The 144,179-nt window shown below is 44.6% G+C and overlaps 4 protein-coding genes and 1 long non-coding RNA gene across 9 annotated transcripts; 3 read left to right on the plus strand and 2 right to left on the minus strand.

Moving 5' to 3' along the window:
- Positions 1 to 581: 581 nt before the first annotated feature.
- Positions 582 to 68,481, minus strand: Fam114a1 (family with sequence similarity 114 member A1). 2 transcript variants are annotated; one of them, XM_041671622.1, is made up of 15 exons: positions 68,415 to 68,481; positions 59,901 to 60,253; positions 47,810 to 47,897; positions 36,775 to 36,888; positions 36,533 to 36,642; positions 33,860 to 33,994; positions 29,856 to 30,008; positions 23,026 to 23,149; positions 16,861 to 16,952; positions 14,907 to 15,068; positions 13,741 to 13,880; positions 10,526 to 10,598; positions 6,680 to 6,733; positions 1,996 to 2,118; positions 582 to 694 (listed from the first exon to the last, which is right to left on the minus strand). In XM_041671622.1, the coding sequence occupies exons 2-14, from the start codon at positions 60,243 to 60,245 to the stop codon at positions 2,002 to 2,004; spliced, it is 1,707 nt and encodes a 568-aa protein (XP_041527556.1). In that variant the 5' UTR covers positions 60,246 to 60,253; positions 68,415 to 68,481; the 3' UTR covers positions 582 to 694; positions 1,996 to 2,001. The 2 variants fall into 2 exon arrangements, with proteins under 2 accessions (XP_041527556.1, XP_041527555.1); XM_041671621.1 differs by lacking the exon at positions 582 to 694 and having other exon boundaries at positions 1,788 to 2,118.
- Positions 53,239 to 53,600, minus strand: LOC121460931 (60S ribosomal protein L27-like). The gene has a single exon (XM_041671623.1). It carries the CDS (start codon positions 53,596 to 53,598, stop codon positions 53,278 to 53,280), a length of 321 nt encoding a protein of 106 aa, XP_041527557.1. The 5' UTR covers positions 53,599 to 53,600; the 3' UTR covers positions 53,239 to 53,277.
- Positions 68,482 to 79,887: 11,406 nt separating the features above from the next.
- On the plus strand, positions 79,888 to 95,120 carry LOC121460896. Its single transcript, XR_005976118.1, has 3 exons — positions 79,888 to 79,913; positions 80,776 to 81,033; positions 95,053 to 95,120. It is a non-coding gene; the product is annotated as an uncharacterized LOC121460896 (long non-coding RNA).
- Positions 83,050 to 86,451, plus strand: LOC121460894 (toll-like receptor 6). Its single transcript, XM_041671567.1, has one exon. It carries the CDS (start codon positions 83,201 to 83,203, stop codon positions 85,628 to 85,630), a length of 2,430 nt encoding a protein of 809 aa, XP_041527501.1. The 5' UTR covers positions 83,050 to 83,200; the 3' UTR covers positions 85,631 to 86,451.
- Positions 95,121 to 97,820: 2,700 nt separating the features above from the next.
- Positions 97,821 to 105,879, plus strand: Tlr1 (toll like receptor 1). Of its 4 annotated transcripts, none has more exons than XM_041671569.1 (3): positions 97,821 to 97,853; positions 98,414 to 98,762; positions 103,271 to 105,879. In XM_041671569.1, exon 3 carries the CDS (start codon positions 103,340 to 103,342, stop codon positions 105,725 to 105,727), a length of 2,388 nt encoding a protein of 795 aa, XP_041527503.1. In that variant the 5' UTR covers positions 97,821 to 97,853; positions 98,414 to 98,762; positions 103,271 to 103,339; the 3' UTR covers positions 105,728 to 105,879. The 4 variants fall into 4 exon arrangements, 3 of the variants coding, with proteins under 3 accessions (XP_041527503.1, XP_041527504.1, XP_041527505.1); XM_041671570.1 differs by having other exon boundaries at positions 97,840 to 97,853; positions 98,417 to 98,762; XM_041671571.1 differs by lacking the exons at positions 97,821 to 97,853; positions 98,414 to 98,762 and adding exons at positions 99,545 to 99,584; positions 100,006 to 100,064.
- The last annotated feature ends 38,300 nt before the right edge of the window (positions 105,880 to 144,179 follow it).

Raw genomic sequence — 144,179 nt, forward strand, 5'->3', positions numbered from 1 at the left:
AGTCATACACCACCATGTGTTTTGAGCTGGTGCACACACATATTTGGGCAGCCACGTGTGTCACAGATCCACCTTGGCCATCTCTACAGTTCTTCATGTTATTTTTTTGTTTTTTTGAGACTTGACCTTCCACTGAACCTGGAGCTCATCAACTAGGTTAGGTGACCAGTGACCCAGGGTCCTCCTGTCTCCATCACCCGCTGCTGGGATTACAGGTGTGCACCCAGATTTTATATGGGTGCTGGGGATCCAAACCCAGGTTCTTACGTTTTTCTCAACACTTTGCTGCTGAGCCACCACCTCAACACTGACGGCTGAGAGACCAAGTCTGGGAATTCATTTGCGGCATGTGTTTTTCTTCTATATTTCTAGTTAATGTACAAACCCATCAGATGTGAAAAAAATGTCCACATCTAGATTTTTCTTCTGCTCTATACATAAGAATTATAGAAGTCATAAAGGCAAATGCGACATCATTACTAGTTAATCACCACCATACTTAACATCAGAGACACTCCAGGTGTCAGAAAAGGAGACGTGAATCTTTCCTTGGTTTTATAAGAGAACTTTATTTTTTCTAGGTCGCAAATAAATTGTCCTTCCGTTTTTATTTGGTTGTTTCAGGAGCCAAATAGCTGAGAAACAAAAGAGGGACACACAAAAATGCTGCAGAGACTTCGGATATCTACTCGACTTGTAGGGAACAGGGAGAGTTGATTCTATCACAGAAAGAAAGGCAAAGGGACTTTCTCCCTTTTGAGACTCCACGCATCATTTGCCTGGGAGAGCCACTGGGCATGACTATTTTGGACACAGCTGGTACGAATGTCAGTGAGGGTCTGGAACAGAAGCATGCCACAGACTCCCAACCTGCCAAGAACAGGTGCGGCATTGCTACTGCTGGCTGCAAGATCTTCGAGGCATCTCCCTGAACCAATATACCAGAACGCATCGGTATTTTCTAACCCTTGCCACCACAGTTTTAGTGGGTAGTTTTGGAATGCAGGTCTGGGCTTCTACTATGCTAAAACCGCTTTAATTTTCTACTGAAATACATTCAAGCTTTCTAATTTTGCCACCGCATACCCTAAACTAAAATATGTCTTCAGGCCAGGCAGGTGTGGTTGTGCACACCTTTAACCCCAGTACCTGGGAGGCAGAGGCAGGCAGATCCTAGTGAATCTGAGGCCAGCCTGGTCTACATAAAGAGTTCCTGGCTAGCCATCTACATAGTGAGATCCTGTCTCAAAAATAAATATCTTTTCATACATATTTTTACCCTAGAGGTAATTTTGGTATTTAAAAGAAGTTCAAAGAGGTTGAAAAACTGTAATAAATTGAAGGGTAGCCCATTTTAAGTAACTACCAGTTTACTTGGTTCTTCAAGTATTTTAAGATTTAGAAAACATCTTAATATCTTTGAATATGTCAAGGGTTATTATAAATCATCTTTCAGAACATGTCTATTGGAGCGAGGTCACATCCTTTATGGAATACACATAGTAGGTGCTCAGTAAATCTTGTCACAAAACGAAGGACAACAAAAATATATTCATGCCCTTTTTAAAAACCAAATAAGTAGTGTTATTTTTGCTTGTGGTATTTATGCAACAAAATGAAGTTCAGTATAAGAACTGACTTAAAGGCATGTTTTAGAAAAATAGGGCATTTAAAGGTAGACATTTCAAAGACGAACAAAAATCTAGGGTCTTCCTATGAATTTCTAAATAAAGCATGTTTGACTAGGAAAACACATATTTGTGAAGGAACTGAAAATTAAAGAAAAATTTCAATATAACAAGTATAAGTTTAAGTTAATATAAAGAAAATACAATTATTGATAAAACAACAACAATATACATTAAGGGGAAAGTTAACTCTCTGTATTTGCAAAACTGTGCAAAATTGCTTGTAGTGTCCTCAGATGAGTGGTCCCGCCTGTGACTTTGAAGATCATCGCCTTTAAAAGGTGTGTAGTGAAGAGGCTTGGTCTACCCTGAACTAGCTGGAGTCTGGCTGGGTCTCCATCTTCGAACAGCTGGTGTGGATGTGGGAGACCTGCAATACCGGGAGCAGCAGCTGGAGGGCGTCCTGGATGTATGTGGAGCTATTGCAGCCCTGCAAGACGCAAAAATGGGGCTGAGGGATCGTTTCATAGTTCAGCTTCAATGGCTGTCACCTTTTGACAACATTCTTTTCCGTCTGAGGAGAGGGAACGGCAACCATCAAACTACATCATGAAATTCTTAGAATGTTCGTCTGTGTGGCAAATGCAAACACATGTTTTTAGATGGCACATACCTGGGTCTAAATTATGTAAATTATTGAAGGGACTTCGTTCAAAATGAGATAAATCATTGCCACGGGCTTTTAAGGGATGCCAGTATGTGTAGATCCACAGCCCAGTGTGGCCAGTATTATCCACCCCTTTCTCAGGTCAACCTTAGAGCCCTAAAAATCACAGGAGACTAGAGCCGAAACCACAGAGGATTTATAGAAAGCTCTCCACAGGGAGATTATTGTAAAAATGGTGAAATTTAGGGTATCTAGAACATGAACATTTCTTCTGGGCCAGTGAATAAGAATTGGGTCTCATATTTGTGGTGCACAAATATGGTCAATTGTCATGCTAATGTGCAATTTAATCTGGAAGCCAGGACAGGGATTTGGGGTGGGAGACTGAGAACTGAGACAGAATCTCACTACACAACTTGTGTTGGCCTTGAACTCACCATCCTCCTGCCTCAGACCTCTGAGTGCTAGGATTGCTGGGATACAGCACTACTGGCTTTCCAGGAGGTAGATTTTCTTATACTATATTCTGTTTTCGGCTTCCAGGGTTCCTATTAACTGTGTCTGTTCCAGTGGATGTGTCCCTGTAGCTCCTGCCCCTTCTGGTTGATCCATTCCATTGTGTGGCTGGGACCTAAGCAATGACACTTACTGCCACCGCTTTGTTAACTTTTGTCCATTGACAGTTTTGCTTAACAATGAGGCACAATGCCCAGCAATATTGCCATAGACAGCATTTCTGGTGCTTTGTAGTCTCTGAGTTTTCCGTTGACATCTAATGTGAAGATGATGGTACGTGCATTGCTTGTGTCCTGCATCTGCTTGTCCAGCCCTGTGGCTACCCACTGCTGATGTGGGAGTGATTTCTTATTAATAAAGAAACTGCCTAGACCCATTTGATAGGCCAACCCTTAGGTAGGCGGAGTAAACAGAACGGAATGCTGGGAGAAAGAAGCTGAGTCAGGGAGTCGCCATGATTCTCCCACTCCAGACAGACGCAGGTTAAGATCATTCCTGGTAAGCCAGCTCTTGGGCTACACAGATTAATAGAAATGGGTTAGATCAATATGTAAAAGCTAGCCAATAAGAAACTGAAACTAATGGGTCAGGCAGTGTTTAAAAGAATACAGTTTCTGTGTAATTATTTTGGGTAAAGCTAGCCGGGTGGCGGGACACAGCCCGCCGCTCCGTATTTCAACAGAGTGGCACCCAACGTGCTAATAAACTCCACGTAAAACCTGAGAGGGCTTAAAAAGGAGAGAAAGAAAATTTAAGACAGCTTTTTGCTGTTTGTGGGTTGCGTGCCGCAAAGAAATTGTCCTGACTCATCAGCAGGAAAAAACTGGCTGTTTTAAAATGCCGGCTTTCTGGGCTGTGCCGCCATTGCGATCTTTGTCTGGCTCCTGTGGGAGACAGAGCTTTTGAATGGAGCATTTGGAGTAAAGCTCTACAGCTTGCTTGATGGCAATGTGGACTGCTGTGTGCCTGGAACTGTGTGTGGCTCAGGGGCACCAAATGGCTCTGAGGCAGGAGCGGCTTGGCTCAGCTCTGCCATGCTGAACTGTGATGGTCTCAGGCAGGAACTACCGTAATTACCATAAAAACAGCACATTTAAGGTTTCAACTGGACAAGACACAGGCGGTACCATATTACCTGTACATGGCACAACTTAAGTTTTTAAGAACTGCTTAACATTTTAAGAAATGTTCCTGGATAGTAAAAAAATGTTACAGATTCACAATAAAACAGATTCAGACATAAAAGACCACACTGTTGGATGAATACACATAGACTTGAGAGAGAGAAGAAAAAGAATATAGAAAATAAAGTTAATGGTTTAAAAAAAAAGGTAAAGTCTTTAAATAGACAGAGTACAGATAGTTAAGAGATTAAAAGAAATAAAGAAAAATAAGCCACGTAAAAATGGAAAATTCACAGAGAGTCTGGATTATGTACATTATGTTTTCTTTAAAATTTTTGACTGTAAAGGAGCTAAGTACAGAGAGACATTTCATTCTATGGGCTGCCAAGTGAAACCAAAACAGATATCATGAGGGTATGACTTCAGAATTTGGGTCTAAGGATATGATGCTTTGGAAAGGGTCTTCTTTTGTTTTCACAGAGGACCAGACCCTGTGGATTGCATCTATCCCGATATGGTATGATAGACCACGACCTCCCGAAAAGTTCCTGTGAACACCCTCAAAAAAATTACTTCACTCAACTGGCAACTGAGATAAACCTGGCACACAGGTTACACCCTAAATAATCTGGTTAACAGCGCCCCCATTCAGCAGGAAGCAGTTTGGAGAGAAAAAACTGCGCCCATGTTCCCAAAATATTGTTTGTAAATGTTCCTTCACATTTAAAGGGGAAAATGATATAGGTATGAGTAATTTGCATTGGTGCGGATTTTACAGTCAATTTTGTTATATGTGTATGTATTTCTGATCTTGATTAAGGTATTGTGATTGTGTAGTTCATTTAAAAATGTAATGTATAATTAAGAAATATAAGTTAATGGTTAATCATCAATAATAGTCAAGCTTGTAGTCATGTTAGTTAGATTTTCTAGATATATAGAGATACATTTCAGTTAGATAGACATTCTTCATATCTTTCAAAGACTGCAGAATATGGCATTTAATGTTTTAATAACTTAGGACTTTTCATGACAATGAGACATATCTGCTCCTGGTGGCACCAATCTACTTCGAGAGGAAGATGGGCATCGAAGAGGATCCTTATGGAGTTGGATAGCCATTTGGGCAAGAAACTGCTCTTGCCTGGACTGTTGCATAAAATGGACACAGAGAACCCGCAGAGAGAGGACTGCTGAACTTGCCTAAAGGTGAGACGGTCTTTTGGGGTTCATGACTCATGAAAGAGTCTGCGAGACATTCTGCAGGACACAGCAGATAGTGACTGAACTGTCTTTGAAATTTCCTGCTTCATGGAAATGTCTGCTGGATACTATGGGCCTGAAGGCTGAAGATGGATGCCCCAACCATACAAAAGAACTTTGGGTGACTGTCCAGGCAGCAAGATGTCTCTGTCATTTCTAGAGTTTTCTTATTTCTTGTTTACTTAGGTAGTATTATATCCTTCTGGAGTCTTTGATGGAGTTGAAGAATGAATAGATAGTTATAGTTTTCCTTAGTTATGATAAAAGATAAAATAGATATAAATATTGTAACTGTAATTCTTGCTTGATAACTGTTTTGCTATATGTAATTTTACTATGTTAAAGTTAAAGCCTTTCTTTTTTGTTTAAACAGAAAAAGGGGAAATGATGTGGGAGTGATTTCTTATTAATAAAGAAACTGCCTAGACCCATTTGATAGACCAACCCTTAGGTAGGCGGAGTAAACAGAACGGAATGCTGGGAGAAAGAAGCTGAGTCAGGGAGTCGCCATGATTCTCCCACTCCAGACAGACGCAGGTTAAGATCATTCCTGGTAAGCCAGCTCTTGGGCTACACAGATTAATAGAAATGGGTTAGATCAATATGTAAAAGCTAGCCAATAAGAAACTGAAACTAATGGGTCAGGCAGTGTTTAAAAGAATACAGTTTCTGTGTAATTATTTTGGGTAAAGCTAGCCGGGTGGCGGGACACAGCCCGCCGCTCCGTATTTCAACACACTGCGAGTGGTTTACAGTCCGGTCTCCCATGGAAGACCCTCCTCTGACCGCATGCAGAACACAGTACCCAAGTTCTAAGAGGAAGAAGGCATCTTGGGCTGCTTCTCTCTTGCATCACTGGGGTCGTTTTGGTAGAGCCATAGCAAAGCTGGGACAGCCTCCCCTTTGTGCAGCTGATGCTATGAAGTCCTAGTGAGCAGGCGAGTTGGGCCATGAGCCTTCATCACGTAAGTATTCTACCCTTGTAACTGAACAGGCAGGCATGGTGCATCATTTTTGCTAACCTGGAGCTTAGACTCAGCTACACCAAAAGTTTTCGTGAACGATGGGAAATGCCTGCCTTTATGGAAATCACCAGTGGGCAATAATCCTCCATGGCAGCCAATAATCACAGTGTCAAACTTGGCAGCAGAAATCAGCCTCTGCGGGAGGGGGGTGGAGGGGGAGTGAGGGAGAGACAGTAGCAGGAAATAACCTGCAAGCTCAGCATTTTCTTTTATAACCAGGAATTCATGAAAATTAGGCATTGTGGCTCCACCAGAGGTTTTACAGCTGCTGAGCTACAGAAATGCATACACACACACACACACACACACACACACACACACACACGACTGTTAGACTACTGGTGATAAAATTTAGACTTTTGATAACACTTGCTGACTGGGAGAAAGAAGAAAGAAAGAACATAGCTGTGACATTCGCTTTGATTTGGAGTACTTTTCTCTCTGGGGGCTACTTACCTCTAAAAGCACACTATTGATCATGGGGTTAAGGACTTCAGCCTTCTTGTTGCTCTGTGAAATTGAAAATATAAAATTGACAGATTAAGGGCTTATACCGTAAGGTTTAGCACATCAAATGTACGACACCGCTTTGCAGAGGGAGGTCTTAGAGAGAGGAAGGAGAGCAGTGCGTGCTTACTGTAGACCAGGCTTCGTGTCCGCACCTTCCTTATGTGGTCTCTAGTTCTACCTGCAATCCTAGCAGGGGATTGGTGCTGTGGTAAGCCTAGGGGCTAGATGAAGAAATAGCAGTCCTGAAGGTTGGGCAATTTGTGCAAGTTCACTTTGCTAGAAATATAAACTAAGATCTTTCTAATTGTTGGAAGTTTATGGCTGATTGGATCCTGTCTTTTTGCACAATTTGCCTGACACCATCCTACATTACAGACATGCATCATGCCTCACCACACATTTTAATTAAGATAGCTGTATAGCTTACTGAGATTTTTATTCTTGAGAGTTTCATTCTACTCATTTTTAATTATGTGTATATGTGTTGGTGTGGAGTATGTGCATATAAGAGCAGGTGCCCTCAGGGGCCAGAAGAGGGCACTGAATTCCCTGGAGCTGTAATCATAGGCGGTTGTAATCTGCTCTATGTGGGTGCTTGGAACTGAACTCGGGTCTTCTGCAAAAGTAATCCATGCTATTAACTACTGAGTCATCGCTCCAGGCCCTGAATTTTTGTATGTTTTTTTTTTTTTTAGTTTCATATTTTGGCTTTTCCAAAGTTTTCGGGAGGGTTAAGTCCTTTCCTTATTTATCCTGGTAGTCCAATCTTTCTGTCTGTCCTTTCTTCGTCCTCTTTGTTCCCTCTTTCCTTCTTCTCCCACCTCGCTGCAAACACGAGTTCCAGGTTATCTACCAGAAGAGCAATAAGGTGCAAACACCCTCAAATATAACTTTCAAACACGCCTGCAGAATCAGGTTTGAAGAGCAGCACAAGGATGTGTTAAGCATGGAGATCAAATCCCTACTTCAGGCACTCCGAAAGGCAGAGACGACCATTTTCCTTAACTTGTACCATTCAGCTGTCAATCAGCAGACTTCCCTATCTAAACTGCTCAATCTACTCCTACAACAATAAATCATTAATAGGGCATCTTAGTGGGCTGCCTTCCCTTGCCATTCCTGGTAGGCTCTATGGCAAACAAAAGCACATGAATTAAACATATCTTCCCAGAGAAGCCTCCCTTCGCTAGCATGGTGTTACTCTATAGAGAGCTAGGCCTTGCTGAGGGAACCGCAATGGAGTCTTGTGGGAGGTGGGGGGAGAACCTCTTTAAAAATGCAGTCATTTTAGTAAGCAACCCGCAAATCCATTATTAGCACATGCTTTCACGTTTATGGGATTATCAATAAACCTCTAAGATGTGATCAAAACGAGGGCAGTAAAATTGCATTGGTTTTCAGAACCAATGAGATGTGTGAGCAATTTAAACGGAGTCTGGAGAGCAATACGCACTCATTAGTTTCAAGTTATGAATAATGGCTGTTTTGGAGGACAGAAACAATGACAAATGCGAATTATTCATCACAGCTGCAGACAGGGGCTCTGCTGTGGTGTGGTGGCATCCCTGGAGGCTCCCTTCTGAGATGCAGCTTTCACTGTCTCCAAACGGACAGCGCAAAGTGTCTGTGAGCGTGTTTGTATCTGCACACAAACGTAAGTCCAAGCACATGCCCAGCTGCTGGAAACTTGCTTCAGCCAGTGGAGTCCCTGGCTCAGGCACGGACCCTGGCTTGGTAACCCTAGGGCTTATTGCCAATGCAGAACCTCTGTCCTCAGCTCACATGGACTGACTGAGCGAGAACCTGCATTTGAACGAGGTCTCCAGATGGTTGATGTCATCGGTAAGGTTTAGGAAGCACTATGTTAGAGTATGATATGGCACAAGGAGAAGCAAACACTGTCACAAACACTACCCACCCCAGGGAAAAGCCTGTTTTAACACAAATCATATAAACACCACAGACACCCCTGGGACACCCAACAGTTGGTTATCTGATGCTTGATGAGCTGCGGTGAGGAGCCCAGAGACAGACCTAGAGGCCTGGACGCATGTGGTCACCTCTCTGGGACTTGGATTCCCTGAATGGGTGAGATCAGCCCTGTGCTGCGGGGTAAACACACGATTCCCACCAAAGTCTGTCACCAAGTAACTGGGAGTACAGAGTGTGCTTCATCTCGCCTGCCATACCAATGGAGTCCGCCGCCCATCACTCTGCGTACAGACAAGGAGATACCATTGCTGAAAGCCCAAAATTAGATAAGGCCAAGATATGACAGGCAAACCAGACTCCTGACAGCAGAATGGACGGGCGGCCTGTAGCTCACCCTTTATCAGACTGACTTACGGAAGAACTTGCTTTGGATCTAATGCGCAGTTAGGTCACAGCAGCTGGTTAATCTGTGTGACACAGTCTTGTCCCCAATCACTGCTGAGTGACACCATCTGACCTGGCCAATGGTCTTTTTGAAACTTCTCACCCAGGGGAAAGGAATGGGAAAGGAGAAGCATAGTCCGGCAATGTTTCAGAGCCTGGGGTGAGCTCTATTCTTGGGTCCCCAGGGCTGTGCACAGTCTTCCAATGCCTTTCATAAAGCCCCCCCCCACTTATCTGAGGAATTTATATATCCATCCCAGAGGCCAAGGAGAGAGCAGAACCCTGGTGGCAGACTTCCAGGTATCCCCAGAAAACTCTACATTGCAATCAGATACCCTAACTGAAACCTGTCTCCTGTGTCTCTGGGGAGAGTCAGATCTTGCATCCAGGACTTTAAAAGAGAAGTAGGAAGGTTGAAGAGGAATGGTTCCCACTTGCCTCTTACTACCCTATGAAGACGGGGCTTTATAATATGACCAATTTCTTTCTCCTGCCATGTATATATGTGTAGTGTGGTGGTACATGTGTGTGCACATAGGCATGGAGGCCAGAGGTTGATGCTGGGTCTTCTTCAATCACACGCTACTTTATTTACTGAGACAGGGTCTCTTGCTGAACCTGGAGCTAGTCAATTTGGCTACTCTAGCTAGCCAGCTTGACCTGAGGGAACCCCTAGTCCCGCGCCCCCCCCCCCCAGCACTGACATTGCAGGCGGGTTCTGGGGATCTGAAGTCAGATTCTCATCCTTGCACATCCAAGCCTTTATCTACTAAACCACCTTCCCAGCCCATAAAGACCACCTGGGCCAGAAAAGGGACAGAAAAAAAGCAACCTGGATAAGTAATCAGAAGCCACACATGGAAACAAATGGAGAGTTTTTCAAAGCTATTATCTTGAGAACAGAAACACTCAGATCTTAATTGACATTTTGTTTTCCTTTTGAAACTCTTATCATATGTAACTTATAAGAGAGGACAATATGAGTGATAATATTTAAAGTTAATTGTGTTAGTAGAGATTCTTGAGTAGTAAAATCACAGATGATAAGCAATGGAAAAGAACCTTCATTTTACACTCCTTCTTTTGATGTATGAATAAAATGAGGCCCACAAAGATCTGACCACTCACCCCACAAGTCAGACAGACAGAAGACTGGCTGGAGCCCAAAGCCCAAACGGACAGTGGACTAGAGGAGTCCACAGCTCAGATGGACAGTGGACGGGAGTCCACAGCCCAGATGGACGGCGGACTGGAGCCCACAGCCCAGACGGAGAAGAAGCCTCGGCCTGATTTTAGCAAGCAGCATGACACAGCTCTACTTATGGAGTTGTCTCCAAAGGTGTCATATTCCTGACTTCTCTTCACAGCTCTGCTTCCCTAAACAATGCAAGAAAATGGTCCAAACTGTATTCTTACCCCAACAGTGGTTAGAGAATTTGTAAACTTCTTCGATAAGGAGGCTACTTCATTGCACATTGCTGTGGTCAATCTGAAATAAGAACAAAGAGGTTCGAGAGTTTTTCATAAAGTAAAGGATCTTCACCCTTGAGACAATTATTGACATGAATGCTGCGTGACATCAAAAGGACAGCGCCTAAGTCTGAAGTCACTCAACAGAAATGAGCAGTTTTCCTCAACAGTTGTCCACAGGCACCGTTTCCTTTCCAGTTTAATTAAGGAATAATCCTCTAATTAGTTTGCCCTCCTTTTAGAATCGAAGCCATGCGCAGGGAAGTATCAGGCCTGAGCATCATTTTCATAGGACTGGAAATTCAGGCCAGGTGGCTTTCCTCCAGCATCTGGGTCATTTTAAAATAATGGCTGCTCACCGAGGCACTTAATCACATGTCACCCAGTGACTAACTCAACCTGCCAGGTAACCTGTGTGGAACATACAGCAGTAATCACAGAGAGGGGATTAAAACGCAGGTATTTCACACACACGCACGCACGCACACACACACACACACACGCATGCACACGCACACACATGCACACACCCATGCACGCACCCCTACACACAAACACACACTTTCTGTCACGAGGGGACAACCCAGGGTCTTGCCCTGACGAAGCAAGTGCTCTATCCCTTGCCTCCCCTTTAAGCAGTGTCTCACTGTGTGGTCCAGACGGAGATCTCCTGCCTCAGCTTACAGAGAGTTGGGACTATGGGCATGCCCCACCATCCAGCTTCTCTCTGTATCCTGATTACATTTTTACTATATGCCTCAAAATAATGAGCCCCTGGAAAATGTCTTTAGGATATCTCAAAATTCGAACTTTACTTTGGCCATTCTACGTCTAAGTCTTTACTCCAAATAGAGCAAGACAGACAAAACTAGTGAGAATGTTTATCCTAACGCCACAGATGACAAAAACTGAAAACAATATAATTGCCAAACAATGTGTGTTCTGTCTGATTTTGTCCTAACAATTAGAGCGGGTGATTTAATGGTGATTTAAAGGCTATTAGGAAAACAACAGTTCCACGTTAGAAGATCTCCTAAAGTCAGCGAAGGAGTTTTTCTTTTTTGAAGGGACTCTATCTAAACTGCATATTCAGAGTTTTTTTTTGTGTGTATGTAGGTGCATATGCCACATGTTGAGGAAGGAGGTGTGTGTTTACATGCGTGTGGAGGTCAGAGGTCAATATCTGAGCATTCCTTAATCTGCCCAATCTCCCTCCCTCCTACCCTCTTAAAATTCCTTCCTTCCTTCCTTCCTTCCTTCCTTCCTCCCTCCCTCCCTCCCTCCCTCCCTCCCTCCCTTCCTTTCATTTTCAAGACAGAGCATCTCTGTGTAGCCCTGCTCATCCTCGAACTCGCTCTTTAGACCAGGCTAGCCTAAAACTCGGAGATCTACCTGCATCTGCCTCCCGAGTGCTGGGGCTAAAGATGTGCACCACCACATCCAGCTGGGTCTGATCTTATTTCCTGAGACAAGCTCTCTCATTGAACATGAAAACTCGCAAGTTCAGCTTAAGCCCCAGGGCTCCTCTCTCTCCACTTCTCCAGCTCTGAGACTGCAGGTGCCTGCAACCTTGTCTGGCTCTTTGTAAGAGGACTGAGGATGAAGTCAGCTCCTCAGGTGAACAAAGCAAGTACTTTATTGAATCTGCCCCCTTCTCAGTCCCCACCCCTTCCGTACGCTGCTGGGGAAGAGACCTAGGACCTCCATGGGCTAATCCAGCCTTGTCACTGAACTACTAAGCAGTAGGCTGATGGACTCCATCATCTGAAATCCATCCATCTGAAATTTGTACGTAGGAAGCATCATGGGCCAGGCCAGGAGACGGCAGAGAACCATGCTGTGTGTTCTTGGGCAGGTGGTGGAAGGGCACTCACTGAACTGACCAGCTGGGGCCGGTGCAGCTTGAGGAGGTTGGCACAAACAGGGCAGGGGTGAAAAGGTGCTCAGAGCAAGGTCCAGGATTCATGCCCTGGGACTTCTGAGCCTCAGCCCTCCTCCTTCCAATCTGTACGGTGAAGACAGGGCAGTCTCTAGATGCTGTCTTCAGCATTTCAAAGCTTCCTGCTTTGTCGTTCTCTTTTCCTTTCGTATGTTAGAAAGTACACGATCTCTCTAGAATTATTGCATAAGATATAATTTCTTTCTAAATACATAATTTGCCTTGTCAGATGTAGTAAGATTAGCAAGCTGAAAAGTGAGTGTGGATAATGTGTGTGTGCATGTGTGTGTGTGTTTGTGTGTGTGTGTCCCAACGTATTTTCTTGGGGGCTATTTGGGCTCCTTTGTTTCAGTAAGAATGGAGGGATATTTGGACATCAGCTAACATTCCATGTCATAATATATAATTATACACATAAAAATTAATGACTTATTTTTAGCTCTGTTTTTGATTTTCAAGAAGATTCCACACCAACTGTTTTCCAGTGTGCATATATTTACATATACATGTATACATTTATGTATAGTGTTTGCATAACACTAGATAAACTAATAATAACAACAACTGCTTATTGAAGAACATAAACTGCAATGCATGATATAGGAATGCAGCCTACAGAGAACTGGCTTGCAGCAGTGGCTATCATGCTCAGAAATATAGACTATACAGGGCCAGTAAAGTCTCTAAACGGGTGGGGTGGGTTTGCCTACTTTTATCCTTTCTCTGTTGGTGTGGCATAAAAATAGGATTCCCCTCAATGTTCTGTGCTGAATGATTTAGTGTGTCTTCTTTTTCTTTTTGTCTATTTCAAGACAGGGTTTCCCCATGTAGCCCTGGATGTCCTGGAACTCACTCTGCAGACCAGACTCCAGACTGGCCTCAAACTCACAGAGACTCACCTGCCTCTGCCTCCCGAGTGCCAGGATTAAAGGTGTGCACCACTAACGCCCAGCTTATTATGTCTCCTCTCAAATCTCCTATGTTACATTCTTATTATTTACTACTGTATAACATATTTCCTAAGGGCGTCCTTATCTTTTGAAATGACCATCGAGTAAGGAACAGTTGACACGAAAATCTGAATCTTCAGTTGCTTGAAGTACGCGCATATGTGCATTTGAATGGCATACACACATGCACACACATGTACACGCACAGACACACACGTGAGGGACCACATACACACACAATTTAAAAAGTAAGAATTCAAAGTGGCATTTACTTTATCAGAACTTTTGCTTGGTCCTGAGCTGGTTTCTCCTCTTCTTGTCCATGAAGAATTAACTCTGCAACTTTATGAAGTTGCTCAATACAGCGTGCAGTTACTTCAGCCAGACTTTCGATGGATAACATGTACACTTCCTGAAATGAATGCACGCAAGGGAATTAGTCACAAACAAGTCTCTTTTCAAAAATCCCTGTCACATTATGTATACTATACTACTGAGCTACCCCCAGTCCCTAGATGATGTGATCCTGTATCCGTATGTAACTCAAGGGTGGGGTGATGCTTTAGTCAGTAAAGTGCTTCTGCATGAGCATGAGGACCGGGTATGGATCCTCCCCTGCACACCTCTAACCCCAGACTGAAGGATGGAGACAAGCTGATCCTGAAGCTCATGGGCCACAGACAACTGGGGGACTCCAGGTTCAATGTGAGACCTGAACTCAAAAGGAAATAAGGTGGAGAGTGACTAAAAAGGAAAAGTCAACCTCTGACCTCCGCACAGAGACAAACGGCGCATACAGTGTGTGAGTGTGTGTGTGTGTGTGTGTGTGTGTGTGCGTGTGCATGCGCGTGTGTGTGCTGCCAGGTCCCCAGGGATAAGACAAGCCTAGTCACACCTGTGTCCTCAACAGAGGCAGGTGGTGAGTGGGGCGTGGAAGGAAAGCTCCTTAGAGAACATGTTCCCTCAGAGTGATCTCCCTTAGTCGCTTGAAGTTAGAACCCGGCATAATGAGCAATTAGCGCAGATGACTCTGGAGGACGGGCAGGACATAAAGCATCGCACAGACATTAAACTGCAGCAAAGAAGCCACGGCACGAACGTTTTTAGGGGAAGAAAAGAGCTTCAATTACCTCCTTAGTGAGGGAACATAAAGGAAATTTATAGTAACAAATTTGCATGTAAGATGGAGATTTACTGTAAAGATAAATCAACTATGCTCCGGAAGATCTTGCTGCTTCTAAATTATGAAGTTATGGAGACAAGCTACAAAGTGTGCGGAACTGCACAGGAAGTTAAGCCGTACGGCGTCTTGGAGTAGGGGAACTCTCACTTTCTAGAAGGCAGGGCACGGTGTGAATGGGAAGTGGCTATCCACACCTGAAATGGGGCTGACAAAGAGCAATTATGGATAACTGTGGGTGACGTGGTGTGGATTTACCTCTACAGTCTTAGTTCCTTTTCCCTCCGTTCTGTCTTCTTCGGGTTCTTTGGCTCGCTCTTCCTTTTCTTCCTTCTTCTCTTCTTCCTCTGGTCTTTTGGTCACATCTATTGACACCAGGCTTTGATCCTCTTCCACCCAGTCATGAGCTTTCTTCATGGCCTGCAAAGGCCCCAAACAAACAAGACATTTGCCATGGGAATGGGGAAACCAAGTCATTTCAAGCGGGCCCCTCCAGGGTGGATGTGTGGGGCCATTCCTTCAGGGCCTTAGATGGCAACCTCGTTGTTTGTAGAGTTTGTAGAAACTATAGGCGAGGGAAAGAGGGTGGAAGAGAAAGTGCACAGAGCATGTTGAAGGGCTCTAGAAGTTTAGAAAGGCCATTTAAAAGATAATTAATTTATTTTTATTTTATGTGCATTGGTGTCTTGCCTGCATGTATGTCTGTGTGAGGGTGTCAGATCCTGGAGTTACAGACAGCAGTGAGCTGCCATGTGGGTGCTGGGAATTGAACCTGGGTCCTTTGGAAGAGCAGTCAGTGCTCTTAACCTCTGAGCCATAGCTCCAGATCCTAAAGAGAATCTTTTAAAATGATATTCAGATGAGAATATAAATGACAGACTGTACCACGTACGGTGTAGTCTTTGTGTTTCATGGCTAGCGACAGAAGATGAGCTGCAGCTTTTCTTGTAGGCATTAGAAATTAGTAAAGGGTCGTGGCTACAGCGAATCTCCTCATGTAGTGGTTTTCCGAATCATCTCAGAAACCGATAATGTATAGTGATGGAAGGAAGAACCATGGCTTTGCTCCTTCTGACTCAGGGCAGGCCCTCCAACCTCTACCAGGAGGGCAGCATAAACAACCCATGACCCACAAAATCGTGGCGAATTGGAAGCTGCAGAAACCATCTCCCCGGTCCGGTCTGTGGCTTCCAGAATTCAGAGAAAGGTCAGCCTCACCCAGGGCTCATTGGATCCTTCACGCCGTTTGCTTAAGTAGACGCTGTCACTCATCTGACGCTGAACTACTCACTGTAAAGCCTATGCGTCCAAGCTTAACAGGTCAGAATGTTGGGGGGGCGGGAATTTAAGAGCTAGGAGATTAGGGGAGAGGCATCCTAAAACGTCCTCTTTTGGGAATAAAGGCTGACCCTCGCAACTGAGAAGTCCCCCACGCTCCTCTCCGAGCAGTGCCAGGTGCTGCAAGGAGACGAATGCGGCCATTTCCCAGTGTTCGAGTCCCCGAGCTGCCAGATCAGGGACCCCTGACAGAGAGAAAGAAATTACTCATCTGCCACCTCTATACCTCATCTGCCCTTTCTTCACGCATTGGAATAGGTGAGTGGCTATACAAACCTCTGCTAGATAAGGTAAGAGAAAAGGAGAGAAAAAAACCATTATATAACTCTGAGTAAGTAATGTTCAGTGTCTTCATAGGAAACCCCACAGCAAGACCCTGTACTAACTTGCAAAATGCACTGTGGTGTTAAAGGAAGCTGGACCGCCAAAGCTGGACCGTCCTCAGACAGTTCTAGCAGCAGCAGCAGCAGCAGCAGCAGCCCTGGTGGGAGGAGAGGTATGACTCAATTCTCAAAACTGGCCTGTCTCTTTAAGAGGCAGGGCAAAGAGTAGAGTCTGGAAAAGGCCCCTGGTGATTCCCCTCCACCTCCCTTTGATGACAACTGTCCTCTGACAGAAATTTCTATTTCACTGTGAGAGATTAACGGACTTTTTCAAGGTCACAGATAATCACTAGTAAAATTACAGAAGGCAGGTCCCAGAATTCCCGCAGACATCACGCTGCCCCTCAGATACTAATTACTGACCTCAGACTCCCCTCCCGCGGCGGTGCCAGAGGGGTTTGGTGTTTTTCCATTTCTGCGGAATCTTACAACTGAGACCCTACCTCCCCAAGCCCCTTGAAACCAAAGGCACAGAATGGGTTGGTTCTGACCTTATTGAGTTTGTCAGGTGTGGCGGCGACGTGTAATTCGAACAGGAGTTCGGTAAGCATGCTAGCAAATTCTTCGCCCTTTTCTTCTAGGCCTAGAAATAGAACACGACAGAAGTAAGAAGCGTGATTTATTTATTTTTCATCCTTCAGAATGTGGCAGCTCTCCTGACTTTGCAGCCTGTACGTGGGGTAGACTAAGGAGAGGCTGTGGCAGTGTGCCCTGGGGCTGCCTGGGAAGATGGATGTCATGTCTTCCACTGGTGAGCAGGGCAGGGAAGCGGCAGGCTGCCTGGAGAGGGCTGCCAAGGCCTAGCTGCAGGCCTCTGGCACCAGGGCACCCCTAGGCTGGCTCAGACACCACAGAGGGTAGGGAGAGGCCTTGTGCGTTTTGGGACCACAGCTCTAGTGGCCCATGGCTAGTTGGCAAAAGAATAAGAGGACAGACAGATGCACGACCCATGTCAGGCCTGAGAGGCCTGCTGCCCAGAGTGTTGCTAGGCTTCAGGCTATAACTCTGATGATGCCCAGGGTGCCCTGCTGAGGACGGGCCACAGGGCTGAGTGAGCAGAATTCTCAGCTGGGTGTGTACTCTGATGTAACATCCTCTCTCTGGAGAAATTTCCCATGGTTCCCTAGGATACCTAAGTGGCATTCTAATAATTTTAATGATCTATTTTTTCAGACTGCAAGCTACCTAAGGACAGAGAGGACTTTAACTCATTCCTAACCCAGTGACTGGAACATAGTACATGCTAAAGAAAATATCACCTTGATGATACAGTATTTATCATATGTCTACAATACAATAATCACATGATATTTGTTATATAGTATAGTCATATATCATGAAATGAAAATAGATATTCCTGGTAGGAAAACGCAACAAAGAGCTTTAAAAGTTGCAGTATCCTTCTCTCCTTTGTGACTTCAAGACAAAGCCATCTTAAACCTTCAGGCAGGTGCTGAAGTACTGACTCCATAATGGGTTTATCAGCTCCCTTGTGGGGGAGAATAAAAGTAATCTGGCCTGATGGTATGTGTGCAAAGCCCTCTGTGAAGAACGCACCCAGGCTCACGCCAGAACCCAGGCGTACCTTTGGGGAAGGCTAAGTCATGTGAGAAACACTGTACCTCACACTTGCCAGGATACGTTAGTTTCAGCTTTATAGAAAAATGGTTCATGGGCAGCTCATAAAGATAGCCAGGGGGGCCTGTGGGTCTGCTCAAAATGTTTATCGTTGATCTGTTTATTATGATCTATATTCTCACAAGGGAGACAGGTCAATAAACAAATGGATAAACAAAACATTTATGTCAAGTGGTGAATTTTATGTAGAAGTATAAACCATGGGAGAAGGCTAGGGGTGGCTATAACTTAGGAACTTTATTACAAAACTTTAAAATATTTATTTATTGTTATGCATATGAGTGCTTGCTTGCATATATGTATGTGTACCACATGCATGCCTGGTACCCATGGAGGTCAGTGGAGGTCGGAAGAGGATGTTGGACGGATGGCTGGAGCTGAGCCCAGTTCCCAGACTATAGCAAGAGCTTTACTCTGAATGTTCGTGAGTCCCTAGAGCTCGTGTTGACACCTCATCACCAGGGGTGTTATTATGAGCAGCCGGGGCTTTAGGTCATGGCACCATGGCATTCTTGGGAATAGATTAGTGTCCTTTGAAAGAGTTCCCAGAAAGCTGGTTGGCCTGTGCCCCCATGGAAGGACATAGCTAGAGGACCCTGCCTGTGGTCCAGAGATGGACCCCGCCTAAACACCAGATCTGCCAGCACCCGGATCTTAGAAATCCGTCTAAACCATGAGAAAAAGTCCCTGCTGTTTATGAGGTGCACTGTGGCGCTTGCTGTGGGGGCCTGAACAGATAGGGGGAGGAAGGAAGGAGGGAAGGAAGCTATGAAGAACGGACGCACACTTAGAAGCTGGACCCTCCTGAAGCATTTCTGTTCTGATTTAGCATCAATTCCCGCCAAACACACTTAGTGTTTGTGTGTTCCTGTCAGTGTGGTACATAAGAACTCATTCACCTGAATTTTCAAGTTTTGCGAACAGTTCAACATTGTTGTGTTCGGTTCATATGGTAACTAAAAGGGGAAAGATGGAATTGGTGCAGCCACCACCTGACAGCCTCAGAGGTCAGGGGAGGCACAGCCTTGCAGCCTGGCAGTCGCAGGGAATGTGCCTGTCAAAGTTCAGGGGACACTAAGGAGGCCAGAGGTGAGATGTGTGTCCTGGGGGTAGACAGAGCTTCAGGATGAGGCAAGGAGGGGAAAACTCTTTAGCCAGGAAGGGAAGTGCTCCTCTGTACTGTGCTTCTCAGAGCAGGAGTGTGGAGAAAGCTTCCTGGGCGATGCTTGGAGAGAAATGAGAACGAGACTCCATTAGCCAAGGAGCGGAGGTGGGAAGGGAGGGTGAGAAGGGGGAGGAAGGAGCGAGAGGAAGGAAGGGAGATTCCACAAGGCCTGCGTGAGGCCGTTCTGCGGTGCAGGAGCCCTTGGCTAAGGCCTACACCTGGCTTCCACCCCAGCCCATACCTTAGCCTCTGGGGCAGGAAACCAGCCACCAGACTGCCTCAGCTTACCACTTCCTGTTCCCCCATGCCCCACACCCCGTTAGCTGGGGATAATCAAACTCACCCTCAGTCCTTTTGTAAATTTTATTTTGTTCTTTTGGAGAGTTACCCACGCTAAGCAAGCATCCTGCCACTGCATTACGGCAATCCCATCCTTCCCGCTTTAGTTACTATAAGAGCCAAACGCAACTTTGTTGAGTTGTTTTGTAAAAGTGGAAAACTATGTAAAGGAACCGTCATGCACCACACTGACATGGACACACAAGGTTAAATACACTTGGTGGGAATCCACAGTAAATCAGAACACAAGTACTTCAGGCGGGTCCAGCTTTTAAATGTGCATCAATTCGACTAGACATATACCAGTAACTTTTAGCATGTATTTCAGAAGGGAAAAAAATCACTAGAAATAAATAGATAAAAGCAGATGAAAATAAATGTTGCCACGAAGACTATTACTGCTATTCTCGGCCTGTATACATGGCCAAAAGAATTTCCCCAAGGCAATAAAAACAGAAAATGGACTTTTAAATTCTCCTCAGAGTCACGGTAAAGCAAATTAGAGAGCCATGCCGTTTGATGAGCCTGCACTGTGCCGGAAAGACAGGCGTGCAAACCATGAGCCAGTGTTATTTAGTGTTCAGGAAGCCCAATGTTAAATATATCTAGAAGATGACAGTTTATTATTATACTTCCCGAGACTACCAAATAAATTATTTAGTTGTTAAAGGCTTTTAGGAATATAAGTGCATTTATAAGAAAAAAATCACAACAACAACAACAACAACAACAAAAGGAACCTGGTAAAAATGCTTAGATTTCTGCCAGAATTTTGTTCTTGGAATTTTTTTCACATTCCACTGGTAAGATTCCTTTCCCGTGTGTTTGGGTAACTCCTCCACCCTCCTGGATTTTGGGTAACCCCTCCAGCCTCTTGGAGCTGTCACACGCCACGGGATGGGGTTGGTTCTACAACACCTCTGGTGTCTCTCCCAGAGCCTCATTAAGAGTCTGAATGACATTTATTTATTAAATTAAGCTAATGAAAATTAATAGTGTTTTGATCATCTGGAGATGCCCTTTGGGGAAAATGGATCTATTACAGGAGCTACTAGGCTTTTGTCATGGAAAGAGAGACAAATTTACCATCTCTCCACCTTCCAGCCCCCAATTTTCTCAAAATATGACATTTAGCACTTCGGTGTGTGTGCATGCGCATGAGTGCATGTGCGTGCTTACGTGTCTGTGTGTGAAATCCAAGAATCTCAATTTACGGAATGAGGCTCTGTAGTATGAGAACATACCACGTTGCCTGTGGCGACATTTTCTTTCAGCAGTACAGACTCAAGTCTCCTCTCTAAGGAGCGGCATTGACAAGAAGCGGTGTGGTTTCACTCTGCATTAGCAACAACGTCTCTGATGTCTATGAGAACATGGAGTTGTGGGTGTGCATGTGTGTGTGCGTCCATGTGTCCCAGTGTGGGTGTGGATGCATCCGTGGCTGTGGCTATGTGCATACAGCATGCCTGGAGAGGCCGGAGGACAACACTGGTTCATTCCTCAGGGGTCTTTCCCATGTTGTTGGAGACCAGGTCTCTCACTGGCCAGGAACTTCAAGGAAGAGGCAGAGGCCAGACTAGCTGGCCTACAAGCTTGCTTCTGCCACCTCTTCCCAGCTGAGATTACAAGAGTATGTCACTGATTTTGTCAAGCACTCTATCGGCTGAGCCCTCTCCTCAGCTCTGGGGTCCATTTTTAAAAATCCTTTCTGAATGTCACGCCAGCAGGATCAAGATCTAACTCACGTATCATGAGCTTGAAGAAGAGCCTGACTGGGGTGATGGTTAGGGCTGGAAAGGGGCATCTATAGGTTTATCTTGGGTCCCCAAAGCCTTTGTGTTTGAGCTTTGACTAACTGCATCTGGGAACAAAACGTTTCCGTGACTTGACGGTGACAGTGTGAATGCGTATTGTCACCACTCTGCATGGTAGGGCATGACAGGTACAATGATGAATAAAAGCTGCAACTTACTCTGACTCCCCAGTCTCCCTGGCATTGCGTTGACACACTGCACAACAATAACACCAGCTAATGTATTTGAGCAGTTCTGTATGCCAAGATCCGTAATGTTTTTATGTATGTATTTACTCTGAGCCTCTGACAGGTCCTGGACTATGCAGCATTGTCTCCAGGATGTAGTAGAGATATATACTCCTTTCATCAGGGCCAGGGAACTTGTTCAAGAAATTACTGGAAAGGTTTCCAGTGGGATTTTCTATTGGTCCTAGAAGCAGCTAACCTTGTACCTGCGCTTGCTATGACCATTGGCACAAACTCCAGGGGGCCCCTGTGGTATGGTGCCTATAACTGTCATATCTGTAGGAAGGCACTGTATACAGCAAATGCTTGATTCTATTCCTCTCCCAAGTAATGACCAGTGTACCAGTGTAGTAACTGGTAATGGCCAACTTTGAGAATTCTGATCTCTTCTTAAAAGAAGCCTTGCTTCTCTTACATAGGCGCTGGATGCCTGTGGGTTCAGGTCACTTCTGAGGGTGTGGGGGATTGAATGAGAATGGCCGCATAGATTCATATATTTGAATGCTGTCTCCAGTTGTGGACTGTTTAGGATGAATTAGGTGTGGCCTTGTTGGAGGAGGAGGTGTGTCACTGGGAGGTGGCTTTGAGGTTTCAAAAGTCCTTGCTAGGCCCAGTCTCTCTCTCTCTCTCTCTCTCTCTCTCTCTCTCTCTCTCTCCTAAATATTAGGATGTAAGTTCTTAGCTTCTGCTCCAGCTCCATGCCTATCTGCTTGCCTCCACATTCGCCACCATAGTGGTCATGGACCAATTTTTTGAAACTGTAATTAAATGCCTTCTTTCATAAACTTCCTTCATCATGGTGTCTCTTCATGGCAATAGAAAAGCAACTAAGACAAGGCGGAAGGCTGTCGAGATGTGTATACCTCACTCACTCACTCCGTGATCTTCAACTTGAAACACCTCATCCTGGGGCACTTGGAGAAAATGGCACAACCAGGGCAGAACTGTACTTCTTGTGTGGTGCCGGGAACTGAACTCGGGTTCTCATACGGCTAGGTACTGTTGTATTGCTAAGCTACCAGCCTCCTACACCAGAACTGTACTATTCAGATCTCCACGTCCCATGTATTCACACGGGACACACGTAAACGCACAACTCCTCCACACAGGGATGAAAAGGAATAACAAAGTTATCAAGACTTATGCACCAGGGTCATCAGTTGCAGCCTACAACATCAACACGCGGAATAGGAAGTGCAACGTCCACGATAGTCATTTAGGCCCAGCCAACTGCGCTCTCGTCATTTGACTTTCTGCATTTACTGTGGGCTGGTGACGAGCCAGGAACCATGCAGAGAAAGGATGGGGCTCCTGCTCAGCAAAGAGAGGGCTATCCTGTGACCAGCCCAGGTACCCACAACAGCTGCACAGGGCGTTCAAGACGAGCACCTGAATTAAGTAAACCCAGTTCAAAGGGCTGTTTTCCCAGCAACTGCGTCCCATGGGTTTATCTTGGTGTTTATGTCTCTTTACCTTGTTCTTCTGGACTTGCTTCACTCTCTGATTCTTTGGCTACAAAGATGTCTTTGATAGAAATTAGGTCTTTTTTCAAGAGTTCTAGCTTCTCTCCATCCAGCGATGCTAAAAATGACTGAACCTGGAAAAAAAAAATAGGTCATCTTAAGTGTCATCGTTTCTTCTCGTGAACACAGACCAAGCTGGCCTCGAACTCACAGAGATCCACCTGCCTGTCTCCAGTTTTCTCAAGAAAAGTGAGAGAGCAGCGGTGCGGGAGGTAAGGGAGAGTTGGCTCTGCACCCGCCCATTCAGAGCATCGGCTCCCTGGGCCTCAGGCTTTTCATTCCTTTCCTATTCCTATTACATCTCAGTATATAGTCCAGACTGGCCTTGAATTGACTTTAAGGTCCAGGCCGGTCTTGAACTTGAGCTCCTCTTGCCTCAGTTTCTGAACTACTGTTATAGGAACAAGTTGCCACGCGGGACTAATTATCTCGTTCCTAAAGCAGGACCCGCACTTCCTTATGGTCGTTTGTGCGATAAAGAACAAATATGAAGCAAATGGCACCGGTCAATGGGGGTTGGAACCATTTATGATAGTGGTTAAAACACACTTTGACCTCCAGACAGCTCAAATATCAGTTCCTCACTCACTAATTGCTGACCCTGTATAATTTATATTCCTATGACTTGGCTCTATCTATGAAGTAGGGGCTGTGTATATCTATCTTACAAGGTCACCTTGACCATTAAAGCAAAAGAACTGGCTTAACACCTATGATGCTCAATAAATGAAATATCAAATACACACACATACACACACACACACACACACACAGCCACATAAGTTCTTATTAGACAAGACTTACACTAAGTTTACAAAAATGCCCAAGACACTTTTTCCATTTCTGAGAGCTAAGAGTCTAGAGCAGTTTCTCAAACTGTGGGCCGCGTATCCGATATCCTGAATATTAGATATTGATATTACGATTCATAACAGTCACAGAATTACAGTCAGGAAGTAGCAGTGGAATAATTATATAGTTGGGGGCCACCACAACCTGAGGAGCTGTATTAAAGGGTTACAGCATCAGAAAGGATGAGAACCTCTGCTGTGGAAGAAGGAAGAAGCCCAAATCTACGGGTTTCAGCCTGAATAGATGTGGGGGAAGGGCACAGCAGGGTCATTCTGCCTTGGGGAGGGGGCTAAGGAGCTGGGCAGGGAGAGCTTGGGAGAAGAGGACTGACCTCGCCCCTGCTCCCCTTCGGAGTCTCTCTTCTGACAGTACCCTCTGTGCATACTTCAAAAAAGTACAGATGGCCAGCCATCCTCTGAAGACTAATTTGAATTTCCAGATTGGTCACGGGGCATGAAATATCATATTAGAAAATGAGGTAAGGCTGTAAGTTTTTATGTTTTCATTTTGCAAGTCAGATGCTGGAGGGAGCTCAGTCCTCCCTGGGTTAGGTTGCAGTGTTCATGGGGCAGTAGATCAACACACCAGGCTAAGAGTCAGGCAGAGCATCCAGGCTGACAGACTCCATTTTCCTGAGTGCTTAAGCACATCATTGGGTGCCTGCCCAAGGCTCTGGAGGACGCTTGGCAGGAAATCAACACGAAGCCCATTAGCCATGCAGTTCGGCAGGTAGCAGCCAATGTGCCCTGCTCTGTGGCTCCTGGCCAGTCCTTCTGGCCTTGGCCTTCTGAGAGCCTTCCTTTTACTATGCTCTGTTTCCCCATTGGGCCACAGTGATGTGCACTGAACTGTGGTCGGATTCAAGAATAAATAATAAATAATCATGCATTCTTCAATACTAAAGGAATGCTGACTGACTGCTTGGTACTAGGTAGAGTATTGTTCAGGTCACACGAGGGTACACAGGGTATCCATGAGAAAAAAATGCAACCGAGTGTAATGGAGACAAAATGATTCATTTTTCACATTTATTATGTATCACATTGCCGGGTCTGGCTTAGAACCAATCTGATCCTATTTAATATTGTGTGTGTGTATGATGAAGGTGTGATATGTGTGTGCACGATGAAGGTGTGGTGTGTGTGTGTGTGTGCACAATGACGGTGTGATATGTGTGTGCATAATGATGGTGTGGTGTGGGTGTACATGACGACGGTGTGGTGTGGGTGTGCACAATGATGGTGTGATGTGTGTGTGTGTGTGTGTGTGTGTGTGCATGACGGCGGTGTGGTGTGGGTGTGCACGATGAAGGTGTGGTGTGTGTGTGTGCATGATGATGGTGTGGTGTGGGTGTGCACGATGAAGGTGTGGTGTGTGTGTGTGCATGATGATGGTGTGGTGTGGGTATGCACGATGAAGGTGTGGTGTGTGTGTGTGCATGATGATGGTGTGGTGTGGGTGTACACGATGAAGGTGTGGTGTGTGTGTGTGCATGACGACGGTGTGGTGTGGGTGTGCATGATGAAGGTGTGGTGTGTGTGTGTGCATGATGATGGTGTGGTGTGTGTGTGTGCATGATGATGGTGTGGTGTGGGTGTACATGACGACGGTGTGGTGTGGGTGTGCACAATGACGGTGTGATGTGTGTGTGTGTGCATGATGATGGTGTGGTGTGGGTGTACATGACGACGGTGTGTTGTGGGTGTGCACAATGACGGTGTGATATGTGTGTGTGTGTGCATGATGATGGTGTGGTGTGGGTGTGCACGATGAAGGTGTGGTGTGTGTGTGTGCATGATGATGGTGTGGTGTGGGTGTACACGATGATGGTGTGGTGTGTGTGTGCATGATGACTGTGTGCATGCTGGTGTGGTGTAGTGTGTGTGTACATGATGACGATGTGTGTGCATGACGACGGTGTGGTGTGGGTGTGCATGAATTGTTATGTTGTTATGTGGGTGTTAAGGTCTGACCCCCAGTCCTCATGATTATGTAGTAGGCACTTTTAACCACTGAGCCCTTTCTCCAACACCAATTCTTCCTGCCTTCCTTTTTCCTTTCTGTGCCTGAATCTCAGTAAATGAAATAACAGTGGACATAATGAGTGTCCTTTCTTGTCCACAGCTTTCGAATGGCAGCGTCCTCTCTACTTCCTCGGGTTAATGGGACTCAGAAGACCATAAAGCACTAGAGAATGGTGCCATCCAATACTCCTTTTAGACTTGGACACAGGGGAGTCCACAGGACACACGGGATGCTTCCTCTTCCAGAGTGCCCTCCAGGTTACTGAGAGGGTCTCTTTCCTGAGTTGTGTTGAGGCCAGTGTGAACCCAGGTGATGACTAGAGGCAGGTGCTTGCAGGGGGATGTGGGTGGAGCTGGAACAATGGTATCTCCCTTACCCGTGCACAGCAGTTTGAGGCAAAAGACAGTTGGAGCCTTACACATGTAAATATAGGCAACTTAGTTAAATTTGTGTTTCAGACACGCAATGATTATTTTCTTAGTATAAGTGTGTCTCGAATAATTTGTAGGATGTATTTATTGGGAGTTCGATTTTAGGGAGTCATCCTGTGAGGTTTTTTTCCTACTGTCTGTTTTCCAAGTGGTTGACACTTGAACTCAGGATCCCACATATGGTAGGTAAGCCCTTTACCTCCCTCCAAACTACAAAGGCCTGAAACCCTTTTCTTATTCACTTTATTTCTCACATGTTTAGTGTGTGTGTGTGTGTGTGTGTGTGTGTGTGTGTGTGTGTGTGCGCGCGCACATAAAGAGCAGAGATTTTCTCCCTCTGCCCTGTGGGTTCCAGGGATCAAACTCAGGTCACAGTCTTGGCAGCAAGTGCTTGCACCCGATGTGCCATCTTGCTGGCCCTTATTTTTAAGTTTAGATTGAATTTAAATAACTTCTTTTCAGTGCTAGGGACTGAACCCAGGACCTTGTGCATGATCTATCCCTGAGCTTTATCCTCCATCATTTTAAAATTTCTTTTCATCCACTTTTAATCTGAGACAGAGTCTCCTTAGGTTTTCAAGGTTGGCCTTGAACTCGCGCTGTAACCCAGACAAGCCTCGAATTTGAAGCCAATCTGCCTCAGGCTCCTCAATGGCTGGGATTCAGGCCCATGTCACCATGCTTGTATCTATGGGGCCCAGCGTGGTGACCCGACATGTGCACACCCTGGGTGCATCATGCCAGTGACTGCATCTATGAAACATTGCCTCACGCCATCGTTGTGGTGAGAATGTTTCAAGTTTATTTTTCCAGCAATTTCGGAATATGTGCATTTCCATCACCCTCAGTCACTGTGCTATAAATACATCTCTGGTAGCCACAGTGTGTCATTAGCTGTGCCTGAAGACCTCGATAAGGGCTTCTGCTTGTATTCCTGTTGGGGGCCTGTGTCCTTTAATCTAACCCCCGAGTATAGGAAGCCGCCTGCTGACCAGGTTCTCCGTTCTGGGCTGCCACAGGAGTGAAAACGACTTCTGCTGGTTTTCACATAGATTTGTAGGACTGCTTATGACAGCACCACTCAGAACATTTTACGAGTTCTGCATTGCTCCCTGACTGTCACAGAAAGCTCCAGGCTGGGGAAAGAAAGCAAAGCTTGTGGAAACAATTCACAAAGGGAAGATATGATCCCCTCTGGGACGTTCCCCAAAGGCCCCTGAGTTGAAGGCTTGCTCCCTAGCTTGGAGTTACTGGAAGGTGGTAAAGCCTTTGTGGGTGGGGGCAGGGAGAGATGTTAGGCCACTGGAGACCTATCCTTGGAGGGGGCTGTGAGGCCTTGGCCTCTTCCTCTCTTTTGCTTCCTGGGCCTGAGTGAGTGGGTCGTTCCACTCTCTTGTGCTGTCTCGCTGTATGGCCCAGAGCGAGGTGGCCAACTCCTCATGGATAGGACCTTTTGAAATTCACACCTGTAATCTCAGCACTCAAGAGGCTGAAGCAGGAGGATTGTTTGAAGAACCCAAGGGCTGTTTTGCAACTGAGGTCTGTGATGGAACCAACCAGAATGCAACCTCTCTATTATTGTCAGGGTAGGGGCCAGTCTCCTGTAATGTTGTAAATAATAACAACAACAGATATTTAGAGCATCAGAGCGCATGTAAAATACAAAGCCATCAACACTATGTTTACTCAAACCCGTGGGCGCGCTAAGCAGCAGCTGGCATTTACTGAGCACCTTATTTGTACCAGTCACGCCACTACGAGCTCTTTCGCAGGCTATCTCACGGAATCCCTTTTGAAATCCTGCCAGGAGGGTTTTACCATCATCGTCATGTCAAGCAGATTGCAAGAAGAGAGGTCCAGATTCCCACAGCCTCAAATTGATGTATAACCACATAAAGGCTGATTCCAGACTCAGCTTTCATGGGGAGAATTTTGTGCTTTGGTGGGAAATTGCATTTTTATTTTTACCGGATTATGAGATTCTGAATGTAGGGAGCAATTTTACTACTGTGCAAATTGTTTAAGGCTGATGGCAGTGCGAACCCGTCTCTTTACAGACACACAGCCGGATTTTAGGTGAGTTTTGCAGGCGGAGGGCAGTCTGCCCCCCTCCCCCCGCCCGTTGGCAAGCTTGGGTCTATTTGCAACTATGATTCAACATTCTTTCTCTGGTTTTCTCTACAGCTGGCCATAACACCTGCCTGTTTTCCTCATTTAATTAATGAACTAAATAAGATCTTTATTGGGTGCTTATTTTGTATCAGTATGAGTCATGATTTTCATCTTTTTGTTTCATTTTTTTTTAAAAAATTATCCTTCAACAGTGTTTTTGCTTGCTCGCTTGCTTTTTTTAATAGTTTAATTTTTAAATTCTATTTGTGTGTGCTCACAGAGGTCAGAGGACAGCCTGCAGGTGTGAATCAGTTCTCCGTCCACCTTGGGCATCCTGGAGATTGAACCCGGGTAGTCAGGCTTGGCAGCACGTGCCTTTGCCCGTGGAGCCATCCCGCTAGCACGGTTGGCTTCTTTCCTGAGACAGAGTCTCATGAAGCCTAGCCTTGCCTCCAATCCACAGCAAATCATCTTCCTGGCCTCACGTGGGAGAGTATGAATGTATAGGTGATGGAGGAAGGTCATTGGTTAAATAAAGAAACTGCCTTGGCCCTGATAGGACAGAAAATTAGGTAGGCGGAGTAAACAGAACAGAATGCTGGGAAGAAGGGAAGTGAGCTAGACGCCATGTTGCTCTCTCCAGGGCAGATGCGATGAAGCTCCGACCCAGGATGGACGTAGGCTAGAATCTTCCTGGTAAGCGCACCTCATGGTGCTGCACACATTAATAGAAATGGGACAAGCAGTGTTTATATGAATACAGTTTCTGTGTCGTTATTTTGGGGCATAAGCTAGCCAGTCGGCCGGGAGCTGGGTGGCAGGAACACAGCAACCCGTAGCTCCCTCAACATATAGGGCTGTCTGTTTGGTGATCTAGGCTTTATAGGTTTCTCAGTGGGAGCATTTTCAAATAGGTCTTGGAGGGAAGGGATGGCTTTGTCTTTTTTGACCCAGATATTCTGATGAAGGTGACCAAATAAGTAACACCGAACTCACGAAACAACACACACTTGAGGTCCACAGTCTAACAGAAATACAAGCCATTCTGTCTTCACTGGGTAGAATAAAGGCATGGGCTGGTGAGGGATCTCTGATCTGGGAATGAGATCGCCAAAAAGAGGGCCTGGCTGGCAAGTTTAAGAGCAGCCTTTTCTGCCCTGAGGAGGGGTAGTAAGCCTTCTGGGCTGGGTAGAATAACAGGTGAGCACAGGGCAGAGAGGAAACCGTAAGTGGCTAGAGGGGACATGAAGCTGGACAGCACGTGAGACCTCAGCATAAGTCACGAGGTGAGAAAACATGTTGTTTTGCTAAGGAAACGCATCACCCAATAAGGCTGTTCAAATGACCCATGTGGATGTACCTTGCTCTCACTCTCATTGGACAGAATTTCCAAGGCTTCCAGGTGTGACAAACCTTGATATTCATCGAAAAGCAACCCGTAGTGTGCAGTCCTCTCCACTGTGAGCTGCTGGGCCAGCCTCTGCTTCTCCTTCTCCTTGGCCTCTCTCAGCATCTGCAGAGACACAATGGTCATGTACTAGACAGCTCCTTCCACGCTGCCTTCCTGTGCAAGATAAAGAGGTGGTGGGGAAGATGGACATTATCTGAAAAATCACCATTATCACTTGGAATTTCTCAAAATGATTCTTTGTGAGTAGGTGGTAGTGGGTTCTCCCCCATGACCTCACTAGCTCTGGGTGAGTGGTTTGGTTTCCAGTACTAGGTATACTTTCCCTATTGTTGAGAGGACATTGGGTCTAATTAGAAAGCTGATGGTTACTGCCTAGGTATCTGTGCCACTATTACACCCTTCCCCATGCTGGTCATTGCTTTAGTTCATGGGCATCAGAACTGGCTAGGACTATGGGTGGCTCTTGTTCCTTGGAGGCTTGCATGGTGCCTTCTGTTACCATAAAAAACTAGTCCTCAGGGAGGAGGTTTTCAGGTTCCCCATGAAGTCTCATCACAATGGCTACTGAAACAAGACATGAACAAAGACAACACCAATGGATATGCTAATGTGAAGGGGGGAAGCTAGTGGGGCCTCAACCCTATGCAAAAATCTATAGGCAACTAAGGAATGCTGAGAGATAGTCTTCCCAGGGAAGGGCCCCCAAGTATCCCAAACCGAATGGTCAGCTTAAAAACATATACATATATGTAACTTTATACAGACTAAACAGGTTATGTTTATATGCTTCGAAATTATATACATGCACACGTTACAGTAATTAAGGAAACACACACACACGTTAAGAGAATAGAGGCCACAAATTTGAGAGAGAGTAAGGGGCCCATGGAAAGGGTTGAAGAGAGGAAAAGGAGGGGGGAAGACAATGTAATTATATTTTATTTAAAATATACATTTTAAAAGAATGGTAAATAGATACACGATTGATACTGTTTACTAATGTTTACCTATTCTGTTTCATTTCTCCTCTGAGCCAAGCCAAGCAAGCCTCCGAGCCTAGGAGTAAGAGCAAAAGAAAGCACACAGGGGCTCTGCTGCTGCCCACTGAGGTCTTCTCCCACGTGGTTGATTCTTTTCTCAAGTGTCCACACTTTCTATACTGACAGTTTTCAGTGCACTGGACATATAAAGTGAGGAAATGACTGTTCCAAGGGATGGCTGAGGAGAAGGGGTTTACTGTAGATATGAGAGAGAGAACTGCCAGAGGCAGTGGACAGGTCCAGAGCCAGGAGAGGGAGTAACAGACAAACATGGCCGGCTGGTAGACTGAATGCAGCCATGACAGGAGAGAGACGGGGAGAGCGAGAGAGGAAGGAAAGAGAGACAGCAAAGAGGAGAGAGAGAGAGAAAGAGAGAGAGAGAGCAAGAAAGAGGAAAAAGAGCTTTGCAGAAATGGCGGGGTTATACAGGAATGAGAAACTGGAGGAAGGGAAGCCCACAGGCTGAAGAAGTTTTGGGGTATAGGGTAGGGAGGTGGGGTGAGAAGAGCTGCTGAGAGGAGCCACAGGTACTGAGTGTGCCTGGAGGCCAGCATGCACTTTGGTATGCAAACAGCACCACAGTTAGCCTGACACTGGGAAATGCCAATTCTTTGCTATCTTACTGAGAATTCTCTGTCCAGGTAGATTTCAAAACAGAAAGAGGCTGGCCTGAGTTTCCTGTTACATTTTTTACAAATTTCCATGGAGGAAGCATGGGGCATCTTCAATGAAAAGAGTTAACAAATGAACACCAAATAGAAATCGGCTTATTTTTTTGGGCTGAATTTTCATTCACATTAATAACATCTGTCTTTCCTTCCTCAGTGCCCTTCTTTTCTTCTTTCCTCTCCTCTCCCTTCACTTTCCTTCCCCTTCCCTCCTATCACCTACATTTGCAGTGTTGGGGATGGAACCCAGGCCTTGTGCATACTAAATAAGAGACACCCCCAACCCCTCCAGTTATTTTGTTGTTTAAATACAAAGATGACAGAATGGAGGCTATCCATTATTAACAATATTCTACACTTGCTTGCTTTGGTGCTAGGCATCTTTTATTTGATTTCTCATTAAGTTTACAAGGACATTAAGTTTATGGAGTCCTTTAATATCTGCAGAGAGCCCATAAATATACAGGCCAAGGCCACAAGGTCACAGGGGGAAGATCATCCAGGAATAGAGGCTGGTGTTTATTATGTGCCAATAAAACAGGCAGCCTCATTTTCCTTTTGGGTTCTTAAGGTTGTTAGCCAAGAACTCACTAGGCCGTGGAAGGAATTCTCTCTCCTGTCTCTCTTGAGGACTAAATTAGTAATATTCTGACTGTTAAGGTTTTCAAAATAACCCAGTGAAACCATCACTGGGAAGGTTTAACACTTGTAATAAAACTCAGCAGCCGCCCTGACCTCAGAGCACTGGAGGCTGGGGTAGGGGGTCGTCCTATTGGCTTTAGCTGACAATACCCAGAGGACCCATGCCCTTTCCAAAGCTTCTTAAGCTGTGTGGAATCTGGCACACTTCCACCCAGTCTTCCCTTTGGTCCTCCTTCACTGGGGCTCTGACATAAACCTGCTCTGATGGTTTTCCCAGGCCCCATTTGTCCTCCTTCACTGGGGATCTGACAGGAACCTGCTCTGATGGTCCTCCCAGGCCCCATTGGTCCTCCATCACTGGGGCTCTGATATGTACCTGCTCTGATGGTCCTCCCAGGCCCCATTGGTCCTCCTTCACTGGGGATCTGACAGGAACCTGCTCTGATGGTTCTCCCAGGCCCCATTGGTCCTCCTTCACTGGGGATCTGACAGGAACCTGCTCTGATGGTTCTCCCAGGCCCCATTGGTCCTCCTTCACTGGGGATCTGACAGGAACCTGCTCTGATGGTCCTCCCAGGCCTTTGAAGCTTCCTGCCTGTTTTCTCTCAGATAGTAACTCCCTGAACATCTCAGCCCACCTCATGATCTACTCTGTGAGGAACAAGAGCGATCCACCGGCTGAAAGGCTTCCCTGTCCTAGGCCCTCCCTCCACCGCTCTCTTTGCACCAGAACAGCCACAGTGATCCTTTCTGAGCCCAGGTCAGTTCCTGTCACCCTCCTCCCCCAGCTCACTGACAGCCCTGCAAGTGCCCTCCACGAGGCGCCAACATCTGCAGCCATTGCACCCTGCTCTCATCGTTGACAACTCCCATTGTGGCTCACTCTCTCAACTGTAGCGTCCTTGCTGGCCTTTGTGGGTGCTGAGCAGCACATTTCCCTGCACGGTGCAACCTTTTAAATGTAGCTAGCCTGCAGCTGTGACCAAAAAAAGTATGGTAGTTTGGGAAAGGAACTCAGGCCCCTTCTTCATCTTACAACAAAAATAGCTAGAATTTGCCAGATTTTAGACTCAAGTTTTACTGCTCCAACATCATCATCATCTTACCTGGAACAGAAGTTGTACATGTATGTACATATGTGTGTCTTATCAGGTTCTGGGCTAGCTCATGTAACTGTCACAACATAGTTATTAGGAAGTATTGCTGTCACCTCGTCGCACAGGGGATAAACTGAGGCACAGAGCTGGAAAGCATGGAAAAAATCTTCAACAGATTACTAAATAAATAAGTATGCAAGTGTGAGTAATACGCTGCCCTTTGGTGAGAGAGAGCAAGAGCGCGTGTGCGCATGCACATATGTTCCATCTATATGCACAGCAACATGCAAACTCCTATATCCAAATGCGTATTTATCACAATGTCTGTGTTTACTGACTGCGTGCACAGGGGACCATTAACCGTGCTTGCTCCCCATGGGGATTTCAGTGGAGTGTGTCAGAAACTTAGCTTTCTTTCTACTTTTTGTGCCACTTAAGTTTGAACACGTGCTTTGACTTTATTGGCTGAAAGGAGAAAAATCGATAGAGGATCTATCTAGTCCAACCTGGGACAAGGAAACGGTTCTCTCCATCAGCGTCTTGGTGCGCTTAAACCCTGGGTCGCTTTCTGCGAGGACATTCATGGTTTTCTTTCCAATGAATTCCAGAGCATCCAGACCTCCGCTTAAGACGCTTTTGCCCTGCAAATGAGAAAACCACGGGAGATTAGGTTTTCCTACAGCTTGCTGTTTTGCAGTGGCCCGCAGTTCCCACGTACCGTCACTCTCTTCAAATATTAAAATCAATAGAAAACAAGTTTTTCACACCATGAGATTGAACATTTATATAATTCCTGTTTTTTTTTCTTCTTGAAAAAAGCATGTCTTGTATAATTGTGGTATTATTAAAAAATGGTGCTGAGGGGGGGAAACAGTACACGTTAGGGATTTGTGTCAGCAGCTCTGGGCATATCAATAGATATGTATCCATGACAAAAAATTAACAGATGACCCAATTGCCTTGTTTGTTTGAAAGAATTTTAGCATAAGTAACGGTATTATTTGGGGTGGGTTATTAAAATGTCAAATACGCAGGCTGATTTAGATGATTTTTTTAATCCAGGGCCCCGAAGCAGCAGCGCCTCAGGCGGTTTCAGATGGTTCTTGCGTGCTTTTGGAAACCGGCGAACACCAAATATAATTAGTACATTAATGAAGGAAGACAGCTTGTCTTCCGTGGACCTCCAGCTGTAGAAGTTGTTCTGTTAGCCAGGTATCAGTCTGGAAAATGCCCTTGCCAGACACCGTCTTCCTCTTAGCGGAAATTAAAACAGCCGAGGCACACACACACTGCTCCCCACTGGCTCATGAACATTCTTGGTCCTCAGCTACCAGTGTTCTTTGAGGAAGTTCTAGAAACTTCAGGAGTTGGAGCGTTATTGGAGGAAGTAGGCCAGTGTGTGTGGGGTGTGCCTTAAAGGTTATATTTGGGCTTCAATCCTTCCTCTTTCTCTGCATCCCGGCTGCCAGAAGGCAAAGAGCCCCCTGTATTCTTACTACTCCTGCAACGTTCTGTCCGTGGGGCCAAGCAGCCGTGGCCAAAACCTCTCGAACCACAAGCAAAATAAACCTTCTTCCCTGTCTTATTTCTGCCAGGTGTTTTTGTACCAGCAACGATAAAAGCAGCTAATACAGAGGACGGTGGCTCCTCAGCAGCTCGTACTTTCCCATGCTTTGCTCTACGTGGCCCCCAACCGCCTGCCACGACAGGTGGCAGAGAATAAAGTGAGAACAGGAAGCATAGGTGCATTGCTGGACAAGGGCAAGCTTGCAGATGGGGGTGGGGACTGTGGGAAGCAGTGCAGGTTCAGGAGGACACGGGAAGGGAGCTGAGGATGTGGATGGTGCACTCAAGAATGGATCGATTGCTCAGGACTGGCAAGATGGCTCCGTCGGTAAAGGCAATTGTACTGCGAGAACCCGAAGACTGAGTTCCATACCCAGAAGCCACACAAAGCAGAAGGAGAGAACTAACTCCACAATGTTGTTCTCTCATGTTCATAAGAGCATCACGGTACAGGTGCCCCTCCCCCATCAGATGCATACACAATAATAAATTTAATTTGAAAAGGGGGGGGGGTGTGATGACACGCCATGATTTCATGTTTTTAGGCCAGAGTTACGAAGTGAGCTTCCTCCACTCCCATGGGCACCCTTGAACGGCTCTGCCGCAGGACTCCTCAAACATTCTTGATAGTCTCCTTCTTCCTGCCCAGCCTAGGGGTCTCGAGATGCAAGTACAGGACAGTCATTTTCTCTACTCCTGGCAGACCTTCCCTCTAACAACTGTGTGAGATAACGCCCCCTGCTCATCTACAGTCCCCTTCTCTCCCATAGTGCATTGCACTCCACTGCTGAGCTGACTTCACACGACAGAATCTGGCGCCAGCTCTTGGCTCCTGCTGCGCACAGAGGACAATCACCTCTCTTCAAAGTCACAAACAGATAAGTGATTAAAAAGGACATGAGCCAAATTTTAGGAAATCTAGTTAGTTTGTTCTAGATAGTGGAATGAGTCTTTTCTTCCTGGCCCCGAGGACCAGCTAGCTCCCCCATCTCACTTGGGATGCCTCGGCTTCCTTTCAACACTATCAGTGTCCTGTTGCCAATAGGAGAGCAAGCTTCCTTCAGGGGTGAGAATGGTTATGTATTCGTCTTTTTAAAAATCAAAAGATGAATAAATAAGCAGGAAGGGCAGGACTTGCAGGGATACATTTAGGGTTCTGCAAGGAAGGGCAGAGTAGGGGCTGCAGGAGTATGGCAGGGCGGGGTCTCTGGGCTATTCCTCCTGACTTGTTACACGTTCTTTGTATGTAGAAGATTTCATAATTTTAAGAAAACTGAGACATGATCCAGGAAGAACAACTGTCCCTGCTCTGAGTTCCTCCCCCCCCACCCCAGATGTTGCCCTTGCAGCTGCTGGGAAGGACACTGTTAAATCAGATTGGGGGAAAAAATGTCTCTTCTAAATCACTCTCTTCTTTCAAACACAGGCTGTCTTTCATCTTGCCCTTATTATTCCAGATCCAAGGTTATACCTACTCTGTAGCAAAACAGCATAACAAACTGTAATCCAAAGTCATGAGCAAGGCTGCCTTCTCTCTGATGTATCTGGGTCACGAGATGGAGAGATCAAAAGAAATGAGCCACTAGGGAAAACAGGACCAACTCGGGACTCACAGTGTTTTGAACCGCGTTGGTGAGGGCTGACAGCATGCCCCTCGACCCTGCTGCCCCTGGCGGAGGAGAAGGGTGGGGGCTTCCGGCAGGGTCCTGATCCGGAGTCACATCTGTCACAGCAAGAGAGAAGACCCCTGTTAGAATCTGTTTTGCTGATCTGAACTTGGGCTTTTTTTCCCCACTGTGCAGTTGTGCACACAGCATAATAAAAATCCCCTGAACACTAGGTGAACGCCACTCACTTTCAGAGGGTCCGTTGTCGGCATCAGTTGGGACCCCTTCAGGAGACCTGGAATTGGCACTGTGGATTCGTAGGGTTGCCCCAGCCTTTTCTTTGACTGCTGTTAATCCATGACCTGTAGGGAAACAAATATATAGTTCACAGATACATTAGAAGCCCACACGGTCTATATCCCCTGGGCTGATCTCACAAAACCACACAAACCCCTCTGGCCTTGGGGGTGTCCACCCTGAATAAAACAAAATACTCAGCAGCAGGGCATTTAGATTTCCTGAGTTAGGGCCCAAAGATGAACTCAGCTTGGTCAAGGCTGAAGGACCATAAAGAAGCCACCCTCCTTTTGTGACTCAGTTTCCTCACTATGTATCCAGACCCATTTGCCTCCTGCCTCTCACACGGCTGTCTTTCACACTGAGATTCCAAATTCAAGCCAGCGTTTTTGAATGGCATGGCTGTCTCATCTTTCTCATGCTTCTCTAAGTGTCTTATGACTGAGACGCCATTCGTTTTCGTTGTTGCTTGTTTTTTGAGGTCCTAGCATGTCGCAGGTGCTCAGTTAACCCTGGCTGAATTGAACTCAGATGAGCTTCAATACATTTCTATGTGTGAACCTAGACATGGTGGCACACGCCTATGATCCCAACACTCAGGAGACCGAGGCAGAAGGATGCAAGTTTGAGGTTAGCCTGGTCTACATAGCATTATAGGTCAGTGTGAGCTACATAGCAAGCTCCTGTCTCAAAGCAAAACAAAACCCACTGCATTTTCTTAAAAGTACACCATGAAGAATCTTGGACTGACCTGAAGGCTTTGAATTAAAAAGGTCAATCAGGAAGCAAACAGTACAAACCAGACTGAAGGTCACTGGTTTTACTCCACTCGGCAGGTAACACCTGTATTTCCAAGAAGGAGCCGTCCTTTATTTCCAAGCCACTGACTTACTAAGTCCTTGATGAATACAGAGCAGACCTTCTCCTCCACCGAGCAAAAATCAACCCTTGACTCAGTAGGAAAGAGTCTTTTCCCCATTTCATCCAAAGACAACCTGACATCCTCCACTAAGATGAGCCTTTCTGTATTTCCAGACAGGATGAAACAACCAAAACATGTGTGATCCTCACGGCTATCCGAGTTCTAGAAGGAAAAGCGGCTTGCGCTATCTCCATCTGGGTGCCTGCCACCTGCCTTGGCATGCAAGAAGAAAGGAAGGATGTCTCCAGGGAACTTGGGATTCAAACACAAGGCAGTGGTAAGCATAAAACCTAGAGGCAAAGTGCCAAATCAGAGCTAAGCAGAATCAGAATCACAAAGCACCGTCCAAATGACTGTTCACCCATCTCCAGAGTTAGAGGAAGACACAGATGAATCCGAAGAGTAGTATTCTGTACCTGATGTCAATGCTTACAACCCATATAAAAATCTGGAGGTGGAGGCATGAGTTTGTAGTCTCAGAACTAGGCAGGCAGAGAGAGACAGGTGGATCCCTGGGGCCTGATGGCCAGACATTCTGATTGAATGCGTAAGTTGCAGGCCAAGTGAACCATGCTGTCCCCAAAGGCAAGGTGGACAGCATCCCGAGGAATGGCTTCTGAGGCTAACTCTGGCTCCTGCACTGCACATACTCACACATGCACGCCCACACACGAACACATCCTACACACAAAATGCTGTTTTATCAATTAGAACCTGATTTATCAGAGCAACCTCAACACAAGGCAATGGTATTTTTTGGTTCCGGTGAAAATCATTTGTCTTCATGGATTACCTACAACCCCTGAAAACCTAGGAAACATGATTTACAACCTTAATTACAATAGAAATATGTGCCTACACTCATGCAGATAATTAAACACAGCTCAAACTCATTACTGAGTTACTTGAAAAAACAAACTGCAAAGCCCACGACTTAATTGTAAGCTTTCAATCTGGCTTGAATTAATTCTTTCTAGCCTCCAATGAATTCCAAACATTTCAATAGAATTTCATCAAAATTTCAGCAAACATTTAAGTCACTGACTTAAAATTCTTTAAGGTCTTTTTTTTTTTTTTTTTTTTTTTTTTTTTAAAGACAAATAACAACAGCAACGAAAAGACTGCACAGGCAAATCTCCAGCCAGAATACATAGCTATAGATCTCTGAGAGCACCAATCAGAGTAAGTGAGCTTTGGGGGTTGGGGGTGGGAGTGGGGGCACAGCCTGCTCTGGGAGCTCAGGAAGCCTTACATCATCATCACCCTTTGACCTTCTTGCATCCCTGGCAAGTTAGTATCCTGTCTGTTTCTCTGTAGGGAAGAACAGCCTCTCCTCATCTCAGAGCACAAAGGACTATCAGTTTGTAGTTCCAGCACTTGGAAGGCAGAGGTAGGAGGATTAGGAGTTCAAGACTAGTCTCAGCTATCTAACAAGGTCGAGGCCTACCTGGGCTATAGGAGACACTGTCTCAAACAACACAGACCAACAAAAGGGGGAGAAAGCCTCACAAATGACCGCCTATAAGTGTGCATGAACTGTCTCTAGAAAAATCCCTTTGTTTTATTTAGGGCTGATACAGTTTTTATGTGCATGTAAGCAAGGTGTATTTAGTTGAACAGAGATAACAAGAAGCTGCTGTTCTCTGATTAACAGTTCTAATTGTTTGTATGTGAGTAAAAGAAAATATTTTCTGAATTCTACTAGAAATTCAAAGTTAAGTTTTATGTTTCCCCAAAAGCTGTAGTTTTTTTTAAAAAATTTTTTTAATTGCCACACCCTATTTAGCCAAGTCACTTCTAAAGCTTGACTTAGTGTGACATCTAGTGCCCAGAAAAAGGAAATCATAGCAGAGCCACTGGCACTTTGATGCATCCATTTCTAGAGACAGTGGCTGGATTCTTCGGCAAGAGAAAGACAACACATGTATGTGACACTATTAAGCATAGCTTGTGGATTAACTTCACGCCGCCACGGATCCTAACTATCCTAAAACACAGAAGGCCCCAGAATCCCAAGGCTTTGAGGCTGGGGCTGGGACTGGGGCTGATTTTTGTGCTGCAGTAGAAGGTGAGCACTGGAAAGCAAAACAACCAAAGCAAAACCAGAGAAACAACAAACCCAAATCAAAACACCACGACCGCAAGACCGGTGTAGGAGAGCATCACTTAGAAGCACTCAGCGGTCAGCTGGTACTTAGGTCACCTGTACTGACTCTCTAAAGACAAGCAGTCTGTACTGAAGTCAGCCTAAGACCTTTGGTTCCACCACTTCTCAGCTGTGCGATGTTAATTAAGTAATTCACCTCTTGGGTCCCTGTCGCTGTGCTTTCTCTGCCAGGAGAATTATAATATATACGTTCTAGAAGTTAAGAGGTGATGTTACATCCCTTCCGTAACCGAGAAAACGGAGCGCTGTCAAGACGGCATCACCTGCTCCTGAGTTGATAGGTGGGAACAGCATCACTTCACAATAAATAGATAGATATAAAAATAAAGACTCCCTTGCAGCTCATAGTCATTTGTACAGAGGGGAGTTTTCACAGAGGCACCGTGTGGATGAGTTTGCCGTTCTTTGTAATAAACACTGATGCTATTTGGACAGGTGGAGGGGGCCATCAGAATGTGAGAAACTGCAGCTAGGGCAAGGATGGGAACGAGAAGAACAGTGGTTCTGAAAAAGTAAAAAGCTTCGTACAACCCAGATGCATTCCACCACCGAACCAGAAATTCTCGCCTTGGGTGTGCAGAGCCCTAAAACTGTCACAGCCAACTTTTCAAATAAACACTCAGGCCTTTGGTGGCTCTAGTTATAAGTTTCTCCATTCTGTAGCCGTTTGGCTCTGGAATCTTCATGTCTTGGTACTGCCAGCTCTTGTTTGGATGACTGGACCACCACTTTACTCTCAGTAATACATTCTAAATGTCTACAATGTGCTTGCGGAAAACCAGAGCTGATTTTCATGATATCGCTCTGAAGTTATCAATATTTAATTAATTTTTTTGGTCATTTTCTATATTTTAGACATTTTCTCCCTTTGGTTTCTATATGGAATGACAAAGATTTTTATTGCAGTTTATGAATTTTCCCACAGGCATGAGTGGGAGATGATTGAGACCTCCTAGACTATGACACAATTTGTCTGTGAGTGACACAGATGCCTTTTAAGAGGGAGGGTCCCAGGCTGGAGAGATGGCTCAGTGGTTAAGAGCACTGGCTGCTCTTCCAGAGGTCCTGAGTTCAATTCCCAGCAACCACATGGTAGCTCTCAACCATCTATAATGAGATCTGGTGCCCTCTTCTGGTGTGCAGACATGCATGCAGACAGAACACTACAAATGATAATTAATCTTAAAATATATACATATATATAAAGAGGGAGAGTCCTCTGAAAAGAACTGTTGGCTGATAAATGTTTGACTTCACATATACATTGGGATGGTCGCTTTTTTTCACTTCCTCTTACCTTAGAGTCAAAGTGATAAGCCACAAGACAAGAAGGAACCATGTAGAGGAGACAGACACCCATCCGTGTACTGTATGTTTCCAGTCGGCCCAGTGGCCCAGTGGCTACACACATGTAATTCCTTCTGCAGGTAACTATGAGGTGGAAAGTGGGAAGGGGCCTTAAACTTTCTCAAGTACCTCTGCTCGCTCTTTTTCAAATAGAGAACCTAGGTGTCACAAAGCGCACCTACAAGGTGTAGCTACTGCGTCACGGTGTCTTACCACGACAGGTTAGAGGTACTCAAGACCGAGTCTCACGGCCTGCAAGCATGGTTCAGTGTTCACTCCAAGAAAGCACCACCTTCCAAGTGTTTCTATTCTGTTTTCTTTCCTGCCAACTCTGAAGACTCACACCCTGTACTGCAGTGTCCTGCCTTGTGAGCTTCGCTTGTGTTTCTAGCGCTGTGGGCAGCCATATGTGAAGGACTGTGTTCTGCTGCCTCTCCGCAAACAAATTACCCTGGGGGTAACAAGAGGCTTTGAGTGGAAATCAATCACAGTTGAATGTGGTTACTTTCTTTCTTTCCTGTCTGCAGGCAATTTATAAACCTTCAAGAGCTTCTCTGTGGCTATGACTGCCCTCTGCCTTCTAATAAGTTTCTTTGCCTCACAATGATAAACTGCTTATGCAACAAGGACCTGGGATCGCCCTTGTTTTTTAATGTGATGGAAGTTACCTCTCAACACCAAATTAGCAGCTCAGGCAGGAACCTATAACTTTAAAAAAATGTGTTTTTCTATTTCTAAATCTTTATTTTTTTTACAATTTTACATATGTACACTTTGCGTACTTACTGACTAACCTCACCTCCTATGTCCTACCTCTCCTTACCCATTCATATCTCTCTTTCTGTACGCGTGCCCACACACACACACGCTCATGCATTTGTATGTGTTCCACTGAGATTAATGAGAGCTGCCTGTGTGACCATGGATTTGGAGATATCTGTTGGCGCTTGGAGCATCAGCAGCATTGGAACCCATAACTTTACAGAATCCCTGTTCACAGATGGTCCCGCTCCAACCCCCACTCCGGCAGTGACTTTTCCATTGTCTTTTGAGAATCCAAGTCCCGACCACTGCTCTCTGGTTCCAGCTTTGAGACCCCTATCTCCTCTCATGCTGTTTAGTTCTGTGTAAGGTCTACAAAGATATTCATCTATGTTTAAAGTATACTGGTTTTAGGGTAGTTCAACACACACAAACCAATCAATGCAAACACAGTACATAAACGGATTCAAGGACAGAAAAAAACAGTATATATTGCTGTTACTTGGGATCTATGATGGTTAATGTTGGTTATCAACTTTACCGGATTAAGAAACACCTAGACAAATAGTGGATGTCTTTGGATGTGCCTTTGATGGTATTTTCCAGAGATGATTGATGGATTAATTCCTTGATGAATTTACAGAATAACATTGCTGGGAGGTGATGAAACGGGCCTGTGCAGAGGAAATGAGTCTCACGGAGTGTGTCCTTGGAACTCTACCCAGTCTGTCTCCCTCCTGAGTTCCCCCTTGTCCTGCCTCCTGTCTTCCATGAGGTGAGGGAGAGAACTTCCACTGAAACAGGCTCCTGTCACCATGGTGACACCTCATCCTGGATGCAGACACACTGAGGCCAGTGACCACAGACTACACCTCTGAAGCCCTGAGCCAATGCGCAGCTCCTCTCTTTAAATTACCCTCGGGCCACAGTGATGCAAAGGTCACTACTACAGACCATTACTGTTGAGTACACTGTAGAGCTATACTAGCTATGCTATGCACTGAACTGGAAGTCTATAAAATATGCCTTGAGACAATCCAGGAAGGATACTCAGTGACATTTCTTCTGAGGTCACGGGGGCAGTGACAGTGAGTGGTGATGAACAATGCTAGTATTTGTCCAAAGACACTGAGTAGTCAATACCTGTACCTGGACTCTTGACCTAAAGGGACCATAAGACGGTAAGTGTAGACTGATTTTAAGTCTCCAAAATTTTTGTGGTAGTGTTGTTGTTTATTTGTTTTGTTTTGTTTGAGACAGGGTTTCTCTGTGTAGCCCTGGCTGTCCTGGAATACATACTCATAGAGATCCACCTGCCTCTGTCTCCGAGGGCTGAGTTTAGAGGGGTGCGCCATCATCATCACCCACCTCTGGTAGTGTTAAAACAAGGCGGGTATATTAGACTCCATTTGCGTTGATGGGGTCTGTAAATGTGACTGCATGAGAGCATAGCTTGACCACATGAGAGCGAGATGGTTAGTGACAGCTGGATCAGCTCTAGAGTCACCTAGGAGACAATCCTCCGGGCATTCCTTTCCTGTATCACTGAGGCTAAATTAGTCTCTGAGTAGATCTTGTTAAGTTAATTAAGGGAAGACCTGCCCCTTGTTGTAGGGCTATATATTATACAGGCCCATATGCCTACATTGTATGGTGGCCATAGTTTGCACCTGGCCTCACAGAAGGCAGTCACTTAGCCTTTCCAGACAAACCTAACAAAGGGTCAGGATATGCTAATGTTGTTCTGCTCCTTCTTTGTAATTTGGAGAACGCAATTCAGCCTACGTGACAGAGCTGGCATACAGAGCAGAAAGATAGGAAGATGTGACAGAACAGGCATAGATAGGTGTGGGCGTGACCTTAGACCTTTGCCTGGTTACCTAGGAAACAGAATACTAATACATTTCTCCCTCAGTTTATGGTATGGTATAAAAGCTGTTTGGAGAATAAACACAAGTGAATTTTCAGGATGTGAACTCAGGATTTCATGAGGGATCTCTGAAAATCTCCCTACTGATAAAGCCATGTGAATTATGTCTTTAATCCCACACCTCCCCTCTGGTTCAGAGAAATAATTTATGGTCCGGGCTGGCACCGGACCTCAACACATTCTGGGTGGCTCCATTCTCTGGTGTGCGATCCTGAACTGTATAAAAATGAGAAAATGAGCCAGCAGGACTGCTACACAGGTCAAAGTTCTTGCCACTAATTCTGATGACCTGAGTTCAATCTCCAGGGCCAACACGGTGGTAGGAGAGCTGCCTCCTGCAGGCTGTCTTCTGATCTCCATACGTGGACTGTGCTCCCCTCTCCCCAACAATAATAATAAATAAAATGTAATAAAATGTTTAAGAAGAAAAAGGAAAAGTGGACCAAATACAAGCATTAATCATTTTCTGCTTCCTGGCCATGGCTGGAATATGACAAGTCATCTCGGGCTCCCGGTGTCATGTCTTCCTTGCCATGATGACTGTACCCTAGAACTGTGAGAAACCCTTTTCCTTAAGTTGCTTTTGTCAAGATGTTGTGCAACAGCAATAAGGAAAAAAAAAACTAGGGGTGACAGTGGGAATGGGGTGACAGTGACCGACACAATGGCGATGTTAGTCCATGAGCAGGACCATAAGCTCTAGGCTCTGTTGGGTCAACTGTTATGCTGGGGGCAACCAGCAGGGCCTTTAAGTGGCTGTGAAGGCAGCAACACCCTGTACTTATCATCTTCATGGCGCCTCAGGTAGAGGGACTTCAAAAGTAACACCAAGCCCAAGCGAAGGTTGAGATGGGACATACTGCCGACAAGGCCTACAGGACAGAGAGCGATGCACACAGAGTCACAGCCTGCCTTCCCTGCACAGGCAGCATTACATCTACCAGTTACACCTGAAGCAGGAAACAGAAGCCAGATGCTCTGGAGTATAGCCCACCAGAAGCAAGGCACGCACCTGCCAAGCCCAATTGACATAAAGAGAATGCTGGGCTGTTGCACCAACAGGAAAGCAACCTGTCAGTGCTGAGAAGCCCCACGAAAGTTCAGGGAAGTCCAGATCCAGTGAATAGGTGAACCACTGAGGGGTGAGACATAATGGAGGACTCACGGGGGTGTGGGGGAGTATCTGCAGGAGAGCACTCCAAAATGTGCTCGGAAAGAACCCATGACCATTCATTCCCATAGGGATGATGATTTCTTTGTGCACTGTAGACTGTGTATTTACAGTTTAAAGAGAAAAGGCATTGAACCTTCTGTTGTGGAATATTTGTTTAACCACGTAAAGATTTGTTGCATTTGTTTTTGTTGTAGAATATTTGTTTAACTATGTAAAGATGTGTCACATTTGTTTAACTATGTAAAGATGTGGTGCTGTTTTACCTTGTCTGCCTAAGGCATCCGATTGGTCTAATAAAAGGCTGAATGGTCAATAGTAAGGGAGAAGGTATAGGTGTAACTTCTAGGCAAGGGAAATAAGTAGGGAGAGGAATTTAGGCGTGAGAAAGAAAGAAAGAAAGAAAGAGAGAAAGAAAAGGAGATGCCAGGGAAAAACCAGGGGCCAATCAACCAGACATGGAGGAATAAGAAAGGTAGGACATACAGAATAAAAGAAAGATAAAAAGCTCTGAGGCAAAACATAAATGAAAAGAAACAGGTTAAATTAAGTTAAAAAGAACAAGTGGGGACAAGCCTAAGCTAAGGCCTAGTATTCACAATTAACATTAAGTCTCTAAATGCAGACCTTGGCCAGGCCTGTGGGCTTAAGGCTTGACTTTCACAGACCAAGGAGGGGCAGAGTCACCTGCCAGAGTTTCACAGTGGAGGGCCTAGCTGTTACTTAGCAGCTTAAGGTTTGGCTCACATGCTCAGAGAACACTACGGGTGCACAATGAAAGAGGTCCAGACTTAAAAAAATCTTTAAACAGGTTACAGTGTGAAGAGGTACTTAAGAAAGAAAAGAAAATGGATATAGACAGTCACAGAAAAAGTAAATAGTTTAAAAATAATTAGGTAAAGTCTTTAAAGAAAGAGTAAAGTAATATAAAAAGAATAAGCCATGTAAAGATGGGAGATACACAGGGAGTCTGGATCCTGTATGGTGCTTTGTTGACTTTGAATTTTTTGAATGTTTCTGAGTGAACCACAGCTGCTAAGGGACAATGGACTGTAAAAGGAAATGCTGAATTACACCAGCCGAGATACTTTAGGGATGCTTTAACTTTAAAATGGAATTCAGAAAGTGTACTGTGTTGGGGAAAGATTATGTTTTTATTTCCACAGGAAATGAAAGGTTGTGGATTCCTTCAAAATTAATAGAGATCAGATTTGACTGGGGGAGACACCCTGAAAAATCCTGGCTACAGACATAAAGAAATAAACCTAGAAAACCTATACAGGTGACATCTATGCTGATCCCTTGACATGGGAACAGCTCTGAGGCTAGATGAGACATGGTAAATCTTGTTGGTTACACAGTCCTCATGACTTACTATTACATGGCATCTTTTCATATAGCATGGATAGAAGTTTGGTTATACAGGTCTATTGTAAAATATTATTTTAAGATCTTTTATATTTGTGCATGCTGTGGAACATTTGTTTTAATGATGCAAAGATGTGTTGCCTCCTTTTACCTTGTCTGTATAAAACACCTGCTGCTGCTGGTCTAACAAAAAGCTGAATGGCCAATAGCAAGGCAGGAGAAAGGATAGGCAAGGCTTAGGGTGTTGTGCCTACGCAGTTCATTTAAAAATGTAATATAAAGTTCTAGTTCTTGAAAACTATTATTACAGAATGTTTAGGATAATTTAAGAATGCAGGTTAGTAGTTAGTCATCTATAATAATCAAACACGTTACATATGTTTTCAAAGTTAAACAGATGTATTTTAGATAGATAGGTGATTTTCAAATGCTTCAGAGACCTACAGAATATGGCATTAAGATGTTTAATAACCTAAGACTTAGTGAGGCATTGCTCCTGACAGCACCAATCTACTTCATAGAAGGATGATGGGTATTGAAGAACCTCCATATGGAGCTTGCTTTCACTTTGGGTTAGTAATACAAGTTAGGATAGAAAGTAAATTAGGTACACAACTTTGGATTCACCAAAATAGGATAGAGTATTTTCTATGAATTTTCCAAATGCAAATGGACTAGATATTATAAATGTAATTCTTTTCTTGATAATTGTTCTTATTGTATATAGTTGTACTATGTTGAAGCTAAAAAATTTATTTTCCTTTTTATTTAGACAAAAAGGGAAAAATGTTGCTGAATATTTTTTTAACTATGCAAAGACAAGAAGAGCGTTGTTCAGCTAAATGCATTCAAGGGATGGCAAGGCCCTCTCTCAAACAAAGAGAACACCAAAGTGACATAAAACAAGCAAAAACTAGTAGAGTTGGATGATAAACACATAGCTATAAGTAAGCTGGGTGTGGTGGTGCACACATGTAATTCCAGCCCTCAGGAGGCTGACACAGGAGAATCACAAGTTCAAGGTCAGCCTAGACTATACAATAAGACTCAATCTTTTAAAAATATGTGTGTATCTGTATTTATGTATATGCATAAATATGTGTGTACATATATCTATATCTTAGATCTATACTTTTAGGGATAATAAAGATAGTGGTTTAAAACCACATTACGCGGTTTCCAAAATCCACCCCAAACAATACTGACTTGAACACTGAAAATGGATTTCTCACGGCAAATGTTAAACTCCTCCAATATGTCACCATCTCTTGTCCCATCAAGCTTCTGAACTCTGTTCCGGTGCGACACCCAACACTTACCTACTGTGGCTGATGCAGATGAGAGCAGAGATTTCCCCCAGGATCCCCAGCCTGCCCATCCTCCTGCCCGTGGTGGAGAGTCCACAGCCTGCAGAAATAAACATTAGCAGCAGGTCAGATATTCACTTTGTCCCTGAATGGAAAAACATTCATTCAGAGATGCAGAGAAGATTTCAGAACAACAACAAAAAAAACCCCACCAAGTTAACCATATCTCCTAGGCATATAGTTTATATGGGTCATAAACGAGTATCTTGACCCCATTGCAGTATGTACTTTGGAACCAAACCTAGTAATGGAAGTGTTGGCTCCTGTGGACTTGGCCCAATGTGAGAAGGGAGCTGTACTCCTCCCATCCCATGAAAGACAGGGACAAGGGCTGGTAGGGCTGAGGGGTGGGGTTAGGGGAGTGGAGGAGGTCAGGGAAATGTAACACATTAGAATCTAAAAGTGATGGAAAATATTTAAAATGATCCTGATTTAGCCCATTCTTACAGAGCTAAATAAGTGTGTCTTTCAAGACAGTTAACTTCCAGACTTGTGGAGTGGGGATGGGAATGGTAGTGTGGTGGGTGAGTGGCGGTGTCTAACGCCACTAAGTGTTCAACGGGGGCATCAACTAGCCTGGAGGGGGGTGGTGGCGACAGAAAGCTTTATGGGATATTTGAATTCAAGCTGTCGACTTCACTCAAATGATCCCTGTCACTCAGCCCTCACCTGCAAGGGTGAAACTCTTCCCGGCCAATGTAGTCAAATTCTGTCTCCCTGGTTTCCGAACTATAGACTGGAGACTGTGGTTTAGTGCGAGTTGTCTGTTTTAACAGAATGTGAAAACTCAGGCAGTGTGGGCCACCCTAGTCTATTCGCTGAGCAAGTGAAGGGAAAGCAGGCTGTGCAGGATGGAGCTGCACCCAGGCCACAGAACAGATTTTCTGAAGTATCTCAGCTCTGTGATTTCTAGTTTGGGGACAGGCCTCATTCCCAGATTTGTGTTCTGGAAGATTCCCCCAGTTTGGCTTCCCTCCCTTCCTTCCCTCTTGATCTCTCTTTTTGTCTCCCCTCCTTTCTTTCTTGTTCTGGCCACTAATCCACCCCCAGAGTCATGCAGAGTGCTTTGGTATTTGTTGGATAAATGGCCGACATTCATCCATTTTTCTCTCTCAGGTCTGCAGGAGATTCTGTTAATCGCGTCAAGTGAGTCCAACGCATTTAGCGGAAGCACAGCTTCCTCTTACTGTTCACAAACATCATAGAAAGCAAAGGAAGAATAAACACATTGACCAAGTATTCGAGCTTTTTAATAGGAATGAAGGGAAGGAGGCCTATATAATCCATAGATTCTATAGCTCTGAGGCTGGCTGTCAGTCATTCTGTTGCCTCTTACTCTTGCAGATAAAGGTGGTATCATGCCCAGTTTTTTTAATTTTTTTTTTTATTGAGAAAAGGAAAAAAAAGTTTCTGCCTCTTCCCAGCCTCCCATTTCCCTCCCCCTCCCCCCACTCCTCTCTCCCTCCCTCTCCAGTCCAAAGAGCAGTCAGGGTTCCCTGCCCTGTGGAAAGTCCTAGGTCCGCCCCCCTCCGTCCATGTCTAGGAAGATGAACATCCAAACTGGCTAGGTGCCCACAAAGCCAGAACATGAAGTGGGATCAAAACCCCGTGCCATTGTCCTTGGCTTCTCATCAGCCCTCATTGTTCGCCATGTTCAGAGAGTCCAGTTTTATCCCATGCTTTTTCAGTCACAGTCCAGCTGGCCTTGGTGAGCTCCCAATAGATCAGCCCCACTGTCTCAGTGGGTGGGTGCACCCTTCGTGGTCCTGACTTCCTTGCTCATGTTCTCCCTCCTTCCGCTCCTCATTGGGACCTTGGGAGCTCAGTCCAGTGCTCCAGTGTGGGTCTCTGTCTCTATCTCCATCCATCACCAGATAAAGGTTCTATGGTGATATGCAAGATATTCGTCAGTATTGCTATAGGATAGGGTCATTTCAGGTTCCCTATCCTCAGCTGCCCAAGGAACTAACTGGGGACATCGCCTTGGGCTCCTGGGAGCCACTCTAGGTTCAAGTCTCTTGCCAACCCTAAGGTGGCTCCCTTAACTAAGAATTGTGCTTCCGTGCTCCCCTATCCAACTTTCCTTTATCCCGATCATCCTGTTTCCCCAAGTTCCCCCCATCCTCCCCTTCTCACTTTTCTCTCCCCATCTCCCCTTACCCCCATCCCATCCCACCCCCAAGATCCCAATTTTCTCCCCGTCATGCCCAGTTTTTCACCAAAATGTGTATAAATAAGGAAATGTTGGCTTTTGTGATAAATTTTCAGTTATGGCCATTGCCAACTCTTTCTCTTCCTTGGGCCCTGAATGTCGATAGGATGCTTAACCGTGAAGCAGTCACTTTTGCTGCTTCAAGGAGAGCTCAGGGAAGCGGCAACCCTGGTCCTGATGCTGATGGGAACTATGCCAACACCAGGAGCTGCTTGTCTCCATCTTTCCTTTTATGGGAGAAAAATACATTGCTACTCTGTAGACCACTACATGTTGAATTTTATTTATTTATATCTTGACGCATTCCTGACAGCATCCATCCAGCAGAGACATGAGAAATAGAAAAGGCCATAGACTTGAATTGCTTAAGCTTGAGTCTAGGTTCTGCCCTTCTGGACAATGAGTTCCTAAGGTTCCTCTAAACCCTCATTCATTCATTAAAAAATGCACAGACATATGTGTAGACAAAACACCCATATACATAAAAGAAGTAAATAAAATTTATATATATAAAAAACCTACTTGGTCCTTTGAACAATAACAACCATTGTGTGGTACTAAGCATATCTAACAATGCAGGATTCTATGGAGCTCAAAGTTCCTCAGTTAGAAAAGACATTTAAATACCTAGCGTCCTGCCTAACATCAAATAAAAAGTACTTTTTGGGGCCGAGCTGTAACTTGGTGGTAGAGTACTTGACTGGCAGGAGCAAGGCCCCAACTTTCATTCCTCACACCATCAATACCACCAGCAAAACGACTACATCATTTACTGAGGCTGCGAGTGTGGCTGAGTCACAAAGTTCGCCTAGATTACACGTGAAACCCTAGGTTAGATTTCTAGGAAAACAATGAACTGCTTGTTTATTTAGGTGAACATGTCCAAAACTATAAACAGATAGAAAGTAAAAACCATCACTAAATACAAAGACCATCCACAGTTAGGTGGAAAATCATATTCCTATGTTAAGGGTAAAAGACCAACCTGGATGTCCCATCCCCAAGACAGATGAGGAATCTGGTACTGTGTGTATCTTTGTACCAGGGGTGCTGGCCATTGGATCCAGGAGACCAAGCCTTCCTCCGGTTCTGTAACTCATGGCACAGATACTCTAACCTTAGTAGGGAGGTTGCAAGCTGTCCTGGGCACCTACAGCCCTGTCAGAAGGTCTGGCTTGCAACGGCCTCAGTTATTTCCAAGTAATTTTCTTCCCTGATGAATATACACAACTCAACTCTAGGAAGATTTAAAAATTAAATGTAGAAAGGCTAAAGCCCCAAAGCCACGCTATTAATGTTTTTTGGTCCACATTTGACCTTTTCTGTTCTACTAATATTTATGGAACTTAACAGGGTGACAAGGTTTGAAAACCAATTTACAATGAATAGCTGAATTATCACCTTAGAGACTTTAAGCCAAAATTGTGCCCCATTTAGGAATACTATATTAACGTTTAGGCCTTTAAGTCTACTCTATAAATTTAATAGCTTTATAACAATTATTAAGCACTCAGCAAGGTTTTGTAACCTAGAGATAAATGATGTACTTAAAAGGAAATAGAATGTATCGCATTTTTGTTATTTAAAACATTTGAATGTATTCAAGTTGGAAAAAAAGGACCAAACATTAATCAAATCTCCCTGGAAAGTGGCTGCTAAGTTTTGCTTGGCTTGCATACAGAATCATGATTTGTGAAATGAACGTAATCCTAAGGGAGAATTGAGTGTTTGAAATTGCAGTCTTAATAAACTAAACACTAATTGTTTAAATTAATTAAGCAACCAAGCAGATCTTTTTATATACAACATGCACACCAGCTTACACCAAAACCCATCGAAGGACCTAAATCTAAGGATCCCAAAGCCAATTGATGATTTTGTCCTTTCTGTTGTCATGGAAATAGTGTCATCCTCTGAGTTACACTGTTTTCTCCACCTGACTCCTGCAGGGTTGGAGTCGGATGGTTCTCCATCCCCTGTCTTTATCTCCATCAGTGACTCCTCACATCTAATCATGTCCAGTGTCTCCACCACAGCTCTGCTGCAGAAACAAGGGGCTTCTTGAAGACTTCTCTGGTGTATGCTCCACATCTTTCTTCTTCACCTCTTCGGAAAGGTGGCTACTTCCGTGCCCGGTGCTGTTACCACTTCTCCATCTAACACAGCAAGATTCCTCCTGGCACCACTTCCTGGAGCCACTTGCATCGAAGTCACAATGACTTCCTTGGTGTCAAGCTATGGATTCGTGTTTTTCGTTATTATTTGACGTCACAGTAGGATCTGAAGCTTAACCATGTTTAGATTTAAAGCTCTCTAGTTTCATAGCTGCAGAGCCAGTCCACTTTTCTTTATCATAACAAAATATCAGAGGCAGGCACATTTTAGAGGAAAAGGTGTTAACTTAGTTCACAGTTCTGGAGATTCCGAGGCAAGCTCAGTAGTGGCTTGGATGGTGGTTCACATTCATTGGTTCACAGTGGATGGTGGACAGTGGGAGCATGTGAGGAAGGAATGGCATCTCAAAGTAGGAAGTCAGAGAACAACTCAGGGCTTAGCTCATCATAGCTTAACAACTCATTCTTGTGAGAGCTCAAGAGTCTCATGAGAGGAACCTTAACCCTGTCTTAGGACAGCTTCCCCAGGAACTAAGGGACGTCCACTGAGCTCTACTTCCAAAGGTCCAGCTTTCCAACATCACCACACTGAGAACCAACCTTCTAATCTTATCTCTTAGAGATTGTCTTGGTTAGGGTTTCTATGCTGGGGAGACACCATGACCACGACAACTCTTAGAAAGGAAAACATTTAATCGAGGCATTGGCTTACGGTTTCAGAGGTTCGGTCCATTTTCATCATGGTGGGGAGCATGGCAGCATGCAGGCAGACATGGTGCTGGAGCAGTAGCTGAGAGTGCTACATCTCCAAGGCAACAGGAAGTCAACTAAGACACTGGGCAGTATCCTGAGCATAGGAACCCTCAAAGCCTGCTCCCACAATGACACACTTCCTCTAACAAGACCATACCCACTCCAACAAAGCCACACCTCCTAATCGGGCCACTCCCTATGAGATTATGAGGGCCAGTTACATTCAATCTACCACAGAGATCCAAGTTAAACTCTATCCAACAGCACTGCCTCTGCCCGATCTTCTCATTATTACTTTTTTTTTGTTTTTTAAACTTTTAATGATGTAAACAAAAATATACCTAAAAGTGAAGCTTCTGGAAAAACCATTTGTTCTTCCCTGTGTTGTATCGTTCCTCAAATTTGACCTTGGCTTCCCGCCTTGCCTTGCGTTTTAGGGCTGGGTCCCTAAAGACATCCTTGTTGACAACAGTTTTGTCCAGGGGGATGCCCATGTCAGCTGTCACTTTTCGGGGATAGCGGTCAATTCCAGCCACCAGGGCATGGCTGTAAGGGCGGTCTGAGGTGCCGTCATCAATGTTCTTCACGATGACGGCTTTGCGTCCCGAGTAGTGTCCAGCCAGGACGAGCACCACTTTCCCGGGTTTCATGAACTTGCCCATTTCGACAGCGAGCAGCCGGTTCCTCATTATTACTTTTTTATTGTCAGCATTTAGGACTATGATTTCAGTTATTTTTAGAACATTCTTACATACATAGAAGATATTATGTATGCTTCTTAGATTAAGTTACAATTAAGTTAATTCCAATAAAATACGTACAGTCCAGGTCAGCAGGGCATCCTCATTGGAAAAGTCATACTCCTGAGGCAGCCATAATAGGCAATTCTATTATCCCTGCCCCCATCGACATCGATGCTTTGCTAGTTAGCATTCTGAATTGCAGAACTGATTTTAATTAGGGAACACATTATACTTTTTACCAGCATCCCGAATATCTGAAAAGAAAGGTATTCATGATTCGTAGATGGTTAAATATATTTAAGAGAGTCTTTCCACTTTTACGTGTCTAGGCATAAGGAAGCCTTTCTCTGGGTTCAGTGAAAGATACTGTCTCAAAAGATAAGGTTGGAATACAAAAGTGTAGGACTCGGGGTTAACCTCTAGCCTCCACATATGTGTGCACACATGTGCAAACACACACACACACACCCCAGAATTTAGAGAAACTTGACCTGGGCTGAGCCTTTTAAGGATCACTACGCTGGTACATCATCAAATCTTGCAAGATCCATAAAAACAAGAATCATTTGTATCATCCTCAACGAAGACTAACCTTTCTGAACTCGGGGAAGTCTTCAAGACTGGTTTAAATTAACGCTCCAGGGAAGGCTTTCCCCACACTGCAGTGGTCACTGCTTCTCTATGACTGCCTGTCCTAGCTAGACCACAGAAATCCTGTAGATGCCACATTCCTCACCTTTCTGGTGGCATGCAGCTGGAAGAGGTGCCGGAGGAGGTATCCTAACATACGAGGTTCAAGGGAGGATGGGGACTCTCTCCTGCACATGTTTAGAGAAAATTGTGCAGAAAGGCTTAACGCCATGGCTCCTGAGGACAGAGGAGGAGTCCTGAGGACAGACAGTTTCTTTGAGAGCAGAAATGGTGTGCTCAGAGCAGTGTGATGGAAAGTCCCGATTGACAACATGATTGAACTAAGAAAACCTAGGAGTGCTCTCTGTGTGTCTGGGGGCGTTTTCAGAGGCAATCACACACAAGGGCGCCAACCTCGTGAGTGCACCAATTCCTTGGTGGGTTCATAACATTAAGGCATTATTAGCAGATGGTAAACATATGAAGCAGGATGCCACTGGGGACATATCCCGGGGAGCTCGATAGGTCCTAGTCTCTTCCAGTATCTTCCTTCCACTGGGGACATATCCCAGGGAGCTCTACTGGTCCTAGTCACTTCCGGTATCTTCCTTCTCTCTGCTTCCTGTCTACCACAAGGCGAAACACACTTTCTGTCATATGCTCTTGCTGCTGTGATGTTTGGACAAAGTCACCACGGCCCATGCCCTCTGAAACTATGAGTCAGAGGAAATATTCCCTCTCCTTAGGTTGTCTGTGCTGGGTGTTTGTGCACAACAACACAAAATAACTGATCCAGTCGTCACTGGCAGACTGCTGGCCACATCCTGTCCTCTGGCTTCGTCCTGGCTTTGTCCTGGTCAACACCACTCTACTGTCAAGGTATAGATTCCACTCAGTCTGGTAAAAGTGAACAGAATGGTAGGACCCAGATTCAAAGCAACTATGCAGATACAGTTCACTTAAAGACAGACATTTATGCACAGTGTGACAAACTCTAATGCGTTCTAGAAGACATTTTTCCTACAGAGACATCTTTAAAGGGGTTCATGAGACTTTGTCAGGCTTAGCTACCTTAGGATCAAGGAGGCTTTTGAACCTGACTCTTTTCCAATAGAATCTTTCATACTAAGGAACCTGTGTTCAGTAGCCAAGTAACCAATTTAGAAATGAACTTCTATTTCAAGGGCTTCCTTCCTGCCTGCCTGCTTCTATTTTTTTTTCTAAAGAATTTATTAAAGAAAAACTATCTGGCTTGATGGTTGTTTTCTTCATTGCAAAAAGATTTCCTGTAAATAGCCAACAAAAGGCAAATATAATAAAAGACTAGTATTTAAAGATTATGTACAAAATTGATCACTTCTAATAATAACTTAAGGAACTCAGGATAAGAAACTAAGGGAGAGAATAGAATGTCCTGTAGACAGAAAGTAGGGTTCAACCTGAAGGTCAGAAAAGAAAAATAGCCAGCCACTGGCTCTTACCTCTACCTCAGTCGGAAATGGTGACCCTGCCTCCAGGAATCTCAGAATGAGACTGAGTGAGAACTGTCTCTTCCTGTCTCTCTAGTGCTGGGATTAAAGGCGTGCACCACTGCCACCCAGTTTCTATGGCAAACTAGCGTGGCTACTGGGATTAAAGGTGTGTGTGTGCACTGCCTGGTCTGTAAGGCTTATCAGTGTGGCTGTTTTATTCTCTGAACTTCAGGCAAGCTTTATTTATTAAATATAAATGAAATGCCTCTACGATGTCCTTTTCTGGTAATTCCTTAAGTGAGGCTAAATTTGCTCCCACACAGAGGGTTAAAATCTGACTCTAAAGAATAAGTGTAAATATTGTGAAGGCAATTAGACAGCATGACCATTTACCAAAATAATAGTAAGTTCTACCTTACAGCCTATGACTGCCTACGCCATGAGCTGTTCACTAGGATTACGGTACCAGACTTGAAATTCCTCCCCGTGGAACAGGCCTCACAGCGAATCACAAAGGGGTAGGTTTCTCTGGTTACTCCCATGCCACTATTGCACCAGCAGCCCCTCTTGCCTGCCAGGTCAGTACTGCAGCAATTAGGGTGCAGTATTGAGGGAGACCACTGATGTCTGTCCCCCAACAGTTTGCATAGTAACTTCCAGCACTCTGAAAGCTAGCCAAAGGAAAGAAGTTTCCCCAGGAAGTTGAGATTGATGTCTCTATGTTCTATAGCCAAAGGGTATGGTATCTTCAACAATAGAGTCACACCATGGAGTGAGGGTTGGCGGCCAACGAAAGTAGGGATAGCCTATGTTGTTTGACATATCTTAGGGTAACTGTGACATTCATTTAATAACCTATGTCTTCTAGGAGCAACACTGTCCACCTATGCAGGGTAAAATTCTGCTCTAATTCTTTTTTTTTTTATTAAGTTATGTTTTGAAAGTACCTTACTAACTAGTGGGTTTTCTTATCTTTTAAATAGACCCTGAGATTCTGCTTAACCACCACTACCTTTTCCCCTTCCCCATTCCCTGGCTCCTATTCTTACTTAATTCTTTGACATTCAGTCCCCCACCCCATTGTCACTTCTTTCATTTCACATGTGTTCTATTCTCCTTCAACTTTACATTTTAAGTTGGCTTTGAGACAGTAGCTTCCATTTCATACCCCGCTTCCTTTGGGCTTAACCCATCCCTTCCACCCCTGACTTCACCCGTAGTCCTGCCACAACACAAAAGGGCAAAACTAACTCAACTTAGGGAACTATTAAAAAAAATACATGAATTTGTTTGGGGGAAAAGGAGGGAGTTACAGAGGTGGAATTATCATATTTCATTGTGAACGTATGTGTATGAAGTTCTCAAAAATCAAGGAAAGAAAACCTGGCCCGGGATTGACCTCGAGTCCCTTTCTGCCCCACTGGTTACAAACATAGCTACCTAGAGAAAGGATGAGTTGACTTGCTCTCTCTCAATGCCATTATCTTTAGTTTCATTTTTGTGTGCTGAGGATCGTATTCCTGGACCATGTCCATGCTAGTCAAATGCTCTATCACTGTGCCAAACACCCACTCCTCTTCAGATGTTTCTGAAGCACTGGACTGGCACCACAGAATTTTAGAACTGAAGTGGTACCAAGAGATCACCTCCTCAAAGAGTCATTAAGAGTTTCTTCATGGTTCTTTGTTCTGCAACAATTATTTTAAATCCTGGACAAACATGAGAACTATCTGAAGCTCCTTAAAAGGCCCCATCCATGAGTCAGACTCCGTTAGGGTGGCACTCAGGTGTCAGTTCATTTTAAGCATCTCTGGTCACTGGGATGCTTGTCTAGAGATCCTCTGCTCTGGGAGTCTATGGTCCTTAGGGGGTCATGGCTGGCCTCAAAGACTTTATACGTGACCTCTCAGGGGAGACAAACTTTTGTGGATATTTTCCATATCTGATCCAAATGCCTAGCTGGTTCTCAAGTCTCCTCCACACCATCCCCACAGAATGACCATTTAGCTTTGGTTAGAACTCCAGGCCTGACCACTCTCTACCAGGACAGCTATGAGTACAACCCAACACAAAACTGTAAACTTTCTTAAGATACTGTGAGACTGTTTTGCATTTTATTTTTGTTTTTTTGTTTTTGTAATTTGATTGTGTGGCTCTTAAGAGTAGCCTTTGTGGGTAACCTGTTGCAATGCCAAAGGTTGGATGTTTCCAGTGACAGGAGACCAATCCCTCCTCTCTCTGGAAGCTCATACTATCTTTGAGCAGGTCTGAGAGTCAAACCTTTGAGGATGATAAAAAGAAGCCACACCTTGAATACAAGCCATAAAACATTGGAAGCAATTATCAAGACTTCATGTGACAAGTCCTATTTTATAGAGAAAAAAATTGAGACAAAGAAAATTGATATTTCTTGACCAAACGACACAGTTAATAACAAACTGGAAAATGGATGGTCAGACTTCTTGGTTCCCTGTTTCATGTCTATTCTTGGAACACTACACTCAGACACTAAGGGATTTGAGGTGCGCACCTTGAGATTAACGCAGCTAGTCCTTGGTGAAAGCTGAGCCCTGACTCTCTCATACACCATCATTCTAGATCACCCAAACAGCTCATCTTCTACTTCCTGTCCTGTACCATGCCTGCAGGGAAAGCACCAGGAAATAAAGCTTAGATGGCCATGTTGTCGGAGCACAAGGAATGTCTATAATCCCAGCACCTGAGAGGCTAAGGCGGGAGGACGAATTGAAAGCCAGCCTGGGGAACACGGCAAAATCTTGTCTCAAAACCCCCTCTCCCTACAAAAACCAAGGTACCTATGGGCAGACACTGGCCCAGCTTATCCTACCTACAGAGGGACAAGGGCAGGCACTGTGGGGAGGGGCACCAAGTGAGCTCTGCTTCTGGTTCCCAGGAAGGTGACAGGTGATAATAGGCTTGCGATCTAAATGCAGAAGACCTCCACAGTGGACCTTCGGTTATGCAGCAGAACTCCAAGAGTTCTGCAGAGACCCCTGGTGCTTGTCATTTGGGATTATTAAGGCTAATACTGTATCTTTTGTTACCCACTGAGCAGTCCAGGACAAGCTGCTTGTCATCTTTGAGTTTAGGTGCCTCACCTATCAACTGGAGTCATACGTAGCTTTGAACCATTGCATTGAGTGAACTGCACAGCATGCCAGGAGGCCAGCAGAGCTCCTGGAATACAGGCCATGTCCAGTAATTGATGGCTGTCATGATTCTTAACACAAGGATCAAAACACAAAATCAGATCCACAAGTTCCTTTTCTGAATGTCTTCCTTCCCCCCACACAGTAGGCACGTGAAGAGTCACAACATGTTGTGAACTCTCAAACAGGCAGAGTTTGGCTCAAAGGGTACCCTTGTGGGTTGATATGGTACCACTTCAGAATATGGTTTTGAACTTCCCTGTGGAGCTTATGCTGGAATCTAATTTCCATGAGACAGTAAGAAATAGGACCTTTAAGGACTAGCTAAAAAAATCAAGGATGTAGCTCAGCGGTGATGAACTTTCCTAGAATTGGAGAGACCCAGTTTGATAACCAGCTCTCAAAACAAACAAACACAGGTGATGGGGCTCTGCCATCATAAATGGATAAACTCATTCATGGGCTCAGTCCATCAGTGGGGTAGCTCGGGAATGGGCAGCTTTAACAACTAGTCGGCAAGGTCTCTCGTGCACAATTTATCTCTTGTCCAGTGATGCCTTGAGTTACCTTGGGTCACTTCCTGCGAGAAGGCCATCACCTTATATAACCCCTCATCCCTGCTGTAGAGCTGTGAATCAGAATAAACCTCTTTTATTGAGAACTTATCCAATCTGTGACATTGTGTTATGAGCAACAGCTAGCAGCCAGAGACTGGGTATCAGGAAGAGTTTAGGTTAAAACGTGGTGACTCTTGCAGGGCGCTGGTGCCTCACGCCTTTAATCCCAGCACTCAGGAGGCAGAGGCTGGTGAATCTCCATGAGTTTGAAACCAGCCTGGTTCTACAAGAGCTAGCTCCAAGACATCTAAGCATGCTACAGAGAAATCCTGTCTCGAACAAACAAAAAACAACCAACCAACCAAACAAACAAAAACCATGGTGACTCTTACCACATCGTTCTGTTCTTTCAGAGGAATGTCAGATCCAGTATCTCCCTCGAGGCTGACAGAATCAACGCACTCAGCCAGAGTGTCCTCGGTCACTTCTCCATTGAGGGGGGCCCCCTCGGCATCACTGATCTTGGCCTGCTCTAGAAGCCCTGTAGGGGCAGTCTCTGCACATGCAGCTGTGGTCCCGTGCTGCTCTCCAGTGTGGTCAGCTGGCACTGGCTCATCTGAAGTCGTAGCTGGACCACACCGCACGTCTCCATCTTCAGCTGGGGAGTCACCCCGGGGCAGTCCCGCAGCATCTTCTCTGACTTCATTGGCTATGATGTCACTGGCATCATCAGACATTTTAATATCTGTCAAGGGGATCACAAACACTTGTGTTGGCAACGTTCATTCAATTCAATTATGCCAAGTGGGGGTAAGCTCTCGTCGATCAAGAGGTAACTCTATGTGATCTTATGTAGCCAAAATAATGGCTTATAAAGATATCTACCTTTTAACCCTGGTCCCTGTTGCTGCTGTCTTACATGGCAATAGGAACTCTGGTTGCTGCTAAGGATCTTGGCATGGGAAAGCTGTCTTCATTTCTCTGAGTGGCCCTAACTGTAGTCACAAGTTCCTCGTCATCACAAGTGTCACTCACCAGAGTGAACAAAAGAAGGCTGGATATGATAGAGAAGCAGAGTGACCTGTGGAGAAGAAGGTGACATGCCAGAAGCAGAGCCTGAAGGGATGCACTTTGAGAACAGAGGGAGGGGCCTCAAGCCAAGAACTGAGGCAGCTATGAAGGCAAGGAAAGCATTCTTCCCTTCCAGAGTCTAGGAGGAAAAAGCCTTGCCGCCATCTTGATCCAAGCTCAGGAGAAATCCCTATCTGACCTCTAAACTGCAAATGCGTGTTGTGTAAGTCATGGAGTCTGTTGGAAGAGACAGCCAGCACTGCTGACAGGGTTCTGATAGGATTCAGTCTCAAGATTGTACAGGGTTCAAACTTCCATCTTATTGCTTACTGAAAGTGTACCTTTTAAGCCTCGGTTTTCTGATCTGGAAGATGATTTTTAAGGCCATCCTGGGCTGCCTATAGGTATATCATGTCTCAAAACAAACAAACAAATCAAAACAAAAAAATAAAGAAAAGAACAAAGAATGGCTGAGTTTTATCCCAGACCCACATGGTGGAAAGAGAGAACCTACTCCTGCCAAGTGGTCCTCTGACTCCACAAGTGAATTGTTACAAGTGGGAAGTCTCCACAACAAATGAAAGAACGAACGAATGAATGAATGAATGAGTTGATTTTTCCCTGAAGAATAAAAAACGTATCTGTGAACTTGTTTAAAAAGTGCTATTAGTTTTGCGGAGTCATCAAACACACGCAAGGACTTACAGACGCACCTGGCTCCACTGTCCTTTGTAACAGTTAAGGGCTTGTTGTGGCTCTCGAACTCCTGCTCCCATTCCACAGACATGGAATGGGTGAGCGTCGGTTTTAGAGGCTCATAGAAAGGGGAAGAAGTGACAGCTACTGGAGGGTTCTCTTGGAGGGGACAAGAGTAGTAGTGGTTGTATAGGTGTGTAAAATATACCAAAAAACACTGACCACAATGCCTAAAAACAATGTGAATTTTATGATCTGTGAATTATAGCTTAATATTCTGACATAGAGAAAGGTCTACAGCCAGATAAATAATTCTAGTAGCCAACTGAATCTCTGTCCATGTCTTATTTTTAACGGCAGGCCTCTTTGTCTTGTGTGTTTCTCACAAATCCTAAATTTCTGCCAATAACATGCTGAAAATCTCAGTGCTATTGTCCAGGAAACCCTCACCTTCTTAAGAATACATAGTATATTGAAGGTACAGACTCTAAAGAACACCACTACTGACATTTTCCTAAACCAGACCAGTTTCTAGCTGCATTCTAAATCCTTATCCTTCTGTCCACAGGTAAGCAGCTCCTGCCCTTCATCATGGCAGCAGATGAAGATCATTTCAGAGAGCCAAAACCGGTCTGTGGGGTGCCTGGCCCCAGCCAATGCATTTACAACATAACTCTTCCACCTAAGGCTCAGGGACACCGTGGAAGAGAGGACAGAAAGATAGAAGGTTCTACCGGACCAGGACGTCTGCTGCGAGGTGGCGTCTTCTATATGTTAGGGAAGCCGCACCCATGAAATCTTAACAATATAGTCACCTGATCAAGACCTGACTAATGACAATGACAAGACCAGCTGACAAGCTGAAGTGGTGGGAGCAATCTCACAAGGCTCTGCCCCGAAATGAAGAGCTACATTCATTTGGCTAGTGGCTGCTGAGGGGAGACTCCGATAGGTTACCTAAACCCAAGCGGTCAGCCATAAACAAATATACATATGAGCAGCACTAAATGTGTATTCATATATACACATGTGTATCCATAGTTACACACATACATGTACATATATATGTAACAATCACTAAAGACAAGGTCATGAATTTGAGGCAATGGGGAACATGGAAGGAGTTGGAGGGGGTGATGATGGTGGAAATGTTGTAAATAAAATATTCGTGCATAAAATTTTAATAAATTGTAAATTAAGAAAGAGAATATAAAACACACAGAGCTATGATTTACTGACTGCTTACAGTAGCCAGGGTATGCAAATGTATTGCTTTCTGTGGATTAGATACACTGAGCTCCATTTTCCAGACCAGAAAACTGAGGCGTAGAGGGCAAGCCCTCAGTTGCTGACAGAATTACAGTTGGAGAAATGTGTGACCTTGAGATTGAACCCCATCAGAGTCTTTGGTGTTCAGAAGCCAGGCCCACTTTCCTACTTACTCACCGCCAGAACCTCATTGTGGGCCTTCTGAGATTTCACCTTTGGGTTTTCCTGCTCCCCTTTGGCTATTCCCCAAATCCACATTCTTTGCCTCCTAATTACACAGTTTTGCTGTCTACATCACAGAGACTCCCTATCCCTAGCCCCACTGAGTGCAGCCACACTCCTACTGGCATCTGAGGACCAGCACGCTGATCCCACTAGGATTGGCTCCTACTATACCTTCCCAAACATGAAACAAGACATTCACAACAGACTGCAGCTGGCTACTGAACCTAATCCTCCACAATGGGAGGGTCCGGAAGACGAACCCTTCACCAACTGTTAAGACCCGAAACGGTGAGAGGGACCAGCGCCCGCGAACGGCTTTGCTCTTCTCTTTCACTAAACCCCAGGGTTGAAGACTCTGCTGTTCAGTTGGAATGAATTAAATGTAATGGGTTTAACCCGGCCTAGAGTAGCCTGGTTGCCAGAGCAGCATGGACTCACCAAAGGCCAGGTGAGCTGTACGTAGTTACCGTGACAGGCAGGACAAGCAAAGCAACTGTCTATGAAGGCTTGTATGACACTATGGGCTTTCATAGCGGCTGATCGACCAGATAAGAAGTCTGCTAAGTGCTTATTCTCTCTGAATTGGGTAAAGGTATTGCTTTGCTTAAAGTCCAGGTAAAACCATCACATCCTTCCTTCCTTGTGTCTCCCAAATAGATTTACTGTTTCTTCTTATTCCGGGAGTGCTTTGCTTCTACAGCATCATGGGCAATTAGGACTATCTGATTACAGTTACTCGAGGCATTGTTCTTACTCGGCAAATTCAATGAAGATCTTGATTTTTCAAAATATTTTACGCGTGTGTTTTCTGCACACATTGGGAAGCTCAAGAAACATGTTCAGCACTTAAGGCTGTGTAGAGAATGTAGGTGGTTTCAATTGACTCTATGACAGCTGTGTTCTGTCACTACAGCCAGTGCCAGAGAGAGTCAGCCTATGAAGACTCACATCTTGGGAGGGTTTGGCCTATGCCTGCTTGGTCCCTAACTTCTGAGTGAAGTCACACATCATAACAATAATGGATGTCACTTGGTGGAAAGAACCTCTCACTTCATAGTCAGGAAGCAAAACAGAACTGAAGTCTCACTCTCTCCTTCCAGAGCTCACTCCCGATGCCTGGAATTCCTTCTACTGGGCCCCACTTCTCAAGTTCCCGCCTCCCTTTAGTGCCATGTAAAGGGCTAAGCTGTGAGCACACGAGCCTCGCAAGAAAAATGGATTTTAAATATAAACTCTAAAATTAAATTAGAATTCTCTTTTTAAGCCAAACTATGTACTGGAACTTCAGCGCTCCTGTGAGCAAGACGGCAGACGGGAAAGGCAAAGGTTATTCGCTTTGCTCGAGCTGGTGTGTGAAGTCTAAGGCAGGGTTTGTGGGCTGTGGGCAGTCAAGGAGTCTGGACTGGCCGGCAGGGGACACCTGAAAAGCGACTGTCATTTAGAAGCGGTAACGAAAACTTCCCAAGCTGGGCCTGGCCTAGGGTGAGAGGCTGCCAAAGTACAACCTGCTGCTCCAGTCTTGCCCTTCGCCCTGCCCTGCCCTGCCCGGGTAAATAGAATTTTATTGACCACAGATGAACCTTCCTATTCACATGCAGCTACTGTTTCTCCATAACAGCAAATCACCGCAGACGCAACACAGACCACGAGGCTGCAAAGAAACCGAGATGGAAATACTTACAGTGGAGCCTAGCACAGAGAACACTAGACTGGACCTAGGCGCCTAGAGATTTCTCTTTCTTACCCTTGCCTTCTTGCCCAGTCTTCTAGAGACAATCTTTCAAGAAGACACAGCACATCCACACACGAACATCATCTTTATCTCTGTTTTTTGTTGTTTGTTTCATTTATTTATTTATTTATTTATTTTCAACTATAGCTGTTCACAGGCTTTATCTGAGACCTTTATTTCTTCATAAACTAATTTGAACACTCCTATTATAAGTCTGGATCTTTAAGAAGCACCAATTAGTTTTCTTTAGCTTTTTCTTTCCCCTTTCTTTCTTTTTGAAATAGCGTCTTAGAACTTGCTATGTAGACCAGGCTGGCCTCAAACTCACAGCAATGTGCCTGCTTCAGCCTCCCAAGTGCTGGGATTAAAGGCGTGTATCACCATGTACAGCAATTTTAACTTTTCTGTAAGCAGGAATATGAGAACAAATGTGGCCATGATAAACATTAATGGGCAAATGAAAACCACAACGGATCACTTTCGTGATGTCTTAATTATGCTATTATAACACAGACATTCTAACATACTGTGACATATGTCATATGACCTACATGCTGACTGGCTAATATCTATGTTGCTCTGTCCAGGGACACAATATCCAGAGGTCTTTAGTAAGCATTCAAAGTTTACCACGGGGTGTCTGTCCTTTGAGAGATCTCAGCCGCCATCCTCTTGGACGCATGCTTCAGGGTATGTCAAATTGCATAAAGGTAGAAATCCATTTCCACATGACACAGCAAGCCCTTAAGACATGTGCTCCTGGCAGAAATAACGCACTGGTGTTCCCTGTCCTTCCATGCCCAGGGCCTAAGATTATGTCAAGTCAGCAGCCCGTGGGCCTTTGGAGTCGGGTTTTTCTAGAGCTCCTAGCTGACTGCAGAACTCCGAAGCCTGAAGCTAGCTGAACTGTGCCCTAGATGGACAGCTGTTTCTGAGCAGGGACTCATGAAGCGCACGGGACACAGTTGTAGCGAGGACCACGTGTCCTGGAAAGGTACATCACTTCCTATCTGCACAGTTCGGAAGTCTCTTCTGATTTTGGTTTGGAACACTGATCTCTGCAGCCATCCGTGTCCGTGGCTTTGACCCACAGAAACAAGGAGGCTGCTTCAGGAAGCTCCAAGGAGGGGGAGGGGACACATAATGAAGTCTTTGTAGGGTGGGAATAAGTTAGTTTTTTCATGAGCAAATGTATTCATCACCTAAAATGCTCCTGGGCCCATCGGAGCAGCTATATCACAGCACCCCAAGTGAGGGCAGAAGGCACGGGGCTAGATTTCGGAAATGAGAAAGGTACCAGGGGCTAAAACAAATCATTAAAAAGGCATTCAGGGGTGGAGGGTGGCTCAGTGCGGGAGTGCTTGCCCAACACATGCAAGGCACTGGGTTTGATTCCTAGCACTGAGAAAAAGAAAATAGAATTAAAAGAAGGAAGGGAAGATGGAAAGAAAACTATGTAAAATAGCATAATACATAAACAATACCCCTGAACTAGCACAAGGGAGAATCGTGACCCCGGCTTAGCATAAGTGTTCAGGTGGGTGGGATGAGAAATGAGCTCTCGGCAGTCAGGATGCACGTCTGTAGGGCTCAGGCTACACATGCGTGACTGCATGGAGGAACAGTGAGGTACATTCTGAAGTGGGAAGGGCTAGGCAGGGGCCTCCGTCTGACTGCAGAGTCTCTTTGTAGGCAAACAGGGCTTGCTCATTCGCACTGGGCTTCCTGCTCCCTCTTCTGTGAAGCTGGAGCGGATAACATGATCTGGAAACTTTGTTCCCAAGTCCTGACTGCAGAGAAAAATCAGGGCAGGGTTTTAAGGTTCTCCTAAATCTAAATTTATTCAAAGTAATGCTCGGCCTTCCTCGTGCCATTTAAGCGTCCATGCTCTTCTTGGTATTAAACTGTCCTGAACTGACAGTAGGTGGCTTATTGTCTGAATGAGCTCACTTGGTGAGATGCAAATGTGGTAACAGGACCTCTGTCCCAGGTGGCCTCCCTTCCTTCACAAAAAAGGCTCGAAAAATGACGCAGGAACCTACAGAGAAGAGGCTCCCAGACCTGTCCGGTTTTCACAGTGCACACACTGAGCCCCTAGGCCTGTCTCTACACCTGACAGGCATTTTCTGAACCACAGAGGAGACCTATATTTGCTTGACTTAAAAATCAAGCGGGGCTGGAGAGATGGCTCAGTGGTTAATCGCACTGGCTGCTCTTCCAGAGGTCTCCGGGAGGGGTGAATTCCCAGCACCCACATAGCAGTTCACAACCCTCTGTAAGTCCAGCCCCAGGGGCTCCAATGCCACCTTCTGGCCTCCACGGGCCCTGCATGTACAAGGCCCACAGATACATGTATGCAGGTCAAATACCCACCCACCTACAACCCCCCACGCACACACTCACACACACAATACCACTACGGGTATTCTGTGGCCCTTCCTGATCCAAGACCACCCTGTCTCTTGCACCTCAACACTTCTTGCACTTCTGACTTCTCACACTGGCCCTCCCTACTCACACTACTCTCAAACCTTCAGGCTGGCTGCCACCACTGATGTCATGTCTTCCTGTCAAGCTAATTCCCAGTCCCTTCACTACCCAACATCTAATGTCACCCTTAACTTCGAAATTGCTCTTTGTGTACTCCACACCCTCCCAACAATGAACTGCTCCTCTGTCTCTGTCCTGAGACTTTCACAGACTTCTCTATTGCCTTTAGAAGTCTCTCCTGTCATCCTTCAGGCCTTGCTGTGAGGCACAGGATCTTACTTCATTCTGACCCACAAATATTTACTGGACTGAAATATACTGCGTTTGATATTGATTTAAAAGAAGTGATGTTTCACATAAGCCTGGTCTGATGAAAGAAATAGCTACTTACACGTCTGAATCCCCGAAATTAAGGGAGGTTCCCCTCCCCCCCCCCTTCGAATTCCTTCTACAGGGGCTCACTTGTGCTTCAAATTTCACCCTTCATTCCTTCGCTGACTGCTTAATCAGAACATCTCAGGAGAGAGCCTAGGGATCGGGGCTGGGGAGGAAGGAGTCTCTAGGAAGCCCAGAGAGCTTGGGGAGGCCTCTCAGGATGACCCTTGAGCTGGGGAGTCACAGGGAGGAGTTCAAGGAGTGCTGATTTAAAAACCCATCTGCTTCAATCAAGAGGTTCAGGGTGGAAACTATTATGGCCGAGATAATGCTCCTACAACCTGCAGAAAGTCCTCCTTTAAGAAAAGCCGGTGGGATTCTGGCGCTGACTGATGGCTGGGAAATACTCACCAGATTCCTTGGAGAAGAAAAGCCAACTGGGTAGAAGGACTGCATTTGGGGTGGGGAAGAGGGAACCCAAGAGGAGAACCCAGGATGTTGCTTGGGCAGGAGAGCAGGCATGCTGGGGGCACGCCAGGGAGGGGTGATGGACTAGGATGGAGACCAAGGCCTGAGCTCGGTTTTCCGAGGGCAAGGGCAGGCACACCCTAGGGATGGAGGCCTTTGCCTTGCAGGGACGGGATCACTCAGTGCTTCGCCCTGGGAAGACCCCACCGCTCGCTCCCCTACTTGGGACACTTGGAGAAACTTTTCAGACTGGTTTGTGCCAAGACTCCAGCAGCCGGCTCCGCAAGCTCCAGGCGAGACGAGGGTGCAGACCCGGCGTGCGGGCGTGTGGGTGTGTGCATGAGCGTGGACACGGAGCGACACACACTCACACACACACACTCACACGCCCGCACCCACTCAAGGCCCTCGGCCGCGTTGCCCGCGTCTCCCCCGACCTTCGTCCCCAAGCAAGCGGGTTTTTTTTGGACCACTTTTCCGCTGCAGGCTTCTCGCTACCCAAAGAGGACAGGGGTCGCGGCGCTCGGGTCCCCGCCCGCCCGGGAAGAGATGGGGAGAAGGCGCCCCGTGCTGCTCTTACCGCTTGGCCGCCGAGTGCGCGCCGGAGCCCCGGGTCCCGCCCCGCCACGTCGGCAGGACCGGCGGGGACGCGGCTGCAGGGGAGGGACCGGCCGAGCTGCCCCGCCCCGGGCCGCCCGCCTACGCCTGGCCCGGCCCAACTGCAACCTGACCTGTGGCGAACTCAGCTGTCCCAGCTCAGTGGTCCCGGCACTACGTCGGGTCCCTTGCCTTCCTTCAGAAACACCGGGAAAGCCCTGCATGGTCCTAAGGAAGGGGTCCCCTGGGCTGCACTGTGGGATCCCCAGGTTCTAAGTTAGGTGGAAATCTTTGACCACGTCCTCGGTGGGAGTGGGATGTTATTAAAAACAATAACAAAAGGAATCAATCAAACAGACCACACTTTGTAGAAGGTCAGCTTGGAAATATGGATCAAGTTCATTCTCTTTGGCTTGGGGATTGCACATCTGTGTTTGGCATGAAAAATATATTTGTCCTGAGAAAACAAATTGTGTGTGTGTTAACTACTTAGATTGTGGGTAGCCGGAAGCACACTGGATACCCCACAATCAGGGATTAATGACATAACCTATTGTAACGCCAAACAATCGGATCAGCGGTATCAAAAAACACAATTTATTTCAATGAAGGCCATATAGCAAGGTTTTCCTTAATAAGGGTCTAAATGATTAATTAAGGGCGGGAAAGCTAACTAAATATGTGCATTAGTAGGAACTACTTTTGTAAATATGTATGTGTACATGATTCAAATTCGGGAAAACAGTTTAGAAACAGTGGGTCTCTGACTGATGTGTTTAAGGCTAATTTTCTCCTTTTCCCTTTACGGGTCACAATCTTCTTTTAAAATATGGCATACACATGCTAAGAATTTATGAGGTTGAGGTAAAACCAAACAAGAGACCTTTGACCTGTCTCTTGTTGATCCCAGGCTTAAGCAGTTAATGGTTTGGTAGTTGTGTGGCTGAGGTTGCCTTAGGCAACCTGTGGCGGTGCACGCTTGCGTGTGCAGTGTGTGGTAGCCCCTGGAACAGAGAGAAGGGATCTCAGTTCCCTACAATATCCCCTCTGCTATTGCCTTTTGCTTCATCAAATACCTGTTCTATGAAACTTTGCACATAGTGAGTGAGTTGAACTGAATGAAAGTTACATTTGGGTGCCATGCTGGTGCCAAGGGTTACTTTAATTCTCACTTGGGGCCTGGGAACGTAGCTTGCTCCCCCATTCCCTGATGGGGAGCCTCAGATACAGGGGAATAAACAAGTGAGGACACATATACCAAATCGGAGGACCTGGTGGACAAGTGGGGTAATATTACATGGATAACGGTAGTTGTGTGTGCAACCCTATACACCCATTCTTCTAGGATGCCAGCCAATAACTGGTACACACCTCCTGGCATCTACATTCAGGCCACACCTAAGCACACACTTCTCTAATTTTGTGGTCCTTTGTCCTTCATGGCCTCTCTCCTGTTAGTATCCATTGAATGTATGTAGTCTTTGAACATGAATGTCATTATAAGATATATTTCTAGTGTGTGTGCTTTTTACTGTACCTAGATGATGTTATGCAATAGCCATTTTGTCTTCACTCAGTATGAGTGATTATCTAGCCTGGTGCCTTCTAGATCTTCTGTTGCTCTGGTCTGTTACCGGGGTGCCTCATAATGGCATCAGATGAACTTTATGTACATGATACCTTAAGCGGAGGATGTCTGAGCCTTCAGCTCCTTGGAACCACATTTCAGACTATAGCAAATATCCCTTTCTGTGTCCCTTTCTGGGATAGTTCTCTGCCATATGTGTCCAGGATGGGACTGTGGGTTCATTTTTCTTGTTTTCTAGATTTTTCTTCTGAATGAGAACTGCCTCCTTTTAGGGGCTTCTCTTTCTGTACCCTCCCCAGCATTTGATGCTGCTGACCTTTCTAATATTGCCAGTCCATTTCATATAAAGGTGCCACATATCTTAACATTCCTTTATCTGATCACCATATTGGGGGGGGGGTTGGTGTGGTATTGGAGACAGGGTTTCTCTGTGTAGTCCTGGTTGTCCTGGAACTAGCCCTGTAGTCCAGGCTGGCCTTGAACTCCCTGATATGTCCGTCTGTCTGTCTGTCTGTCTATCTCTCTCTCTCTCTCTCTCTCTCTCTGTCTCCCCCCTCTCTTTTTGTAAGATGCTCTCACTTTCTTGTAAAACTTCCACTTATGTGTGTTCTTTTCCTTTGAAGAATTGTTTGTCCATTTCTGGGGAATTGCAAACAACAACAACAACAAAATCCCTAAGATTAGGACTTTGTGTATTTAAGGAGATTTTTCACCAACCAGATGTTCTTAATTTTAGTATAGACAGTTGACTTTTACCAGAAAGCTTACTGCTTTTTTTTCTTTTATGAAAAAAATGAGTGATGTGGGAGTCCCCTCTGTGTGCTGTGATTACCATTAATGAATAAAGAAACTGCTTTGGACCTATAGCAAGGCAGAACTTAGCTAGGCAGGGAAAGCTAGGCTGAATGCTGGGAGAAAGAAGGGCAGAGTCAGGGAGATGCCATGGAGCTGCTGGAGACAAACGCTGGGAACTTTACCTGGTAAGTTACAGCCACGTGGCAATATACAGATTAATAGAAATGGATTAAACTAATAAAAGAGTTAGCCAATAAGAAGCTAAAACTAATGGGCCACACAGTGATTTAATTAATACAGTCTCTATGTGATTATTTTGGGGATAAGTGACCTCTTTATTACAAATGAGAAAGAACTTTCTGCGTGGCTCCAAGTGGAGATATTCAAGACCGATGCTTTTGGATTTCTAAACTAGTTAAGGTATTTTCAGTTGCTTCTGTTAATTTTGTTTTGTTTGTTTGTTTTTCTCTCATGTTGAGACTATTAAATGGGGCTGAAAATCTTACCTGGTCCATCACGATGTTGGCATTGTCTATTCTGAGCCCTCAAACCCTGGTTGCCACTGGTTGTCACCAGGCTGTATCGGTCACTAACTTTTGTATGACACTTGTCAACTATCTGAAATGCATCTTTTTGGAAGAGAAAGTTTTATTTTATTTTTAATCAAATGGGACAGTTTTCTAAACTTTGTCTGAAAAAAAAGCCACTGATTTTCTACTAATCTTTGAGTCTGATTTTCACAAAAGCATGTCAACTTCTTTGAAAAAAATTTTGGTGAGAATACATCATTCCTTTGAATTTTGTAACAATTAAATGAAGCATGATTTTGTATACCCTTCCAGTTTTTATTCCTAATCTTTTATGCCCATCAGTGAATTTGGACACATGAATATTATGTATTAGGTCTCAACTAAATAAATGGGAATGCCTTTACCTAAAAATTAAATAAATTATAAATGCAAAATTAAAGAAAATGGCAACAACTTCATTCTTGTCCCTTTAATGTTACTTCCATCATCATCATCATCATCTTCTTCATTATTATCATCTTCTTTTTTATCATCATCATCTTCATCTTCTGCATTATTATCATATTTTGTATCATCATCTTTACTTTGGAAGTACTAGGGATTTATTAATGCTAAACATAAGCTACATTCCTAACCCTTTTTAAATTTTTAATTTTTGAGAACATCTTGCTCGGCGTGTACCACCACTGCCTGACTATCATTTTAAGTGTATGGATTCTACTGTAGCTCTTCTTTACTGGTATAAAGACATAGATACATAGACAGCTCTTTTTTTTTTGTTACAAAAATGGCAAGATGCTGGAGGTGGGGATGATGGGCATGTCTATAAGTCTAGAACACAGCAGAGCGAGGCAGAAGAATTGCAAGCTCGAGATCAGCCAGGGCCACACAGCAAACTTGAGGCCAGCACGAGCTGCATATGGACAGCCTATCTCAAAGTTTTTTTTGAAAAAAATTAAGGCAAGATTATCACATACTTTTTATTTTTCCTACAATTATCTTTCTTGGTCGACATGTGTCAATCAAAGCATTCTTCTAAGATCAACATTGTACTTTTAGTATAACAATGTATGTGATCACAATCAGGTCATTTCTGGTTCCTTCCTTATATTTTTCATATGGATTAAAGAAATTGAAGCTAATAAATGCTTCTTATTTTTATATTCATAGAAAAACTGGGAAGTCATCTGGATGTCACAAAGGGTGGAACGGCTTTAAATCGAGATTGGTCTTTGTGTTTTGAGCCAGAACTTGATACCCATCCTAGTGCTTGGCCCTTGTACCCCACTTTCCTCTTCAAAAACAGAGCACGGAGCATTTCTCTCCCCTGTTTCTTCCAGTTCTGAAACTATGACCCTTACCAAATTGTGTTCTGGGTGGGTCAGGTAGGTTTCAATGAACCACTGACTTCAGCATCTGTGCTGTGACTTCTGTGCCTGCTGAGAGACAGCCATTGCCTCTGCTGTCCCTGCCACGCAGCTGAGGGCAGCAACCCAGTCAGCCAGGGAGGACTTCCTTTTTCTCCTTTAACCCAAAATCCGCACCTGTGCAGCAAAGACTTATCAGCTGAACAATCCAAGCAACAAGGCGGTTCCTCGTGCCACGCCCCACTGTAGATTATGCCCTGTATCCAAAAGCAGCTGCTTTCAAGCCAATGGGTCTTTTCCAGATGTTTCACTTTTTTGAAACTTAAATTTTTTTTTAATTTATTTATTATGTATACAATATTCTGTCTGTATGCCTGAAGGCCAGAAGAGGGCGCCAGACCTCTTTACAGATGGTTGTGAGCCACCATGTGGTTGCTGGGAATTGAACTCAGGACCTTTGGAAGAGCAGGCAATGCTCTTAACCACTGAGCCATCTCTCCAGCCCGAAACTTAAATTTTTTTATTGATTTAAAACATTTGGGCTGCTTGAAACATATAGAGAAGTCAAAGATAATAGAATAAATACTTATTTGTGGGCAGAAAAGGGAGAAAATGCAGTGATGAAGCTCAGATGTATCAAGTCTTAAGTTTTTTGACTTATTTATTTTATAACTTTTATTTTGAAAGAAAAAGTGTTAGGGATCTGTTTGAAAGAGCTTTCCTTTCTTTCTCCACATTCTTTGAAGGTCACTGTTGTCCTGAGGTAGTTGTGAATCTCTTTACCCATATTTTTGAGTGTTTACTGCCGATACCCTTACTGATAAATGCATAAAAATTTATTTAAATGCTATGTTATTTAAATTATATGTAAATCAGTTAGAATTTTACAGATAACTATAGGTACTTGTTAATTCAACATTAAATTATTTGTTTATTTGAGATAGGGTCTCAAGTATCTCAGCCTAGCCTCAAAGTTGCTATGTAGACAAAGATGTCTTTAAAGTGATGATTCTCAGTGGAGCATGGTGGTGCTCACCTTTAATCCCAGCACTCAGGAGGCAGAGACAGGTGGAACTCCATGAGTTCGAGGCCAGCCTGGTCTACACAGCGATTTCCAGGACGGCTAGGGCTGTTACACAAACCCTGCCTCGAAATTGTGTTCCCACTCCCACTCCCCGCAAATAAATAAATAAATAAATAAATAGGCTCCTGATTCCTCTGACCCGACCTCCTCAGTGCTAGATGACAAGAATTCTTCTCTGTACCCAGTTTAGATAGTGCTGGGGATCACAGCCAGGGCATCTGACCACCATGCTACTACCTTAGAGCATTCCCAGTTCTAACAGTAAGTTTTGCCTGAGAATAATCATGTTCATCCATGTAACTCTATGGCAGTCATTTTGTTGTCCTTTAGACACCCATTCTGTGTCACAATGTATCGGTTTCCTACACCGTGGATATTTAGTATGTTTCCTAGTTCACTCCTATACAGAGAACTCCGCAATAGTCAGATGGCCTTTACTGGGCATGTTCCAGTTGCCCTCTGCTGTGATCCAGCATGGCTGAACAATTTGGTCAATGCTTTCCCTTTTTCTTTTTTTAAAGGTGTGCACCATCACATCTGTCTTGCTATTTTTTTTTAAGATTTTTAAATTTATTATGTGTATACAGTGTTCTGTCTGCACATACGCCTGCAGGCCAGAAGAGGGTGCCAGATCTTACTACAGATGGTTGTGAACAGAGCAGTGGTCTTAACTGCTGAGCCCTCTTTCTAGCCCTAGACAATGTTTTTCTTTCTTTTTTTTCTTTTTTTTTGTGTATGTATGTATGTGTGTGTGTGTCTCTTTGTGTGTGGGTACGTGTGTGTGCACATGCATATGGAGGTCCAAGGTTGAGGCTGGGAATCATCTTCAATTACTCTTCACCTTATTCAAGGAGGCAGAACCTATTGTTCAAACCCAGCGCTCACTGAGCTGGCTACTCAACAGCCAGCTTGCTCTGAGCATCCCAGCTCTGCCTGTCAAGGCTAGAATTACAATGGGTTTCCAGGCCCACCCTGTGTTTACCGGGGTTCTGGGGATCTGAACTCCAGGCCTCACACGCCTGTTTGTGTGGCAGGCACTTTCACCCCTGAGTCATCCCTCCACCCTTGCAACACAACTTTTCAAAAGCATGTATTATGTAGCAAGTAATGCTGGCTCTGCTCTGGAGGCCCTCCCTTGATAGCATACCAGAAGGAACAAAGGTTTCGTAGAACCTGTGAGTCGAAGAGTGTGGCGGGTGAGAAGGATTGGGGTCCGTCTATACTTCTGAGCTGAAGGGAAGCCTTGCAGTTTTTTAATAGAAGGCTGCTGTGATTATGGGGTCTGAGTCTGGCGGGGTTGGGGTGGATGGGACTGAATGGGGAGAGGCAAATGCAGAGGCCAATAAGGAACTACTTCGCTTATCCCTGTGATCCAATGATAGCAATGATGGCCTTGACCTCATAAATCTCACCATCAGGAGAATGTGATTCAGAGCATGGAAAGGACTTTGTTTATTAATCTATTTTGAAGAAAGCACAGAAAAATTAGTTTTTGGATTGGTTGTAAATTTTGATAGCTTCAACAAGAGAAAGAAGTCACCAATTACTCCCAGGATCTTGGACTGAGATTCTGGGCGAGTAGAAAGATCAAAGAGAGATGAGAAAGGATGTGAAGGGTAGTTTGGGTAATTAAGGTAGTGAGGATGTAACTGTTTGGTTCTCCACAAGAATAGCCTGGTTAGTGTTTAGCAGGCAATTGGATAGAAGGGTCTGCAGTTCAGGGAAATCTGGGTTGGAGATGGTTACTGGGGAGTCACTGGCATTGATGCCACGAGACAGGATGGGAGAAAGAAGAGAAGTTCAAAACAGAAAGGACCATAGAGTGGGGAGCAATGCCAGTGAGTTCACAGGGATTTAATTCAAGAAAAGGGGAGGGAAGCTGGGTGTCCAGAAAGTCCAGAAGTTTCGGCCATGTAAAATGCTGCTTGATAACCCAAATGAGATGGAAAAGGAAACCCGACCACTGTGTTGGACATTATGATAGTCCGTTTATGACCTTGAAAAGCGTCTTGAGCAGCAGGGAAGGAAACCCGAACGGTGTCTGTTTAAGGGAACAGAGAGAGAATAACTGTGAGAGTGACGAGAAAAATACCAGCCATGTTCCGGGGTGAGGAGGAACAAGGATGAGGAGGCTGTGCATTTAAAGAAAGGATTTTGCTTTCTAGAGAAAGCGCCATGCTGAGTGCAAAATAATGCTGGCACCAAGGCAGAGAGAGCACACGGGAGAGAGCGACTTCCTGAGGAGACAAGGCAAGAGCGAGTCCTCTGCTGTGGGAGCAGCCAGGCTGGCAGAGCTTCGCAGAGGGCAGGACCTTGCCGTATGGACAGGTCTGTTTTCCTTGTGTGGTATGAAGCCTCATCAGCCAAGAATGAAGAATGAAGGGGAGGAAGGTCGGAGAGTTAGAGGAGGGCGAGCGTGGAGCATGAGAAAGCAGAGGAGAGAGTTGGGCCAGGGTACGGAAGCTGATACAATCGCACCCCTTCAGGTTGGGACACAGTATGCATTTTACATGAGACCAGCTCTGGGTGGTGCAGATGTTTACTCCCAACTCCCTCAAGTAGCTTGGGCTCCATGGTCCAGAGAAAAGAGAGACTTAACGTGGACTGAGAAGAGGGCATAAGGTAGCCCAGTGGGAATGCAGACGGACACAGCAAGGCTGGGGAATTGCTGGCATCAGAGGGAAGGACTTGAGGTGGAAATGGAAATCAGAGCGCCGAAAAAGTCAGATGGTGGCTGGAGCTTGAGCGCAGCCACTGGTATTAAAAGTATCTGGGATATAATCAGGGGTTTTCTGCGTAACTGCCGAACACCCTAGAATTAGCCAAGGGCTGGTGGGGCTCAACTTAGTGAACAAAACACCAAATCTGAAACATCAGGCAAACTGATTTCAAGGATTGGCTTCAGGTGTCAGAGTGAAAGATGGAGGCAATGAGCAAGAAAGCCAAGGACAAACACCTCCAGGCCCCTGGGAGTGCTCTGTTAGGAAACAAGACACCAGGTAGTGTACAGGTCTCCGCTCCTAGATCCTCCTACGGCATCGATAGAATCAGAAGAGCTTCAAACGTGGCATCAAAGCCTGGCTCCTCTGACCATTTATAAACAAGTCAGGCCCCTGGACATGTTGACAAGCTTCTGTCTCCTATCATTCTCACTCAGGCTTGGCATCACCAAGGGTCTGGATTTGTGTCTGTCTCAGGAGTGGGCAGTGATATACAACCAGGGGTATCTGAATTCGTGTTTTCCCAAGGGTAGTGAGGATGCTTGGTTGTGTACATCCCCATGTCAGACCCTTTTCGACTTCCTCTGCTATCCGTCTGTTTATATCCTTGGCTTACCTTGCCCTCCCCTTTAGGTTTCTCAATCACATTTATACCGATTTGTTGGAAACTTTATATATTTTGGATACTATCATATGGTTGTATGTACTACAAATACATTTTTTTTAAACACAGCTGTGGCTTATCTCCCCCACAAAATCAATAGCAAATGTTAGCTTTAATATCAGTACTTCATGTTTTGCTTCTGTCTGAACTGGGACAGGATATTAGCTGGCCTCGGGCCATGTTATCTTATTTATCCCGCTGTGGCATTTTTAAAAATAAAATAACATAAAGTTGGCACATGCTTACAATGTCAACACTGGGGAACTGAGGCAGGAGGATTGCAAATTTGAGGCCCATCTGTGAGATACTATCTCAAAAAAATGACATATGTGTATGGCATTTTTTTTTTTTTAAGGTGAGAGGGTCATACGATGGTAATGGCTCTTAGCTCTGTTGCTGGAAGACAAGAGTTCTGAAGTAACCTCTGAGAAAAGAATTATGCCTGTTCCAGGATATGTGTGCAATCCTGGTATTAATCTCCTGTGGCTGACATAATAAGTTATCCTCAGTCATGTGCTTAAAACAACAGCAATTTATTCTGCTTAAGGTTCCAGAAGTCAGAGAATTGGAAATGAACGCAGGGTGGTGAGCCCTCCAGCCCCTGGCTGCAGGCATTTCATCGGCTCTATGTCCGAGTCCAATGGGTGTCTGCCTGTGCCTCTTCATGTGAGTCTTGGGCCTTGGCCCACAGTCTTGGGGCCACCCACCCCTGGCCATCCGTTTCCTAGCTGCTCCGGAATGGGTGTTAGGTGGGGGTGATGAAAGTGCTTCTCCCCCAGCACCTTTCTGAGGGTTGGCGGGAACTTGATGGGTCCTTGTGAAGAGCTCCGAGGAAAGCTGGCAGGGAGACAAGCCCTGTCTATGCTTGCCAGGCCGTGGTGCTGCAGCTTGCTTTGCTTCATTTGGCCACAGTATCCTCTGATCTCCCTACTTCTCCACTTAAAAACACGGCTTTCACAGGATTCAAATCCCCTACTCTCCTGCCTTCTCTTTTGGGTGGTTCCTGGTCCAGCCACCTGATGTTCATCATCATCCCTGAAAGTCACAATTCTGACCATTCTGCAGGTAAAGACAGCCTCAGCGAGGTCACACAACTTAGCCAAAGCCTCACAGCTCGCAAGTAGCCACGCGAGGAACTCAGCTCACTGTTCTCCCCTCTGCTCATTTCACTGTCATGTGGGCTCTTCCTTGTTACACGAATTTGGCTGGTTTGGTTTTCCCCTTGAAGGCGCTTCTGAGGATTGCAGCAACCCCAGCAAGAAAAGTGTCTGCCTCCCCAAATGTCAACATTATTATGCAATACAGTTGAGACATGAGTCATGTGACCAGTTTTCAGTGATGTGTATGTGTGCGCCTGCGTGTGTGTGTACGTGCGTGTGCCCACACGTTTTGTGTGTATACATATGTATCATGTGTTCTCTTAAGAAGCAGGCCCAGTGTTGCCTGCAATCCCTCCCTGCCTCTGGCTCCTCTCCCCTCTGCCTGTGTCCCCTCTCCTGGTGACCCCCCCCCCCCCACCCGCTGCTCACAAGCTGCCAGCCTTGCCTCCCTCCCTCCTTGCTGAGCCTCCCCGGTTCCGAGCAGACTTCCTCTAATGTTTGGTGAGTAAGGATGAACAGTAAGATCTTTCTCTTCCCTTTCTCCTGAAAGTAGAAGTAATTTCTTCCTATGCTCAGCATTGTCCTACCTACAGTCTTAACTTGCTTTGGCAGTTAGATCAATTAGGGGACGCTTATTTAGCTCCTGTATTCAGTTCTTTGCACAAGCTAATCAAGTGAGAAGGCTCGGTACGGGAACACCTGGCTGAAGGGGCTGGCCTTCATTCTCTTTGCCTTCCAGCCTGGACTGGAAGCATTCTCAAATTCTTTTTATTTTTTTTTATTTTTTTTGTGTGTTTTTATTGGGGTTAATCATGGGTAGGAACTGTCACCTTCAAGGTATGCCCCTCCCACTCAAATTCTAAACAGTCTTTAGAAAACTAATTTCTAGTCTGATCTAGAAGGATTCCAGCATTGTTTGCTCTTCCAGGATGAAAAATTAGAACATGCAGCTGGGCAGTGGTGGCTCACGCCCTTAATCCCAGCACTCGGAAGGCAGAGGCAGGCAGATCTCTGTCGGTTTGAGACCAGCCTAATCTACAAAACTAGTTCCATGACAGGCCCCAAAGCTATAAAGAAACCCTGTCTCAAAAATCAAAGACAAAACAAAACAAAAAAATTAGAACACCCAATATTATCCAATGTTTGTCAGACTGTGAAGCCAGGCTAAATGTGTATCAGTCACAAAACTTCTCTTGAAAATTGACTTTCCTAAAAGGCAAGTGACGAGCTTAAGCTTCTTTTATTTTTAAAGTATCTCTGTCAGTCCCAAGATGCTCAAACCGTGCTTGATTGACAGGCATTTCTGGGGGGAAATGTGAAGGATTGTTGTCACAGAGAATCGAGTCTCATAACTTTCTGTCCTGGCAGCAATTTAAAATTTAGCCTGAAAACGTAAAACGTGTCTTAGATAAATATTTCTAGTAATTACAAAACGTTCACAATTTGCTTCAAGGATTTATAAGCTGTTTTAGATTGGAACGATTTTATACGTGGGGTAATTCCACCGAGGGTCAAGAGATGGCGCCAAACCACTCACGTACTGCTGCTCCCGGGCTAAGGACTGGGATAGGTCAAGCTCATACTTTTTTCAGAGCACTTCAGAGGTTACTTTCTTTTCCGAGAAGGAAGTCTTGGTGAGTAAGAAGGTTTTTCTGGATTTTTCAAATTGGATTTTTCAAATTATTGTGTTGACGCTTTAAAGGAGAAAGAAAATGGTAACGGCAGTGTAGGTAATAGGTAACCTTTCTTTGAAGTTTTTACAAAAAGATTTTGTGTTTGGTGTTTTGAAGTGTGGCTATCGTTTGAACCACCTAAGACAAATATGTGACTTTACGCTAGACAGAAAACAGTTGGCATTTCAGCAGTAGCCAAGGAAGTGAGCAGACTCGTGTGGTTTTATCCCCCCTGGTTTGGGCTGTTTTCTCCATTCACGGAGTTTGTAGTCGTTTGTAGACGCGACAGCACACAGTCTGTACTGGTGTACAGTGTTTCATTTCCCAGTCATGTAGTACTATAATCTTTAATTGGTCGGTACCTCTCACTGATTCGTGAGCGTTGTGGAGGAAAGGCTAATTCAGTCGCTCCCATGTGATTTCGTATCCCCAGCGCTAGTTTCTACCGTGCCCCGTGCCCACTGAACAAACATGATTTAAGTGGTGGAAGTGGACGAGGCCGGATTCCTAAACTCTGTGACCTTGAGTCCAGCACTCTTCCTCCACCCAGAGTTTGACAAAGCCGGGTTCCTCTTGTGTTTGTGTTGACTTGATGACAAAATTCTTCTCATGCTTGCCCTTGCTTACCGTTACTAACTACCCTTCCCCTTCTCGTAGCTTTAATTTTCACAGCGACTCCCTCCACCCGCCACCTTTGTGGTTTTTGAAATAGGGCTTGTGTTGACTGTTCCTTTTTTCTTTCACTTTTTGTTTGATGTATAAATCTTACTCCTCCTCCATTCCTAACTTCCTTTAGAAAGACAGAAACTCTTGAATTTTCCAGGGAGATCTTCCGGTTGTCCCACCCCCTCAACCATGTATACACTGAAGTTCGGCTCTGCTTCTCAGAATGCATACCCTAAGAACTGCTTGAGGTTTTGAGCAACTTCCAGGACTCACATGTGTCCTCGTGGTCACATGGCGGCTGAATGACAGATCCCCTGAACAAGACACACAAGCTGTCAGAAGAATTTGTAGGATGGGACTTCATCCATGAATATCAATTCTCTACCATCGTGTTGAAAATGCTGACCCTCTTTATGTATGTATTAATACTATCAACAATACAAGCATGCTTATTTACATATAACATTTTATTTTGGGTATATTTCAAGTGGATTTTAAATTTTTCTAATTTATTAGTTCTTTGAGAATGTCGTACAATGTATTTTGATTGTATGCAGCACCCCCCCCCCGCAATTCCTGCCTGATCCACCCCTCTTCCCTATCTACCTACCTTAGCACAGCATATATTACATCCTAACCTCAGTTTCCCCTCCCTCTACTCCTCCCAATCCCTCTCCCCGAGAACCACTCCTCCTCCATTTCCCATTAGAAAAGAGCAGACCTCTCTGAGATATCAACCGAATGGCGTAACACGTTACAGTAAGACTGGGCACATATCCTCGTATCAAGGCTGGACCAGGCAACCCAGTAGAAGGAAAGGGGTCCCAAAAGTAGACAAAAGAGTCAGAGGCAGCCTCCACTGCCACTGTTAGGAGTCCCACAAGAGCACCAAACTACACCACCATAATATATATGCAGAGGATCCAGCTCAGAGCCATGCAGGCTCCCTGATTGTCGCTTCAGTCTCTGTGAGCCCCCATGAACCTTGCTTGGTTGATTCTGAGGACCACGTTCTCCCGGTGTCTTTGACACCTCTGGCTCTTACAATCCTTCCTCCCCCTCCTCCGCAGGGTTCCTTGAGCTCTGCCTGATGTCTCTCCATCTGCTCCCATCAGCTGCTAGATGAAGCCTCTCCCAGTTATTCTGTGATACAAGGCTCTACTTAAGAAACGTCTGCTTTTGTGCCCCAAGCTCACAAATAATTTTACGTATAAAATAGAACCCAAAAGAGGGTGGAGCCAGCCAGGGAGTCTCAGTCATCTGTCCTCCCTGAAACACGAGGTCTGCGGGCCTGGGCGCCTGCCTCCGTGTCTCACTCAGGTAGACTTTTCTCGTCACTCAGTGTCATTGTTATGTACATCAATGTCTGTGATCTGATGAGATACACATGAAGCCTTCTGGGCTCTGGAAAAAATAGTTATTGCTGACATACTTTAGCCTCACACACCTAGATTCTTCCATGGGCTTTAGCTTTTCTTCCTGAAACAAGCTCTCGCTATATAGCCAAGACTGGCCTGAAACTCTTAATCCCCTTGCCTGGGCTTCCCTAGGGCAGATTACCCTGCATTACTGTGGCTGGTTCCCCCGGTGTGTTTTGACATAGTTCTCTCTCTTCTCCCATTTTGTGTGAACTATAGAAACTTCCAAGCTTCTGACTGTCACATGCTGAATCTCATTTCCTTCACTCTATAGCTTCTAGGCTAATAGTTGTCGGAGAAATGCATGCTCCTTTTTATGAAACACGTGTCAAAGAGCTGAGATCCAGGGACTAAAAATAAATCTCTGGCATCAAAAGAACCAATGAAATGAACCTCTGCCAGGACCCAAATGCTCCTGTTTCCCTGAAACGTGTCTGCCGACTTTGAGTTGTCAATGTGATTGTAACGGGAAGGGTGAGGGTGGGAGGGCAGGATGCCACTGTGAGGATCAAGTTGTTGGTTGAGAATTCTTTGACTTCAAAGCCCAGTACACAGTCTCTGGCTGGCTTCTGGCCCTCTGTGGCTCAGATATTTTTCTATGCAATTCAGAGCCCGAGTGGTATGGATTCTTGCATGTGTATTTATGTTGATCCCTCTACACCTCTTTGCCTTCTCTTCCTTGCCTCTGTCCCCTCTTCCTGTCTCTCCTCGCCCCACTTTCCCGGTATCTACATATCCCTTCTCCCTTTCTCTTACTTCTCTCGCCTTTTGGTGTGTCTATTCTTTGTTACCTCTGGCTCAGGTGACTGCAGCTAGTCTATTTGTCCTCAACTTTTGTTTTTTGACAACCACTGCCCAGGAGGTTGCTCCAGTCCTGAGAAAGTTCTGAGTAAGGAACAAAGGTGATGCCCCTCCCCCGAATCCTTTAACCCCCTAGACTAGTCAAAACACTTAATCATGGAACTTTGATTAAAAGTTCATATTGTCCCCTGTAGCTACAGACTGAGAAAATTTCACATAAAAACATGGGCTAGTGATGACTGCCAGAGAGGATGAAGAAAATATCCGAGTTTCTGAGAAGTGGGAGCTTAAAAGCCATTATCTAATCTTCATTCGCCTTAAAGTCTCTCTTATTTCTAGGACTTGAACTCAAGTAAAAATGCTATGAAACAAATGGTACAATCCCTTTGGGCTAACCATTGCATCATGACCCGAGATAGAGAACCCGCTGTGGGAAGTTTTCATTTTGTTTGCATCCTGGCCTTCACAGTCGGAATCACGATCCAGTCCTCTGATGAACTTGAGTCTGCAGTTGACTATTCAAACAGGAACCTAACTCGTGTCCCCAAAGACCTGCCGCCAGGAACAAAATCCTTAAATCTGTCTCAAAACTCTATCCCTGAGCTGCAGGTGTCTGATGTCCGCTTTCTGCCGGAGCTGAGGTTTCTGAGGCTCTCCCATAACAGAATCCAGACACTTGATTTTGATGTGTTTAAGTTCAGCCCAGATTTAGAATATCTGGATGTCTCTCACAATCAGTTGCGAAACATCTCTGGCTGCCCTGCGGTGAGCCTGAAGCATTTAGACCTCTCATTCAACGACTTCGACCTGCTGCCCGTGTATAAGGAATTTGGCAACTTGATGCACCTGAGATTTTTGGGATTAAGTGCTATGAAGTTCCGACAATTGGATCTGCTCCCAATTGCTCACTTGCACCTGAACTACCTTCTTCTGGACTTAGTGGGTTATCGGGTCAAAGATGGTGAGAAAGAAAGTCTTGAGGTTCTGAACACCAACGCTCTTCATTTAGTCTTTCATCCAAGTAGCTTGTTCTCTGTGCAAGTGAACATATCTGCGAATGCTTTGGGATGTTTACAACTGAGTAATATTAAATTGAATAATGGAAACTGTCAAAGGTTAATTACATTCTTATCAGAACTCACCAGAGGGCCAACCTTATTCAATTTGACTCTCCACCACATGGAAACAACCTGGAAGTGCTTTGTTGAACTTCTCCAATTTCTTCGGCCCCGACCAGTGGAGTATCTCAATATTTACAACTTAACGATAATTGAAAGCATCAATAGTGAAAATTTTATTTACTCAAAGACAACACTGAAGGCATTGACAATAGAGCATGTTACGAACCAGGTGTTTATCTTTGCAAAGGAGGCACTGTACTCTGTGTTTGCTGATATGAACATCACGATGCTGACCCTCTCACACACACCTTTCATCCATATGACCTGCCCTCAGTTCCCAAGCGCATTTACGTTTCTGAACTTTACCCAGAATGTTTTCACAGACAGTGTATTCCATAACTGTTCCACCTTAAGGAAATTGGAGACACTTATCTTACAAAAGAATAGCTTGAAGAACCTTTTCAAGGTCAGTCTCATGACTAAGAACATGGTCTCTCTAGAAACTTTGGATGTTAGTTTGAATTCCTTGGACTCTCATGCATATGAGGAAACATGCCCTTGGGCGGAGAGCATATTGGTGTTAAACCTTTCTTCAAATGGACTTACTGACTCTGTCTTCAGATGCTTGCCACCCAAGGTCAAGGTCCTTGACCTTCACAACAACAGAATAATGAGCATCCCTAAAGAGATCACCTACCTGCAAGCTTTGCAGGAACTCAATGTTGCATTCAATTCTTTAGTGGACCTTCCCGGATGCGGGGCCTTCAGCAGCCTTTCTGTGCTGGTCATCGAGCATAATTCAGTTTCCCACCCCTCAGTGGATTTCTTCCAGAGCTGTCAGAAGATCAGGTCCTTAGCAGCAGGGAACAACCCATTCCGATGTACATGTGAGCTGAGGGAGTTTATCAAAAACATAGGCCATGTGTCAGGAGGAGTGGTAGAGGGCTGGCCCGATTCTTACAGGTGTGACTCCCCAGAAGGCGCTAAGGGGACCCCACTGCAGGACTTCCACATGTCTCCATTGTCCTGTGATACTGTTCTGCTGATTGTCACCGTCGGGGCCACTTTGCTGGTGTTGGCTGCCATCATGACTTTCCTCTGCCTCTACTTTGATCTGCCCTGGTACCTAAGGATGATGTGTCAGTGGACACAGACCCGGCACAGGGCCAGGAACATCCCCGAAGAGGAACTCCAGAGGAAACTTCAATTCCATGCTTTTGTCTCATACAGTGAACGTGATTCCACCTGGGTGAAGAATGAATTACTACCAAACCTAGAGAAAGATGGCATAAGGGTTTGCCTCCATGAGAGAAACTTTATCCCTGGCAAGAGCATCGTGGAGAATATCATCCATTCCATCGAGAAGAGTTACAAGTCCATCTTTGTGTTGTCTCCCCACTTCATTCAGAGTGAGTGGTGCCATTATGAGCTCTACTTTGCCCATCACAATCTCTTCCACGAAGGCTCTGATAATTTAATCCTGATCTTGCTGGAGCCCATTCCACAAGATAACATTCCCAGTAGGTACCACAAGCTGCGGGCTCTTATGACACAGCGGACTTACTTGGAATGGCCTGCGGAGAAGAGCAAACATGGACTCTTTTGGGCCAACCTTAGAGCTTCTTTTAGTACGAAGTTAATATTAGTCAGTGAAGAGGATGTGGGAACTTGAAGTTTGGATTTCCAACTTAATGAACTGCCAAGTTGGAATCGGATGAGCATTGTGGTTTTATGTTCCTAACTGGAGCTACTTCTCTTATGGTGTCCTAGTTCGGGGTCTGTGACGGTGACGAACAGCATAACCAAATGCAACTTATGGAAGGAAAGGTTTCTCTGGGCTTATGGTGGCAGTGCATCATGAAGGGGGATCAAGGCAGGAACTTAAAGCAGGAGTCTGGAGGCAGGAATTGAGGCAGAGACTGTGGAAGAGTGCCGCTTTCAACCTTTCTCTCCACATCTTGTTCTGTGCGCTTTCTTATTGCACTGAGGACCATCTACCCAGAGGTGGCATCTCCCGCTATGGGCTGGACCCTTCCACATCAATAGTAATCAAGAAAATGCCCCACAAGCCTGCCTACAATCTGATCGAGACATTTTCTTATTTGATGCTCTTTTTTCCCAAATGTGACCCCAGCTTGTGCCAAGTGGACAAAACAAAACAAACAAATAAACAAGCAAAAACCTAACAGGTATGATTTGGAGATAAAATGTCCCTAAAGGCTCATGCTTGAAGGCCTTGAGGAAAATTCTGATGGTGCTATCCTAAGTAGTTTACGAAGGTGCTCACTTCATCAGTGGAGTTACCTACTGCTGAGTTCACAGCTGTATGGGCCATTAGGATGGGGGGTCCTAAATCTAGGAAGTAGGTCATTAGGGACATGTCTTTGAAGTTTGTATTTTCTTCAAGGCTCATTTTTCTTTCTTTTCTTGATTTTTGGTTTTGTTTGTTTGTTTTTGTTGTTGTTGTTTTTGAGACGGGTTTTTCTGTGTCACAGTTTTGGCTGTTCTGGAACTCACCTCATAAACCAGGCTGGCCTTGAACTCACAGAGATCCACCTGCGTCTGCCTCCCAAGTGCTGGGATTAAAGGCATGCGCCATCACTGCCCAGTGTTTTCTTGCGGTTGTTAAGTCAGGGTCTCACCACACGTAGTTCAGATTGTCCCTGAGCCTAGTGTGACCTTCCTGCCTCGGCCTCCAAGTGCTGGCATTTACAGAGACGAGCTGCCACAATTAGCTTAGGAGTGCACTCTCACGCCCTCTCTCCCCCCTCTCTCTGTGCTCCGTCATCACCATAGGGTGAATAACCCCTCCATCACATGTCCCCACTGCCATGATACTCTGCATGACCTCAGGTCTCAAAGCCATGGTCACTTCCTCCTTTGTTTACATGGGGTCTTCACTCACAGCGACACAAAGCTGACAGACACAGCTTCTGTCTCCTTCATGTCTTTGACAGAGAGTAGATGGAAGTTCTGGTGCCATTGAGCTGTGGGCTGAGGCTGCGGGGTGGGAGCGGCACTCATTATATTAGTCAGAGGCAGCTCAGTTGCATTCGGCGACACAGTCCATTTTAGGGAAATACTCTCTCCTTCACAGAGAGTTCTCTCTCCCAGATGGATTCAGTATGAGCAGGAGTCTACAAGGCTTCATGTTAGCCAGACAGAGGGCAATGGTATGCGTCAGTCCTCACAGAGTCCCGTAGCTGCTTGTCGACCTGCCGCTGGGCTTCACCCTCCTATGTGTGTACAGGTAGATTGGTAAAAGTTTCTGAACAACAGCAGGCATGAGGAGCTGAAGCATGTTGACAGGTTTAGAGAAGAAAAAATTTGATGTTACAAAAACGGAGGGGGTATTATTGTTGACTTAATTTTTTCTTTTTGTTTGTGTGTTTTGATTTTCTTAGTAAATGTTTTATTTGGATAATAAGATATTGAAATTACTAAGAACTTTCATGTCAGAAAAACCTGTATGGATATTTGATCTTGTTGTAGGAAAGAACTTTTAAATTATCAAAGTAGTAGGGCATATGCCTTTAACCCTTTCCTCGGGAAGCAGAAGACAGATCTCTGAGTTTGGTCACAGTGAGATCCTGTCTCAAAATCAAATAAACAAAACGTCAATGGCTTGCTGGAGTGGGCATCTTAGTTAGAGCTTCTATTGCTCTGAAGAGACTTCCATGACTACAGCAACTCTTATAAAGGAAAACATTTACTTGGAGCGAGGTTTAATCCATTATCATCATGGCAGGACATGGCTGGACACAGGCAGACATGGTGCTGGAGAGGTAGCTGAGAGTTCTGTATCTGGATTAGCAGGCAGCAGGAAGAGACAGTGATATTGGGTCCAACTTAGGCATCTGAAACCTCAAAGCCCACTCACAGAGACATATTTCCTCCAACAAGGCCACACCTACTCTAAAAGGCCACGCCTCCTAACAGGGCCACTCCCTATGGACCTATTGTGTCTCTTTTATTCAAACCACCACACTCACCTTATACAGACTAGTAATAGCCAACTGCTAAATATTCATCAATTCTGCAGCCAGATCAGCAGGCGGCCAGAAACCAGCTGGCATTCCAAATATGAACAATTGCTACAAACCCATTAGCACTCAGTTGAATGGAAACAATAACAAAGGACATTTATGGACATAAAATATACAGATTCATTGTTTAAAAAAAATCGTGAAGTGAAAGATGAACAGGAAGTGAGATGTCTGAACAGAGTGGGAAGGGCCAATGTCAGTAACAAAAAAGAGAATGTACCATAAGGTGCTAAACTATGGTCCCAATATGAAAACAGTTATATTCTATGAACAAATAATTCACTAAAGAGGTACAAATTGTTCTCTAAATATGAAAAGCTCAATGATATAATAAAGTGAAAATAAACAAGAAATATTGCTCCCCATCACTGAAGGTGACAGAACCTGCCCAGCCTACACAATGCAAACCTAAGTGTGAAGGGCAGAGGCCCCTGGGATGCCAGTGTCAGTTGTCCGATTATGGGTGATGATGTGTAAATGGGCTACAATGGTGTGCTTCCAGGTCTTGTATGCTTGATGCTGTTGCTATTACAGCAGGGTTGTGGCTTTCCCCCCTTTGAAGAGATTATTGGATATCGTGCCTCTGTGCACGAGCTACTCAATAATAAGATGCCCAGATAAAACCAGAAGTTATCCAAACAAGCAGATACAGAAATCACAACACAGGGACACAAGAAGGATGAAGAAGCAAAGCACACAACCCTCCAAAATATCAGAGAAAAAAAAAAAGATCAACTACGGGATACAATAGATACTGAAAAAGTGCAGCCCTGGTGAGCCGCCATGTTCTGGTGAAGGACCGCACATCTAAGAGTATCTGAAGACGGGTCGTGAAGAATCCTTTCTAAAGGACACAAAGTTGGGTGGTTAGGGAAAGGGAGTGGATCTGGGAAGAGTTGGGGGATGAATTTGATCAAAACACATTGTATAAAACTCTCAATGAACTAAAAAAAAAATTTAAAAACTACTGAAGAAAGTAAAATACCAGACAAAGGTTTCAAAAATTCACAGAAATATGATAAATGACCTGAAAGGGAATGCAAATAAGCAAAAGAATTTTATTCAGAGCCTGGAGAGGAAAGTCGGCAACGTAGAAGAAAAGGTCGCCCACATGGACGAGAAAAATTAGCGGTGTGGATTAAAAAAGCTAGCAGCATGGAAGCAAAATTCAGCAAAGAAATTAAGATATTTGAAAAATATCTAGGAATGGAAAATTCAATGCATGAGATGGAAACCCAGTGGAAGGTGTCACTAATCAGCTAAATGATGCAGAAGAGAGAATGTCAAGGGTGGAGGCCGTGGCTGACAAAACATTGCATAGCAATATGGGGAAAAGCAATGAGCATAGCCACAGCATCTAAGGATGATGAGACACGGAGAAGAGACCAAGCCTAGGAATCTATGGGATAGAAAAAGGGCTGAAGCAGACACCAAATGCATAGAGAATCTGTTCAACGAAGTTACAGCAAAAAAACCTCTCAAAATCTGGGTATTCCAACACAAGAAGCACTTAGAGCTCCAAGTGGAGATGAGCAAAAAAGCCCTTTCCCAGGGTGTGGTATAGTTCAAATGTCAACAATAGGAAGCAAAGACGCTATACTAAAAGCTGAGGGGGAAAACTCACAAAAGCAAATATCAGAATAATGCCAAATTTCTTGTCAGCACCATAAAATACAGGATAATGCAGTAGGTATATCTCACACTCTGAAAGTAAATACATGCCGAGCCAGCTTGCTATAGCCAATTAAACTGTCGTTTAAACTTATCAGTGGATAAATAAGGGCACTTCAAGACAGGCATAAGATGACGTGCCGCGCACCGTGCCCCCGTGTCTGCGCTCGGTGCGCTATTACCCAGTTCGCGAGCTTCGGGCAAGGGGCTAGAGGTTAAAATACACAGACACACGCAGACAGAGAGACAGCGACACAGGTCATCCTTGAATTCCCCAAGAATGCCCTCTTTATTGTGTTTAGGGGCAGATTATATAGAGATAGCCACGCCCCAGCCAAACCCACCAGAAACCGCTCTCCTGCCATCAGGATCTCCTGAAGGTCTCGTGCTCAGAGCAGCTGTAGGCACTCAGATCAGGGGAAACAAGTTGTTTACAAGAAATTCAGGATCTGGGGTCTCACTGCTCCCAACACTGACTGCTCATGACTAGCTTCATACTGTAGAAGATGCGTGGTAGCATGAATAATGAAAACACAGAGACAGATATTGGGTTCAACGTGAAGACCAGAAAAGCAAACCAGCCGAGCCACGAGAGAACTCTTACCTCCATGAAATCTTCAGACTGAAAGAGAGCGAGCTGTTCTCTCATCCTGCCCTTATATCCTTCTCTAGTGCTGGGATTAAAGGTGTGCACCACTGCCCAGCCTCTATGACTGACTAGTGTGGCTGCTGGGATTAAAGGTGTGTGCCCCCACTGCCTGGCCTGTATGGCTGACTAGTGTGGCTGTTTTGCATTCTGATCTTCAGGCAGGCTTTATTTATTAAAATGCAAGTGAAACATCACTACAATATATACACAGAAGAGGAAGAAATGCAATCTTCCTATTTCTCTTTCATGGAACAGTTTGAGGGACATTAGTTCTAGGTCTTCCTTAAGATTTTGGGAGATTCTTCAGTTTATTCATTATTATTTAATTGAAATTTTACATACCCACTCCCTCCCCAGTTTATTTTCTTTGATATGAGTTTTTAGAGTTTTCCTTGCTGGGATAGGGAAACTGAGGGATTGCTAGGTAGGTAAACCCCTTGCCTACAAGTGTGACAGCCTGAGTATGGATCTGCCTTACCCACACAAATGCAAGGCAAGCGTGGTGACCACCCATACCAGTGCTGGGGAGGCAGAGACAAGGGATCCCTGTGGCAAGCAGACCCAGTTAGACTAGATGAATCCAAGAGCTCTGGGTTAAAGTGAGAGGCCTTGCATCAAAATACAAGGTAAAGAGTAACTACACAAGACATACAACTTCAGTTTCTGGCCTTCACACGCGCACACCCACCAAACCAAACAAAGAAACAAAAGACAGCTAACTCCCACAAAAACAGACACTGGAGAGAGAGAGCCTCTTCAACAATTGGTGTAGGAAAAAGCTGGATGTCCACATATAGAAGAATAAAACTAGATCCATGTCTCCCACCTCGTACAAAAAGAAATTCAAAATGCTGCAGAGACCCAGAGGTAAGGCCCAATACCTTGAGAATGCCAGAGAAAAATACTTCAAAACACAGACATAGAAAAGGACTCCAGGAAACAATCCAAAGAGCCAACGGGTGGGGTTGCATGAAATCAAAACCTCCTGCCCAGAAAAGCAAACAATAACCAAAGTGAAGAGACAGTTTACAGAATGGGAAAACATATTTGCCAATTACACATCTGATGTGGAATTAATAGCTGCAATCTATAATGAGGCACAAGAATTAAACATTAAAGATCCCAAATCATTGGGCCAAATGAGCTAATGCATCAAGCAGACACTTCTCAACAGAAGAAATATAGATTGCCAATAAATGCTTGCAAAGTGTTCAACACCCTTCAGCATTAGGAAAATACAAATGGAAACTGTGCTAAGATTCTTTCCTGCTAGTCAGAAGGACCATAATCGAGAAACCAAACGACAACAAATGCCGGCAAGGATGTGGAAAGGGGAATCTTTACGCAGATTTGGTGTGAATGCAAACGTGTGCAATCTCTATGGAAATCAGAACGGAACCTGACCAAAGGGCTAAAAATGGAGCTGTTCAATGATCCAGTTACTCAACTCAACAGATTATATTCGAATTACATATTCAAGCTGGGACAAGCATAATAACACACATGCAAATGCCATAATTAAGTCCATTAACCCGTATAGTTAGTGTTGCTTATCAACTTGATAGGATATAGGACCACCTAGGAGACAACCTCTGGGCATGTCTGTGAGTGATTTTAGATCACTGAGGAGAGAGATGCATCCTAGATGTGGGTGGTTCCATTCCAAGGGCTAAGATTCCTAATTAAATAAAAAGGAGGCAAGCTGAGAACCAGCTTTCATATCTGTCTTCTTACTCTCTGTGGATGTAGTGTGACCAACTGCCACACCCACCTATTGCCATGACTTCCTCATGCTGAGAAACTGTACCTTCAATAAGTTGTTTTATTTACCAATAAAGACTTGGGAGTCAGATGTTGGGGTGAAAACCTGCTAGATCGGAGAAGCTAAGAAGAAAATAGCTGACAGTTATTATTGGCCAGAAACCCACTACGAGAAGCATCTCTCCACACATTCAACCAAAACAGCCTGCAAATCTCTAAGTCCCTCCCTACTTTTTCCTGGGTCCTCCATACTCTCTATGGCTAATTCTTGTCAATTCGTTGCTGGCTTCACCCCCTGATCCAAGGGTCTCAGAGTTTCACAGTGCAATCAAATATCCAACAACATTTCCCCCTTTTTGTCTAAATCAAAAGGAAAGGTTTTAAACTCTAACACAGTAAAACTATATGCAGTAAGAATTCAATGGAGAATGACATTCACAGTGTCTGCTCCATTAGTATTTGGCAAATTCGGGGAAAGTACTCAACTATCTATCCCGTCTTGGTGAGTTCAAAGTTCTATGACTAAACAACTTTCTAACTTGTACCACCAATCTAGAAATATCTTTTTAGACCTTAAAATATTTTCTTAGATAAACAACTTAAGTCTTTACGCTTTTCAACCTTATAAACTTTACATCTCTTTTGTTTCACAGTGCCATCAACTCCCGCAACAGCCAGCTTTTAAAGAAAATGTGGTCTATCTATACAAAGGAGTATTACTCAGTGGGAAAAAAAAAACAATGACCTCATGAAATCCACAGGCAAATGGATGGAACTAGAAAAAAAATCATCTATCCTGAGTGAGGTATCCCAGACCCACTAAGATAAACATGGTGTGTACTCACTCATAAGTGGATGTTAGTTGTATAGTAAAGGATAACAAAACTACAATCCACAGCCCCAGAGAAGCTAGGCAACAAGGAGGACCCAAAGAGAGGCACATGGATTTTCCTAGGAATGGGAAATAGAAGAGGTGTCCTGGGTAAACTAAGGGCTGGGGTGGTGGAGGTATGGTAACATGAAGGATTGGTTGGGCAGTTTGGAGGTGGGACAAATGGGGAGAATAATGAAAGAGATATCTTGATGGGGGCTAGGGAGAAACCCGGTGTCAGGGAACCTCCCCGGAATCCACAAGGAAGACTCCAGCTAAGACTCCTAGCAATAGTGGAGAGGGTGCTTGAACTGGCCTCCTCCTGTAATCAGCTAGGTGACGATCCTCATGGTCATCAGGGAGCAGTCTTCCAATAACTGATAGAAGCAAATGCAAAAATTTCTAGCCAAACACTGGGCCAAGGTCTGGGAGTCCTGTTGAAGAGGGAGAGGAAGGATTGTATGAACCAGGGGATTCAAGATCATGGCAGAGGAACCCACAGATACAGCAGGCCTGAGTTCATGGAAGCTCACCAAGTCTGGACCAATAGTTAGGGAACCTGCATGAGACTGACCTAAGCCCTCTGCATGTGTGTAACAGCAGTATAGCTTGGCCTGTTTGTGGGACTCCTGGCAGTGAGATCAGGATCTGTCCCTGGTGCTTGAATCCATTCCCTATGCTGGGTTACTTTGCCCAACCTTGATGTAGGGGGAGGATGCTGGTCCTGCCTCAACTTGATGTGTCGTGCTTTGTTGACTCCCATAGGAGGCCTGCCCATTTCTGAATGGAGATGGAAGAGGAGAGGGTGAGCAGGGGGTGGTAGTGGCAGAAGGGAAGTGGTGGAGGAGAGGAGGGAGGGGAAACTGTGGTTGGTATGCAAAAAAAATTTAAAAATAAATAAATAAATAAATGTTTAAAAATGTTGAGCAAAGAAAAAGAATGAGATATCAATATGTACGACTGCATGGTTGAGCCATGAAAACATGATGCTAAGAAGCAAGCCAGTCAAAAAGGTACCTGGAGGACATAAATCCACCATCTAAAGTAGTCAGGAGAGGTAAGTCTGCAGAGATGAAGTGTTTTCTGTAGAGTAAATTGGGCCAGCTTGTCCAGGTAGAGAAAGATACAGCGGTTCATTTTAAGATGATGAAAATCTTGTAAATTGATTGTGGCAATGATTACACAATTCTAAATACATCAAAAGTATTTATGTTACTGAGTGTATACATTATATTTTTGCTTACTTTTTATGTTTTTATTTTTAGAGTATTTATAGTTCGATAAGGCTTAGAAAAAAACTAATCAAGATTAGACCTGCTTGACGGTTTCTTTACAGTGCCCTGGACCCCAAAAACACACACCTGGATGTGGGACAGAGAACTCGCTGTGGCAAAAAGTTAGGGGCTGCCTGAAGGATAGGGGTGAACTTCGGCTTTGTGTGTTTTCAAGTTGTGATAGTGTCAACTAATCCGGAGCTGTCCAGTGTGGGAGCCTTCAGCCACGTGTACTCATCGGGCTCCTCAAATGTGGGTGACCCAGTTGAGATGAATATGTACACACCAGACTTTGGAGAGTTGGCATTAACACACACACACACCCTAATTTTAATAACATTTCAGATATACTTTTAAAATTTCGGATATAATTTTAAAAATTGCAATGCTTTCAATACTTTTACAAATTTAAAAGGCCATACTCTCTGAGAAGAGAAGGCTTCCCCAGGAGGGCTGGCTGTACTGACACATGGGTATCCCCTGGATAGTAGGGGAGACATTAGGTGAGGAGGCAGCTCATAGACGATGGAGCGTGAGCTTGGAGGGAAGAGGGACACGAGGGTGATAATGTGCTTTGCCTTGAGCTCCACTTATTTTCCTTTTTGGCTGTTTTCTTTTTAAACAGAGTATCTTTATACTTTGACAATTTTGTATTATGTGTACAATATATGTTAGTCATATCTACTTGAACTCTCCATCCCCAACATGTTCTTTCAGGCTCTCTCTCTCTCTCTCTCTCTCTCTCTTTCTCTCTTTCCCTCCCTCCCTCCCTCCCTCCCTCCCTCCCTCCCTCCCTCCCTCTCCTCTCCCATCATACTTTAGTGCTGCCTGTTGGAATGTTGACTGATGTTGGCTTGGTTTCGTGATATCATGTGAGCAGACATACCCGGGGTGAGTTCGGGAGCAGGGTCACGGAATGTCCTGAAGGCCGCATTCCACAGCTCTCTTCCCCATCCCTCAGCTCTCACCTAATGCTTTGTCTTCCATGATGTTCCCTGAGCCTTGGGTGAAGGTTGCTATAGATACCCTTTTGAGGGCGAGCACTCAATAGTCACCTATTCTCAGCACTTTGAGTGAGGAGTCTCCATTAAGCCTGAGCACTGCAGAGAGAGGCTCCTCTGGCTAAGGTTGAAGGCAGTGCTAATCTATGTTTATAAACATTAGTATTTAGAAGCCAGCTTGACAAAGTGTTCATTTAGCAAGACAACAGCTGTATAAATTCCTCCCTAGGGCCTATAACCTCCTGACTCACAGTTGTTTGGCCAGGTTTACGGGTACCAGAAAGGATTTCCTTCCTGTTGATTAGATCTGACTTAAGAATGGTTGGTTACCTCATAACCTTTGGGCCCCTATTGCACCAGTGGGCACATCCTTTAGGCATTTCTTTAGATCTTGAAGCCTGTGCCTTTAGGAGCCGTGATAACTATTCTTGGTTTTAAATTGATTCCATTTCAAATGAACTAAAAACTCAAGCTGCTGTGAGGGATTTTTAGTTAAGTGGATCTTTTGAGGTAAGAAGACCCACCTTAAATCCTTAAATTTGAGATCAGAAGACCCACCCTAAATCTGAGCCACACCTTCTTATGATAGCCTAGTTAAAGGATAGGAAAGAAGGAAGATTTTGCTCTTTGCCTGCTTTCCCTCGCTCTCACTGGCAAGTGTTATGGAATAATCTTTTTGTACACTGTGAAGAAATGCCATTTGGATTGATTTAATCAAAAAGCTAAATGGCCAATAGCTAGGCAAGGTTTTGGGGTCAAAGAGGACTCTGGGAAGAATAGGGGTGGAGTCAAGAGGAGACACCAGGAGATGCAGCGCAAGCAGCATGGGCTTTACCAAGTAAAGGTAACCAAGGTACGTAAAAGAATGTAGATGAAAAGATATGTTAATTTAAGTTATAAGAACTGGTTACATACGAGCCTAAGCTATTGGCTGAGCTTTCATAATTAATAAGAAGAGTGGTTATTTGGGAGCTGGCTGGCAGAACAGGAAAAGTCTGACTACAGGCAAGTTCATTCCTTCACTGTTCTTAGAGCCTACTTCTTCGAGATCCTGATGTGTGCTGAAGACCATCTAAGACATCCAGCCTCGTGGGCTGAGCAACAACTGGATTCTTAGACTTTCCGTTTTAGATAGCCATTGCTAAACTAGCTGGACCACAGCCTGTAAGCCACTCCAACAAATTTCCTGTATATAAATACAGTCTCATTTTGTCGTTTCTGTTCCCTAGAGGACCCTGACTAACGCAGGAGCCAAGAGCTGAGCTCTCAAAGACCTCTCTGTCTCTGGTTATGATTTTAAAGGAATAAGTGGTGGGGGCAGGGGCCGTGCTTTACTTCTTTCTCAGTTTTATAAACATATTTAACCACACATTTCCCTGAGCAGCAGAGATAGATCATTTGGGAACGGTGGCAGCTGTTCTTGCTTGTCAACTTGACTCCTGGAATTAAACATTCTCTGTTAAACAGATTCCGAGATGGGGAACATAAGAGGGGTCAAAAGGAAATCCCAGAGTTCTCGGTTCAGGGAAGTAGACCTCATTGTGTCCAGTAGAAAAGCTGATTCCGGTAGAGACGTGTGGAGGGGCAGAAGGAAGGGGTTTTGCTGTCTCGGCATTCACACAGTGACTGGACAAGCGTGGAGGCTGCTGTCATCCTTTAGCTTTGATTGCCCATTTGTTGTGGTCGTTTGATAAGAATTTGAGTTTGCTAACTGAAATCAAGTCAGTGGAAGTACTGAGGGTCTTATTTGAGAAAACAGGGCCTTGGCTTTGGTGGCAGGTTTTTTTTTTTGTTTTTGTTTTTTTTTTTTTTGCATTTGTCTGTTTTTCTTTTTTTGTTTTTTTTCACACAGAACTTTAAAAGCTGAAGATGAAGTTTTGAAGAAAGTTAGAAAATATTAATGGGAAAGCCTTGTCTCAAACCGCATCTGAAAGCCAGTGATCGAAAGGCTGGCATTTGTCCGAGGAACCGCTCACAAATTACCTTTCCTCTATGAGAAGAAAAAAAAAATCTCTTGCAAAACTTTGATCTTGCCTCCCGACTTCTACCGCCCAGTCACTAGACAGTGAGCTGATCAAAAGGCCAGAGGAAGCCGGGCAGCGGTGGCACGTGTCTTTAATCCCAGCAGAGGCAGGTCAGTCTTCGTGAGTTTGAGGCCAGCCTGATCTACAGAATGAGTCCCAGGACATCCAGAGCGACACAGAGAAACCCTGTCTCAAGAAACAAACAAAAACAGAAAGACCAGAGGAAAAGCAAAGCAGATGAGTCGCACCAGAATCATGACAGCATTGCCACAACCACCGCGATAACCAGGTTGAATTGAGCCAACAACGGCCTATGAATTATTAACACCGCTGCTGCACTCCACCAGTGGGGATGAAATGAGCCTACTTACTGCAGTATAAAGACGGAACCATGGCGAGATTACTCTATTTGACTGCAAGTCTACAAAGTCATTTCATGGGCTTTAGCTTTCTATGTGATGTAATTCCAGTAATCGACAGTAGGTGGCAGTAATGAGTCCCTTTTTGCAATGCTGAAAGCAGTTGCCAAAAGAAAAAAAAAATGCTTGAGGAAGTACTTGAATTTCTTACTGCTATGCCAGAGAGGCAAGTTGTCTTGGTAAGTAAAACAAATTACTCTGTTTAGAAATAAGGACAATGCTTGTTGCCACGTGGAAATAGAAAATATCTCTATAATCAAGTTGTGCATGTTTCTCTAAGTAGGCTTGCTTCTGGTAATTACTTACTGTGAACTGTGTGGCTTGAAACTAGTGTTTGTCCAACCTAAAGCAGAGAAAACCTTCAACCTTCATCTTGTGTGATTTGTTTTTAACAGCTCCTGGGTGTGTGTGGGTGTGTGTGGAAGGTGGGAGGGAGGGAGAGGGGGGGAGAGAGGGAGGGAGGGAGGGAGGGAGGGAGAGAGAGAGAGAGAGAGACAGAGAGAGAGAGAGAGAGAGAGAGAGAGAGAGAGAGAGAGAGGAGCATTTGGTCACAAGTGTTTTTTTTGTTTTGTGGACACAGCTATTTTTGATTTTAAGTGACCTCTCCTCTCCCTCCCCTCCCCTCCCCTTCCCTCTCCTCTCCTCTTCTCTCCTCTCCTCTCTCTTCTTCCCTCCCATCCTCTCCTCTCCCCTTTCCTCTCCTGTTCCCCATCCATATTCCTTTCATTGAAATGTTCAGAAGAATGGACAAGCTGGGACCTGCATACATTTGAGTGACCACACCATCACAATAAGTAACGATCAGAATTCCACATGTTGGAACTTACTACCCTCTGTGAGGCACCAAGAGAGAGGAAGCTCAATCTGACGATGGCATTTGGAGGTGGCCCTTTGGGAGGAAACTAGAATTGGATTCAATCAGACCATCAGAGGCCCATGGTTGAATACTGGTGGCTTAATAAAAGCAGGGGGGAGGAACCAGAATACACATATATGTCCCATCTCTTGCCTTGAGATGCCCCTTGCTGCCTAGGATTCTGCTATCACAGTCACTGCCAGATGTGACCCCTTGACTGTGGACCAAAACTGTAAGTAAAATTAACTTCTTTTCTTTGTCAAGCAGTCTGTCTCAGGGGTTTGGTTATACCAGGGAAAACAGTCTGCACAGTGGAACTCAGTTTCTCCGGGACAAGCGCTGTAACACACAGCTCCTTGTTAATTCCTTGCTAATGGAGAGGGTTACTTTCATTTTTATTCTGGTCTATTCTTACTGAATATTCTTGATGTTTTCCGAGACTATAGAAACTGTTCTGGGGAGCTGGAGGTCAAGGTGGAATTGTAGGGTTTGAAAATGCTCCCCAAGCCACATCCAGATGAATGCAGGAGTGTGTGCAGTCACACAGGAAGCCAACCAGAAATACTTGCCTGCCGTCCAGACCTCCCACGGCTGTTTAATAGTTACTCTAGCTCAGAGAAAACTCTTCACACATGTTTGAAGAACTGAATTTAACGAGCCACATTCATTGTGGGGGTGTTGTCCTATTTAAGATCAACCGAACCCTGATTGATATCCCCAGAGTTTCTGAGCAGAGGTAAGGCAAACACGTTAGTTCCTTGTGCCATTTGATGCCAGCTAAGCTTGTCCTGGCTCATAAAAATGGACGTACGTGTATCTGAAGGCTTTTATGCTTCGAAAGTCCCTTTTCACAGCCCAGTTAATGAATCATCCTTTTCTAGTTAATGGTGAGATGGTTTTGAGGTTCTAAAATAGACGGGGTCAGTGACTATCATTAAGACTCTGCTCAACGATGTTTTGGCAGGGCATGGTGCTACATACATCCCAGCATTTTGGAGGCTGAGACAGGAAGATCACTGTGAGTTTGAGACCATCCATTTTACATAGCTACAAAGTAAGTTCTAGGATAGCCAGGGTTACGTATTGGGAGGTGTCCCCAAAACAAAAACGGTAACAACAGGAATTTGGTTTTGTTTGAACAAGAAAATTTAGATTCTGATTTTCAGTGACTTTAGCAAGTTTATTATCTACAACTTATAGCTCCAAATATCTAAAATTATTTAGATATCTAAAAGTCTCTAAACAAATATCTAAAATTGTTTCTTAATGTTTATAATACTTTAATTATTTTTGAAAAACACTATTTCTTTATCTGGAGTGTGTGCCTGTGTTTGCGTGTGCACACGTGGAGGTCTTTGGGATGCTGGAGCGGGATAGTTGGGACATTTCTCAGCCTTTCCCAGGGCAATCAGTGCGGTGCAAAGGCTAGCCTTGCTTTTCACGTGAAGGTTGATGCGGCCATCTTTATTGCTCAGAGATTTCCTGGTGGAGAACTCAGAATAGCCAGGACATCCGTGGACACCCCTGCAGAAAGGTCAGCCTGGGGAGAGCTCTGCATGTCTAGCCTGGGGAACTTTTATAGCACAGGGCTACCTCTCAGAATTGAATTCTTTAGGTCTGTCTGCTCCATTTGGTGTCTGGTGAGGGACATGCGGGCAGGATCTGGCTCTTTGTTGGTATGCTGGTGGCTTGTCATTAATGCCAGTCTAGGGGGGTCGAATCAGTTTCCTGAGACAGATGCCGAGCTGTGCAGTCTGTAAAAAGCCTCGGATGCTCATCTCAGCTCAGCTCCCTCTGTCCTCCCACCATTGGAAAGGGGTTGACAGACAGCATCCAAGGTCACAGGCAGGGAATGATAACTAGAGCAATGGGCACAACCCCAAACAATGTCTGGTGTGTCTGAGGGGGACATATTCATTTGATGAATGAACAAAAAAGATTTTCTGAAGTTTTTCCAGCCTCGAATCCCTCCAATAGCGAATGAGTGAATTATTCTTATGACTCAGTGTCCTTGTGACTCATAGGATCTGTTGGGTTTTGAATGTGAAATGTCTCCAGAGGCTCGTGTGTTTGAACACTTGGCCCCCAGTTGGTGCTCTTTGGGAGGTGTTGGAATCTTTACGAGGTAGAGTCTTGTGGGGGAAGTATATCTGTCATTGGGGATGGGTTTTGAAGGTTAATAGCCTTACCTCACTTCCTTCCTCCCTCTTGCTCTGCCTCCTGTGTGTGGATGGAAAGGTGATCTGCAGGCTTTCCTGCTCCTGTGGCCATGCCTTTTCCACCATAATGTCTTTGTCCCCCTGGAGCCCCTCCAGTGGCCATGCCTTCTCCACCATTATGGCTCTGTCTCCCTGGAACCACAAACTAAAATAAACCCAATTCTTCCTTCAGCTGCTCTTGCTAGGGTATTTATCACAGCAACAGAAGTATCTAATAGGATCTAACCCTGCTTCCTTGCCATGACCAACAAGCCCTAGAGTGATCTTGGCCCCGACGCCTTTAGTGTTTGCCTCATCCCGGACTATTGCTGGCTACCCTGTCGCTCAGAGCAGCTCACCGCAGGTCCATCTCAAGACTTTATATTTACCTTTTGTTTGTTTGTGTTTTGCTAGAAGGGCTCTACCCTTAGCTCTTTGGCTTTCTTTCGATTTCTACCCCAAGGTCATCTCAAAAGGCTTTCTCCAGGGAATTAGTCAAAACGAATTCCTTAGCACTATATCAGACCTGAAGTTACCCTGATTCATTTTTCTAGATTACTCTTTAACTACTGCATGAAATTAAAATGAGTTATTTATTAACAGGGCTTTGCTTTGAGAGACAGGAGTTGCTCTTCTTCACTGGTCTGCATCTGGGCCCCCAAACACTGATACATATTGGCTGGATAAATGAATGAATGAATGACCTTAACTGTGATCTTTATCAGCTTTTGAGTAAGACCAAAGTTAGGTCCAAGACTTGTCTAGGTAATCACAGTGATGCCAGTGATGCCGGGGTAGTTGAGACTCTGCCGCCCAGGGGGTCTTTTCAGAGTCACGGGACACCTGAACTTCCCACATCAAAGCATTAAAGGACATGAAATGAGTCTCAGCATTGGTTTTGAATGAGTGTTTGAGAGGGCCAGAGCCAGGGAACTGTCTTAATTAAGATTACTGTTGCTGAGATGAAACCCCATGACCCAGCAGCTTGGGGAGGAAAGGGTTTCTTCGGCATACACTTCCATACCATAGTCCGTCATTGTAAGAAGTCAGGGCAGGAACTCAAATAGAGTGGGTATCTGGAGGCCGGAGATGATGCAGAGGCCAGGGAGGGGGACTGCTTACACTTTGCTCAGTCTGCTTTCTTATAGGACCCAGAATCACCAGCCCAGGGAGGGTACCACCCACAATGAACTGGGCCCCCTTCTATCAATCGCTGGTTAGGAAAATGCCCTATTGCCCAATCTTTTTTTCTTTGTAAAAGCGTTGAAATATTTATTTGAATTCTATTTCTTTTCTTTTCTTTCCTTTTCTTTTTTTAAATTTATTTTTAAAACAATCTTTTCTCATTTTACATATCAATCCCAGCTCCTTCTCTCTCTCTCTCTCTCGTCCTCCCTCTCCCGGCACCTTCCCGCCCACCCATCTACTCCTCAGAGAGGGTAAGGCTTCCTATGGGGAGTCAAGAAAGTCTGGGACATCGCTTTGAGGCAGGACCAAGCTGCCTGCCCCCATATCTAGACTGAGTAAAGTATTCCTTCAAAGCGAATAGACTCCAAAAAACCATAAATCCTGGTCCCACTGCCAGTAGCCCCACAGACTGCCCCAGTCACATAACTGTCACCCACATTCAGAGGGCCTAGTTTGGTTCTGTGCAGGTTCCCCTGCTGTCAGTCTGGAGTCAGTGAGCCCCAACTAGCTCAGGTCAGCTGTTTCTGTGGGCCTCCCCATCCTGGTCTTGACCCCTTTGCTCATATTACCTCTCTTCTACTGGACTCTGGGAGCTTGGCCCATTTCTAGCTGTGGTTCTCTGCATCTGCTTCCATCAGTTGCTGGATGAAGTTTCTATGATGGGGAAGGCCAGCTCAGGTACCCTCTCCACTATTGCTTATGGTCTTAGCTGGGGTCATCCTGGCGGATTCCTACAGCTAGATCTTATGGAGGCTTTTTCTCAATTGAGGTCCCTTCCTTTCAGATGACTCTAGCTTGTGTCAAGTTGACATTAAGCTATACAGCATAAGGAGAGTCTGTAGGCCATCTGTGCTCCAATTCTATAGTTCCTGCAATAAGCCATCGTGAATTTAGTAGCTTAAAACAACAGCAGTTTATTCTGGGGTCTAGAAGTACAGGCATCAGCGGAGCTGTGCTCTCTGTGACTTTCTCCAGTTCCTACGGTGTATATAAAGGTGTTTGGGGCTAACAAGATGGCGGAGTGGGTAAAGGTACTTGCTGCCAAACCTGACAAGCTGTGCTTAATCTCTGGGTGGTCTCACATGGTGGAAGGAGAAAACTGACACCCACAAGTGTCCTCCACACATGCCCTGTGGCAGGCACACACACACACTCACACACACACACACACACACACACACACTCACACACACAGTACCTACTGTCCATCTATTCAGCAGCTACCAAATTTATCAGTCTTCTTGATTTTAAGTTGTATAACTCTAAAGAGCATAGCCTTCATTTCATAAATCTCTAATAACAAAGCTGTTTAATATCTGACTTCATATAATCATTTCATGTGAATTTTTCCTAGGATCTGTACCCATGTCGAAAGTGCTCTGAAGAATATAACAGCTGCCTCAGGAATGTTTATTGCCATACAATGACTAAAATAAATTCCATCATCTTCTATGTTATCATTGTCTTGGGATTGATACTTATCAATATCCGATTATCCAGTGGAAGTGAACTTATCATTAAGAGGCCGAGAGCAAACCTCACCCATGTGCCCAAGGACCTACCCTTGACAACAACTACTTTAGATCTATCACAAAACAATATATCTGAACTCCAGACTTCTGACATCCTCTCGCTGTCCAAGCTGAGGGCCTTGGTGATGTCCTACAACAGACTCCGGTATCTTGATATCGGTGTTTTCAAATTCAACACGGAACTGGAATATTTGGATTTGTCCCACAATGAGTTAAGGGTGATTTCTTGCCACCCCACAGCCAACTTCAAGCATTTAGATCTTTCCTTCAATGCATTTGATGCCCTTCCCATATGCAAAGAGTTTGGCAACATGTCCCAGTTAAAATTTCTGGGACTGAGTGGTAGTCAGGTGCAAAGCGCCAGTGTGCAGCCGATTGCTCATTTGAATATCACCGAGGTTTTGCTGGTGTTAGGAGACACTTACGGGGAAAGAGAAGACCCTGAGTGTCTTCAGCACATTAACACTGGGGCTCTGCATGTTGTTTTCCCCGAGAAAAGAGAATTTCGTTTTACGCTGGATGTATCAGTCAGCACTGTAAAGAGTTTGGAACTATCTAACATCAAGTGTGGACCTGAAAGCTCTAATTGTTCTTATTTCTTAAGTGCTTTGTTAAAACTTAGAAAGAATCCGGGGCTATCAAGTCTTACCTTAAACAACATTGAAACAACATGGAATTCCTTCCTTGATATCCTCCAGTCTGTTTGGCATGCACCCGTAAAGTATTTCTCAATTTCAAACATGACACTACAAGGTCACGTTGAGTTCAGAAATTTCAATTATTCTGGCACTTCTCTAAAGGTGTTGTCAATACATCAAGTTGTCAGTGAAGTGTACAGTTTACCACAAAGATACATTTATGGTATCTTTTCCAATATGAACATCCAAAACTTCACAGTGTCTGGAACACGCATGCTCCACATGCTTTGCCCGTTAAAAGTTAGCCCATTTCTGTATTTGGACTTCACAGATAACCTCTTAACAGACATGGTTTTTGAAGATTGCAGAAACTTAATTAAATTGAAAATACTTAGTTTACAAAAGAACCAGTTAAAAAAACTCGAAAATATAATTCTTATGTCTGTAGAGATGAAATCACTGCAAAAACTAGACATTAGCCAAAATTTTCTACAGTACGGTGAGGAGGAAAACCTATGCTCCTGGACGGAGAGTTTGCTAGTTTTAAATTTGTCCTCAAATATGCTTACTGATTCTGTCTTCAGATGCTTGCCCCCAAAGGTCAAGGTCCTTGACCTTCACAACAACAGAATAATGAGCATCCCTAAAGAGATCACCTACCTGCAAGCTTTGCAGGAACTCAATGTTGCATTCAATTCTTTAGTGGACCTTCCCGGATGCGGGGCCTTCGGCAGCCTTTCTGTGCTGGTCATTGAGCATAATTCAGTTTCCCACCCCTCAGTGGATTTCTTCCAGAGCTGTCAGAAGATCAGGTCCTTAGCAGCAGGGAACAACCCATTCCGATGTACATGTGAGCTGAGGGAGTTTATCAAAAACATAGGCCATGTGTCAGGAGGAGTGGTAGAGGGCTGGCCCGATTCTTACAGGTGTGACTCCCCAGAAGGCGCTAAGGGGACCCCACTGCAGGACTTCCGCATGTCTCCATTGTCCTGTGATACTGTTCTGCTGATTGTCACCGTCGGGGCCACTTTGCTGGTGTTGGCTGCCATCATGACTTTCCTCTGGCTTTACTTTGATCTGCCCTGGTACTTAAGGATGAGGTATCAGTGGACACAGACCCGGCACAGGGCCAGGAACATCCCTGAAGAGGAACTCCAGAGGAAACTCCAATTCCATGCTTTTGTCTCATACAGTGGACATGATTCCACCTGGGTGAAGAATGAATTACTACCAAACCTAGAGAAAGATGGCATACGGGTTTGCCTCCATGAGAGAAACTTTATCCCTGGCAAGAGCATCATGGAGAATATCATCCATTCCATCGAGAAGAGTTACAAGTCCATCTTTGTGTTGTCTCCCCACTTCATTCAGAGTGAGTGGTGCCATTATGAGCTCTACTTTGCCCATCACAATCTCTTCCACGAAGGCTCTGATAATTTAATCCTGATCTTGCTGGAGCCCATTCCACAGTACTCCATCCCTAGCAACTACCACAAACTTAAATCTCTCATGGCGCAGCGGACTTACTTGGAATGGCCTATGGAGAACAGCAAACATAGACTTTTTTGGGCAAACCTAAGAGCAACCATTAATGTCAAGCTGGTTAGCCAAGCAGAAACTACATGTCACATACAGAGATAAGAATATTCACCTCATCAGGCTTGCCACTTTGGGCAGTTCTGATAGTGGTGCCATTGGCATCATCATGAACTTAAGAATTATCTGACTTTATGATGTAGGAATTTGTGATTTTAAGCCCAAGTTTATCACTGTGTGTGGTAATAAAAATTAGTAGAGTACTTTAATATTTGTTGAAATCATTTATTTCTTTTTTAAAAAATACTGTTTTGTGTATATAAATATTGTATCTTACCTGATTTATTTCTGTATACCACATGCATGCCTGGTGCCCTCAGAGACCAGCAGAGGGCATTTGAATCACTGGAGCTGCCATGTGGGTGCTGGGAATCGAATCTGGGTTCTCTGAAAGAGCAGCCAGTGCTCTAGTCCAGCCCCAAACCAATTTCAAACACTTAAGGGATTCATTGGCTTCTTTGCTATAACCACAGTCATGGAAGTTTTGGTAGACTCGGGAGTGTGTATGTCTGTGTGCTGGGTCAGCAGTAGACGAACTCTGATTCAGTTCACTTCAGGTTGACTTTCCCATCATTCCTTCTCGCTTCGCCCTCCCAGGCCCTTCACTCTTAGGTCCTGATAGTTCGTTTCCACATACATTGCCTGCACATAAAGCTCTTGTCTCGGTTTCCACTTAATGGAGGGGTTGAAGGGCAGAGGATGGCATAGTCTATGCATGACTGCATGTATGTGCTGAATAAAATCCCTCTTCTACGGAGCTCCCGGTGAATCCCAGCGGCCTGTGTGTCCCCAGATTCAGAAGGAATAATAAAACAGGAACACACAGTGAGGTTCAGAGGTTATTTAGTGTGGCCATCTTAGAAATAATAGGTAGTTAATCTCAGCGCCTAGATGACAGAGGTGGGTGGATCTCTGTGAGTTCAAGGCCACCCTAGTCTACAGAGCAAGTTCTAGGACAGTCAGGGCTCTGTAGAGAGACCCTGTCTCAAAATAAGCACGAAAAAAGCTGAGAAAATCAGAAATGGTAGGTTAGATTTTTCTACTGGTGTTGAAGGAAGCCTCAGTATGTAACGGGGAAGCAGGGAAGTCCATTACAGTGAACAGATCAAAGGCTGGCACACCCAGACTTATTCTGGGACTGGTGTCCCAGTGTGCTAGGATATGAGGGTTTACGACAAATAAAACTAGTATATAGCTGTTGGCAGTTAAATAAAACCACATAGCAGTCAGCCATGCTGGTGCATGCCTGCAGTACCAGCAACTTCCAGGCTGAGGTAGGAGGTTTCTGAATTTTAGACCAGCCTGGATTACATAGTTAGAGCCTATCTCCAGGAGGAAGAGGAGGAGAAAGCAAAGGAGGAGCATGTTGTCAATGGTCCCAATTAGACGACTGAGTCAGAACTGGGGATTTAGGAAACACGACATCTAGGAAGCACAGTGGGAAGTGAACATCAACCATGAACCTGTTATCCCGTGATGCCGATGCAACCGTTGTTCTAACTGGATTCTCCCATGTCCCCTAGGACCGCTCTACTTCCCAAAGTATGCTTCTAGATTTTACAATCCAGTTTCAACTTCTGATTTTATAGAACTTCGGGGACTTCTGTGCAGAGACCGTGTTTTCACAGACTGAACGGTTGAAGTTTCTTGTCTCAGGGTTCTGGGGCTGGATGTTCATAGTCGTGGTGAGAGTGGGGTGGGTTCCTCGTGAGAGGAGGGATGGAAGGACCTGCTCCCTGTCTCTTCTTGGTTTGCATTTGGCTATTTTCTCCCTATATGTCTTCACTTTGTCTTCCCTGTTTGCACATCTGCTTCTTTGTTCTAATTTCCCATTTTCATATAGAAATCTATGGTCTGGCCTTGGTCCAATATGAATATTCCTACTTAATTATAACTGCAATGCCCCCATTTCCAAGAAAGGCCCCATTCAGAAGTACTCAGTTTCAAGGGTGCAACCTAGGAATTTGGAAGATTCAATTCAACCCCAACACCTCAAACTCTAAAAGGCAGTCTCTGTAGTGAGAGGCACTGACTCAAAGACTCCCAGAGTTTATCCAGCAAAGTCAGGATGTTGAGACATTAAATCAAGTCCTGTATGTAGACAGCGGAACTCACGAGCAGCTTCACGGAGGCTGCCAAGAGTCTGCAGGTGCACTTTTGGCTTCTCCCGTCAAAGAATTCCAAGCTGAGAGATGAAGAACTTGGATCAAAGTATAGATTAAAAGGAAGCAATGAAAGTAAGAAAGACATAAATGAGAAGAAACATCGAATTCAGCAAAGTGGAGGTGGCACAGACCTTTAATCCTAGCAGTCGGGAGGCAGAGGAAATGGAGCTCTGAGTTTGTGGCCAGCCTGGTCTACAGAGCAAGTTCTAGGACAGCCAGGGTTACACAGAGAAGCCCTGTCTCAAACAAGCAAACTTTCCCTCCCCCACCCCCCCAAAAAAAGGAAGGAAGAAAAAGAAAAGCAAAATAGATTTCAAATGCAAGTTCTGAAACCAGTGTGGGTTTCAATTCCAGCTTCTGCATTCATTTGTGACAACGGACCGTAAACAAACTACTTCAACTTTCTAAGCTAAGCTTAGCATTTATATTAGAGATTTTTCAAAAAGTACTCTTACGGGAGTTAGTCAACACCTCTAGATTTCCAGACATGAATTTAAAATTGCTCAAATGTGTTCCCCAAATTACAGCATTCATAGAGCAAGCTTTCCATGGGGCTCCATTCTATTTCCTAGCACTGGAGAATGAGATATACACCTTTCCTTTTGGGGAGTAACTAGGACCCATATAGAAAACCCCACCTCCACAGTGCTCTGCTGAAATGAGCAGGGGGTTATTCTTCTCATGCATTGATTTTGCAGGTCAGCCGTTCGAAGCTGGTACGTACTCTCACCATCCAAGCCTCTTTAGCCTTTTCACGTTACTGCTTGGGAAAACAAAGTCCTCCCCAGTTGCTTTTGGTTATGGTGTACCATCACAGCAGTGGAAAAGTAGCTAGACAATATATATACCCATACACGTGAGAAAATATAACGTTAGTAGTAGTTAACTTCTAAAGTGTTACTATCCAGTGGGGTACTGATCAATACATATAGCTTTTATTTTATTAAATATCTTCCCTGTATATTTTAAATATTCTATGATGATCTTATAGTGTAAGGGAAATTTTTTACTTTTTAAAAAATATAGAAAACATGCTATTTTAAAAACAATACCTCATTCTTTCAATGAAAACTAGGTATAAATATGTGTACTTATTTTCTCTTCACTGTTAAAAGAAAGGAAGCTGCTGTTTCCATCTTCTGCTGCGAATTTTGAGTCCTGCTTCTTCCCCTCAGCTTCACCTTCTTGGAGAAGATATGATCTTCCTGTTAAGTTCGATTACTTCCCTCATGGGGCAAGGTTTTACTGGTTTATTATTCAGGGTCCTCCATCCACCGAGCTCATTCCTCACCTGCTTTTCCAGCCCTCTTTTTCCTTTTTCAGGAATTAGGCTCAAGGCAGTGTCTCACTCTGTAGCCCAGGCTGGTCTTGAACTCCCAGCAATCTGCCTGCTCTGGTCTCCTGAGAACTGAGGTTGCCAGCATGAGCAGCCACACCTGGCTGAAGACACTACCACTACCCATGACTGTTTATCTTTGTCACTGTGCTCACCATGGTCACTTACAAGAGGCTGGGTTCTCTAGCCTCCAGGTAAAGGAGAAGCTAGGCTGCCTTTAGTCTATGGAGTGGGCCCTCTCCCCTTCCCCCATAGCTGAGCTGTTTAATGAGTCAGAGCATCAACAGGAGAGAGTGGTACTAACAACATGTGGGTCCATAGTCTCATATGGCTTGCATTCATTGTTTGTGAAGCAAATGCTAAATGTGTAGTCAGTTTGTAGTAGAATTATCCCTAAAGACTGGAGAGATTCTATAAAAGCTGTTTTAGAGCTTGGTCCACAATTGCAATGGAGTAGCTGGTTCAGAGAAAAGGTTAAGAATATTGAACAATGGAGTAAATCTTGAGATATGGAAATCTCCAAAGAGCAACTTCTTGGAGAATGAGACTGTGTTACATAGAAAGACAATCCCTATATGATGTTCTGCCTTGTAATGGCAAAGTCCATTAATTTCTTTCTTCTGTATTTTGCAGAATGTCTGACAGACTCTTTCATGTAGCAGGAACCCCAAAGTACCATCTCACCTTTAGGCAAGTTCAGTAGTCATTTCTCTGTGGGTCCTGCATGTCCAGTTCATACAGCATAGCAGTAAGCCGTCCAGGCAAGAGCAATTTCTTGCCCAAATGGCTAACGAACTCAATAAGGAGTTTCTTCAATTCCAATTATCTTCTTGAAGTAGATTGGTACTGCCAGGGGCAGATGTGTCTCATTGTCATGAAAAGTCCTAAGTCCTTAAAACATTTTAAATCCCATATTCTGAAGGTCTCTGAAAGATTTGAAGAATATTTATATAACTGAAATATACATATACATATGTACATATATATATATATATATCCTAACCAACATGACTACAAGCTTGACTATTATAGATAATTATCTATTAACCTATGTTTCTTAATTATACATTACATTTTTAAATGAGCTGTACAAACACAATACCTTAATCAAGAGCAGAAATATACATATAACTAAATTGACCTTAAATTTGTATCAATAAACCAAGATCCATACCAATGCAAATTTCTATAGCATATCCCCTTTTAAATGTAAACAAACATTTATTAAACAATCATTTAGGGAAATTGGATGCAGTTCTCTCTAAACTGCTTCCTGGTTTTTGTTGGGCAAAGTATTTTGGGGGTGTTCACAGCAACCTTTCAGGTGATCTTGGTTTATCAAACCACATTAGTCTGGAAGAAGTACACAGGTTCTCATCTTCTGTGAAAACAAAAGCAGAACCTCTTTTCAAAGCAACATATCCTTAAGCCCATAATTTGAAATTAAGATACCTTTAAAGTATATAAATTGGCTTTATCCCAGAGATGGAGGGATGGTTCAGCATATGAAAATCTGTCAATGTAATCCACCATATAAACAAACTGAAAAGTAAAAACCACATGATCATCTCATTAGATGCCGAAAAAGCCTTTGACAAAATACAACATCCCTTCATGATAAAGGTCTTGGAGAAAGCAAATACAAGGAACATACCTAAACATAATAAAGGCAATATATAGCAACCCAACAGCCAACATCAAACTAAAAGGAGAGAAACTCCACTGAAATCAGGAACAAGACAAGGTTGTCCACTCTCTCCATAACTATTCAATATAGTTCTTGAGGTCCTAGCTAGAGCAATAAGACACCAAAGGGAGATCAAGGGGATATAAATCAGAAAAGAAGTAGTCAAAATCTCACTGTTGGCTGATGATATGATAGTTTACATAAACAACCCAAAAACTTCTACCAATGAACTTCTATAACTCATAAACACTTTCAGTAATGTAGCAGGATACAAGATTAACTCAAAAAAAACCACTCAGAAACCAATAAATGGGCTGAGAAAGAAATCAGAGAAATCTTCACAATAGCCACAAATAGCATAAAATATCTCAGAGTAATTCTAACCAAAAGAGTGGAAAACTTGTATGACAAGAACTTTAGAAGTGGAAAGCGGAGACAGAAATCAGAGAAACATCACCCTTCACAATAGCCACAAATAGCATAAAATATCTCAGAGTAATTCTAACCAAAAAAGTGGAAAACTTGTATGACAAGAACTTTAGAAGTGGAAAGACCTCCCATGCTCTTGGATAGGTAGAATTAACATAGTAAAAATAGCAATCTTACCAAAAGCAATCTACAGATTCAATGCAATGCCCATCAAAATTCCAACAAAATTCTTCACAGACCGCTAACGAATGGTACTCAAGTTCATATGGAAAAGCAAAAAACCCAGGATAGCCAAAACAATCCTGTACAATAAAGGAACTTCTGGAGGCATCACAATCCCTGACTTCAAATTCTACTACAGAGCTACAGTACTAAAAACAGCCTGGTATTGGCATAAGAATGGACAGGAGGTTGCTTATTTCAAACAACGTCAATCATAATTTTATAGGAAGATGTGGGAGGTTAGTTGAATCAAAATTCATGCACGTAGCCCTTCAATCTATAATGAATAAACATTAAAAATGAAGGTAATGCTAAGATTTTATATAAGAGTTAAATATATTTTGAATGCGGAATATCTGTTGAGGAAAACCCCAGCTATGAACAGAGCCAGGATAAAACAGAGATGATGTCTACAGTATCCAGCAGGATGATGGAGATAAAATCAGTGTGTTCCTAATGAATCTACACTTTTTCTTTTTTTTTTTCTTTTTTCTTTTTTGGTTTTTCAAGACAGGGTTTCTCTGTGGCTTTGGATCCTGTCCTGGAACTAGCTCTGTAGACCAGGCTGGTCTCGAACTCACAGAGATCCGCCTGCCTCTGCCTCCCGAGTGCTGGGATTAAAGGCGTGCGCCACCACTGCCCGGCTACACTTTTTCTTGATGTAGCTTGTAGTTGATATGGTCTGACTAATTCCTGAGACACATTCCTTGCACTCTTACTATACCTTCAATGTGGCAGGAAGATATATTGATCAGCACATATGTCTGATGATCCTGATATCTTTTGGAAAAGTCGCAAATAAATATTTTTTAACAATTATGAAAAAAAGAAAAAAAAGAATAGACAGGAGGTTGAGCGGTGGTGGTGCAAGCCTTTAATTCCAGTACTTGGGAGGCAGAGGCAGGTGTACCTTTGTGAGTTCAAGGCCAGTCTGGTCTACACAGCAAGTTCCAGGACAGGCACCAAAGCTACAGAGAAACCTTGTCTCAAAAACACAAAACAAAACAAAACAAACAAACAAAAAAAACTAGACAGGAGGATCAAAGACCCAGAATTAATCCACACACCTACAAACACCTGATTTTTGACAAAGAAGCAAAAATATCAAATGGAAAAAAATAAAGCATATTTAACAAATGGTGTTGGCATAACTCAATATCAACATGTAGAAGAATAAAAATAGAGCCATATCAATCACCACAAAACTCAAGTCCAAATGGATCCAAGACTTCAACATAAAGTCAGCCACACTGAACCTCACAGAAGAGAAAGTGGGAAGTACACTTGAACACATTGGCACAGGAGACTGCTTCCTAAATATAATCCCAGTAACACAGACATTGAGAAAAACAATTAATAAATGGAACCTCCTGAAACTAAAAACCTTCTATAAAGCAAAGAACACAGTCAACAAGACAAAACGACAGCCTACAGAATGAGAAAATATCTTCACCTAACATACATTGGACAGACGACCGATCTCCAAAATATAAAAAGAACTTAAGAAATTGATCATAAAAGAGCAAATAATCCAATAAAAAATGGAGTACAGATGTAAACAGAGAACTCTCAATAGAGGAATTTAAAATCACTGAAAGACTAGAGGAATCACTAAAGGAAATGCTCAACATCTTTAATTATCAGAGAAATGCAAATCAAAACAACTCTGAGATTCCATCTTACACCTGTAAGAATGTCCAAGATCAAAAACACAGATAACAACTTAAGCTGGAGAGGTTGTGGGGTAAAAGAAACACTCCTGCATTGCTGATGCGAGTGCAAACTGGTACAGTTCCTTTGGATGTCAGTGTGGTGATTTCTCAGAAAATTAGGGAACAACCTTCCTCAAGACCCAGCATACCACTTTTGGGTATATATCCAAAAGCTGCTCAATTGTGCCACAAGGACATGTGCTCAACCATGTTCATAGCAGCTTTGTTTGTCATAGCCACAACCTGGAAACAACCTAAATGCACCTCAACCAAAGAATAGATAAGGAAAATGTGGTACATTTACACAATTGAGTATTACACAGCAGAAAAAAATAATGACATCTTGAAATTAGCGGGCAAATAGATGGATCTAGAAAATATGATATTGAGTGAGGTAACCCAGACCCAGAAAGACAAATATCATATGTACTCACTCATAGGTGGCTTTTAGACATAAAGCAAAGACAACCAGCCCACAAATCACAATCTCAGAGAACCTAGACAACAATGAGGACACTAAGAGAGACTTACATAGATCTAATCTACATGTAATTGAGGGTGATCCTCTTGCCTCAACTACCCCTACCAGGATTCTAGAAGTGTGCCACTCAGCCTGAGTGTTTTCACTTTTCCATGGCAGATGTAAACAACACAGATACCACAGCTTGCTGATAAATGCCTGGCAATGGGGAGGGGCTTTGAAAAAGCAGTAACACTCTTAATTATTTTATATAGAAATTTAATAAACATTGAATAAAATTCTGATCGGTGTTTGCCAATTTTGTCATACACACACACACACACACACACACACACACACTCCATGGTCAATTTCAAGGTGTCAATGTAACATCATTGAAGGTAGAGTTGGAAAGAGATAGGCATGGATGTCCCAGTATAGTGCTTTCACCGTGCTGAAGCAGTGGCCAGAGGAGCTCTCTAGGGCACAACCACGGTGAGCACTGACAGAATGATCAGACACAACCACGGTGAGCACTGATAGAACGATCAGGCAGTGAAGAACTTGGAGGACTTTCTGGTGTTTGTTTTTAAGGCCATTTGTTCAAAAACCAAGTAGACACAACTCCATTGTTAGTGCTGGTTGCTTTTAACTATCTCACAAAATCCTTGAAAGTTAAAAACGGACTCTCACAGGTTAATAAAAACCTGTATGCATTAAAAAAGACCTTAGTAAGCATGACTCATTGTGTAGTGGGTTTTTCCCACATCCATTGAAAGCAATGGCACATGGCTTCCATGCAAACTAGGGAATCTTGGGGGAAATCCTTGAGCTCAGCCAAGTGTCTGACAAGCCGTCTGTGTCACGCCTGCCCTCTGCAGCTCAGCCTCAGATCCCAGTACCTCCCAATCGTGGTCTCAAAGACAGCTCTACTGTAGTGTACTGTGTGTACTGTACAGTACAACTTTACTGTACTGTGTAGTTAAGTGGTATGGACTTCCCCTCGCACACATGACCTTCGCTTCCATCCCCAGAATCACCACTACCACAAACAGGAACAAATTGTTGGGGCTGGGAAGCCAGACATGGAGCACACCCCTGAAATCCCAGAACTCCAGAAACTGAAGCAAAGGGTTATAAATTTGAGAACACCCCTGGCTACTTACAAAACCCTGTGCCTAAAAACAAAACAAAACAAAAAACAAGAACAAACAAACAAAAAGCACGAAGAAGAGGAGCTGGGAAGACCGCTCAGAGGGCAAAGTGCTTACTGCACAGACATGAGGACCTGCATTTGGGTCCCCAACACCCACGTAAAAACTGGGTGCATGGCAGGTTCAGTGAGAGACTCTGCCTCAGAAAATAAGGTGGAGAGGAAGAGTTGAACCAGCTCGTGGGGACAGTTGGGTAGCTTGGTCGGTTTGAGGGGCCCCTCGGGGACTCTAGACCGATGGCTGGGAGCCTGCATGGGGCTGAACTAGGCCCTCTGCGTGTGGGTTACAGTTGTGTAATTTGGTCTGTTTGACGGGCCCCTGGAGCGGGACCGGGATCTATCCCTGGTGCATGAGCTGGCCTTTTGGAGCCCATTCCCTATGGTGGGGTGCCTTGCTCAGCCTTGACGCAGTGGGGATGAAAGACCCTACAGACCCCTCCTTAAAACCCGTAGCTAGCATGCTCCTGGGGGAACGTCCTGTTTGCTTTTAAAAAAATTCTCCGGGGGGCTGGAGAGATGGCTCAGCGGTTAAGAGCACTGACTGTTCTTCCAGAGGACCCGGGTTCAATTCCTAGCACCCACATGACACCTCACAACTGTCTGAAAATGCAGTTCCATGAGATCTGACACCTTCACACCAATGCACATAAAATAAAGTTAAATAAGAAAAATAGATAACCTCTTTAAAAAAAAAATTCTCCGGATCAGCAGCCAGCCTGCTCCCGTAAGAACATCCCATGTGCCTGAGAGAGCAGGAGATAGAGATAGGAAGACTGCAAGGCAAGATGTCAATAAGATAGGATGTCAACAAAGCAGGTTAGCTATAAGATAGGAACAGGATGATTGTTGCCAGGCATCCATGCTGAGAGAGGAAACCTTTCATGCCCCCCGCCGCATTCCGATAACCACACTTTTGCTTCTGTAAACTTGCTTTTTGCTCTTCCCTATAAAAAGCCCGCCCTCCAGTTGGCAGGCGCAAAATCTTCCGAGAGATCTTGCTGCCCACAGGTACCTGTGTCTACTCAATAAACCTCTTGCGATTTGCATCTGTGCGGTCTTGGCCTGTTCCTTGGCGTTGGGGAGGTCTCCTCCCGAAAAGAGATCCTCGTCGAGGGTCTTTCAGGGAGGGGCCTGTCTCAACTTAACCTGCCAGGCTTTGGTGACTCCACATTGGATGCCTTACCCTTTCAGAGGAGTGAATGGGAGTGAGGTGAGGGGGAGGCAGAGAGGGGGGCGGAAGAAGGGGTGGGAGGGCGAACTGTGGTTGGAATGTAAAATGAATTTAAAAATTTAAAATTAAAAAAAAAGAAAAAATAAGGTGAAGAGTGACTTAGAAAGACATCTGATGTTGACCTCTGACCTCCATTCACGTTCACACGGGTGTGAGCACCCACATTTACACAGGTGTGCATGCCCACATTCACACGGGTGTGAGCACCCACATTTACACAGGTGTGCACACCCACATTCACACGGGTGTGCACACCCACATTCACACGGCTGTGAGCAGCCACATTCATACGGGTGTGAGCACCCACATTTACACAGGTGTGCACGCCCACATTCACACGGCTGAGTGTGCACACCCACATTCACACGAGTGTGCACACCCACATTCACACGAGTGTGCACACCCACATTCACACGGGTGTGAGCACCCACATTCACACGAGTGTGCACACCCACATTCACACGGGTGTGGTGCACCCACATGCATTCCACAACCACACAAACTCTCCAAAACCGAAACCAAAAAAGTACGCAGCTAGGGAGAAATACCGACTTACAGACTTTCCCTCCTTCCTCTTTTCTCTTTGTCAACCCCGTATTCACTCTGTGTGTAAAGATGTATTATATATATAATTACAAATGTAATATATAATAACCATATTATATACGATATACCACACATGTGTGTGTGCATGCATATATATGAGTATTCACCTGCCCTTTAAAGGTGTATTTTGTCTCTAGTCCCTTCCTCTGGTGCCCTTCCCATCCCTTCTATTTTCCTTCCCTCCCGCCCCCTCCTGTCACCTCCTCCCCCAGCCCCATGGGAACCACAGGTGGGTACCTTTGTTCCATGGGAACCACAATGTGGGTACCTTTGTTTCATAATGATTCCCATGCCATGATGTTCCGCTTTGCATAGACTCCAAGTGACAGGGTGATGGACCCACGTGCCGAAGCCTCTATATGCCAGACTAAATGTCTTCTGTAGGCTGATTTTTTCAGAGCTGTCCTAGTGCCTAGGTGCTGACTGACATTTGTTTTAGGACTCGCTCCAATAGACAGTCTCTGTGTCTTACAACTGCTGGAATTGCTTTCTTCTTATTGTCATTTTGCTACTCCATATAGTTTGAGAGGCAAAGTAACTGATCTGAACCTGGAAGTAAGGACCACCAAAGTGTTCCAAGATGCTCGGAGGCCAGCATGGTAGTTCTGATAAATAGATAAGTAAGCCTGAAATACCTGGTGACCCAGCAGCGCTGCTTGCAGGAATGTTCATGTTTCTACTTTCTGTTCATAGCAGCATTTTTCACAAGACTCCTGAGGCAATCCAAATGTCTGACGATAAGCAAGATGTGGTCTGTGCGTTTAGTATTATTCAGCCTTAAAAAGAAAGGGTAAACTAGGCGGGCTGGCACACACCCTTAATCCCAGCACTCGAGAGGCAGAGGCAGGTGGATTTCTGTGAGTCATCCTGGTCTACAGAGAAATCCTGTCTCAAAAAAGAAAGAAAGAAAGAAAGAAAGAAAGAGGAGGAGGAGGAGGAGGAATATTCTAAGGCATACTGGGTGGAGGGAATTGGAAAGGTTCTAAGTGAAATAAACCTATTATATATTAAAAAAGAACAAATATTTCCTGAGTTCCCTTACAGATGGCACCTAAAACCATCGTATTTTGAGACAGAAAACAAAGCAGCAAATATCAGAGGACAAAGGGGAGGAATGGGGAGATGGCGCTGATGGGCACAAAGTATCGGTTTGTGACGATGAACGATGAAAAGGTTCTGGAATGTACTTAACACTCGGAATTACAGTCTTTAAAGGCAAGTTTAATGTGTAGTTTGCCTCAACTGAAAAAGAAAAGAACAAGAAGCGCTCTTCCGTGCTAGCTGATGTAACATGTAATGCCAGTGGCATGCAGCAGAGGGGGAAATGTCTGGCCCTTACAGGGAACTCTGATTCAGACTGTTCCCACAGCCATTTCTGACCTTGTCCAAGAAGCCATCTGCACACCTGCATCTCCACTGAGGCGGGAGCCTGTAAGCTGGGCTAGGAACTGCGGAGACACTCATGAAAAAGAATGGGGTTGTACGACTCTTTCCAAAGAGCTAATGCAGATGAGAAATGCAGACTTAGGGTCTGTTTTGTTGTTGTTGCTGCTTTTTTTTTTTTTTGTGGTTACTGTTTTGCCTAAGGCTGGATGATTAGTGAGCATGGGCTATTGCTCAGAGGGATTATCTTGTAGGAGCGTGGGGGTTTGGATTTATTTTCACTGCAGACTGCACCTGATCAGCTCTTGTGCCCACTGTGGATGGTCCTAGGGATTGTGGTGAGTTTCTCTGTTAACTACTGAAAGCTCCATTACTGTTGGGAAGTTCTGCACCTCACTGTATGTCTGAAGATTGGTCGGATGGGTCTTCAACACTGTGGTTCTTGCTCCAAAGGATGCTCCCGACATCTGAAGTGGCCAAAGGTGGCTAAGGGGTTGCTGCGGTGTCTCAAGGAATTTGAGGCTAAAGAGCATTCTTGCCGAGTGCCTAGGCTGACCTTGTGAACCGATAACTCTCAACATATGTACATGCAGGCCAAGTCTCTGTGATGTGTGACACACAGCACAGCATCCCATCACAGGCAGCAATACTGAAACTGAGAAAGACGCTGGGGTGAGAGGAGGAAGCCCCCACAGCAGCTGGCCAGGTGCGTGCAGCTCACCTCCGTCAGTCTGAAAAGGCTTTGGTTGGGATTTAACTCCCACCCAGAAGGGACCAGACAGATCCAAATTCAAATCCCTAGTTTACTACTTTCTAGGCTGTCCTAGACAAGTTACTTAATCTCTGAGTTTTCACTTTTGGATCTGAAAAACGGGAATAATAGCGGCCACCATTTTGTTGGATTATTGAAAGGATCTTTAAGAGAGTGTTTGGAAAATACAAAGCTCTGTGTCAGACTGGTAGAAACACTAAAAAAAATGCTCTTTCTTACTCTCACACTGCAAGATCACTCAACCTTCGGTGGGTTTTTAAGCCTTTCTCCATTTACTAGAATTATTAAGGGGAAAATGACGCGGGATAAATTTCTTGGCAAACCACCAACTGCTATTGTGTAGTGCCTTTGGGTTGGACTTTTACATTATAATCTGTGAATGGAGGACTTTCTCTGCTTTTCAGCTGTTTTCAGCATAGTGACAATAGTGTCAATGCAGGGACAGTATGTACTGCTTTCTGACTGGATGTGTCTTTCATGAGGCCTCATGTTGGGTGAGCGTCATAGCTCCATGGTACAGGGTGCGCTTGGCGTGCCTGTGGCCCTGATTTAATCCTCTGTACAACAAAAGCAATAATATAATCTCAATGCCTCACTCAAAATGCTTTAATGAGATGACACAGGACATATGAATTGCCGGAGGGACAGGAACTTCTTATTTTCTTAAATTAAGAGTTCAGTGGGAGTTGCTTCCTCTCTCTTTATAACTCCATATCAGGTTGTGACACTGGGCAAGAGGAAGCATCACTCAAGAGAGAGAAACTCTGACATCTCCATCCAAGTAATTCCACATAAAGTAGCAGGGTGGGCGTCGCTGTGGTTTTTTAAGGGCCATGACTTTCGAGTTCTGTGAGATGAAAACCCAGCCTCGCCCCTGTCAGCCCAGCGACCTTCCCAAGCCAAAACGGTGCCTGAGGGAATCCGAGTACCCAACTCTGTCTTTGTGGAAAGCTTTGATATTTATTCAATGTAGGTTTCATACTAATTTTCATTTAAACATTATTCATCCTGATGACTGAGCTTTTGCTAAACGCCTTATAAGTAGTGTATCATGAGCCTTGTCCTGCCCTTGGCTATGAGAACTGATATTTACTGTGTGTGGTCACCGTACGGCTAAAGGACTTTCTCATTATGCACCTTTGCACAAGCCTCATTGTATGGATGGGAAACCTTTCAAAAGTCGAATGATGGAATGATAGCTGCCCAAACTGTGACCGATTACGTTTGGCCCTGAGCGCAATCCACAAGAGAACAGGTCTTCAGAAGAGACGCTGGATGCGTGGGATCACTGTCTGCAGCAAGTGCTGTGAGCAATCTTCTTTTTTTTTTTTTTCATTTTTCATTTGTTTATTGTATATGTGTTTGTGCCGCAGTGCACATGTGGAGGTCAGAGGACCGTTTGTTACCCCGTTCCACTGTGTGGTGCTATGGGAATCAAACTCGGGTCTTCAGGCTTGGCAGCAAGTTCCTTTAAAAAAAAAAAAAACCTTGAGTAAATCCTGATTCCTTTTCCCCCCTTGTTTTTACATCCTAACTGAAGCTTCCCTTTCTTCCCCTTTTCTCAGTCCCCCCATTCCCTTCTCCCCCTCCCCTGCCCCATCCATTCCTCTTCCACAGTTTCTCTTCAGACACAGGTGGATATCCTATGGATACCAGCCAGCCAGGGTATATCAAGCTACAGTGAGACCAGGCACCCCCTCGCCCAACAAGGTTGAATGAGACAATATGGTCAGAGGAATGGGTCCCAAAAGCAGGCAACAGAGTCAGAACTATCCCCTGCTTTCACTGCTAAGAGTCCCACAGGAAGACCAAGTTACACAACTGTAACACACACATACGTGTATGTATGTATATGTATATATATATATATATATATATATATATATAGAGAGAGAGAGAGAGAGAGAGAGAGAGAGAGAGAGAATGGCCCAAAGACAGGCGCAAATGTGGCCTTTTTGGGCAAACGTCTGAGCTGCCATTATGTTAATTTATCAGACACCCAGCGAAAGGTGTCACCTATAGACATTCACAGGGCCAAATGATGAGTACCATGGTTCTACCATCTCTCTGGTGAGAACAGGCTGTTTCTAAAACCCACCACACCTAGGGAGATCGGGGACTACCATCACTGTTGGGAGATAATGTATATAACCTTTAAGATGATAGTTTTGTAACATCTATTAAAATAAAATAATTATTTCCTTTGTGTCAGTTCCTAGAAAGATTTCTTAGACCATGTCCTCAGAAATAGCTGCACAAGTTTGCAAAGGTTTAAGTAAATAGATTTCTAACCTTGTTCACAATCATGAATCAAAAAAAAAATTCCAAATGCCCACAGAACAAGGATTATTAATTCAGTAACTTACAATATTACCATGTAACAGAACAATTCATAGCCGTTAAAAAAGGATGCCATGGAGACACACATTATATTAATATGTTAGTTTATACATTGAAATCAAAGACTGGACTTCCACGTCAGCTTGCTGTGTGGAAACCATGCTCAGGGTCTGTTTGCTCCTACATAGCGTGTTCTGTTCCTATCATGTTTGCATTGCATAGGATGAAGCTGTATTTGTGCTTTTCTGACTTCTCAAGCAAACAACAACCAAAAAGAAAAGTAACCCCAAAACGGCAGTTTCTGGAAGTTTGTGTATCCTTCTCATTCTGTGTGTTCCTTCCTCTCCAGTATCACAGGCCACAGGAAGAGAATAAGCAGGTCTCAATTTGGGGAAATTACATGTTTTAAAAAAAGGTTTTAAAATAGCCAATGAAATTCCTTACCATGTATGGAAGACATGAAAACAAAGATCGGACAAAAGGCACTGTCTTCAGGGCTTGGTTCTTCTGAACAGAGAAATTCATCCAAGTCTGTGCTAGAACAATTTAAAGCTATTTCCCTGGGGGCTGGTGAGAGATGGCTCAGAGGTTAGGAGCACTGGCTGCTCTTCCAGAGGTCCTGAGTTCAATTCCCAGCGCCCATATGGTGGCTCACAACCATCTATAATGGGATCTGATGCCGTCTTTGGGTATGCAGACATACTTGCAGACAAAATACTAACATAAATAAATAAGTAAATAAATAATCTTTTTAAAAAAGAAAGACATTATTTAAAAAAAGCTGTTCTCACAGCAGCCGAAATCACATGAAACTGCTAATATTTGTTTGCTTTTGACCTACATGGACAATGGCGCTTCACCCCATTTAATCTAATAAGAAAAAAAAAAGATTAAAATTAGAGTTTGTAGCTGGGCATGGTAGCCCGTGCCTTTAATTCTATCCTATCACTCAGGAGTTTGGAGATCTCTGAGTTCAAACCAGATTGGTCTAGAGAGAGTTTTAGATCAGGGCCACACAGGGAATATCTCTAAAAACCAAAACCAAAACCCAAACCAAAAGAACCTAGAGTTTGTATCTACTTCTGTTTCTTATGGCTTGTATTTTATGAACTTCTCATAGTAGTAAATTTGCTTTGCTTTGGTTCTTTCTTTCTTTTGTAATTTATTTATATGCAATCTCATGTTGCCCAAGGTGGCCTTAAGCTCACTATATAGCCAAAAATGACTTTGCACCCCTGATCCTCCAACCTCCTCTTCCCAAGCTCTGGGATCACAGGTGTGAGCCTCCACATCCCATGTAGTAGGGCGACTTCTAGCCTGAGAACCTGTGGAGTGGGCTGGGGCTTGGATCTAGAGGCCAGGTCTGGCTTACATCTTGCCAGTGCAAGAACTGGGGAGTAGCCTTGGAGCTAGGTGTCCCTCTGTCCTTCTGTGGAGTGTTTGGCAGAAGGGGAAACTCAAAGAAATCACAGCGGCGTGTGGGCAGAGGTGGGGCTGGGAACTAACACACTATGGCTCTTGGCTGTTGGAGAAGTGAGACAGAGAGGCTACAAACCTTGAGGGAATTATTCCACAGGAGACCACTCCCTTTGAAGATGCAAGCTCAGCAGGATTCCGCTGCTTCATGGTAGTGACCTCCGTTTAGTGACAGCTGTAAAAACACATACGGCTTTTACGTTTTGTTACGGCTGTGTCTGTGTGCCTGACGGAGGGGGCACGGCATGTGGCATGCTAGAAGTCAGAAGACAGCCGTGTGGAGTAGACGTGTATAGAGGTCGGAAGACGATCATGTTGGCTTTCTCTTACCTTTGTGCAGTTCCAGGTATGGATAGAATGCAGGCTGTGGGGCTAGCTGGCCAACTGCTTTCCCCACTGAACCATCTCCCTGGTCCCTGATAGGTTTTATTACAATTAAAATAACAACAACACATTGGGCTTAGCTCTCAGCCCCTTCTTGTCTCCAAAGCTGAGCAGATCAAACAATTAGAAAGCCCTTTCTCAGAACCTCAGGGGCCACCCTGACTCCCTTAAAAGCCTGGCTGTGACTGTCATGCCTTATAAGCCAGACAAGAGGAGTGCTGCTTACTTCTGTGGCTCTAAATACCCCTAATAGCCACATAATATCTAGATACGCATAATACCCAGCCTCGGGAGAGCTCCATGTGGTATCTTTGCTCCCAAAGCTTTCCCATGGCAGCAGCTGTGTCCTCTGCTGAACCAGGGAAGCCAACACGCAGACTTTGTGCTGCCCTGAACGCCAGCTGAACAACTCCAGGCATGTCAGAGCGCTCCAGAGCTGTGAGGGAGCTCAGAGGACACCTGGGATGAGCTATCTGAAGGGGGCTCACTCATTTACTTGACTATCATTTCTCCAAAGTCTTGACCACCTGACAAATTACGCTGTGGACCTTCTGCCTATCCCTCGTGTTCCCTGGCGTCGTCCGCTAGGATCTAGGCATTTCAGCAGAGGGAGAGCTCTGGCTTTGCTCGTGGGTGTTATCCAGCTGAGTCTGGAATGGGACCTGCTATACAGTTACTTCAGTAGTCTCTGAAGGAAACTTTGTCAGCGGGCATTGCTGGTCCTATGCTTTTGGGGACCCCAGTAGACCATCTGCTGCTGAGGCTGCCCCACTTCCAGGTGAGCCTCTGTGCCGCACAGAGGATACAGGTTTTCCCATCAGGCATTCCTCCCCTTCAGTAGGAAGCGTATTTTTGTTGACACTTTGTGAGCTAGGCCTTAACTGGCCTGTTATTCCCCTGTTCTACCCCAAATCTCCAACCTACACGTATTCCACAATACCCCACTTCCTCCCTGGCACATGCCCGACCTCAGGGGTTTGCCCTGGAACTATTTTAGAGTCTGCTGATTATACAAGTCACCACATGGCTCCCCAGCTCCCCTCTTTCATCCTTGTTGCTGTGTCAGCCAGCAGAGCCTCTGTCGCAGGACCACTCCTCACTTCGGAGGGCCTCCCTTGAATGAATTTTCTAGAACATGGCGCTGTTAGGATTCACTGTATTTCCCAGTCAGGAGGCTCTTGGCCCAGACACGGACCCATTTGTGCCTCTCTCTTTCCTCTCCCCTTCAAGGAACGTTCAGAGTCAGCCAGCTCTTGTCCACCCCCACCCCTATTCAAGATGGACGGCCTGACATAGACCATTCTTGCTGACTGATGTGATGTGGGATTGCCTGAGGCTGAGAACGAGAAGGGTGTTGACATACGACTTTGTGGTGGCTCTTCGTGTTCTTTGTGGTGAACACGAGATGGCCTCGGAACTCCGAGCATCCACCACTTCTCCGGCAAGCCTCGGGCTCAAGCTAAGTGCGCCTAAGTCTATCTGCATTTTGATTGCAGAGTTTTCGCCTGCCTCCAACACTTAAGGATGGCATCCTGGTGGCACATGTTTTCCACGGTGTCCCTCCTTCTCAGGCACCCACACGATGGCCATCACTGCTGCAGGGTCTGAGCCATGTCCCTCCTTCTCGGGCTCCCACACGATGGCCATCATTGCTGCAGGGTCTGAGCCCTGTAGTGTCAGGTAGTCTTCCAAGGATGGCTTTAATGACAGAGCACCATCCAGGCTGCCCGTCACTGAAGGCTCTTGCTCTCCACTGATGGGGTTGTGTATGCTCTTACTGCTGGCCTTAGGCTGTGCCAGATGAGGATAGAACATTTCTCTTAGCAGGGGGACCATGCTGTCTTTGTGCCGGGCCTCTCGCCTACCCTCCTGTTGTTGCTGGACTGAGGAAAACAGAGACTTTGTGGTCTCTGAAATGACTTAGAAACGCAGTGATATCCTTATCAAGAAGCTTGGAGGACACATGGTTCGAGTGTGGGTTCTTCTGTCTTTACACACTCCAGTTCTCAGTGATACGCTGAATAATACCAGGAGACAAATAAGCTTCCCTGGGCAAGACTTTCTCAAAGGAGCACAGGAGCAGCTGTTGAGGGGTCACTGGGTGCTACTCTGAGCGCATGGCACAGAGCTGTTAGCAATGTTGCAGACAGACTATGAGGAACCTACATTGACAAGAAGGTCCATCCTGCTTCATGTAGGCAGGTTCTGCAGACCATGTCCTCGAGATCAGTTCCAGGCCTGCTCCTGACCTCTCCTAAGGGAAATGCACACTAGACAGGGAAGTGCACAGATGACGGGGCCTGGAGCCTGCAGATAATCCCCACGTGTGCTACAAGACGATAAACAATCCATAAGTGACTATTCATTTTTTTATTTGTGTGTATTGTACATTCATGTACAAGGGCACATGCACGCGGATGCTGGAGGCTGACGCTGGGTGTCTTCTTAACCACTCTCCACTGCGGTTTTTGAGACACAGTATTTCACTGCACCTGTAGCTCACTGGTTCAGCTAAGCCAGCTGGCCAGCCAGCACCAAGAATCCACCTGCTTCACCAGTGATGAGATCACAGGCGTGCTCCTGTGTGCCTGGCCTTTCCAGAGGTGCCAGGAATCAAATTCAGGCACTCACGCTGGCATAGCGAGCATTTATATAAGGACCGAGGCTCACACAGGAAACTGTTCCTTTCTCACCTTCCTTCGTATATCATGGGATTCATACGGGAGTCCCTCGTAGGAATTATGATATGGGTTAAAGCATAGTTCAAAACCAAGCTGCCCCTATATACAAGGGCCCTGTACTTTCCTCAGGGGATGAACACACCCTTGGGCAGCCCTGAGAGGTGAAGATTTGGTTTATGCAGCCTGACAGTTATTAGTGCTTTTTTTCAAGGCTGTATGACTTGTTTCCATTTCAGATGGGTCACTGGCAGTGAGATGGTGACATTCAGTAGTAAAATGATTTGGGGCTCAGTGAGATGTCTCAGTGAGTGGAGGTGACCGCCGTCAAGCCTGACAACCTGAGTTTGTTCCCCAGGACCCAGGTGGTAGAGAGACCTGACTTCCACAGGTTGTCTTCTGTACTCTGCATGTGTACTATAGCATGTATGCCCTCAAATCAGTCATCAATCAATCAATCAATCAATCAATAATCAATAGATATAAATTTAAACACAAAAATAAAATCATTACTTTTCCAGATTGGGACCAGCAAGCTCTTTTTACACCCTATAAAGCTGCGGGAAATTCCTCCTATGGTTTTCACTAAAACTTGAAAGGGATAAAAAAGTCATTATTTGGTGGCGCACGGGTTATAGCACAGTAGGCTCTGTGGAGGTATTTAGCTATGGCTGAGGGCCTTCCAAACGTTACAAAGCTCTTTCCTGCCTTTTTATTCTGTACTGTAATGTTGAACTTCTAATCAAAGATTATATTGTCTACAATCTTTCACATAATAAAATCTGCTCATCCTATTTTGACTGGGATTCTATAATGATATGTTGAAATAACAAAATAACAAATTTAAAAAACCCGTGTGTTGATGTGCTGGGGCCAGAGTCTGCTGTGAGATGCTTGTTCAATACTCACCCCACACTCCTTGGGGGTGTCAAACAGATCCAGGGAGAACAGGGACCATAGACTACATCCTTAACTCCAGACCCCTCCCTTGTTGTTCTTCCTTCCCCATCTGGCCAGAGCTGCGATTACTCCCCACTTGTCCTGCCTGTGCCTGTCAGCTCAGGCACAGGGACCCAGAGAGGTCAAGGTCACTTAAAAGCCCAGTTTTTACTTCCCCTTGTGTGCACAGCTAGAACTCTCTGATGTGGGCTTTATGCAAACTCGGGGGAGAAGACTGAGAAGAACACAAACTTAAGTATCAATGTCATAGGCCTTGCAAAGGTTTAGAGCCTCGGGCTTCATAAGGGCTGGGTGAACATTAAACTAAACTGATGAGACAGGCAAAGAACAACTGTTCATATAACCATGTTGAGGAGACAAAATGGGGGAAATATATGGGGACTGAAGATGAAGTCAAGTTAATAGATGTCTGGGTTTGTGAAACCTACGTTTTATCGCCAGCAAATCCCTGCACTTGGGAGGAAGAGTCAGGACTATTCAAAGTTCAAGGCCATCTTCAGCTGCACAGAAAGTTGAAAGGGCACAGTCGCAAACCAGCTCTAGAAAATAAAATGTCAGAGTCAGTCAGAGAAAAAGGACAGGAGCCGTTGATGACAGACCGCCTCTTCTCTTAGATGCTGCTGTGTCAAAGCAAGGGCCTGCCAGGAGTCAAAGGGCCCCACTGGACAAGAAGTGGTTTCACTTCATGCACTGTTCCCGGCAAGCCCTTCTCACTTGGGGAAGCAGAAGTTCGTGTATTAAAATAGATGGATTGTGTATGCAAGAGTAACGCCATCCGCGAAGCGGCTCTTCCTGTTACTGCTCTCGGTTCTTTCTGTGGCCGGCTCTCCCCAGTATGGACTCTGCCTGCGCCTCTAGGCTGGCTTCTGAGGGGAGCATTTAGGAATGCTTGCTGAAGCCCCTGGCACTGGCTAGGTGTAAATCCTGCACTGAGTTTTCAGATGAGCCCTCGGTGCCAGAAAGAAGGTCAAGGAAGGATCCGCGGGTTGCACTTCTCACCTGGACCAGAGCATCTGCTCTACTGAGTCAGTGCTCGGCAGCCCCGCCCCCTCCCCCACAGGGCTAATGGGATTGGAGCACTCCGAGAGAGCTGCCTGAGTTTCCGTTTGTCCCTCCCCCCTCCCCCAATTGCCTCTTAAAGACAGAGGGCAGAGCCCTTTCTTCTTTTCCCAACTACTTAGTTTCCACTCCATTCCAATCACTAGAGAAATGAAAACTGAACTCGCCTAGAACCAGGGACAGCGTTAGTATCTCCCTAAAGCCTCTTGGAAACGCGCATTTCAGGCTCCACCCCAGACCTGCCAAACCAGACCTTTCCTTGCAGCAAGGTGGCCCTGGCTCACCAGTGTACGTTACAGTTACAGGAACCCCAGGGGAATATGACTTTAAAAAGAACCTAGGTGCTTTGATCTATTTTCTTAAGTTCTCTATGTATTTTGGAGATAAGCTCTCTGTCGATGCGGAGTTGGTGAGGAGCTTTTCCCACTCTGTAAGAAGTCTTAATGACTGTGTCCTTTGCCTTACATAAGCTTCTCAGTTTCAGGAAGTTCCATTTATTTACTGTCACTCTCAGTGTCTGTTCAGGGAGTGGTCTCCTGTGCCAGTGTGTTCCAGGCTACTTTCTGCTTACTCTTCTATCATGTTCAGTGTGACTGGATTTATGTTGAGGTAATACTCCAGTTAAAAAATGGGGTACAGATCTAAACAGAGAATTCTCAACAGAAGAATATCAAATGGCTGAAATGCACTTAAAGACTTGTTCAATATCCTTAATCATCAGGGAACTGCAAGTCAAAACAATGTCTGAATGGGTAAAATCAAAAACACTGATGACAACTTATACTGGAGAGGATGTGGAGTAAGGGAACACTCCTCCATTGCTGGTGGGAGTGCAAATTGGTACAGTCACTTTGGAAATCAATAAGGTGGTTTCTCAGGCTAAAATGGAAATCAGTCTAACTCAAGACCCAGCAATACCACTCAGGGCTATCCCCAAAGGATGCTCAATCACACCACAAGGACATTTGCTCATCTATACTCATAGCAGCATTATTAGCAATAGCCAGGACCTGAAAACAACCTAGATGCCCTTCGACTGAAGAATGGATAAGGAAAATGTGGTACATTTACACAATGGAGTATTCGTCAGTTGTAAAAAAAACCAAACAAAACAAAACAATGACCTCTCGAAATTTTCAGGCAAATGAATGGAAGTAGAAAAAATCATTCTGAGTGAGATAACCCAGACCCAAAAAGACAAACACAGAGTGTACTTACTCATAAGTGGATATTAGGAGTAAAGCAAAGGACAACCAACCCACAACACAGCCTCGGGAGGCTAGATAAGAAGAACAGCCCAAAGAGGGGTGCATGGATTTCCCTGGGAAGGGGAACTAGAAGAGATCTCCTGGGTGAACTGGGGTGGGGGTGGGAGGGTTGGGGGGATGGGGGATGGGAATCTGAGGGAATAGGTTGGGCAGGCTTGGCATGGAAGGCAGGTTGAGGGCTGGATGGAAAGGGAGAGAAATGAAACAGACATCTTGATGGGGTGGGCATTTCAGGGTTAGAGAGAAACCTGGTGCCAGGGAAGTGCCCAGGAATCCACAAGGATGACCCCAACTAAGACTCCTAGCAATAGTGGAGAGGGTGTCATCTCCTGTAGTCAGATTGGTGACCACCCTAATTGTCATCAGAAAGCCTTTGTCCAGTAACTGATGGAAGCTGATGCAGAGATTCACAGTCAAGCACTGAGCTGGGCTCCAGAAGTCCTCCCAAAGAAAGGGAGGAGGGATTGTACAAGCCAGGGTGGTCGGGGTCATGATGGGGAAACCCACAGAGACAGCTGACCTGAGCTTATGGGAGCGCACAGACTCTGGACCAACAGTTAGGGAGCCTGCATGGACCAACTGGGTTCTCTGCATGTGTTTGACAGTTGTGTAGCTTGGTCTGTTTGTAAGGTTCCTACAGGTGAGATCAGGGCCTTTCCCTGGCGCTTAGCTGGCTTTTGGGAACCTGTTGACCATGCTGGATTACCTCCGTCAGCCTTTATGCAGGGGGAGGAGCTTGGTCCTACCTCAACTGGATGTGCCAGGCTTTGTGCAAGCCCTTGCCCCTTTCTGAATGGAGACTGACGAGGAGTAGATGGATGGGGAGGGGTAGATGGGAGCTGGGGAGTAAGGAAGGTGAAACTGTGGTCGGTATGTAAAATAAGTGAAAAAATGTTAATTATTAAAAAAAAACCTAAATTTTTCACTTGTGTGAAGTTTTAGGTCACAGCGCCACCTTGTGGTAGCTTCAGTAGTTAACGCTTTCTCTCTGAGTATATTCATCCTTACAGGGAAGAGACAAGTGAACAGAGGTCTTTCCACTACAGTGTCCGTTGAAAAGATACAGGACCTCTTCCAAGGATGCCTTCTCCCTAGTTCAGATGAGCTTCCGTGGACATAGGTGTTATCTGCATCCGAGGCGGCAACTCACTTTGATACATCCAGGAATTGCTTCCCGCTCACAAAGTTTCTAAAACCATCACATCCTAGAAGCACAAGAGATCAGCTCAGAGATCATCTAGACAAGTGATCTCACTCTGAGGGTGAGGATTGCTTTACTATAATGGCCGACATTGACTCAGCCGGGCCCAATACCAGGCGCTGTCTCAACCCCTGGTGTATTTACTTGCTTGCTTCCACAGTCCAGCAAGTCAGCCCAGCACTTGGGAGATGGAGGCAGAAGGATTGCCATGGGCTGCAGAGCAAGAACCTATCTGAAAACAAAACAAAACAAAAACAAAAATAACAGCGAGAAACAGAAGCAGGAGGATCTCTGTAAGTTTGAGGCTAGCCTGGTCTACATAGTGAGTTCCGGGTTATCAAGGGCTACATAGTGAGACAGACTATGTCTCAACAACAAACCAATACCTGAACAGGTGATCTCTTATCTTCAATTTGCAGGACCTCATTTGACAATAAATCTTTGTGTTCCATTTGCTGTTTGGGAAAAATCTGTGTTAACGAGAAGTTATGACAGGTTGATTATCTGTCGTCTGAAAACCTGGAACTGGAAATGCTCCAGAACTTGAAATTGCTTTTCTAAGACTGACTCTTACTCTGTAGCCCAGGCTAGCCTGACACCTGTGCTTATTGTCTTGCTTTGGCCTCCTGTGTACTGGGATTACAGCTGAGAGCAGCCACACCGGGCAAAACCTAAAACAGAGCATCAATGTGATGTCCAAAATGGAGAATTGTGCTCCTGACTGCATGCCAAAAAATACTAACAATAGGTGTAGAGTGCTTGCCCATCATGTGCGTGGGCCTAAGTCTAATCCCCAACACCACAAATAATAACAAACACAGCTATAATAAAGAAAATATTGTATAACGTTACCTTAAGGCCATGAGTGTAGGATGCACATGAAGCTCAGGTCCATTTCCTGTTGCTATGACCCTACAGGCCAAGATATGGTCCATCGTGGTAGGGGGTCAAGGCAGCAGGAGCTGGAAGCAGCTGGTCACATGACATCAATCATCAAAATCAAAGAACAGACTGGTGAGATAGCTTGCTGGGTCCCGGCACTTGCCAGGCAAGCCTGGAGACCTGATTTCAATGCCCCAAGACACACCAAGTGAAGAAGGGTGGAACCAACTCTACAAAGTTGTCCTCTGACCTTCACATGCACACCATGGCACACACACACACACGAACACACATGCCATGCACACACACACGCTCACATACTCACACACATGCACCATACACACACATCATGCACACACATACACATATGCACACACACATACACACACACCATGCACACACATATACACATGTACCATGCACACACACATGAACACACACACACCGTGCACACAATACACACATGCACCATGCACACACACACACACATTATGCACACAGGTACTCACACACACTATTTAAATTTTCTAAAGAGAAACAAAGAGCAGTGAGTGCCAGTGCCTGCCCACCGTCAAAGTGGGTCTTCCCACATCAATCACAATCGAGATAATCCTCCCTGAGACATGTCCTTTCCCCAGGTGGTTCTAGGTCCCGACATCACATGAAACATAAACATGGACATTCTGTGTTTAGACTTGAGACTCATTCCCAAGACATCTCGTTATATATATAAAAATATTCCAAACTTTAAAGAAAAAATCTGAAACTGAAAAAGCACCTCTGGTCCCAAGTACTTTGGATAAAGGATACTTGTAGTAATAAAGGCAGCAGCGGGGCTGCGTCCCCAACACCCCAGCCGCCTGCTCAGCTAGCTTATGCCCCGAAATAACAACACACAAACTGTATTCATTTAAACACTGCTTGGCCCATTCTCTTCTAGGCTAATTCTCACATATTAATTTAGCCCATTTCTAATCATCTGTGTGTAACACCCCAAGGTGCGCTTACCAGGAAGATTCTAGCCCATGTCCATCCTGGGTCGGAGCTTCATCCCGGGAGCGGGGCATGGCGTCTCTCTCAGGCGTCTGCTCCGGAGAGGAGAGCTGTCGCGACTCTGAGCTCACTTCCTCTTCCTCCCAGTATCCTGTTCTCTTTTCTCCTCCCACCTATCTTCTAACCAATAAAATGGGCCAGGGCAGTTCCTTTATTAGCCAATGACCTTCCTCCATCATTTCCCCTTTTTCGGTTTAAACAAAAAAAAAAAGGCTTTAACATAGCAAAATTACATATAACAAAACAGTTATCAAGTAAAAGTTACAATAATCTTTATCATAACTAAGGAAAACTATAACTATAACTAACTATTCTTAACTCCATCAAAGACTCCAGAAAGATACACTACTACCTAAGCAAACAAGAAAAAAGCAACTTTTAAAACTCTAGAAATGACAGAGACATGTCGCTGCCTGGACAGTCACCCAAAGTTCCTCTGTATCATTGGGGCATCCATCTTCAGCCTTCAGGCCCACGGTATCCAGCAGACATTTCCATAAAGCAGGAAAATTCAAAGTCAGTTCAGTCACTATCTGCTGTGTCCTGCAGAATGTCTTGCGGACTCTTTCATGAATCAGGAACCTCGAAAGATCATCTCACCTTAGACAAGTTCAGTAGTCCTCTCTCTGTGGGTTCTCTGTGTCCAGTTTATGCAATAGTCCAGGCAAAAGCAGTTTCTTGCCCAAATGGCTATCAAACTCCATAAGGTGCCTCTTCGATGCCCATCTTCCTCTTGAAGTAGATTGGTGCTGCCAGGAGCAGAGTGTCTCATTGTCATGAAAAGTCCTCAGTTATTAAAACATTAAATGTCCTATTCTGCAATCTTTGAAAGACATGAAGAATGTCTATCTAAAATATATCTCTATATATCTAGAAAATTTAATTAACATGACTACAAGCTTTACTATTATCGATGATTATCCATTAACAACCTATATTTCTTAATTATATAGTACATATTTAAATGAACTACACAATCATAATACCTTAATCAAAATCAGAAACACTTATACATATAACAAAATTGACCTTAAATCTCTATCAATAAAGCAAAATCTATACTAATGCAAATTATTCATATCTATATCACATCCCCCTTTAAATGTAAAAGAACGTTTATAAACCATATTTGGGAACATGGGCGCAGTTTTTTCTCTCCAAGCTGCTTCCTGCTGAATGGGGGCGTCGTTAATTAGGTCTTTCATGGTATAACCTGTGTGCTAGTTTCATCTCAGTTGGCAGTTGAGCGAAGCAATTTTCTGAAGATGTTCACTGCAACCCTTCAGGAGGGCGTGTTCCATCATACCAAATCGGAATAGAAGAAATGAACAGTGTCTCATCCTCTGTGAAAACAAAATAAGAAACTCCCTTCCAAAGTATCATGTCCTTAGATCCAAATTTCAAAGTCAAGGCATCAAAATATCTATGTCGGATTAGTTCACCAGCATTTATAAATAAATATCTTTTAGCAGCTGTTGCTCCTTCCTCAGCATTCAAATAATTCAAAGAGAGCATAATAGCATACAGTATCAAGATTCTCTGTGTATTTTCCATCTTTGTGCAGCTTTGTTTTAACCTCTATTTTGTTTATTTTTACTTTTAACTCTTTGCTTTTTGAGACAGGTTCTCTGTATCTTTGACCTGAAGTAACTCTGTAGACCAGGCTGTCCTTGAACTCTCAGAGATCCGCCTGTCTCTGCCTCCCAGGCATTCGGGATTAAAGGTGTACACTACTACACCTTGAACTCACAGAGATCTGTTTGTCTCTGCCGTCTAGGCACTGGGATTAAAGGCCTGTGCTACCACACCTTGAAGTCACAGAGGTCTATCTCCCTCTGCCTACCAAGTGTTGGGATTAAAGGTATGTACCACACACAACAACTCTCTTCCTTTTTTTTTTGTTACTTTAAGAACTTTAAATTTTAGTCTGCATATATTTTTAACACACTTCAAACCATTTAGAAATTTTCTTTGTCTTTGAATCTCTCTTTACTGTATATCTCTCTTTTTCTGACCACACGAGTCTTTAATTTACCAAGCAATCTCAGTAGGACTAAAGGCGTGGCTTTGCCGGCTGGATCCAGCCCATTCCTTAGCTTTCCAGCCTCATGGCTGAGGTACTGGCTGTAGCCAGCAAGCGAGCTTCAGCAGCCTGTGCTTGCAAACCGCACAAACCGCCTGCATAAAAGAGTCAGAGTTTGTCCTGGCAGGACAGCCCAGAAAGCCGGCATTTTTAAACAGCTTTTTTCCTGCTACGGCTGAAAACCGAAAAGCATGCGTTCAGCTTTTCGTCAACACCGTTTAAGTGTTTCGTGGCAGGACCTCTTAATGAGCTGCAGGCTTTGCAGCTAAAGCTGAGTCAGGAAGCCTCTCTTGGATGAGGCGCTTGCTTGCCTCTAGCAAGCAGAGTAGACCCGAGAACACAGCGAGTCTAGTTGCCATCAAACAAATCGTAGCACTTTACTCCAAATGCTCTATTCAAAAGCTCTGTCTCATGCAGGAGCCAGACAGAGATCGCAATGGCGGCACAGCCCCAGGAAGTCGCGTTTTAAAATGACACAGCATTTTTTCTGCTACTGTTGCCGAATCAGGGAATCTCCCTACAGCACGCCACCAACAAACAGCAAAAATCTGTGTTAAACTCTCTCCCCCTTATTTTTAAGCCTTCTCAGGTTTTTTAAGTGGGTTTCGGCTGTCCACACGTCTGGGCGCCAACTGTAGTAATAAAGGCGGCGGCGGGGCTGTGACCCCAACACCCCAGCCGCCTGCTCAGCTAGCTTATGCCCCGAAATAACAACACACAAACTGTATTCATTTAAACACTGCTTGGCCCATTCTCTTCTAGGCTAATTCTCACATATTAATTTAGCCCATTTCTAAACATCTGTGTGTAGCACCCCAAGGTGCGCTTACCAGGAAGATTCTAGCCCATGTCCATCCTGGGTCGGAGCTTCATCCCGGGAGCGGGGCATGGCGTCTCTCTCAGGCGTCTGCTCCGGAGAGGAGAGCTGTCGCGACTCTGAGCTCACTTCCTCTTCCTCCCAGTATCCTGTTCTCTTTTCTCCTCCCACCTATCTTCTAACCAATAAAATGGGCCAGGGCAGTTCCTTTATTAGCCAATGACCTTCCTCCATCAGATACTCAAAGTGTATTACATGTCTATAAGCTCTTGAAAAGAGCATAAATTTCACTTCTACTTTGAAAAGGCTGTTATAGGTGGGATCTACAGCCAATTTCTCCCTTCATTAATCTATGCCCTCCAAGAAGGCTAATCTCCCTAAAACACAGCTCTGTTTGGGTTAGTTCTCAATCTGGCTATGCACATCTGCCCATAGCTGACAAGCACACGCCGGTGGTAAAGTACCTCCTAGCTTTGACTGTGCATTTTGTCCTCCATAATCGGTGGTTAATCTTTTGTCCTCCTAGCTGACCATAAAAAATGATCGTCCCAAAAAGACCCTTCCTGGGAACCTGGAGGGCAGAGCTAGGGCCCAGCTAGACACAGGGAGACAGCTCTGGTAAGTAAGTGAATTGGGCAGCCTCTCCCTCAGTCACGCATGAGTTCACTGTGAGAAACACAGAGTAGTTAGCTGTGATAGACTCTGTGGCTGGCATTCTCCTCTGTGACACGTCCCCTACCCACTTGACCCCAAGTGCATCTGAGAAGGAACAGGGCCAGAGGGGCTGCATGCATCTTGGTGGTGGTTGTTTCTAGAAGCTTAGAATCAAGTTGTCTTAGAGGGGACTGAGGTTGCAGCTCAGTGGTACTTGCTTACTGGGTAGAAAGTGGTGGGTTTGATATCCAGCCCTAGAAACACCTAAACCCAAACCAACCAACCAACCAACCAAACAAACAAACAAATCCCAACTATTCTCTATGACGCGTTCTTTCTTCCTGGTGGATAGAGCCAAGGAGACAGCAGCTGTGCTCTCTGGTTACTGGATAGAGGTGGTCCCCACTTTCCATCCTTCCTCCCTCATCCTCATCCTTTCTCCTTCCTTCCTTCCTACCTTCCTTTCTTTCCTCCTAATCAGTTACTGATAGACTAGTATTGTCTAAAAAAGTAACCCTCAAAATCTCACTGATTACAGCCGTGAAAATCGTTCCCTTATTCCATGGGTCAGGGAAGGTAGGCATTCTTCAGTCGTCAGGTCTGGTTGAAGTTTGTCCCAGGTGTCTTGAATCTGAAGGCCGAAAGTCCTTAAAACATGCTCTTGCCATCATGAATTGGAGGCAGCAAGGGCACATTAAGAGTCTCTGGTTGGGCAGCTCACATTTTACCATATTCCACGGGTTAGATTAAGTCACATGGTCACGCTTGACCGTAATTGTGTGGGGTTGCACATTTGGCAAACTTTAAGGTAAGTTAAAAAGCCACTATACCAAGCAAGGGACACAAATGTCTCACCACCCTGTGAAGAAGGAGTGTGAAGCTGGGACAGGCCACCTACCACAAGGAACCAGGATATAATAAAAACGTTAGCAGGGATGAATTTTAACACAGTGATGATCAAGCTTGTGATTGTTGTATTGTGCTTCCCATGTCTCAGTTAAGAGCTTCTCTTTCAAGGATTGAAGTGCTTTATCTAATTATTCTTCATCAACAAAGAATCGGGAGCCAGACATTGGAGTAAGAACCTGAATGATCAGAAAAGCAACAGAGAAGCCATCAGTGACTTGCTTTCTCTTCTGTTCCTCAATCCAAAAAGGGTTGAGATCCTCTCTCAATCGTTCTGTGCTACTTCCTGTCTCCTATCTGTCCTCAGTCCTCCAAGACCTCTATGGTTAATTTTGGTCAGCTAGTAGCTAGCTCTGCCCTCTGACTCAAAGCAAACTTTATTGCCAGAATGGGATCAAGGTCATGAGAAAGCCGTCTGTCTCCCAGATGGACAAGATGGGCAGGAGAACTCACATCTGCAAGGCTCCCAGGTGTGTCATCGCTCAACAGCTATGCAAAAGGCTCCTTTGAACTAGGTGGGACCTGAGTAGTTGGGAATGTATAACAGTGCGGTTGAGGGTGAGGGGCAGAGTGGATGTTGCCAATGAGACAGTCTATGCTGAAGAAGGAGGGTACAGGGGACCTCTTGTGGACAGGGCTTGATACTGTTGCCTGCCTGGTCCTTCCAGAGTTCTCCTGTTGGTCTCGGGCCAGCACTGTGGGTCTGACAGCAAGGAGAGGAGGTGTAAAGTTACAACCCTAGTCATCCCTGGAGTGAGATGACAGATGGTGGCCTAGAATAGGGCTTCTTCTCTCTCTCTCTCTCTCTCTCTCTCTCTCTCTCTCTCTCTCTCTCTCTGGCTTGTATTTCTTTTTTTTTCCAATTGTTTTTATTGAGCTATATATTTTTCTCTGTTCCCCTCCCTTCTGCTCCCCTCCCCTTCCACTCTCTCCCATGGTCCCCATGCTTCCAGTTTACTCAGGAGATCTTGTCTTCTTCTACTTCTCATGTAGATTAAAGCCATGTATGTCTTTCTTAGGGTCCCCATTGTTGTCTAAGTTCTCTGGGATTGTAAAGTGTAGGCTAGTTTTTCTTAGCTTTATGTCTAAAAGCTGCCTATGAGTGAGTACATATGATATTTGTCTTTCTGGGTCTGGGTTACCTCACTCAATATCATATTTTCTAGATCCATCCATTTGCCCTCAATTTTCAAGATGTCATTATTTTTCTCTGTTGTGTAATACTCCATTGTGTAAATGCACCTTCAGTCGAGGTGCATTTAGGTTGTTTCCAGGTTCTGGCTATGACAAACAATGCTGCTATGAATGGGTTGAGCACATGTCCTTGTGGTACTCATACAACTTCTATGAGTCTATGATCTTTCAATATTTCACTCAGGGTCCACTGGCCACTGGAAATGTATACAGGATAGTTATAGTCCATGTTTCTTCACATGGGGCCATTAGGATGGGAGAGAATTTACTTGCAGTCTGACTGGGGCAGAAAATTCTCAAGATCAAGGCTTCCTGGGTGTCTTAGGGTTTCTATAGCCATGATCATGACAACTCTTATAAAGGAAAACGTTTAATTGGGTGGCTTACAGTTTCAGAGGTTTAGTCCATCATCATCATGGTGGGACATGGTGACATGCAGTCAGACATGGTGCTGGAGGAGCTGAGAGTAGAGAAGGAGCTACATTGTGAACCCAGAGGCAGCAGGAAGTGAACTGAGACACCAGGCAGGACTTGAGCATATTTGAGACCTCAAAGCCTGCATCCCCAGTGATACACTTCCTTAGATAAGGCCACACCTACTCCAACAAAGCCACACCTACTCCAATAAAGTCACACCTCCCAATAGTGCCAATCTTTAGGAGCATATGGGAGCCAATCACATTCAAACAACCACAGTGGGCATAACGACTACTCTTGCCTGTCAAGTTGACAGCATCTGGAATTAACAAAATCCCAAGCAGCTGTGCACATCTGTGAGAAATTTTTCTTGATTTGATCAGTTGAGGTGGGAGGATCCATCCTAAATCTGGGCCACACCTTCTGGTGGCAGTCAAGATAAAGGACAATGAAGAAGGAAGTGTTGGCTCTTTGTTGCTTGCCCTTGGTCTCACTGGCAAGTTCTTTCCTTTGCTGATATTAGATCCTACATCTTCAGGATTCTGGCTTAAGCTGAAGACCGGCTGAGACATCCAGCCTTGTGGACAGAATTGCTACTGGATTCTTGGACTTTCCATTGGGAGACAGCCATTGTTGGACTAGCTGGACACAGCCTGTGTGACCCTCCAACAAACCCCATTTTTATAGATACATAGAGACATAGGTAGATGACAGACAGATGAATTAGGTTGATAGATAGATGACAGATAATATCAGTTTTATTTCTCCAGAGAACCTGGACTGTTATGTTAGGGCATAAGTGCTTTTTTTAACAAAAATAACTTGTCTTATTTCCTCTGCTCTGTAGTGGTCTTTGTCACCATCTGTTGATACACACACAGGAGGGACTCTCCAGACTCAGTTGAGTTTCTTTGTTCTACCTGTCAATTCTTGAGCTGGCTCCACAGGAATCACCATTTGCCCTTCAGTTTTTATTAGCATCAACTCATCAAGTTCCATAGCTGCACGCTAAAACCACCAATCACTGTTTGGTTTTTGAATTACTTTGAATGAAACATTGGTATGGAGTAAGCAGTTTGAGATAATGAATCTTCCTCTTCATGAATATGGAATAGCTCTTCAATTTTTCTAGTCATATTTAATTACATTCAATAAAATTTTATAATTACTGAAGTGGGTAACGTGATTGCTGTTCAAGCCTGAGGACCCGAGTTTGGATCCCACTGCCCACATAAAAAGTCTATCTGAGAGGCACCATAAAGAAATGCTGACTTGCTGTCTCCACTTTTATTTTATAAATAAAGTTTTTTATTGTGGCTAAGAGAGAAAAAATATCCAGAGGCATCTGGAAGAGTCCAGAGCAGAGAGAAGGAAAAACAGACTGGACATGGTCAGGGCTAGGGAAGCTGGGAGGGTGGGAGAGAATAGTGGAGAGAGATGGCAAGAGATATGGCATAGTGAGAGATCTTGAGACAAAGAGAGAGGTAGCTGGAGAGAGAGGCTCCTTTGCGGGATAGAAAGCCCTTCAAGGTTCCCGAGGAATGCTACCTTTATCTAGCATTTTTCTAACCACCAGAAATTCTTCTGCAGTGCAGCTCTATCTCATTTCTGTATGTATGGATAGCCTGAGACCTAACAAAGACTAGCATGGTGTTGCTTACCTGTCCTCTCAGTACTGGAGAGGTGAAGCGAGAGGCCTTGTCTCAAACATACAGTGGGGATAGCGAGAAACACCTTGTGGCAGAGAATGGCACCATTGGCTCATAGATTTGAGCACTTGATTGCCAGGGAGTGGCACTATTTGAAAGGATTAGGAGGTGTGGCCTTGTTGGAGGAAGTGTGTCACTGGGGGCGGGCCTTGAGGTTTCAAAAGGCCCATTCCAAGCCCAGAGACATGCTTGTGGCTTGGATATTGAACCGTTAGGTACTTCTCCAGTGGCATGTCTACCTGTGTGCCACCACGCTTTCCACCATGGTGCTAATGGGCTAAGCCTTTGAAACAGCAAGCCCCAATTAAATGAATGCTTTCTTTTACAAGAGTTTTCATGGTCTTGCTGTCTCTTCACCATAACAAAACACTAAGATAGAAGTTGGTACCAAGGAGCGGTGTGTTGTTGTGACAGGCCTGACCGTGTCGTTTAGTAGTGGAAGTGGAGTTTGGGACTTCAGACTAGAAAAGCCATGAGAAAAAAGTGGAGAACAGTACAGATGATGGAGGCCTAGCTTGTGAAGTTTCAGAGGGAGGTTGAAAGACTCTCAAGGCCATTTGTTATTTTGAATTAAGATCCTGTGGTTCTGGTTCGCTGGGGCTGAAGAACCAGCTGGATTAACAAGACACCAGAACTACTAAAGTAGTTTGCTTTGCTGGGACCCTCACTGCTGGTCAACTGGAGCTGAGAAGTTACTGCTTATTAACATGAGACTGGTGTCACCAATGTGAAATCATCTGGAAAGCTTTTCCTCAGAGTCAGCTCACAGAAGCTGTGCTCCAGAGGTGGCCATGGTTGTACCTTGTGCTGGCAACTGAACTTGGTAATATCAGAGCCACCCAGGTGGTACTGGTTTTGAAGGCATGAAGGGGCCATGGAGAGCAGCTGAGGCTTGGCACTGGGAGAGGCCAAGAAAGATCATTGGCAAAGATACAGCCTCAGTGGCAATTGATGGACCAGGACTGAGGGCTCATACAGAGAAGCTGAAGCTTGTCACCATGAAGCCTCTAAGAGGCTACAGTGAAAGTGTGGCCCAGTTTCAGTAGAAGACCCTGGTGTTTTGGAGATGCCAGCACAACAGGATGACTGCCAAGAATAGCAGCAATGGTGCAATGGAGCTTGTCAAAGCTTAGAAGAAAGCTGTGTGCAGCAGAGGGCAGAGCTAAGGAAGTGACTCTTTCCTTTGGAGGAGGCCAGAAAATCATGATTGGATCCCAGACTATCGTAGTTAAAGTTTCTACTGCTATGAAAAGACACCACGACCACAACAGCTCTCATTTTTATTTTTATGTGCATTGGTGTTTTGCCTGCATGCATGTGTGTGTGAGGGTGTCAGATTTTGGAGTTACAAACAGTTGTTAGCTGCCACATGGGTGCTGCCATTGAACCCGGGTCCTCTGGAAGAGCAATCAGTACTCTTAACTGTTGAGTAATCTCTCCAGCCCCAACGACAACTCTTATAAAGTAAAACATTTAATCAGGGTGGCTCACAGTTTCAGAGGTTTAGTCCATTATCAGGATGGGGAGAATGGCAGCGTGCAGGCAGATGTGGTGCTGGAGCTGAGAGTCCTGCATCTTACAGGCAACAGGAAGTTGACTGAGACACTGGGTGGTATCCTGAGCATAGAAACTTCAAAAGCTGTGCCCACAGTGACACAATTCCTCCAACAAGGCCATACCCACTCCAACAAAGTCACACCTCCTAATAGTGCCACTCCCTGTGAAATTATGGGGGACAAGTACAGTCAAACTTCAGACGCACACACATTGGACACTGAGTTACTTATACTGTTTGGTTTTGCTTTGTTTGGATTGTGACTCTCCCCTGGTTCTTCCCTCTTCCCTGGTTTGCTGGGGAATCAAACATGGGTCTTCTGGCAGAGCAAACCAGTGCTTTCAACTCCTGAACCATCTCTTCAGCTACAGAGATCGGGTGATTGGATATTTTAAAGAGACTGGAATTTTAATATGTCTGAATTTGTAAGAACTGTTGGACTTTTAAAGTTATTTATGTTTTATATTGTGATATTAATATTAATGTGCCATCTTGAAAATCAATGAGAAAGTAAAGGTTCACATAGAAAAGTGATGTATTTGTGTGCCCCGTTAACAAGGGATCAGTTGTACTGGATAGTTTTATGCCAACTTGACACAAGCTATAGTCATCAGAGAGTAGTCCCAGCTGTGAAAATGCTTCCATAAGATTGGGCTGTAGACAAGTCTGTAGGGCATTTTCTTAATTAGTGATTGATGGGATAGGGTCCAGTTAATTGTGGGTGGTACTGTAAATGGACATTTCTCTCCTGCCCACATATTTCCAAATACCCAGCAGCCACTTCCCAAATAAACACTCAGAGGCTTATATTAATTACAAATGCTTGGCTGATAGTTCAGACTTATTACTAACTAGCTCTTTCATTTTAACTTAACCCATATTCCTTATTTACACTCTCCCACATGGTAGTACCTTTACTAGCACAGCATGTTTATTTCCTGCTTCCTCTGTATCTGGCTGGCAACTCCTGACTCTACTTTTCTCCTTCCCAGCATCCTTAGTTTGGTCACCTCACCTATACTTCCTGCCTGACTCCTGTCCAATCAGTGGCCATTCACAGCAACAAATCTTCATAGTGTGCAAAGGGATCATTCCACAGCATTTCCTCCTTTTTGTCTAATTAAGAAGGAATGATGGAATCCACATTTCCTATGGAAATTAAAGCATAACCTCTCCCACAAAGCAACATACCTTTTAACTTAAATTGTGAAGTCAAAATATTTTTAAATATATAGGTTTGTTTAATCAAGCAGCTCTAGCCCAGTGTCTCTTAGCAAACATTACTTCTTCCTCAGTAGACAAAAAATTCAAAGACAACACAATAACATACAATATCCAGACTCTCTGTATTTTCCATCTTTACGTGGCTTTTTATATTGCTTTATTTCCTTTATAAGGATTTTAATATTTTAGAACTATATATTTCTTTTCTGTGACTGTCTATGCCTTCTCTTTTATCTCCCAAGCCTATGTATATTTTTAAACACACTGTAACATGTTTAGAGTTTTTTCCATCCAAAACTCTCTTCACGGCATATCTCTCATCTTTTTCTGACTGCATGAGCCTTTAAATTGTTAAGCAGCATGGCTAGGACCTCCTCTGCTTTGGCTGTTGGCGCTATCCCTCTTCACCCACTTGGTTTCCTGAAAGTCGACCTTCATGGCATAGGTACTGCCATGAAAGCCATGTTTACCAACCCAGTGTTGGGTTCACACTGCCGTCAAATAGTGTACCACTCGCTGCTCATAAAACCCATCAAAGTGTTTGGTAGCAGGGCCTCTTAAAAGAGCTGCAGAGCTTTTACCACTACCACTGAGTTAGGAAACTGTCTCTTAAAGGTGCCATACCTCTGCTTACCACTAGGGAACAGAGCTTACCAAGAAAAGCAATTACCAAGAAGCCAAGTTTGGCTCTGTTCTCTGTTTTTTTTTTTTTTTTTTTTTTTTTTTTTTTTTTTTTTTTTTTGTGTGTGTGTGTGTATGCCTAGAACATTTTAAAGCTTTCTCAGGTCTTATGTGGGTGGATCCATGCTGGACAGTGGGCACCATTTGTTGGTTGATGTTTTTGTCCCACCCTCCAGTTCCCAAATAACATAGCTCAGGCTTATTACTACCTAACTCTTACATTTAAATTAGCCCGTATTTCTTATCTATGCTTTGCCACATGATTCATGGCTTTTAGCTCATTTTCTTCACATTCTGTTTCCTCAGCAGCTGACTGGTGTCTCTCCTGACCCTGCCGTTCTTCTTCCCAGCATTCTCCTAGTTTGATTGTAATTCCTGCCTGGCTACTGACCAATCAGCATTTTATTAAACCAATCTGAGTGACATATCTTCACAGTGTACAAAAGGATTATTCCACAGCAAGAGTTGCTGTGGTCACAGTGTCTCTTCATAGCAATAAAATTCTAACTAAGACAGCAATGAAGAACAAACCAATAAGCAGCACCCTTCCATGGCCTCTGCATCAGCACCTGCCTGCAGGTTCCTGCCCTGCTTGAGTTCCTGTCCTGACATCCTTTGATGATGAACTGCGATGTGGAAGTGCAAGCTGAGTAGAGCCATTCCTCCCCACATTGTTTTGGTCACGGTGTTTCATTACAGCAATGGTAGCCTTAACTAAGACATTGCTGTTGACAACCTCC

The sequence above is a fragment of the Microtus oregoni genome, unplaced genomic scaffold, assembly GCF_018167655.1.
Source record: "Microtus oregoni isolate MIOR12 unplaced genomic scaffold, Mior012 000021F_ref0000039, whole genome shotgun sequence".
Classification (NCBI taxonomy): Eukaryota; Metazoa; Chordata; class Mammalia; order Rodentia; family Cricetidae; genus Microtus; species Microtus oregoni.

Bases quoted from the DNA above. Each gene is read 5' to 3' on its own strand.
- LOC121460931 (XM_041671623.1), bottom strand. From the start codon at position 53,598: ATGGGCAAGTTCATGAAACCCGGGAAAGTGGTGCTCGTCCTGGCTGGA.
- Fam114a1 (XM_041671622.1), bottom strand. From the start codon at position 60,245: ATGTCTGATGATGCCAGTGACATCATAGCCAATGAAGTCAGAGAAGAT. The intron at 36,643-36,774 runs GTGAGTGGCGTT...TTGCTGTGACAG, and splicing joins CGACAACGGACCCTCTGAAA to ATGTGACTCCGGATCAGGAC. The intron at 2,119-6,679 runs GTAAGTAGCCCC...TGCGTCTTGCAG, and splicing joins TCAATAGTGTGCTTTTAGAG to GGCTGCAATAGCTCCACATA.
- LOC121460894 (XM_041671567.1), top strand. From the start codon at position 83,201: ATGAAACAAATGGTACAATCCCTTTGGGCTAACCATTGCATCATGACC.
- Tlr1 (XM_041671569.1), top strand. From the start codon at position 103,340: ATGACTAAAATAAATTCCATCATCTTCTATGTTATCATTGTCTTGGGA.